The 144179-nt window shown below is 39.0% G+C and overlaps 1 pseudogene; it reads left to right on the forward strand.

Annotated features, from left to right (window-relative positions):
* The first annotated feature begins 7302 nt into the window (after positions 1 to 7302).
* On the forward strand, positions 7303 to 115064 carry LOC101445090 (SCY1-like protein 2 pseudogene; annotated as a pseudogene).
* Positions 115065 to 144179: the final 29115 nt, after the last annotated feature.

Genomic DNA, 144179 nt, shown 5'->3' on the forward strand with positions numbered 1-144179 from the left:
CTCTGTTCTGTTATACTCTGTTTCAGGGGGGTTTGTTCTCTCTCTGCCTAACAAGATTTCATTTCCTTAACTCCCCCTGTGGCCCGAGGGTATTGCAGTTGTGTTGGTTTTTCTCTCTTTGCCCCTTCATATCCACTCTTGCCCTATCTCTTCTCTGCTCTGAGCTATGGGAAGTTGACCCCCATGGATTGCATCCCATAGGTTTTCTTGCCCTCTGAAAAGGAGGAATATTAGCCTTCAAAAAAATAAGAAGTCTTGACAGAGTTATAAGGGAAGACTCCACAGAAGGTTTTGAAGGGTAATTGGTAAGTGTCATCCACAAAAACAACAACAGGGGGCACAAACTAAAAGAAGATACTTAGTTACCATTTCATAATGAAGCAGCTTGATATATTATTATGGAACTTTTGGTGACTTTTTCTTCTTTCATTCTATAATACAATATACGGGACTCACTATCAAGAATAATCAGGAAAAAGATTTTTCCAGTCCATGCAAATCAGCTTTCCATGGATCTGAACTGTTAAGAAAAAACCAATGACTTTGTTGGTCTCTACCAGATAATAAAAATGCACAATATACTACTACCCATAAATCAAAAATAGTTTCAAATCAGTAATTAATATGCCTCATCTGATGTAATCATTAAAATAGCCAAATATTTTTCAGATTAATATTTCTCTCCCCATCCCTCAGTTCAGGTCTTTTGCAGGCTCTCTGAAGTGGGAAAGCATAAAGAATGGTGACTTTTTAAAGTTATATTGCATTGGTTTATCTCACACACACTTGCAAACTACATCTTCTTTCCCCTCCAAGCTTAGAGAAACCAGGAAAAGAGGATGATGACCTAGGGTTGTTTCTTCCTGGGTTTATCAGTTGTTTAACACTCTGTATTTCATAGGGGTAGGTTTCCCTTTACTGTGAATCTCTTATATATTATTCTTTTGGGGGGGAGTATATGCATATCTTGCTACTGTTTGCTGTGAGTCCTTCCTACACTCCCATTTTCTCACACTGAGATCCCCTTTTCCCCCAAGTGATTTTCTTGAGCAGAACTTAGAGAAACCTGTGCAAGATTTCTCTCTCTCTCTCTTTCCCCACCATCCATCCATCCATCCATCCATCCATCCATCTATCTATTTACCTATCTATCTCATCTCTTTCTCTAGTATGCTTCCCTGGTCATCAAAAAATATGCTTTGGACTAATTGTCTGGCATGTTCATTTTAGAAATTTCACTCAGAAATAGATAGGAATGGGTAGTTCCCTCAGGGGTGCACGAGCCAAAATTTACTTAAATTCAAAAGGCCAAGACACGGCAGAACTGAGATTTGCACTCAGACAGCTTGACTTTTAAAACCAAGTTCTTAGCTGCCAATTTTTCTAGCAGTCAAAGAATATGGAGAAAACCTGCATTTCTACAATTTAATGTACTGAAAACAATTTTTTAATTAAAAATTTTTAATTGTCTTTTTTTAAAAAAATACATGGATCACAAAAAATGTTACCTTAAAAAATATGAGGTTCCCATATACCCCGCATCCCTCCCACCCAACTCCTCCCACATCAACAATCTCTTTCATCATTGTGGCATATTCATTGCATTACATGAATACATTTTAGAGCACTGCTACACAGCATGGATTATAGTTTACATTGTAGCTTACACTCTCCTCCAGTACATTCAGTGGGTTATGCCAGGATACATAATGTCCTGCATCTGTCTCTGCAATATCATTTAGGACAATTCCAAGTCCCCAAAATGCCCCAACATCGCATCACTTCTCCCCTCCCCCTGCCCTCAGCAACTCCCGTGGCCACTGTCTCCACATCAATGATACAATTACTTCCATTGCTAGAGTCACAATAATTCTTTAGTAGAATTGCATTTGAGGGATTATTGTTCCATTGGGGAATGTGACAGAGCTCCCCTGGGTGGGAACTCAGCACTCCCTCAGTTGACATTTGTAACTGTAACTACTATAAAAATACCCAGCATATACCCTAACATATTTATGTTCCCTATATACATGCCCTGGAGAACTCCCCCCATTAATAAGACCTCACACCAGAGTTCCTCCCCTGCCATAGTTGAACCTCTCTGTGATCCAAAACTTCTTCAACAATGAATCCTAATATATTGCCAAATTCAATTCATAGAATACATAGTAATTTAGAAATACTAAAATAAAGTAAAAATAAATTGGTGTACAAGATAACTCCAGAACATGGCAGGAAACAAAGAACTTCTCAAGGCCAGGGTAACAGTTCAGCCTCTTGGTTACCAGGGAAGTGGGTCATTGGCCATACCTGTGAGGCTTTTTCCTGCCAGAGGAAGGCAGCAGCAGGTGATGGAACAGGGCTCTTGTACAGCACATCTTTGAGGCAGAGAAATCTCCAGGGTGACACTTTGCAAGCATGTCATCACTACTTAATAGCCAAAAGCCTAAGGTGTTATGCAATTAGTGATCAGCTTTGTCAGTTAATATAACAGTCACTGCTCAAGGTTATTAGGTCAAGTCTGTTCCTGGTATCCACTGTCTCAAGGACCCAGAACCACCTTCACTACAGAAGGGACAAAACTGGTTTTCTTTTAAGTCAGCAGGTAAAGATAGGAAAGATTTTCTTTTAAGCTCTCAAAAACAATGAAATTCTCTGTCTGGAGATTCCCTATTACTACACCCCCACATTATTCAGTCATATTCAAAAAAACAAACTTTTTTTAAAGGATATTTAGATTACATAAATATTACATTAAAAAATATAGGGGATTCTCATATGCCCTGATCCCCACACCACTCACATTTACCCACATTATCAACATCCTTCACTAATTGGTACTTTCATTGCAATTGATGAACACATTTTGGAGCATTGTCACTAGCAAGGGGTTTACATTGTAGTTTACACTTTCTCCCACTCAATTCTGTAGGTTATGACAAGATATAAAATGCCCTGTATCTGTCATTGCAATGTCATTCAGGACAATTTCCAAGTCCCTAAAATGCACTCATAGTATACCTGCTTTCCCTCTCCCTGATCTCAGAACCCCTAGTGGCCACTTCCTACAATTCAATGATATAAGTTCTCCCATTGCTAGAACCACAATAGGTCTATAGTAGCATACCAGTTAGTCCACTCTGGTCCATAGTTCATTCCCAATCCTGAGGATTCTGGTATGATGATGCCCACTCCACCTCTAATTGAGAGGGGTCTTCAATCTCATATGGCTGAAGGGTGGGATTCTCTTCCTTGCAGTTGTAGACTCTCTTGGTCCCTTAGTATGGTGTCCATAATCACCTCCTTATTAGTTGCCCTGGGTGAATCCAATATCCTGGATAGTAGGTATTGCAACTCTGTTGAGGCTCAGGGCCCAGCTGGCACATGAACAGCCCAAAGTTTCAAGTCTCTTGGACATACACCTAACCAATTCCAGCACCAACTATAGGTTCAAATAGAAGGGATAGAAGAGACTGGCTTCAGGAACACAGGAAATATTTTGTCTGCAGAAGCAGACTTCTTTCCTCTGATCTGACTGAACTGAAAGAAGACCCAGTGTTCATAAAGGTAAACATATCCCCTTGCCTCAGGGACCCACACTGAAGTTAGTTTTTCCTTCACCCAAGAAGTTAAAGGAAGCATAAGTGCCTAAGAGGTCTCAGGAGATACAAAGACTCTTTTTTCCTATATTATGCAAGAAAATCTTCTTGTTCCTGGGGTAGGGTTAGGGTTAGGGTTAGGGATAGGACCATGAAGGAAATGCAGACCAGTAGGCAGGAGACCAAACCCCAGGAGTCCTAGTTAGGCACCAGGCATTTCCCCAATGTATCAAGTGATAGTACCAAGGGTGCAATTTCCATGCTAGAAATCTAAGTGGGTTCTAGCAGGGAGAACAGAGTGGTTCCATGGGTATGGAGGTTGGTACATGGGACCACAGAGGATTATCTGATGATCTGGAAGGCTGGTGGGCCCCAGGGTATCCCCTTGGAAGAGTCCAACCACTGTTTCCTGGAGTATGGTTCCTCCAAGCAGTGTGTTGGCTTCTTCTCTTAAGACTGTGAGCTTTTAGAGGGCAGGGTCTTGGCATTACCTTTATGTATTTGTAGCACAGCACATGCTATTTACTCCAAAATGTTTGTTCAGTGAATGAGTGAATAAATAAGTAAACATTTGGGTAATGAATGTTGCTAGAGAAGAAAAAAAATTAAGTGGTAGAAAATGGTCAATTATTTAAGAAAGTTTGAAAAGAAGATGGCAGTATTTTGGACAATAACAGATAACCAAAAACTTCAATTCTTCGTTGCCTTCTCATAAATTGGCTTCCTCCCAATCTCCAGGGAATGATCAGTCCCTCAGAGCTCTTTCAGAGCCCCGTGCTCTGATTTCTGGGAACAATTACTGCATTCCTCACATAGGTCGAGTTCATCTCAGTCACCATCAGAAGTCCAAACCTCCAAGATCATTCATCAAATGGCCCCTTCTTCCCAATCCCTCCCTACACATTCTGATTTGATCTCTTCTTCTACCCAACCCCATGTCCTAAACTCTTCCACTTTGCTCCTAGAGCTCTCAGTCTGTCATCAGCAACTTTAATTATATGTTTAAACCTTTTCTGAGAATATTCCTTTACCTTCTTGCTCTAATAGAAACTTAGTAGTTCCTTTTGAATGGATTTTTCTAACACATTCAACCTCAGGCAAGGGTGTGGGATAACATCCTTTTATTTTTCCATTGCTGTTTCCAATTATCATCTAATTTTCCAACTCAATCACTCTCTTGAGGATAAATTCTGACCAATTTCTAATACATCAGCACCTACAGATAATTGACTTTATCCTTTGTACTATCACCTCCACTAATCCCTCATATCCCTCCCTACTCAACCTAGATGAGATGGTCCTTCACTATAATCCCTATTCTGCAAACGCTCTTTACACTTACAGCCCTCTTTCTTTCTAACTCACTAGTTGAGTCCCACTATCTGCTAAAACAAAGTCTGTGCTCAAGCAATTGAATGCTCCAAGAGAAAAAAACTGTGGAAAAATCATAACCAATGTAAAAATGGAACTCAAAATTGCCAGACATACAAATTAAGGATCTCTAGAAAATATACTTTTCTGTACTCTGAGTATATCAAGCCTTCTTACGTCTTTTCCAATCTTCAGTACAGCCATCATTTCACTCCCTGCCACCAGATGCAATTAAATGAAAACTACCTCTATTTCTATCACCAATCCCAAACACCTACATGCATCTACATATGCACTTTGTATTCTCTCCTGCTCCACAGGAAGGAATATTTTCCATACTATCTAAGACCAATCATTCAATTGTATGAAGCATCCTTCCCATCTCACTTTCCTACCTTCTGAAGGGACCCTCACCTTGTCAAGATATCCCCCCTCCCTTGCTCACAATTATTTCTTTATCTCTATCATTGATTTAATAATGGTCCCCCCAAAATACCCATACCCCAATTGTTGGAACCTGTGAAAGTTACCTTATACAGCAAAAGGGATTCTGATATGTGATTAAGTATCTTGAGATGGGTAGATTATACTGAATTATCTCAATGGCCCCTAAATCTATTCACTGTGTGTTTTAGAGGGAAGCTGCAACAGTTTGAACTTCTTTTGTGAATCCCAGAAATAGTTTAGAAATCCATTCATGTGAATGTGAGACCCTTTGATAACAACAGATTACAGTAAGGAATCTTGATTAGATTACTTTTGATTTAACTACATCAGTGAGGCATGACTCATGGCATGTGAGAGAGAGAACTACGGAAAGATAGAGAAGCCCTGATAGAGGTCCCAGAGTCTGGAATCAGCAGAACACAGAGTCATGGAAAGAGGCCCCCAAGGAGCTGAGCCCATGGAACAGCTAAAGGCTGAAGAGACAAGACATGACATATCCCTGATTGCCCACAGCTGAACTTGAGGAGAAAGCTGAGCAGTGGAGGCTGAGAGAGGAGGCCCGGAAAGACACAAGCTATATGCCTGATCTCCCACAGCTAAGCTCGGAGAGACAGAGAACCTTGAGGAAAAGGCAGGAACCTTGGCAGAGATTAGCTGTCATCTTGCCTCACCACGTGGTAGGACAACAAGTTCTGTCAGCAGACGACTTTGGTGAGAAAGCATCTCTGGTACTGCCTTGATTTGGACATTTCACAGCCTCGGAATTGTAAGATTTTCCCCTAATAAATTCCCCATTATAAAAGCCAATGCATTTCTGGTATTTTGAATAAGAAGCCTTTGGCAAACTGATTTTACAACAGAGATTTTACAACAGAAGATGAGAAGACAATCTGACAATGGAAATAGAAATTGGAATGATGGAGCCACAAACCAAAGAATGCCAGCAGCCACCAGAAGAGGCAAGAACACATTTCCTTGAAGGTTCCAAGAGGAACCATCCTGGCCAGCTACTTTATTTTAGCCCTGTAAGACTTATTTTGGACTTCTGAGATCCAGAACTATAAGAGGATAAATTTATGTTGTTTTAAGTCACTGTTTGTGGGTTGTTGTTACAGCAGCAGAAGGAAGTAGAAACAACCACTTTCATTAAAAGTTTTTCCCCCTCTGCTGGATCATTCCCATCAGATGTCTTAATATTACCAATTTTTGTTCCCCCTTCCCTTACTCTTTCTCTCCAGTCCCTCCCTTTCCTTCCCTTTTTTCTACCTCAACTCCAGCCTTTGCTGGAATAAGCTGGCCAGAACAGCCAGGCACTGAGGCTGAGCAGAAGCAGTCCAGCAGAGGTTGGGAGGGGTGGGCAGAGTGAACCCCAGCACCACCCCTCTCAGGAGGAGAGGAAAAGAGGTAATATAACTTATTAAGCATTGAGTCCATAAACTTAATAAGTTGAAGAGTACTGTTACAAAAGTAACAGCTGATGTCACTAGTGCTGTAATGGGAAACACTATAACCAGAGAATTCCATGTTGGTCGACACATTGCCAGTGGTGGCAATGGGCAAGCTTGGAAGATTTTTAACGTCAAAATAAAAGTCGACAAAGCAGAAAGAAGCTGTTTTGTCTTTGATAAAAAGCTGATTGACAAATAAAAGTTTGAAAATAATCAAATTATCAATTCTCTAAAAAGAGAAGTACAACAGTTAACTCGGCTACAATACCCTCGACTTCTTACTGTCCATTATCCTTTAGAAGAATCTTGGAATTTTGTACAGAACCAGTTTGTGCCAGTTTAGCAAATGTTCTTTGTAACTGGGAAAACCTACCTTCCCTCATATCTGCTGATATTAAGGATTATAAACTTTATGATGTAGAAACCAAATATGGTTTCTTTCAAGTTTCTGAAGGGTTGTCATTTTTACATAGCAGTGTGAAAATGGTTCATGGAAATATTACTCCTGAAAATATAATTTTGAATAAAAGTGGAGCCTGGCAAATAATGGGTTTTGATTTTTGTATATCATCCACCAATCCTTCTGAATTTTCTTGTAAAGAATAGGACCCAAATTTACCATCATTATGTCTTCCAAATTCTGAATATTTGGCTCCTGAACACATACTTTCTGTGAGCTATGGAACAGTCAGTGATATGCACTCTTTAGGAATTGCTATGTATGCTGTATTTAATAAAGGGAAACATCTGTTTGAAGTTAACAAGTAAGATATTTACAAGAGTTTCAGTAGGCAGTTGGGTCAGTTGAATTGTTTAGGGTCTAGTTCACTTACAAATATACTTGAGTAAATCCATGAACATGTAAAACTACTGTTAAGCGTAACTCCAACCCTAAGACCAGATACATACAAAATGATAAAGATTCCCTTCTTTGATGATGTTGGTGCAGTAACATTGTTATATTTTGATACCATGTTCCAAAGATATAATCTTCAGAAATCACAGTTTTTCAAAGTACTGCCAAAGGTTCTACCAAAGCTGCCCAAGTGTGTCACTGTGAAGAGAATTTTGCCTTGTTTGGCATCAGTTTGCAAACCCTGACATAGTACTTTTGTTTTGCCTAATGTTCTACTGATTGCTGAAGAATGTACCAAGGAAGAATATGTCAAATTAATTCTACCTGAACCTGTTCCTGTCTTTTTTTTATATTTTTTTTATTCTTTATTTTTTAAAGATACATAGATCACACAAAATGTTACATTAAAAAATCTAAGTATATGAAGCTCCAAATTAAAAAGTTGACTAATTTTAAAAATAAAATAAAATAAAATCAAAGGTCACATAATCTAGGTAGATCTTTAGCAAATGAGGCTACATTTGCTTATTGGTTGGTTAAATTTGAATTATTAGTGTTAGAGACAATAATAGAGATGCATGTTTTTATTTTTACTTGGGTGTGTCTTCTAAATTTACACAAGTTTATGATTTACTGATCAAATAAGCTAGCATTATGTTTACTAAATACTTATGATGACAAGAATTGTAAAGTTTGGATTAAAACAGTTAAGTCATTATTTTGAAAATAAAATAAAATAAAGATTATAAGAAGAAAAAAAAATCTATGAGGGGAGGTGGACTTGGCCCAGAGGATAGGGTGTCCGTCTACCACGTGGGAGGTCTGTGATTCAAACCCTGGGCCTCCTTGACCCATGTGGAGCTGACCCATGCACAGTGTTGATGCGCACAGGAGTGCCGTGCCACGCAGGGGTGTCCCCCACATAGGGAGACCCACACACAAGGAGTGCACCCCATAAGGAGAGCTGCCCAGCGTAAAAGAAAGTGCAGCCTGCCCAGGAATGGTGCCACCCACACGGAGAGTTGATGCAGCAAGATGATGCAACAAAAAGAAACACAGATTCCTGTGCCGCTGACAACAACAGAAGCGGACAAAAAGAACATGCAGTAAATGGACACAGAGAACAGACAATGGGGGCAAGGAGGGGGAAGGAGAGAGAAATAAATAAAATAAATCTTAAAAAAAAAATCTAAGAGGTTCCCATATACCCCACTCCCCACCCCACCCCCACTCCTCCCACATCACTTCTGTTCCTTCCATGGGCCTTGGTTTGATGTTTCTACACCAATTGATAATACAAAGAGAAATTTGACAAATGGCTTAAATGCCAAATTGGGCTTTCAGACTTCATGATTCAACATGCCATTAATACAAACCAGAACTTCTTCAGTAGACCAAGCACACCTGGAGTGACCAAGATGACCCTGGAGACACCTTCCACTTTGCCAAACTTCAATGCTGTGAGTGCTTCTCCTGCTGGTGCAAAGCAGACCCAACAAAGACCCACAGATAGGTTTGCCCTTAATAATCTCTTTGGCCCTCAGAAACCCAAAGTTAGCATGAACCAGTTATTGCAACAAAACACAAATCAGTGGTTTAATCCATTTGTACCTCCTCAAGGGTCCCCAGGTATGGGCAGTTTAGTAAGGGGAACACCAATGAACATGACTACTATGATCAGTGGCAGTTCAGCTTGCAAAGATTTAAAAGTTCTTTTTTGGGTGAGGTGTCTTGCTCCTATTTTTGGAGGATTACTTCAGTTTTAATCATGGGTAGGCTGACTTACATCTTGATGTAACTAGCTTGGAGAAACTATTTCTATGGGAATTTGAATGGTCTGTGGCAGAAAACACATCTTTCCACACCAGCATAGTAACCGTTTAGACTCCTAAACAGTTGCTTTTTCTTTAAGCATTGAGAACTTTTTTCCTTTTATCAGTTCCTCTTCAGGGTTTAAAGGCCCAACCCTCACCACTCTCAAAGGATCAAAAAGACAACTGAGTATCTTTAAGCAGAATTTTTAGTATATGTGTTGCCAAAGCAAGCACAAAAGCAGAATTTTTAAATCAGATATTTATTTTGGCTTGCAAATTTTGGTGTTATTTAAAAAAAGAGCTGATGGTAATAGTTTTATCTATTAAGTACTACATGGTAAACTGTCTGCCTTCACAAGTCACTATCTGCATTTTAATAGGTGAAAAATCTTAATCCTATATTGATTTGTTTGAATTAGTGTGACTGAGTGAGAAAACGATAATCATAAAGAAAAGGATCAGATCATTTGCTTTTTTCAAACTTATTTACTTCTCAGATAAACCATTGTTTAGTACAAAAGATGAATCAAATACTGCAAAACTTAAATGACCTTGGTTTCATTGGTTCAAACTGAAAGCATTACTAACCAACTTAAATGCAAACTAATCATTGTAAATTATATTTTAGCATGGTCTGCCTCAAACAGCAAAGTATTTTTCTGCATTTACTTGGATATATTTAGAATCACTTTTTCCCTACTGTATCACAGACAGAAGAGGTACATCCTGATTTGTACAAATATATAACAAAGCACCCTGACATAATTTCCCTGATTACTGCCTTCATATTTCATTTTGAATTCAAACTTCTGAAACTGCAGTAGATATGAATTGCATTTTCAAAAGGAGATCTGTAAGAATTAAACTTTATTTAATGTGTAAACGTTTGAGATTCTGAGATTCTACATTTGAAACAAATGTAATATACTTAACTTCTCTAAAAATGAGCATTGTATCCTCTGGCTAAGCTTGCCATGATAAGTCTTTTTCATCAGTTACTGCTACTGAAGCTTCCTTCTTTCTTTTCTAGAAATTTCAGGACCCCTTTGTTATAACATTTTTTGTCCATTGGTGGCCATTTTTGAAAAGGAAAGAATAAAGTGTTCTAATAGAAAACATTAATCTTCAAGCTTCTCTCTGAGGATATTTTTCTTTAATTTGCTGCTTATTCAACCACAGAGCTTTATGCTGCTATGCCATCTGTGTTTTGTAAAATTATATTCCACTACTACGTGATAACTTTAAAACTATCTTTCAAATAACTATGCATGTATTACAGTTGTTGCCATAAAGTTTGTGTTTTTTTAATTATCTGGAAACAGTATTCATTTAAAATCATATGAAGTTTAGTGTGCTGATATAAGTTTATTCATTGAATATGAATATACATTGAATATGTATATACACTCTGTACATTGAATATATAGTACTTGATAATTATAAAATGTAATTTGATGGTGATATTATTGCTAGTCAGCATTCAGCAAGAGGATGCTCTAGATAATAAAAAGTCAACTTTCAAAAAATTTATTGCCAATTTTTAAAACAAACTTCTCAAATACATGGTCCATTCCTGTAGTTCCCCCTATCCTCTGCTATATATTAGGCAGCAAAATAATTGAAATGTTTAATATTCACTTATACGCTTCTATTGGACTTTTCCCTATATTCATGGAAACGGTTTTTATCAAGGCCATTAATTACTTTAATTTTATAAAAATCAATATCATTTCTCTAGCCTTACCCTTCTGACCTCTCAAAATTAGATGATAGAGTTGACAACACCTTCCTTTTTAAAACACTTCCTTCTCCATATCTCAGGGATCCCAAATGTATCTCATCCTCCTCACTCCACCTCCCTGGATACTTTTTAGTTTCCCTTATTCTGCTTCTAAATGTTGGAATGCTGCCCACCTCCATGTGCCTTCTTTCTTCTACTGTCTTTCTCCCTCAACTATCCTCCTTGCCCTGGAATGGAAGTTCTTTGTGGACAGGGATTCTGTCTCTCTTGTTCATGATTGAATCCCAAGCACATGAATCATTTCATGGTATACGGCAAATGCTAAATAATTACTTGATTAATTTTTTCATGGATATTTTGCACTGAAAGTAAGAAAATAACTAACTTTTAGACAAGAATTTCAGGAATGTGGGGGCAAAGAAGCCAAAATTCAAGTACTTACAACAAGTACGAGTATTAAAAACATTTTGATAGGTACTGAAAGTACACAGTGGTGAGTAATATCCATTGGTGTAGTGGAAAGATCATGCTTTTTGGAATTGAAAAGATATGTTTGAATTTTACCTCTTACCTTACAAACTATTTCACCCTGGAAATATTGCTCTGACACACTGTTTTCTTATCTCTTCATTTTTTGTTAAAAATAAATGAGAGATAGGATATGCAAAGTATCTACCATAGTGCCTGGGACTTAATTGATGATCATAATACTAATTGCCCATTTAATTAATAGCATTTGCTATATACCAGAGGGAAATATTTGAAACACATAAAAAACTATAACAAGACAAAATAGAAGTGTCATAAGAATTAGGAAAGTTAGCTAATAGCACATCGAATAGGGAAAATCAAAAAGGATACCATGGAAAGCAGCTGTGGCTCAAGCTCCCATTTATCATATGGGGGACCCATTTCGATCCCTGGGAACACCTGGTTTAAAAAAAAAAAAAAAAAAAGGTGTCCCAGACCTGCACAGAGAGACACAGGCCCCCACATGGCCAAGTGATGCACCAAAAAGACAATGATGTAACCAGATAGGAAAATAAAAGAGGATATAGTGAAGAAAATGGCATTTTAGAGTAACTTCAAGAATATCCAGAACTTTTCTTAAGGAAAAGAAGTGTGAGTCTATGACTTTGCTTTCTTTTAGGATGCTTTTGGGTACTTGATGCTCCTTTCCCTTCCAAATAAATTTGGTAATTAATTTTTCTATTTCTTTAAAGTAGACTATGGACTTTTTATTGTGCTTATGTTGAATCTATAAAATCAATTTGGATATATTTAACTCATGGAGGGAAACTCTAGGAAATAGAAAGCGTGTTGATAATGGGAGCTGATGCTTAATGTATGCAGAATTTCTAATGTTTATTGCAAATGTGTGGAATTGAATAGAGTTGATGGTAATACAGCGTAGTGTGTATAACTAACACTGCTGATTTATAAATGTGATTGTGGCTGAAAGAGGTAGTCTGTGGATGTAATATTTCAATTGAAAGGAAGCTAGAGAATAATGTAGGGACTATATAACTGATTTTGGTGGTGAATTATGGTTAATAAATAGTATAAAAATACTCTTTGTTTACAAAATGTTAAGAATATGGTGATACACAGGAAATTACAACTAATGTAACATGGATTACAGTTAACAGTAATGTAATATTTTTACAGCAATAGCAAAGAAAATGTTACATCAATTCTAAGGGGCAACTTTAGCAGGGTATAAGGTGGTATGTGATATTTCCTTATGGAGTAATGAAAATGTTCTAAAATTGAGGTGATGACAACAAAACTCTGTGATAAAAATGAGAGCCACTGAGTGTACACTTTGAATGGATTGTACAGAGCATGGGACTTTATAACACAATGAATCCTCTGGTGGAAGACGGACTGTGGTTAACTGAACAAATATGAGAACATTCTCTCATGAACTATAGCAAGAATATAATACTAATACCAGGTGTCAATAACTGGGTAGACTAGGGGAAAATATACCAAATGTAATATATTGGCTACTTAGCCATAATTTTTTTTTTTTTTTTTTTTTTTTTTGCACATTGTCTGCTCATCTTTTTTCCTTAGGAGGCACCAGGAACTGAACCTGGGACCTCCCATGTGAGAGGTAGGCACTCAACTGCTTGAACCACATCTGTTCTCTGCTGATTTGTTTTTGCACATTGTCTCCTCATTGTTTTATTTTCCCATTCATTGTCTGCTCATTGTTTTGTGGGTTTTTTTTTTTCGTTCATTGTTTGCTCATTGTTTTTTTTTTTTTTTGCTCAATATCTGTTCATTATCTGCTCATTGTCTGCTCCTTATTTGTTTGTCTTCTTTAAGAGGCACTGGGAACCAAATCTGGGACTTCCCATATGAAAGGCTGGCAATTAACTGCTTCAGCCACATCTGCTCCCAGGAGTAATGTTTTGATGATGTGCTTTCAAGGTTTGTAACAACTGTTTCACAGAAATGCAAGGTGTTGGTGGTGAGGTAATGTATGATGATAGGCATGTTTAAGGTCATAACTTTTACTATACATTTATTGTTTATGGATGTTCATGTATGAATGATATACTTCAATTTTTTAAAAAAATTTTAAAACTTAAAGAAAAGAATAGCCAGAATTTTGATGGGTGTGGAGGGGGAGAATGAAACAGTTTGGGGGCAATAGTGATATTGCTGATATAAGAGATGGTGGTGTGTCCTTGGACAGCAGAGATGTTTGCTGTTGTGGGACTATTCTGAGGCTGCCACAGGCCCCTCAGGGATTACTCCAACAATATTAAAAAATTAAGTTCACATTAAAAATGTGGTGGTGGCACTGAATGGCATGGGAATACTGATGCTGACCTTGGACAAATGGAGAAGGAATTGGAATCCTAGACCCTTCTTGGCACTGTAGGGAATAGCACATCCATGGCCATGGTAGGGTAAATGTTGTTTATTGATTCTAAGCTCTTAGAATAATCAACTTTTAGAATGAAAAATCATAGAAAATTAAACTGTTAAAGAATAGAATGTAAACACTATCAGCCTTGACAATGTAAAAGTATATGTGCAAGCAACAGAAATTAGAAAAGGGAATGGAATGAGGGAAGATAGGAGGGAAAGGATGGAAACTAATTGTACCCAAACAGTTATGACTGACTGGTGAAACTGTTCTCTATGACTGATGAAATAAAAAGCAGCGGCTTAAAAATATATATATGGTGGTAATAAAAATTGCATTCTCACATTATTCACCTGAAAGATAATATCTTTTGCAGAGTAGGGAAAAAATAGAGACTAATCAGCAGAGTAAGCATAGGGAAACGTTGAGGATACTGTGGTTACAGAGAAATCAGAAAACTGAGTTCCAACTTTTATGTGTAAATTGAATCTCCTAAAATACTCCCACCCATCCAGTGCACACATGAAATGAATGCATAAATATCCTCACTTCTCTGTTAAACTTTGATTCATTATTACTATCCACAAATTCACTTACTTTTTCTATCGACTGGGAAACACTATGTCCATTCTTCTCCTTGCTTTTTTCATAATTCTCTATAGATCCTTATCCCATCTCATTGTTCACAAACAGAAATCACAGAATAGAGTATCCTGAGAATTGTAGGGGTGGAGCTTGATTTTTGGGGTATGGGGAATGGGGAGGGAAGGTGAGCAGCCCGAAGTGTTGAAGAATGTCTTAGAAGGCACATATTTTAGAACTCAAGGTTATTTTTCAGCAAGACAGGCTCTGATCTCACCTCCACTTATCTTTCTCTCACTTCTTTTAAACCTTTTGCCTTATGTGTCTTCCCCATAGTTCTTGTAATGATCCATAGCTATCTCTTCACTTCAGCAGTGACTGCAGGACCATCAGTTCCCCAGAATTCAGCCACACAGAAAGGAGAGCACACTGAAGGCACACCTCCTCAACATCCTTGAAAACCTTATAGAGGAATAGCTGGTAAAGTTCAAGTTCCAGCTGAACAACACAGCTCTTGTTGAGATAAAACTGCATGCCTTCAGGCACTCTGCAGCAAGCAATCCCAGTGACGTTTGCTGACCTACTGATCCAGTATGATGGAGAGGAATACTCCAAGACTATGACCCAGGAGGTCCTGAAGGCCGCAAACCAGCACAACCTGTCAGAGAAACATGGTCTGTCAATGGAAAAATGTGACTCTAGACCTAAACCCCGCCTCTCTTTATTGCATATTACCAAAGACTTTCCCTGAAATTTCACACCTTAATTCAACACATGCATGGACAAAAATATAACAGGGATTGTGTTCCATGGTACTTTTTATGCATTGCTTATTCCCTATGCCTAATGCAGTATCTGGCACCTCACAGGTGATTTTTTACAAAGGATAGTAAATGGATGCACTAACTTTGTGAGCCTTCTCTAACTTCTTAGATATAGTTGATCATCTCCTCCATTGCATTTTCTCTATATCTAATTCCCCAATGTCATTAGAAATTTTCCTGAATGGCAATTTTCTCTTTGCATATCTAAGATAACACTATAATCTGGTGGTTAAAAAATACACACAAACATATACACATATATTTTACATATAGTGCACATACAAACATTGGGTGTTGCAAGATCAATGTATGGTCTCTATCTCTCCTCTAAGAGCTAGAGAAATGATAAATTATAGGCCTTCTGACCCTGACCCTAGCCTTGCCAAACATTTTGGGACTGTGAGTGAGTACCTTCAGTTACCTGGAGACATTCACCTCCTTATCCTCTTCTGTTCCTGCTCCCACAGAGCCTTGAGAAGGGCACATCCAGGGGCAGCAATATCTATCATTCTTGATGCTGATAATACTGCACAGGGCAAGGCCCATTCCCCACATCATGCATTTAGCAAGTATTTCTTGAACTCTGATAGAAGCCAGGCACTGGATACTAGGAATTCAGTGAGATTTAAAAGGAGTTAGTCAATGCTTTTTAAAAAGTCTAGAGAGAGAAATGAAATACAAAGTAGTTATTTCCTATGTTGAAGGATCAATGCTATGAGAAAATTAAATAAAGGAGATGCATGAATGCAAAGAAGATGGGTATCTCTAATGTGTGTTTATGTTCATGTGCAGCGTGGAGAAGAAGGCAGGGACTGGCAGAGCCACCATTGTGCCCTGCCCCTGGCAGGGATCCAAGATCACTGGCAGCCAATCTTTGGTAAGAGAGCTTTGCCTGATGCCTTGATATGAACATTTTTCTCAGTCTTGGAATAGTAAGCTTATAACATAAAAAATCCCTATTTTAAGAGCCAACCCATTTCTGGTATATTGCATTAGCAGCTTTTAGCAAATGAAAACACCAAGGCATAAAGTATATTATAGGATCCCACCTTGCGGGCTTAAAACTTAACAATGAAAGATAAATAAAAGTTTAACTGTACTATACTATGATGAAATATAAAGATATAGAGGCAAGTTTAAAATGCATTGGCAACACATTTAAGGAAATGATTAGATCTTTCTGAGATGCAAAGGTGAAGAAAGACTTTACCAAACTGATAGCAGATAATTATTGAAGAGAACAGAAGGAAAAGTTCATTTAAAATGAAGTAGAGAGGAACTGACCATAAGACAGATATTGTGTTAAGTGCTTTGCACATGTTATGCTATTGAGTGAATAGGACTTTATCAGGGAGTAAATGAGTGGGGGCAACCTAAATAAAGAGAACAAAAAATCAAAGGCAAAGATGTATAAGAGTTGGGTGTGTTCACAAAAACAGATAATATTTTGGATCACTGAGTGGTTCAACAATGGCAGCGGAGGAATACTGGTATGGGATGTTATCGACAGGTGATATATGGTTGACAGGGAGTTATACAGGGCATGTGTCCAGGGTGCATGGAAATGTTTGGATATACTCATAATGGAAACAATTAAAAACAACAGCTGGGGGTGTGATGGGTTCCTGGCCAGGGGAGCTCTGTCGTGGTCCCTAGAGGAGCAGCGGCAGTCCCCCAGGTGCAATGGCAAAGACCAAGAAGGAATGAAGTCCAACAGTGAGCCCCTGATACTAATGACTATGCTTGTGAGCCTATACACCTCAAATAAGAACAAGGCCTAGAGCAGCACTGTGCCTAAGAGTTCCCTCCTGACAGCCTCCGTGTTACTCAAATGTGGCCAGTCTTGAAGCCAAACTCAGCATGTAAATGCACTGCTTTCCCCCCAGTGTGGGACATGACACCCGGGGATGAGCCTCCCTGGCACCAAGGGATCACTACCAAGTACCAGCTGATGACGTAACTAGAAAACGACCTTGAATTAAAGGTTCAATGTGGACCAGCAGAATATCCCTGTCTACATATAATAACAGGAGTTTAAAATGCTGTTTGACCTAAAGCAAGGGGGAAATGGAAAGGACAAATGAGTTCATATGGCTGAGTCTCTAAAAAAGAGTCTGGAGGTTGTCAGAAGGATTGCCCTTATGCACACCTGAGCAGAGTCTCAGAGACAGATAAAGTAGATACAACCTCAGGTATTGGTCCTTTTGAGGGCTAAAGAGACCCACAGGTTCTATGGTCATGGCAGGTGGGGTTCATTGCCATGCTAGTTGGCCCTTCTTTGGAGCTGGTGTTTCTGCGTGATGGAGCTGGACTCAGATAGGATCTCTTTTCACAAGCCTTTCATGCTACTTTACTGGAATTGTAGTTGGTGCTGGGGCTTAAGATATATCTAGGGGATTTGAATCTCTAGACTGACAATATGATAGCCAGGCCCTGAGCCTCAACAGACTTCAGCTCCTACACTGATTTATTGGACTTACCCCACTCAGCTAACATGGAGTTGAAGAATGTCAACCACCACACCATGGAGCCTAGAGTGCCTACAACTGAAAGCAGGATGGCATCCTGGAATCTAAACCCCCTCTTGACATAGATGTGGAATGGACACAACCAAGCCAAGGTCCACAGGAATACAGTAAGGATCAGAGTGGACTTAACGATATCCTGTTCATGAACTATTGCGGTTAATAATCGAGAAAATGTGGCATTGGTGTGGAAAAAGTGGCCATGGTGGCTGCTGAGTGCAGGGAATGGGAGGAAAAGATGAGATGTGGAGGCATTCTCAGGACTTGGAGTTGTCCTGGATGGTGCTCCAGGGACAATTGCCGGAGGTTGTATGTCCTCCCATGGCCCACTGGATGGAACGTGGGAGAGTGTGGGCTATGGTGTGGACCACAAGACATGGGGTGCAGCGATGCCCAGAGATGTACTCACCAGACGCAATGGATGTGTCATGATGATGGGGAAGAGTGTTACTGTGGGGGGAGTGGTGGGGTGGGGGCGGTGGGGGTGAATGGGGACCTCATATTTTTTTAATGTAATATCTTTTAAAAAATGAATAAATTGAATAGAATTTGGAAAAAAAAAAAACAGATAATAATCTAGTATATATGGCCCAGAAGCAGGAAATGAGACCAGCAAGAAAAATTGAAGGAAAAATGAATTAAATTTTATTTAGTAAGTTTCAATTTTCATAATGCCATTATTGTTGTCGTTATTATCATTCTCATTTTGGGAATGACGCATAAATCAAACAAGGTGTTTGTAGATATCCAGAAATGAGCAACAGAGTCAGCAGACATAGCCAGATCTCTCTAGGGTTTCATTCTTCTCCAAAACACCTTAGAGGCATTTTGGTGACTGGTATTGAAATGACTCTCTTACACTGTACCAGAAGCCAGTAAGCCTTTGTGATTTTAAGCATCCTCATGACCTGGGCACTCCACTTCTGAGCAAAAATATCTGCCCCAGGGCAGATCACCAAACTTTGGTATCTTTCCTTGTCATTTGTCTTCATCTGGTCCTGCTTCATTCCCTTTTTTCTTCTTGCTTTCCTACAACTTTTTCAGTGGAATATCCATTTTTGGAGGGAAAATAACGTTAATCATTCTCACAAATAGAAAACCATGAGGTCAGAATTGCTGTGTTGCTCAAGCTTAACCTCCTTACTACCTACAATAACTAGATGGACACCTACAACTTTATATCAACAAATTCAATATTAGTGTCTGTTTCCTAGATGTGACCCAATATATTGATACTATATAACATATAATATACATATATATATAATACATAACATATAATACCAATATCTAAGAATGATGAGGAAATAATAGTAACTGGCTCATGGGATGAGGGGTATGGGGTATAAAAATTATACAGATTAATTAGTGGTCAATAAGGGCAGGGATCAGTGTAGCTAAGGCATTGCTGAGAAATAGATTGCCATTTATACAGAGGTAATAAATCATAGCATATTTACTGGTTTGGGAATATGGTAAGAATGACTCTCTTCTACCTCCATATTTTCAAATATTTGGAAAAAGATATTCAAGTAAAATGATAAACATTTTTCAAGAAAGGGACTTCCCTGAGGATGACAATTTTTGCTAGAAATAGTGACTTAAAGCAGTCAGATGTTTCTTACATAATCTTTTTCTTGTTAATATACCACCAACCACCAAACTGCCCAAGTCCAAAATCTGGAAGTCATTGACAACTTCAGCTTCCTCATTCTCAAACATCAAAACCATCACTAGGGAAGCAGACTTGGCCCAGTGGTTAGGGCGTCCGTCTACCACATGGGAGGTCCGCGGTTCAAACCCCGGGCCTCCTTGACCCGTGAGGAGCTGGCCCATGCGCAGTGCCAATGCGCGCAAGGAGTGCCCTGTCACGCAGGGGTGTCCCCCGCGTAGGGGAGCCCCATGCGCAAGGAGTGCGCCCCGTAAGGAGAGCCACCCAGCGCGAAAGAAAGTGCAGCCTGCCCAGGAATGGCGCCGCCCACACTTCCCATGCCACTGAGGACAACAGAAGTGGACAAAGAAACAAGACGCAGCAAAAAGACACAGAGAACAGACAACCAGGGGAGGGGGGGATTAAATAAATAAATAAATCTTTTTAAAAAAAAAAATCACTAAATCCTTTTCATCTTCCTACTAAATGTCTATCTAAAATATCTCTACTTTTTTCTATTTTCACTAACACTGCTCAAGTCCATACCACTCTTAGCTATTCGTGTTACTGCCGTCTCTTAACTTTGCTCCATGCCTCCTCTTTCAACTCCACTCTTCATTCAATACATTTTATACTTACTGGCTTTTTTAAAAAAACTCAAATCAGATCATGCCACTTCCCACCCTTAAAATTCTAAATATCTTCCATTGTCCTCAGGAGAAAGTTTAAATTTCTGAGAATAAATTATTACATTCCTCATGATTGAGACTCTTTACACATTTTCAGTTGAAGTTTTTGACCCTATTCCCATCCTTTTCAAATTATCTCCTTTTCTTCTGAATTTATTTATTTATATATTCTAACATGCTGATAGAGTTGGACCCCAATCAGGGCCTGATTGTTATGGATGTATAAAAGCCTTCTCTTCCCTGAAATTGGGACCACTCTGGTGCTTTTGAGGCTCCAGAGCTTCCTGTGGAATAAGGCTGAGGTGAGACTTGAGCAGAAACATCTTTCTTAGCTACTTATCCTGTCCTCTCCTGCTTCCCTCACATCCTCACAGGAGACCTTTCTGAGAGCTAACCCTGAGCATAAAAGCCAACTCTCGAGTATGATTTGGAACAATTTCCATCATTCTAAATTGACTACTCTCTCAACTTCTGGGTTCCTCTCCATCTCTGCAGTTTTTTTGTGTGCCTGAAGTTCCTTACTCCTCCATCTATAAAGGACAGTAAGAGGAGTAAGACCTACCCAGGGTCACACACTCTAATCAAAGTTCCTTAACTTTAATTTCATTTAATCAAAAGGTATCATCTATAATAGATTTACATGCATAGGAATGATTAACCCTAAAGATGATTTTCTGCTTCAAACTGCCACACTTTACCCTCTGGGCTCCAAAAATACATGTTTTTCCGTATGCAAAATGCATTCTTCCATCATAATATTTAAAAATCCTTAAACCATTTCAGTAACAGTATTAAGTACAAAATCTCATCAAACTCAGTTATACCCATGTAGTCTGTCCTAGGACAAAATTCTCCTCAGGCTGTGGACCTGTGAAACTTATAAAACAAGTTATTTGTTTCTAATATACAAAGAAGGACCAGTCACAGGATAAATATTCCTATTGCCATAGAGAGAAACTAGAAGGAAAACAGGGATCATGAGTCTCAAACAGTTCTGAAAGGCTGCAGGGCATACTTCATTAGATTTCAAAGTCTCAGAGTTATCTAGAGAACCATGGTTTCGTCTTCTCTGTGTCTGATGCTGCTGCAGTCCCATCCTTTCCACGGGCTTGCCCAGTGGTCATGTTCTTGGCTCCACCCTCATCAAACATTGGGGTGGCCACCAAACTCTAGGTCTCACCCTCTTAGAACACTAGAGTGATGGCCAGACTCTCCCCAATCTCCAGGACACAAGCTCAAGCCCCTCAGAAGAGTGGAGTGACAGCACGACTCTCTCCAACCCCTGGAGAAGTGCCCCACCCTCTCTGAAGCCTGGGGTGGCAGTACTCTTCCTGAACAACGGGGCAGAAGGCCTGCCCTCTTCAAACTCTACAGCATACTCACCCTTTCCACACACACAGATGGGGTTCCTTCTCTTGACCCAAGAAGAAGTTCTAGTCCAGAACTCAGGTACCACAGTTCTGCCCTTGAAGTTGTCTTTCCTTAAATTTGTCCCTTTTCTGTCCCTTTAAGTCCAGGCTGGTTCTGTTCATACAGATCTTGCAAAAAACTTGTAAGTACCACATGCAGGAAAAAGGGGTCCAAGCATTCAGAAAGTAAGACCTTCCACAGATCTTTCCTGAATAACTACATTTCCAAACCTGACTTACACTGAAATGACTGTGCTGTTTCTGAGGTCAGGTAAAACCTCACATGGGGCACTTTTCTCTGGGCACTCACTTTCCAGAAGCTCAGAATTTCCCAAACCATCTATTTTTGGTTTCTATGGAGTTCACCACTCAGCATCCCTTTCTGCTCACATTTTACTAAAGCCGGGCCACATTTTCCACATTTACTTTGGGAATCTCCTTATCTAAATATCCAAGCTCATCACTTCTAAATTTGGCTTTCTATCTAAGATCAGGAGTCATTTTGCCAAGTTCTCTGCCACTTTAAAGCAAGAATTACCTTCCTTCCAGCCTTCAATTACACATTCATCATTTCTGTCTAAGGCCTCATTAGCTTCCATATTCCTACCAACAGTCTCTTCAAAGAAATCTAGGTGTTTTCTGTCAAGAACCTCACAATTCTTCCAGAGTATACCCCTTACCTATTTAGAAAACCATTCCAACATTTTTGGTATTTGTATAACAGCACACACCCCATTGTCCTGGTACCAACTTCTGTTTTAGCTTACTAAAAGCTGCTGGAGATAAAGCAGATACAACCCCCAGATATTGGTTCCTTTGAGGGCTAAAGAGACCCATGGGAGTTATGGTCATGGCCGATGGGGTTAACTACCAGGGCAGATGGCCCCTCTTTGGAAATGGTGTTTATGTGCGATGAATCTGGACTCAGATGGGATCTCCCTTCATAAGACTTTCATGCTAATGTGCTGGAGGTGCAGCTAATGTTGGGGTTTAAGATATATTTAGGGGATTTGAATCTCTGGACTGACAATGTGATAGCCAGATCCTGAGCCTCAACAGACTCCAGCACCTACAATCTGATTTATTGGACTTACCACACTCAGCTAAGATGGAGTTGAAGAAGGACAACCACCACACCATGGAGCCTAGAGTGATTACAACTGAAAATGGGAGGATTGCATCCAGCATCCAGGTGGAATCTGAGCCTCCTCTTGACATAGAGGTGCAATGGACACAACCAATCCAATGTCCACATAGAAGAGGTGGCATTGGATTGGGAAAAGTGGACATAATGGACAAAGGGTATGGGGAAAGGCAGGAAGAGATGAGAGGTGGAGGCGTCTTCGGGACATGGAGCTGCCCTGGATGGTGCTTCAGAGGTAATCACCGGACATTGTAAATCCTCACAGGGCCCACTTGATGGAATAGAGGAGAGTATGGGCCATGATGTGAACCAATGTATATGAGGTGCAGAGGTGCCCAAAGATGTACTTACCAAATCCAATGGATGTGTCATGATGATGGGAACGAGTGTTGTTGGGGGGGGGAGAGGGGGGGTGGGGGGGTGGGGTTGAATGGGACCTCACATATATTTTTTTAATGTAATATTATTACAAAGTCAATAAAAAATTAAAAAATTAAAAAAAATAAATAAATAAAAGCTGCTGGAGCATTATAACAAAATCAAGGGATTTTTGACAGTCTAGTCAACAAATAGTGCCGGGAGAACTGGAAATCCATATACAAAAGAAACAAAGAAGACCCCTATCTCACCCCTTATACAAAAATTAACTCAAAATGGATCAAAGACATAAATATAAAAGTTACAACCATAAAACTCCTAGAAGAAAATGTAGGAAAATATCTTCACAATCTGGTGGTAGATGGTGGTCTCTTAAACCTTACGCAAACCATGAGCAATGAAAGAAAAAATGGTTAAATGGGAACTCCCATATAGCACTTTTGTGCTATAAAAGACTATGTCTATGTCAAGAAGGTTAAAAGGCAGCCCATTCAATGGGATAAAATATTTGGAAACCACATATCTGATAAGGGTTTGATATCCATGCAATATAAAGAGATCTTACAACTCAACAATAAAAGAGCAAGCAATTCAATTTAAAAATGGGCAAAAGACTTAGACATTTCTCCCAAGAGGAAATTTAAATGCAAAAAAAAGCACATGAAAAAAGTTCAATATCACTAGTTATTAGGGAAATGCAAATCAAAACTACCTTGACATATCATGTCACGCCGCATATTAAAAAACAACAAACAGAAAACAACAAGTGCTGGAGAGGATGTGGAGAAATAGGAACTCTCCTTCACTGTTGGTGGAAATGTAGAATGGTGCAGCCTCTTTGGAACACAGTCTGGAGTTCCTCAGGGAGCTAAATATAGAACTGCTGTATGATCCAGTAATCCCTCTACTAGGAACAGATGCAGAAGAACTGAAAACAGTGATGCAAGCAGACATCTGCACATGGTGCATAGTGGTATTATTCACAATTGCCAAAGATGGCAACACAAGTGTCCATCAAGCAATGAATGGATAAACAAAATGTGGTATATAAATATGATGAAATATTATGCTGTTCCAAGAAGAAATGAAATTGGGACACATACAATAACACAGATGAACCTTGAAGACATCATGCTGAGTGAAATAAGCCAGACACAAAAGGACAAATATTGTTTAGTCTCACTTATATGACCTAAATACTAAGAACAAACACATGGAGTTAAAACCTAGAGTGTAGATTACTAGGAGAAGGGATGCTTAATGTATGGAGAATTTTTAATTAGCTTAACTGTAAGGGTATAGAAGTGGACAGAGTTGATGGTGGCACACCGCGGAAAGTGTGAGTGACATGGCTGGTCTTTGAGTGGGAATGTGGTTGAGAGGGGAAGTTTAGGGATGTAAGTATCAATTAACTGAGGGTTTGAGAATGATCTAGGGACTGAATGGCATGGTGAGCCCAGAGGTGGATGAGGATTGTGGTTAACAGAGAAAATGCAAAAATATTCTTCTATGAACCAGAAGAAATGAACATCACTATTACAAGCTGGTAAGAATAAGATGATGCATAGGAAAAATACAATTAATTTTAACTTATGGACTATAGTTAACAACAATATTGGAATATTCTTATATCAATGTCAAAGAAAGCACTATATCAATACTAAAGATCAATAATAGGGGGTATGGGATTTTTTTTCCTTAGAATTAAGGAAAATATTCAAACATTTACTGAGGCAATGACTGCACAATCCTGTGGTGAAAGTGAGAGTCACTGAGTGTACACTTTGAATAGATTGTACAAGACATGGGACTATGTAATACAGTGAACCACGTGGTTGAAGATGAACTGTGCTTAACAGTACAAATGTGAAAGCATTCTCTCATGAACTATAACAAATGTACAATACTAATACATAGTAGTATTAATAAGGGTGTACTGAAAAAATGTACCAAATTTAAGCTATGGTCAACAGTCTGATGATGTTCTTTCATAATTTGTAACAAATGATCCACACAATGTAAGGTATTGGTGGAAGAGTGATGCACGGGAATTCTGCACATTCTGCATGATTGTTGTGTAAGCTCACAATTTCTCTAATAAAAATTACATATTTAAAAATATCTCATTCAAGTGAGATGGACTCCAATAGGCTTTTACTATGTTCCTGAAGGTGATTTACTTTTTCCTGCTCATGCCAGAACCTGGGGAGAAGAGAGTTTGATTTGATGCAGTTAAATTACTATTATTCAAGATTGATCATATAATGTTACTATCTCAATCCAAAGATCAAACTATGACTGAATAACAATTGTTTATGAATTCTATGACACCAAAGAATGGCTGATTATCCCAATTGAAGAAGAGCACCCAGTGCAAAAGGTGAAATTTTTAGACATAATTTTAACAGGATGACAATCAAACATAATTACTGTCTTTGTCAGCTCCAAAATTGAAATAAGAGGCACAAAATTGAGTTTTGTTCCTGGAGAAAACATCTTCTCAATTTTATTAGTGGCTATTAACAAATTTACCAGGAAACAAACTCAATTTGAGTGGAGCTTGGAGCCGCAGGAGGTTTCCTGGAGCCATGACAGAATCCAGCTCTTCTGTATGTTATGACCCCCATGCTTACAGAACATTGACAGTGTCTATTATTTGCCTCTGTGTTGCTTGGAGGCTTTGGGAAAAGCTCACTACTGCCATCCAGTGGCACATACTGGGATTTGGGACTAGAAAATTACCTGAAACATGGTTAAGGTTTTGCCTCACTTAAAAGGCAATTATTAGCATCATAAGACTTTCATGCTAATGTGCTGGAGTTGCAGTTAGTGTTGGGGTTTAAGATATATTTAGGGGATTTGAATCTCTGGACTGACAATGTGATAGCCAGGTCCTGAGCCTCAACAGACTCCAGCACCTACAATCTGATCTATTGGACTCACCACACTCAGCTAAGATGGAGTTGAAGAAGGACAACCACCACACCATGAAGCCTAGAGTGATTACAACTGAAAGTGGGAGGACTGCATCCAGCATCCATGTGGAATCTGAGCCTCCTCTTGACATAGAGGTGCAATGGACACAACCAATCCAATGTCCACATAGAAAAGGTGGCATTGGATTGGGAAAAGTGGACATGGTGGCTGATGGGTATGGGGAAAGGCAGGAAGAGATGAGAGGTGGAGGCGTCTTTGGGACATGGAGCTGCCCTGGATGGTGCTTCAGGGGCAATCACCGGACATTGTAAATCCTCACAGGGCCCACTGGATGGAATGGGGGAGAGTATGGGCCATGATGTGGACCATTGACCATGAGGTGCAGAGGTGCCCAAAGATGTACTTATCAAATGCAATGGATGTGTCATGATGATGGGAATGAGTGTCGCTGGGGGGGGGAGAGGAGAGGTGGGGGTGGTGGGGTTGAATGGGACCTCATATATATATATTTTTAATGTAATATTATTACAAAGTCAATTAAAAAAAACAATTATTAAATAAAATGTGGTATACACATACAATGGAATACTACTCAGCTTTAAGAATGAATACACTACAAACACATGTGATAAAATGGATGAATCTTGAGAAACTTATGCTGAGTGAAGCAACCCAGGCATTGAAGGACAAACACTACATGACCTCAGTGATAGGAAATAAGTAAACCAAGCTGCCTCAGAGAACTAGAGACCGGATGATAGGCTTAAAGGAATTTGGGGGTAGAGGAAGGTTGCAAACTGACACCTACCTGGGTGAAATCTATGATAAGCTGGAGGTAGGTATTTGTAAAGGGAAGGGATAAAATGGGGACATAGGGATAACTTAGGGTGGAGCTGCATGGGCTTGAGGGGGGCTAGGGATGGTAGGATGGGTAATATGACCCAAGAAACTGGGGGGAAGGTGGAGGAACATATGAACATAGGAGATTGTCAGGTATGTGGTTGACAGTATAACATTGAGAAAACTTTTTCAAAAATATAATAAGGAAGGCTACCTATTTAAGATGCTTAAAGGGGAGAATCTGACACAGGACAGGTTTCTAGGGAGTGTGTGAGTGCTCATTTTGTCATAGTGGGTTATATCATTGAATGAAGACCCATACAATGAGAGTGAAGGTATACCCACATCCTGGGGAGGACTGATGTTCTCAAATAGAGGGAATTGTATCTCTCAAGAGAAATGGTGGCTCCCAATGCTTAGGGCATTTGAGCATGTCAAGCCCTCAACATTCTTGCAAGTATTTCTGAACATGGCCCTTCAAGCAATGAAGAGTGATTGTCACTGTGGGCTCTGAAGGGAGGGGGAAAGAGGTATTGAATAGGTGGAATCAGGGTAACTTTGGGGCAATGGAAGTGTTCCACAAGATTATGCAAGGATGGATATAGGACATATTAAATTACAATAAAAATGTATAGGGGCCTATAGGCTAAAATGTAAATCATAATGTAAACCTAGAGCAACTTTGTGCCTGGGAATTTCCTTCTGTCAGCCTTCATGTTACTCAAATGTGGCCAGTCTCGAAGCCAAACTCAGCATGTAAATGCAATGCCTTCCCCCCAGCGTGGGACATGACACCCGGGGATGAGCCTCCCTGGCAACGAGGGACCACTATCAACTACCAACTGATGATGCAACTGGAAAATGACCTTATACGGAAGGTTCAATGCGGATCAGCAGAATATCCATGTCTACATAAAATACCATGACTTTAAAATGCTGTTTGACCTAAAGTAAGGGGGAAATGGAAAGGAGAAATGAGTTTATATGGCTACGAGTTTCTAAAAAAGAGTCTGGAGGCTGGCAGAAGGTTTGCCCTCATGCACAACTGAGCAGAGTCAGAGAGACAGATAAAGCAGATACAACCCCCAGATATTGGTTCCTTTGAGGGCTAAAGAGACCCATGGGAGTTATGGTCATGGCCGATGGGGTTAACTACCAGGGCAGATGGCCCCTCTTTGGAAATGGTGTTTATGTGTGATGAATCTGGACTCAGATGGGATCTCCCTTCATAAGACTTTCATGCTAATGTGCTGGAGGTGCAGCTAATGTTGGGGTTTAAAATATATTTAGGGGATTTGAATCTCTGGACTGACAATGTGATAGCCAGGTCCTGAGCCTCAACAGACTCCAGCACCTACAGTCTGATCTATTGGACTTACCACACTCAGCTAAGATGGAGTTGAAGAAGGACAACCACCACACCATGGAGCCTAGAGTGATTACAACTGAAAATGGGAGGATTGCATCCAGCATCCATCTGGAATCTGAGCCTCCTCTTGACATAGAGGTGCAATGGACACAACCAATCCAATGTCCACATAGAAGAGGTGGCATTGGATTGGGAAAAGTGGACATGGTGGACGATGGGTATGGGGAAAGGCAGGAAGAGATGAGAGGTGGAGGCGTCTTCGGGACATGGAGCTGCCCTGGATGGTGCTTCAGAGGTAATCACCGGACATTGTAAATCCTCACAGGGCCTACATGATGGAATAGAGGAGAGTATGGGCCAGGATGTGAACCAATGTATATGAGGTGCAGAGGTGCCCAAAGATGTACTTACCAAATCCAATGGATGTGTCATGATGATGGGAACGAGTGTTGTTGGGGGGGGGGGGGAGAGGGGGGGTGGGAGGGTGGGGTTGAATGGGACCTCACATATATATTTTTAATGTAATATTATTACAAAGTCAATAAAAAATAAAAAAATTAAAAAAAAAAAAAGATAACTAAAAATTTAGAAAACTGTATAGTCTAAAATATAAACCACAATGTAAACCCAAGTGTAACCTTGTTTGAAAGATATTGTCTCAATATCTGTACATCAGTTGCAGTAAATATAGTATGAACATGTAAAAAGATTATTGCTGGGGAAGGGACAAAGTGTCAGATGTTGAATATGTGGGAGTACCGTATATTGTATATATGAATCACTGTGGTCTAAAACTTTCGTGAAGACAAGCTTAATGATTAGAAAAAAAAAGAAAAAGAAAGGACGTAGACACTGAGGAAGAGATGGAAGAAGTTGCACTGCCAATGTGCACACAGGGCAACACTTATTGCAGTGATGGAAGGCAAAACATCAAAAACAAAGCTTTTTCGTTTTTTAATTTTTAATACCCCAATTTATTTTTACTTTAATTTTTCTAAATTAGTATGCATTCTATATCTAACCTTTAAACCCATCACTATATTCCATTTTACTATTAATGGAAACTGACAATATATTGGGCTTCATTTCAGGGAGGTGTTGGACCACAGAGGAGTTTGATGGTAGCAGGGGAGGAATACTGGTGTGGGGTGTTATTGGTGGGGGGCACATGGTTGGGAGGGAGTTCTCCAGGGCATATGTACAGGGTGCATAAAAGTGTTTGGATATTTTCATAGTGGTTACAGTTAGGAACGACGGCTGGGGGAGTGCTGAGTTCCTGGCCAAGGGAGCTCTGTCGCATTCCCTAATGGAACAGCAACAATCCCCAAGTGCAATGACTAAGACCAATAAGGAAGGATGGTTCAACAATGAGCCCTTGATGCTAATGACTATGCTTGTGAACCTATGTGCCTGAAATAAGAACTAGGTCTAGAGCTGCAGGGTACCTAAGAGTTACTTCCTAGGAGTATCCATGTTGCTAAAATGTGGCCAGTCTCGAAGCCAAACTCAGCATGTAAATGCATTGCCTTCCCCCCCCAGTTTGGGACATGATTCCTGGGGATGAGTCTCCCTGGCACCAAGGGATTACTACCAAGTACCAGCTGATGATATGGCTGGAGAACGACCTTGAATAAAAGGGTCAACTCAGAACGGAAGAATATCTCAGTCTACATATAATACCAGGAGTTAAAAATGCTTTTTGGCCTGAATAAAAGGGGGAAATGGAAAGGACAAATGAGTTTATATGGCTATGAGTCTCCAAAAAGAGCCGGGAGGTTATCAGAGGATTCGCCCTTATGCACACCTCAGCAGAGTCCCAGAGACAGATAAAGTAGATACACCCCAGGTATTGGTTCTGAGGGCAACAGAGACCCACAGGTTCTATGGTCATGGCAGATGGAGTTCAGTGCTATGTCAGTTGGCCCTACTTTGGAGTTTGTGTTCCTGAGTGTGATGGAGTTGGACTCAGATGTGATCTTTGTTCACAAGCCTCTCCTGTCACTTTTACTGGACCTGTGGTTGGCACTGGGGTTTAGTGTATATTCAGGGGACCTTAATCTCTGGACTGTCCATGTGATAGCCAGGCCTTGAGCCTCAACAGACTTGCAACTCCTATCCTCTGGTTTATTGGACTTACCCCAGTTAGCTAACAGGGAGGTGAAGAAGGTCAACCAACACATCAGGGAGCCAAGAGTGCCTGTAACTGCAAACAGGAGAATTACATTCATCATCCAAGTGAAATCTAAGCACTCTCTCAATACAGAGGTGGAGTGGGCATAACCATCCAGGGTCCACAGAATGAAGGAATAGAGTATGGATTAGAGTGGACTTACTGATACTCTATTTCAGAACTATTGCGATTAGTAATGGAAGGAAATGTAGCATTGAGATGAAGAAAGTGGCCATGGTAGCTGCTGAGGTTGGGGAGAGGGAAGAAGAGATGTGATGTGGGGGCATTTTCAGGACTTGAAGTTGTCCTGGGTGGTACTGCAGGGACAGTTACTGGACATTGTATGTCCTCCCATGGCCTATTGGGTGGACTGGGGGAGAGTGTAAACTATAATGTGGACCATTGACCATATGGTGCAGCAGTGCTCAGAGATGTATTCACCAAGTGCAATGAATGTCTCATGATGTTGGAGGAGGTTGTTGTTACGGGAGGAGTGAGGTGAGGAGGATGGGGGATATATGGGGACCTCATATTTTTTGAATGGAACATTAAAAAAAAATAAAGACAAAGAAAGTTTTTAAAAAGTCAATTATTAGGCTGTTTTGGGAGGTTAAATGAAACCTTTGCTATTCAATTCAATAATTGAATTATTGACATCTGAGATATTCATCATGGCTTGGATTAGGACAGGTTGTCATTACAACAGGGAAGGAAATGCACAAAAATTTCCATCATTAAATGAAAATGGTATACTCAAAATCATCAAAAATAGGGACCACTGGAGATACCCATTGCACACATGAACAGATGGGTGACATGCCTTTGCACCTGCAGTAGATCCCACTGGGATTCTCAACACCAACAGAATAGACCACTTAATATGATTACTTTTCAGACAAAGTCAAATAAGCAATGTGGTTTACAGATGGAAGCTCAAGTGTAAAGGACTATGCATTTGGCCTTGAAAGCAGCTCCAATGCAGTTAGTTGATGATTGTACATTGAAAATAAAATAGGTAAATCTGCTGATGGACAGAATTAACAGTGCTAGCTTTCATGGTAACACAGGATCCAAAAAATAAAAATGATGAAGAGGTATCGATATTTGTCACTACTTGGGCAGTAGCCAATGGCTAGCAATATAGCCCAGAAAATGAGTCTCAAGTGACTGAAAAATTAAAGGAGTGTTGTGTTATGGAAAACGATATGGACATGGATAGGAAAAATCAAAGTGGAATATGTCAGCCTCCACTCAAAGAAACCTCTTCCTTGATACCACATAACCTTGATATGATGTCATGAAGAAGGCACTTTGTGTGATATTTTTCCTTACAACCCACAGACAAGACTTCCAGGAAGATGGAGGATTAGAGAAGCAGAGGGATCACATCTCTCAGAAAAAAACAGCTAGAAGACAGGCAAAGACTGTCTGGAGGGCTGCTCTGGGGCTCAGGACACCAGGGGAAGGTGAGATACCACCCAGAAGAGAGAGGAGTGAAGGAAAGGAGTCTCAGCTGGCTGAAAAATCCCATGAGTAAAGTTCCAAAAGCAGCAGCTAGCTCCCATCTATGGAGCAAATAGCAGTCTGAGGACTACGGCAGTGGTGGACAGCAATGACTGTGGACTGAGGGGGTTTTAGGGGTGCTCTTCCCCAGGAAAGGGGAGAGGGAAGGACACACCCTACAGCAAATTCAGTTTTTGGCCAACAAACTTGGTCTGCTGCATTAGAGGGGTCACATACTTCCACACTGGATGAGGCCATGACTTTGTTTGCACTGAGAGCCAACAGGGAGCTAAAGATAATTTGCCTTCTCAAACTCCCTCCCTACTGCCCCAGGCTGGTTCCTAAGGAGGCAAAGAGGGAGGGTGCAGCCAGTCAAGGGAGGAGAATAGCTTCTGAGAAAGTTTGTTTGTGAGGCTTGGCCAGCCCTGAAGCCATTGCTTCTTCACTACCTGCTAAAGAGTTGCACTGAATACATTCCCCATTAGCACCTGGGGTCTCAGCAGGGCAGTCTTCCAAAGAGTGCTATCTTCTGGCCAGACCAGAAAAGTGCACAAAAAGGGACAAATGATACCAAATAAAAGAGGCAAGCAGGTTCCTTCACTGTCACACTCTACAAAGCCCTTGGAAACTAGCCTGCATCCATTATTGGGTGCTTAGCTCTGGTTTGAGCAGCTACATAGGGGCAATCCTAAATATTTAGAACAAGTTGAACCAAGAGTCAAAGTACAGTGGTAATACACAGCTACTTAACAGTAAATCCCTAGGAAAGAGAGAGCTACTAAAGAGAGCAAATTCAGTATCAGAATCAGATGCCAAGACAGTAAAAAAATTACAAGCCGTATGTATTAGTCAGCCAAAGGAGTGCTGATGCAAAGTACCAAAAATCTGTTGGGTTTTGTAAATTTATTTACTTTGGGTAGAAGCTTACAATTATTAGGTCATAAAGCATAAGTTACTTCCCTCACCAAAATGTTGCCACAAGTCAGAGTAAAAAGGCTGCTAACATCTGCAAAGGCCCACCCTTCCTCTTCTTCTTATATCTGTGGTCCCAGCTTCTTCCAATATCAAATGTAGGTGGTGATAAGTCTGGTCTCTCTCCAGGGCCTCATTTCTCTCTGAACTCAGCTGCTCCTCTTTCCCCACAAGGCCAGCTATAAACTATCAGGCAAAAGGGCTCATCTCTCTTCCAAGGGCCTGTGTCTAATGGAGCCTTCTCTCTTTCCTCACGTATCTGCTTCTCTGTATATTTATTTCCCAGGGCTCCAGCATTAAAACTCCAACTAACTTCTGTGCCTTGTCATTTTCTCTGTGAGTACTCACCCACCAAGGGGGCAAGGACTTGATGTCCTACTGACATGGCCCAATCAAAGTCCTAGTCATAACTTAATCAAGTAAAAGTGAAACCTCTGAATTCAATACAACCTAAGGGTATCACTAGTCCAGAAGAACAGACCAGTTTACAAACATAATCAGCATTTCTTTTTGGAATTCAACAATAATTTCAAACTGCCACACCATACAAAGAAAAAGAAGATATGACCCAGGCAAAGAAATAAATCAAAGCTCAAGATGAGACATAGTACTGGAAACAGCTAATCAATGGCATTCATTCAAATTTCCTAAATCAAATCATGGAGCTGAAGAACAAAATGGCTGAAGAAATAAAAGCCATTATGAAGACACTCAGAGAAACTGAGCTTGCCACGCAAGGATTTCAGTATAGATTTTGTCTTTATCAAATGAACCTTTAGGTTGTTGCTGTTTACATTCCTTTGTTGAGCCTACAACTTCATAAACTTTTTAGCAGGTGTATGTTGAACACTTCTGTTTCGTGGGAAGGCAATATCAGGAGGCCATGAATACTGACAACTTATTTGTCTTTTCTGACTATATTTTTTGCCTTGTCTTGATTTATAAGCAAAAGCTTGAAAGCCTATGAAAATAAGTGTTTTGTGGTTTATCTATTGCTGTTATTTTTGGCAAAGAAAATCAATTTTGCACAGTTTATTTCAATCTAAATAAAATTTGATTTTTTTAAAAAAAGAAGACACTAAATGAACGCAAAGAAAATTTGAAATATTGGATAGAAAAACAACAGAGCTTATGGGAATGAAAAATACAATAAGTGAGATTAAAATACAACAGAGGGGGAAAGGAACTTGGCCCAGTGGATAGGGTGTCTGTTTACCACATGGGAGGCCCACGGTTCAAACCCTGGGCCTCCTTGACCCATGTGGAGCAGGCCCACATGCAGTGCTGATGCGCGCAAGGAGTGCCGTACCACACAGGGGTGCCCCCTGCATAGGGGAAACCCAGGCTCAAGGATTGCACCCCATAAGGAGAGCCGCCCAGCACAAAAGAAAGTGCAGCCTGCCCAAGAATGGCACCGCACACATGGAGAGCTGACACAACAAGATGACACAACAAAAAGAAACAGAGATTCCCATGCCACTGACAACAGAAGAGGACAAAAAGAAGAACATGCAGCAAATGGACACAGAGAACAGACAACTGGGCTGGGAGGGGGGAAGGGGAGAGAAATTAAAATAAAATAAAATAAAGTAAAATAAAATAAATATAATACAACAGAGGTACACAACAGAAGATGTGAAAATCAGAGAAGAAAGAATCAGCAACATAGAGGAAAGAACAACTTATATTGAAAAGAGAAGAACAGAGAAGGAAAGAACGGAAAAAATTGAGCAGGGGCTCACAGAGCTGAATAACATGAAGGAACCAACATACATGTTATAGGAGTTCCAGAAAGAGATGAGAAGAGAAAATTGACAGAAAGAGTATGTGAGGAAATAATAGTTGACAATGTCCCAACTCTCATGAAAGACACAAATATCCAGGTCCAGGACACACAGCATACCCCAATTAGAATAAATCCAAATAGGCCTACCCAAATATGCAGAATGCCAATTGCCAAAGACAAAGAGAAAATTCTGAAGCAAGGGAAAAGTGAAACATCATGTACAAGAGATATCTAGTAAGAGTTAATGCAGATTCCACTTCAGAAACTATGGAGGTTAGAAAGCAGTGGTAAGATATAATTAAGGTACTGAAAGAGAAAACCTGCCAGCCAAGAAGTCTTTACCTGGCAAAACTGTCCTTCGAATATGAAGGTGAGCTTAAAATATCCACAGATAAACAGAAACTAAGAGAGTTCATAAGTAAGAATACAGCTCTACAGGAAACACTAACAAGATTTCCACAACCAGAAAAGAAAAAGAGAGAGAGAAATTGGAGGAGAGTGTAGAAGTAAAGAATATCAGAAAGGCTAACCAAAAGGGTAAAAAGATGGACAAAAAATAAGATATGATACATGAAAGCCAAAAGATAAAATAGCTGAAATAAGTAATGCCTTTACAGTAATAATATTGCGTATTAATGGATGAAACTCCCCAGTCAAAACATAGGTGGACAGAATGAATAAGAAAACATGAGCCATCCATATGCTATCTGCAGGAGATTCACATTAGATCCAAGAATGTAATCACTGAAAGTGAAAGGTTGGGTAAAAATATTTCAGGTAAATAGTAACCAAAAGAGAGCAGGGATAGCTATACGGGTGTCAGACAAAACAAACTTTAAATGCAAAAAGTGATAAGAAATGTAGAAATGTATCATATATTATTAAAAGGGACAATCCACCAGGAAGGAATTACAGTCATAAATGCCTATGTACCTAATAAGGGTGCCCCAAAATACATGAGGAAAACTCTGGCAAAACTGAAAGGAAAAATAGCCATCTCTACAATAATAGTTGGAGACTTCAAGACACCATTCACATCAATAGATAAAACAACTAGACAGAAGATCAACAAGGAAACAAAGAAATTGTTTCCTTGCTGATAAATGAGCTGGACCTCACACACATATAAAGAAATTTGAACCCCAAATTAGCAGGTTTTACATTCAAGGGCTCATGGATCATTCTCCAGGATAGACCACATGTTGGACAACAATACAGCTCTTAATAAATTCAAGAAGATTGAAATTATACAAAGCACCTTCTCTGATCATAATGGAATTGAGCTAGAAATCAATAATAGGTGGGAAAGGGAAAATTTTACAAATATATGGAGGCTAAACAACACACTCTAGACAATCAGTGGTTCATAGAAGACATCACAAAAGAAATTTGTTGATATCTTGAGAAGAATGAAAATGAGGACACAACCTAACAAAATTTATGGGATAGAGTAAAGGTAGTGCTGAAAGGGAAATTTATAGCCCTGAATGACTATATTAAAAAACAAAGAAAATGCCAAAATCAAAGATCTAACTGAACTACTGGAGAAACTAGAAAAAGAACAGCAAACAATTCCTGAAGCAAGCAGAAGGAAAGAACAAATGTAGAGCAGAAATAAATAAAATTGAGAACAACAACAAAAAATAGAGAAAATCAGTAAAATGAAAAGCTGGTTCCTTTTGAAGATCAATAAATTGGCAAACTCTTAGCAAGACTAACAAAAAGAAAGAGAAGCAAATAAAATCATAAAATGAATGGGGGACAGTTTGACTGGCCCCACAGAAATAAAAAGAATCATAGAAGGATATTATTAGAAAATGCATGCCAACAAATTAGACAACCTAGATGAAATGGACAAATTCCTAGAAATGCACAAATGACATACCTTGAAATATAGGAACTCAACAAACCGATCACATTTAAAGAGATGAATCAGTCACCAAAATTCTTCCAGCAAAAAAAAGTCCAGGACCAGACAGCCTCACAGGTGAATTCTATGAAACATTTTGAGAACAATTATTACCAATCCTGTATAAACTCTTCCAAAAAATTGAAAAAGTGGGAAAATTACTCAACACATTTTTACAATTTTTAACAGCTTTATCCCCACCCTCAGCTGAGATGACTCCTTCATCTGTTTGCTCATTGTTTTTGCTCATTGACTGCTCATTATTTTTGCTCATTGTCTGCTCCTTGTAAGTTTGTTTCTTCTTTAGGAGGCATTGGGACCTAAAGCCAAGAATTCCCATGTGGGAGGTGGGCACCCAAGTACTTGAGGTGCATCTGCTCTCTGCTCATTTTGTTTTTACTTGTTGTCGCTCATTGTTTGCTTGTTTGCTTGCTCATTGTCCACTCATTTTTTCCTTGTTGTCTGCTAGGTGTTTTTCACTCATTGTCTGCTCATTGTTTTTGTTGTTTGTTTGTTTTGTGTTTTTTTTTTACAATATCTCTCACTGTCTGCTTGCATGTGAGCTTTCAACTGTCTGAACCACTTCCACTTCCCCAAACATATTTTATGAAGCCAACATCACCCTAATTCTAAAGCCAGATAAAAATATCCCCCCCCAAAAAAAATTACAGACCAATCTCACTAATGAACATAGTCGCAAAAATTCTCAACAAAATACTTGTAAATTGAATCCAAGAGCATATTAAAAGAATTGTACATCACAATCAAGAGGGTTTTATTCCTGATTTGCAAGGTTGGTTCAACATAAGAAAATCAATGTAATACACCACATTAACAAATTGAAAGAGGAAAAAAACACATGATCATCTCAATGCAGAAAAGGCATTTGACAAAATAAAGCATCTTATCTTGATAAAACCACTTCAAAAATAGATATGGAAGGAAAGTTCCTCAACATATAAAAGGAGATATATGAAAAACCCATTGCCAAAATTGTACTCAATGGGGAGAGGTTGAAACAAGGATGCCCACTGTCATCACTGTTATCCAACATTATATTACAAGTTCTAGCTAGAACAATTAGACAAGAAAAAGAAATAAAAGGCATCCTAATAGAAAAGGAGGAAATAAAACTCTCATTATTCACAGATGGCATGATCCTATATTTAGAAAATCTCTAAATATATACAATGAAACTATTAGAGATAATAAATGAGTGTAGCAAGGTGGCAGGATACAAAATCAACATGCAAAAATCAGCAGCATTTCTATATACTAAAAATGAGCAAGATGAGGGGGAAATCAAGGGAAAAATTCCATTTACAATTGCAATAAAATGACCCAAATATCTAGGAATTAATTAAATCAGGGATGTAAAGTATTGCATTCAAAAAACTACAAAACACTGCTAAAAGAAAACAATGAAGACCTAAACAAATGGAAGCATAGTCTGTGTTAATGGATTGGAAGATTAAACATCATGAAGAGGTCAATTGTACCCAAATTGATTTTTTGTCAAAGCTATCCCAATCAAAATTCCAAAAACCTACTTTACAGAATTAGAAAAGTCAATTACCAAATTTATTTGGAAGGGAAAGGGATTGCAAATAGCCAAAAATATCATTAAAAGTAAAAATGAAGTGAGAGGACGCATGTTTTCTGACCTTGAAGGGTATTATAAAGCTACAGTGGTCAAAACAGCATGGTACATGGAAGTGGACTTGGCCCAGTGGATAGGGCGTCCACCCGTTGTCTGCTCTCTTGCTCTCTGTGTCCATTTGCTGTGTGTTCTTCTGTGACTGCTTCTATCCTTATCAGTGGCATCAGGTGTAAATGCCAAATGGTACAGATGTATATTTACCTTATGACCCAGTTATTATATTTTAGAGATTTAGAAATGAAATCATATGCCCATGCAAAGATGTGTACACAGATGTTCATAACAGTATTATTCATAAGAACTAGAAACTGGAACAACTGAAATATATGTCAATCAATGAATGTACAAATTGTTTTATACTCATACTAAGTTTGAGGAATTTGTAAAGCAGGAATAGTTAACCAGAACAAGTTATGTTTTCCAATTCTCCACCCCAGAATTATACCAGATGAAATTTTACCAGTTAACCAGATATCAAACAACAAATGTCTGTCTCATATAGCTATTTTGGAAAAGGGAGAAAATAGAGGAGAAACCAATTCATTTTAGAAGATTATTTCAGTCATGCCACCAATATTGGACAAATATGCTACAGGAAAGAAAAATTATAGACCAATATAACTGCTATTGATGCAAAAACTCTAAATGATAATATGTTAGAAAATTGGAACCAGACATCCAGGAAGATGGCAGACTAGAAAGACACAGGACTTTCTTCTCCTCCAGAAAAATAGCTAGAGAACAGTTTGAAACACCCTAGGAAAAGATCTTCTAGGGTTTAGGACATGAGACAAGTCTGGACACTGCCCATTGGAGAGAGGGACAAAGGAGGGAAATTACAACAACAGAATTGTGAGTTGAAACCAGTGGCGGCTGCTGCCAGCACCATCACCACACTACAGACACTTTAGAATTCTCAGGCCTCTGGGCCTACAACTACAGACAAAGGGGTACCAGAGATCTACTACCCAGGAAAAGGGAGAGAGAGGGACACAGCCTAAGGCTGACTCAGCTACTGACCCAAAAATTTGGTCTGCTCTATCCCAAGAGCCCTTCCAGTCCAGGTGGGACCACAAACTCATTTGCCCTGGGAGCCAGGGAAGGACTGGAGAAATCCAACCTCACAGCCTCCCCCTCTTCTAGCTGGGACTAATTGTTGATGCCCCAGGAAAGGGGAGAGAGAGGGACACAACCTAAAGCTGACTCAGCTTTTTACTCTTAAATTTGGTCTGCTGAGTCCAGAGCCCTTCCAGGCTGTGAGGGGCTGCACCATTGTTTGCCTTGGATCCCAACCCGCAAAGGGCTAAAGATATGCAACTCTTGTGATCTCCTCCTCTACTAACCAGGACTGATTGTTGAGGACTCAGAGGGGACTGGAAATATTTCCAACCCAGGAAAAGGGAGGGGGGTATCAGAGATGGCTGAAGAGGTGCCTCAGAGAAAGTTTGAATTACAAGGCTCATAGCCTCCAGACAGGAGGCTTTATCACATTGATCCAGTCTGTGTAGAAATAAATACACTTCTACCGAGCACTGAACTGGGAGCTGCCAAAGAGTGCCATCTTCTGGGAGATCAGGGACGTGCAAACAAGAATATTAAAAATAAGTAGGAAGAGGCTTTTTCCTGCCTCTAGAGCCTCCCTCCCCAAGGTCCCAGAAAGTGACTCTACAACAATAATGGGTCCAGTGCCCAGGTTTGAGCAACCAGCAGGAAAATCTTAAAAATACAGATTGAGTCAACTATCCAAGGGCAGTGGTAACACACAGTGTCCTACCACTAAACCCTTACAAAAGAGAAAGAAATTGAGCATCTGAATAAACTACATCCTAATCAGATGCCTAGATATTAGCAAAAAAATATGAGCCATATTAGAATATCAAAGACATGCCCAAGAAAAGGGATATATCAAAGCCCCAGAAGAGATGTAGAATCTGAGTGAACTAAACAGCGATGTGTGCAAAAATTTCCAAAATCAAATTAATGAGTTGAAAGACAATGTGATCAAAAAGATAAATGACATCAAAAAAACATTGAGTGGGTGCAAAGAAGAATTTGATATCCTGAACAGAAAAGTAACAAAGCTCATGGGAATGAAAGACACAATAGGTGAGATCAAAAACACATTAGAGCCATGCAACACCAGACTCGAAATGACAGAAGAAAGAACAAGTGATAACTGAAGACAGAATAGCTAAAATTGAAAACAGAAAAGAACAGAGAGAGAACAAATTTTAAAAAATTGAACAGGGGCTCAAAGAGTTGAATGACAACACAAAAGACAAAAACATACATGTTATGGAAGTTCAAGAAGGAGAAGAGAAGAGAAAGGGGGCAGAAGGAGTATTTGAGGAAATCATAGCTGAAAATTTCCCAACTCTCATGAAAGAAGTGAAATTACATGTCCAAGAAGCAAACCATACCCCAATAAGAATAAACCTGAATAGACCTACTCAAAGATACATACTACTCAGAGTGTCAAATGCCAAAGATAAAGAGAAAATTCTCATAGCAGGAGAAAAGCAAACCATTACATACAAGGGACACCCAAAGACTTAGCACAGACTTCTCTTCAGAAATCGTGGAGGCAAGCAGACAGTAGTATGATACAATTAGGATACTAAAAGGGAAAAACTGCCAGCCAAGAATTCTTTATCCAGAAAAATTGTCCTTCAGATATGAAGGGGAGAATAAAATATTCACAAACAAACAGAAACTAAGAGAGCTTGCAAAAAAGAATCCACCTTTGCAGTAAATATTAAAGGAAGCCTTAGAACTTGAAAGAAAAAAAAAAAACAGGAAAAACAGGTTTTGACTCTAAACTCTCCGGTTCAGAAGAAAAAATAGCAGAAAGGATAACCAAAAGAGTAAAAAGACAGACAAAAATAAGATATGACACATGAAAACCAAAGAATAAAACAGAAGAAGTAAATAGTTCATTTACAGTAATATCATTGAATGTGAATAAATTATACTCCCCAATCAAAAGACACAGGCTGACAGATGGATTAAAAAGAAAATGAGCCATACATATGCTGCTTAGAAAATCTCACCTTAGACCCAGGGACACAAACTGGCTGAGAGTGAAAGGCTGGAAAAAGATACTCCATGTGAATAGTAACCAGAAAAGAGCAGGGGTAGCTATACTAATATCAGCCAAAACAGACTTTAAATGCAAAAAAGTTTTAAGAGCTATAGAAGGCCATTATATATTAATAAAAGGGACAATCCACCAAGAAGATATAACACTCATAAATATCTATTCACCTAACCATGGTGTGCCAAAAATGCATGAGACAAACTGGCAAAACTGAAGGGAGAATAGACATCTCTACAATAATCATTGGAGATGTCAACACCCACTCACATGTTTAGATAGCAGACAGAAGATCAATAAGGAAACAGAGAACTTTAACAATACAATAAATGAGTTAGACCTAACACTCATATACCGAAGGCTGCATCCAAACTCAACAGGTTATTCATTCTTCTCAAGTGCCCATGGATCTTTCTCCAGGATAGACCACATGTTAGGGCACAAATGCAGCTCTCAATAAATATAAAAAGACTGAAATTGTACAAAGCGCCAACTCAGGTCATAATGGTATAAAATTGGAAATCTAAATTAAACAGGAAGAAAGTAAATTGGCAAATGTGTGGAGACTGAACAATACACTCCTAAATAGTCAGTGGGTCAAAGAAGAAATTGCAAGTGAAATCATTAAACATATTGAGAAAAATGAAAATGAGAACACAACATATCAAAACTTATGGGATACAGTAAAAGCAGTCTTAAGGAAATTTACAGCCCAAAATGCCTATATTAAAAAAGAACAAACAGCTAAACTCAAAGATTTAAATCAAACAACTAGAGAAATTAGAAAAAGAACAACCAACGAATCCCAAAACAAGCAGAAGGAAAGAAATAATAAAAATTAGAGCAGAAATAAAAGAAATTGAGAACAAAAAAAAAAAAACAATACAGAAAATCAACAAAACCAAAATTTCGTTCTTTGAGAAGATCAATAAAATTGACCTAACCCTAGCTACACTAATAAATACTATAATAAATGAAAGGGGAATAGTTACAACTACCTTGCAGAAATAAAAAGAATCATAAGAGGATATTATGACAAACTGCATGCCAACAAACTAGACAAGCTAGATAACATGGACAAATTCCTAGAAATGCATAACCAACTAACACTGATGCTACAAAATATACAAAAACTTAACAAACCAATCATATTTAAGGAGATTGAATCCATAATCAAAAATCTCCCAGCAAAGAAAAGTCCAAGACTGGATGCTTCGCAGGTGAATTCTACCAAGCATTTTGAAAAGAAGTAACACCAATCCTGTTTCATCTCTTCCAAAAAATTGAAGAGAAGGGAATATTACCCTCCAATGCATAACATATAGGGGATACTCAGTAAGATTAAGTGCTGATTCCTCACCAGAAATCATGGAGGCAAGAAGACAGTGGTATTATGTGTTTTAGATACTGCAAAAGGAAAACCTCCAACCAAGAATCTTATATCCAGCAAGATTGTCTTTCAAAAATGAGGGTGAGTTTAGAATATTCACAGATAAACAGAAACTGGAGAGTTTGTAACCAAGAGGCTAGATTTGCAGAAATACTAAAGGGAAGACAGGAGAGGCCTGTAAGAAAGACTAGAAATGAAGATTATATCAATAAAAGTAACTGAAAGTGTAAAAAGAGTGGTGAAAATAAAATATGGCAGATAAAACCGAAATATTTAGAAATAAACTTAACCAACAATGTAAAGTATTTGTATTCAGAAAACTACAACTCAATGCTAAAAGAAATCATAAAAGGCCTAAATAAGTGGAAAAACATTCCATGCTCATGGATTGGAAGACTAAATATCATTAAGATGTCAATTCTCAAATTGACATACATATTCAAGGCAATCCTTATAAAACTTCTACCAGCAGTTTTTAAATTAAAAAAAAAAACATGATTATCAAATTTATTCAGAAGTGTGAGGGTATCCTGAATAGTCAGAAACATCTTAAAAAGGAAAAGTGAAGTTGGAGAACTCACATTTCTAACTTTAAACCATATTAACTAGCTACAGTGGTTAAAAAAAAAAAAAAAAAAAAGCATGAATCTGGCATAAAGACAGATACATAGACCAATGGCTAAAGTGATGGTTCAGAAATAGACCGTCACATGTATGGTCAAGTGATTTTTGACTAGCCTGTCAAACCCACCCACCTTGGGTGGAAAAGTCCATTCAACAAACGTTGCTGAGAGAACTGGATATCCATAGCCAAAAGAAGGAAAGAGGACCCCTATCTCACACCTTATACAAAAATTAACTCAAAATGAATCAAAACCTAAATATAAAAGTAAGAATCATAAAGCTTCTCAAAGAAAATGTAGGAAAATATCTTCAAGCCCTGGTGGTAGGTGATGGATTCTCAAAGGAGATAAAAGGAGGATTGAGAAGGACTACTGATGTTTAATGTATGTAGAAGTTTTAATTATCTTTACTGCAAAAATTTGGAAATGTACTGAGTTGATGGCAACACATTATAATGAGTAACAGCTGATTTATAAATGGGGATGTGGGCGGCGGACTTGGTCCAGTGGTTAAGGCATCTGTTTGCCACATGGGAGGTCCACAGTTCAAACCCCGGGCTCCTTGACCCGTGTGGAGCTGGCCCATGTGCAGTGCTGATGCGCGCAAGGAGTGCCGTGCCACACAGGGGTGTCTCCGCATAGGGAAGCCCACGTGCAAGGAGTGCGCCCCATAAGGAGAGCCACCCAGTGTGAAAAGAAGGTGCAGCCTGCCCAGGAATGGTGGCGCATGCACAGAGAGCTGACACAACAAGATGACGGAACAAAAAGAAACACAGATTCCTGTGCCACTGACAACAACAGAAGCGGACAAAGAAGACGCAGCAAATAGGCACAGAGAACAGACAACGGGGGGGGAGGGGAAGGAGAGAGAAATAAATAAATCTTTTTTTTAAAATAAATAAATAAATAAATGGGGATGTGGCTGAAAATGGTAGTCTAGGGATGTAAATGTCTATCAACAGAATGGTAGAGAATAATCTAGGGACTGAATAGCGTAGTAAACCCTGAAGTTGATGAGAATTGCAGTTGATGGAGCAGATGCAAGACTGTCCTTTGTTAGCTAGAGCAAAATACTTCACTATTACAGGGTGATGGGAATGTGGAGAAGCATGGGAAAAATACAACTGGAGTGACCTATGGACTGTGGTTAGCAGTAATAATGCAATATTCTTGCATTTATGCCAAAGATGTACTGTATTGATAATAGAGTATAGAAAATGTGTGGTAAATGTACATTATGGACCTGGTAATAATCAGATGATATTATCTCATAATCTGTAACAAATGTTCCACTACAGTGTGGTGTGTTGATAAAGGAGTGTTGTTTTAGAATTCTTCATATGTGCATGATCATTTTGTAAGTTTACAACTTCTGTCATAAAAATATATTTTAAAAATAATAGGGTGTGTTGGTGGTGAAATACACCAAACGTAAGGTAAGGACTATAATTAGTAGTACAATTCTGACAATATTCCTTCATAATTTGTAACAAATATCTCATGACAATACAAGTTGTTTGTGGAGGGTTGATATATTGGGCCCCTGTATGATGTTATGCATGTTTGCTTTGTAGGTTCACAACTTTTACTATACACTTATTGTTTATGTATGTTCATACATAAATGATATAAAAATAATAACAATAGCATGGGTTGGGGGAAAATACTTTGGTTAGTAGTAATATTCTGAGGATACTCTTTTATCATTAGTTAAAAATGTTTAACAACAATGCAAGGTATTGGTGGTAAGGTAAGTTATGAGAGCCCTGTATGATGTTATATATGTTTTGTAAGTTCACAACTATTACTATACATGTATTGTTTATCCATGTTCATGTATGTGTGATATGCTTCAATAATTTTTTTTAAAAATTCAAAGTTACCTTTTCCAGGCAACAGTACACCATAGCCATGGAAAGACCCTAATAAAAAGGAAAATTCCTGGGACCTGAAAGTGCAAGTGAGATGATGTTGAATTACCTTGGGGATAGACACCAAGAAAAGATCATAGAAGAATGATGTAGCAAAATTTTCAGATATTTGGACTTTGCCTCAATATATCAATTTATTCAATAAACAATAACCTGACTTGCTATGTGGCATAATTATACATTTTCCTGGTAATATAAGTAGTTTCAAGGAGTGACTAAGGCCAAGGTTGCTAAGCATTATAAAACACCTGCTAGGCTTTGATGGATGCATTTTAAACCTGGTGAATTCCTTATCGGGCACTGACTGCCAATCATCCTCCCCCCAACCTGAACACATTCCCCATGAGAAATCTAAGGGGACTGCCAGGCAGCCAAGCTAGTTCAAATCAATCTTTTTTTCTTTGCAAGTCTCTTATCATTTTTTAATGCTTTATAAAGCCTGTGACCAGAACTGATTGTGAACTTCATTTCTGCCAGTGCTCTCGGTTTCATTCCTAAGACACGGACTCTAAAGACTTAGAGCTAAAGCCTGTGCTCTTTCCAATATACTGCATATATGTCTACCTGGGAAGAAAGGGGCGAGTTTAGGGAGGGGAAAACAACACTGGAGTAAAGCTACCAGGCCGAATCCATGTATTCTAACCTCCAGGACCCACAGAGATATCTTTCTCTCTTTCCAAATTTCTTTTCTACAATTTGAAGGAAAGTAAGTGATTATAGAACTTTGCTTGTGCTGGTTATTCACCAAGCATTCACAGACCATGTATTTCTTGCAAGTAACTGGTTGATAACACAGGAAGTAGATGAGGGTTTCCTGGGTTGAATCTGGCTGTGTGGCCAGGAGAAGTCCTGGAAACTCTCTGTGTCTGTTACTTACTTTATCTGTAAAATGGCAATATTGGGGTGCAAATATGGCTCAAGCAGTTGAGCACCTGCTTGCAGGTTTCATTCCCTGTGCCTCCTAAAAACAAAGACCAACAAAAAACAATCAAACAGAAAAACCAGTGAGTCGATGTGGCTCAGTGGTTGTACACCGGCTTCCCACATACCAGGTCCCAGTTTCAATCCTCTGCCCCTGCTATCTCCAAAATAAAAAAATGATGGTATTCATGAAGGATGTTCAAAACACTTAGCATGGGAGGCGGACTTGGCCCAGTGATTAGGGCGTCCGTCTACCACATGGGAGGTCTGCGGTTCAAACCCCGGGCCTCCTTGACCCGTGTGGAGCTGGCCCATGCACAGTGCTGATGCGCGCAAGGAGTGCCCTGCCACGCAGGGGTGTCACCTGCATAGTGGAGTCCCACGCTCAAGGAGTGCGCCGCGTAAGGAGAGCCGCCCAGCATGAAAGAAAAGTGCAGCCTGCCTAAGAATGGCGCGTGTCCCACACGGAGAGCTGACATAACAGGATGACACAACAAAAAGAAACACAGATTCCTGTGCCGCTGACAACAACAGAAGCGGACAAAGAAGACCCAGCAAATAGACACAGAGAACAGACAGCTGGGGCAGGGGGGGAGAAGGGGAGAGAAATAAATCAATAAATAAATCTTAAAAAAAAAACATTCAGCAACTGAAAGGCAGAATCCCTGACAAGTCTGAGTGAGGGATGGCTCACTGAGTGTTGGGAATTTACCCATTTGTTGCTGTTGGATTGGGTAAGAAGTCTGGTGTGGTCAGGGGACCAGGAGAGCAAGGGACACTCTTGAGGCAGCAGGCATTTCCCACCCAGGATGGTGGTATTTCAACATCTTCATAACAGCAGAGCTTAATCTGTGCACACCAGGCTAGAGGTTAATAACAATATTAATAACTGCAGTACTTACTTCATAGGAGTGTTGTAGAAATTACATTTAAGAAAATGAATGTCAAATGTTAAGTGTTCCATAGTTAGAAAGTAATAAAAAAATAATGTGAGCTATTATTATTCTATTACTGGATTTTCCTTCAGATGTACTGTAAAACACACAGCTCAAAAAAAGAGAAAATGCTATATAAGAAATCTGACAGCTACATTTGTCAATGGTTGATGCCAAAATGGTGTCTTTCATAGTCAGGAAAAATCCACTATATCCAGCTATTCTTATTTAAGAAGTTATTAAGGAACCATGACAGTTTAAAGAAAGTTCAATTCCTTAACATTTTTTGTACTATGATGTAGGGTCCATGACCTCTCCCTTTAAAACTGAGCAGACTTTGTGAGTATCTCAACAATAGAGTGCTGACCTCAACCTTTCCAAGAACAGGTCATAAAAATGCAACATAGTTTCACCTTGTTGTTTTGGAACACTTGCTTGTGGAGTCTTCAGTCACCATATAAGAAATCTTACTTCAATGTGGTTCCACCCTAGAGAGCACATGGAGAAACTGCACAAGAGACAGAAAAAATAAGAACTAGAACAAGATCTATATTATACACCTATTTATATATTAATAATATACAACCATACAAAACAAGACTGTATGTGTTACAAGGATAGTTACAAAGTCACATACATTGCCACATATCAATACATTAAAGTGAGTGACTATGAAACAATAAAAGGGAATAAATAACTAGGAAGCCCTTGCTCAGACACATGGTATACTACGAATTGAATGATATGACCAACTCAATTCTGTGCACCTGAAGTTAAATGCAAATGGCAGAGGAGAAAAAACCTAATATAAGCAAGTTCCCTGATACATGCAAAGCCTCACAAAACAAAATATGGCTAATAAGTTATAAAGTAATAATTTATACTTTTGGAGATTATTACAGAATATTAAAACCCTACATGCATATAGTGTACATGCTAATGATTTATTGATATGCCCCACATCTGTAATGCATCTTCCATCTTCCGCATGCCCTCAGTCTGTGGTCGGGTGACTGGAATGTTCCCTGATGATTCTGCCCACCTCTCCCACGTTTGGATGTCTAGAGAGGAGGGTTTTGATTGTACTCTCCTTATTCTTGTACACAGAAATGCTCAACGTTCCCATGTGCCTGTTGAAACCCCTCTTGTCTCTTGTTCCCTTTTTGAGCATGCGGTTCCTCCATGTTCTCTGACTTTCCCCTCCCCAAGCTGTGGGACAGCTGCCTTCCTGCCAAAGTGTAAAGCAGTATTAAGATCATTACTGCATGTGCTCTCAACGCCCAAGATTCCTGCTCCCTTGGGTCAGAAGATTGCATGTAACGTGGAATAATCAAGTTTCAGTAACCCATGTGAGTTATACAACCAAGCCAGACCACATAATAAAATTACACAAAGTGGAAATAAAAAATAAATAAATAAATAAATAAATAAAACCCTTTAAATACTTTCCTCTTTTTTTAGGATCTACCAGGGATTGAACCCAGGACTTCATACATGGGAGGCAGGGGTTCAACCACTGAGCTACATTCACTCCCCTACTCTCTTTTTATATTTTGAATTTTCTTACAGTTTGGAGTTGAAGTATCTAAAAATACTTTTCAAAAATATCTTCTCAAGTGTATAAACTTTCTAGGCAAAGTATTTCCTTTCTTTCTGTAATTCTATAATTCTATAATTCTTTCTATAATTCTATAATTCTACCCCTCATTAATTTTTCTTCTAAAAATATCAGAGTTTTCTCTGTTTCAGATTTATTTACTGATGACTGAAAGAATAAGTTGTGATGGAAATGCAAATATTAAAATGTTTCTTTTTCTGCTATAAAAATATATGTGGATTACCAAATATTGCAGCCTTCACTCTGGGGTTCCTATATCCTTAAACAAGATGTACATCCTTGAGGGCATCCACATTCAGTAGAAACCAGTTTAATCAATACTAAAAGTTTGATTCATATGTGGCCTTCTTCATTGATCCATTTATTTTATAATAGGGAAGATATCTTGTAATTTCTTTATCTGTACCCACAATTTCATTAAACAGGTTAACAGAGAAAAGCATGGAGGCTCATGAAACAACAAAACCAGTCACTACTTGAACTGAAGGAAGGTAATTCTGCATAATTAAGGTATTAAAATATTCACCAACACAGACTACAAGCAGGGCCATAAAATAAGTCTCAACAAATTTCCAAAGATCAAGCACTTATAGAGTATGTTTTCTTACCAAAAGAAAATTAAATTAACAGTCAATAAAATTAAGATATCAAGTAAATCCCAAAGTTGGAAATTAAACATCACAACTTTAAATAACTCCTGAATCAAATAAATATATCACAAAGGAATTTTTAAAATATTTATAAAGGGATAATTTAAAAAGACATTTTTGGGACTCTGAGTTGTCCTAAATGATATTGCAGGGACAGTTACTGTACATTATTTATTCTGCCATAACCCACTGAATGTACTGGGAGAGCGTGTAAACTACAATGTAAACTATAATTCATGCGGTGCAGCAGTGTTGCAAAATGTATAGGGAGGAGTGGGGGGGGGATGTGGGATATATTTTTTAAAGTAACATTTTTTGTGATATATGCATCTTTTAAATAAAGATCATTTTAAAAATAAAATAAAAACATGCTCAAAGTCGCACAGAAGTGAGTGATAAAAAATGTAAAAAGACAACATATCACAAAGTATGGTAGGCAGTTAAGTCAGTGCTCAGGGAAAATATATGTCTTAAAATGTCTATTAAGACTAGGGGATAGTGAATAATGCTGCTATGAACATTGGTGTGCATATATCGGTTTGTGTCCTTATCTTCAGTCTTCTGGGTATATACCCAGCAGTGGAATTGCTGGGTCATATGGCAAATCTATAGCTAACCTTTTGAGAAACTGCCAAACTGTCCTCCAGAATGGCTGGATCCTTCTGCATTCCCACCAGCAGTGGATGAGTATTCCCATTCCTCCACATCCTCTCCAGTACTTTTTGTCTTCTTTTTTTTTAATAGCTACCAGGCTTATGGGAGTAATATGGTATCTCAATATAGTTTTGATTTGCATTTCCCTAATAGCTAGTGATTTTAAGCATTTTTTCATATGCTTTTTAGCCATTTGTATTTCTTCTTTGGAGAAGCGTCTTTTGAAATCTTTAAATAAGCCATACACATAAGGACAAATATTGTTTGGTCTCACTAAAAGAACTAAATATGAGTAAACTCACAGAGGTAAACTCTAGAGGATATGTTACTAGGAAATAGAATGTGGGTTGAGTAAGGGAGCTGATGCTTAATGTATGTAGAATTTTTAGTAAGGTTTATTGTAAAAGTGTGGAAATGAATAGTTGATGGTAACATATTAATTCTTTATAACTGATTATTTATAAATGAGATTGTGGCTGAAAGGGATAATCTGTGGACATAAATGTCAATTGAAAGGAAACTAGACAATAGTCTAGGATATATGTAACAGTGATTTCAGTGGTGGGTGAAGATTATGGTTAATATCATAAATATGAGAAGGTTCTTTTTCAAAGTGTTAAGAATATGGTGATACACAGGAAAATTACAACTAATGTAATTTATAGATGATAAGTAACAGTAATATTGTAATATTTTTGCAGCAGTGACAAAGAAAATACACAATTCTAAGAGACGACTATAGTGGGGTATAAGGTGGATTTGGCCTTTTTCCTTTTGGAGTAATGAAAACTTTCTAAAATTGACTGAGGTGATGACAGCACAACTGATGAAAATGAGAGAAGCTGAATCTACACTTTGAATGGATTTTACAAGATATGGGACTGTATAACACAGGGAATCCAGTGGTGGAAAATGGACTGTGGTTAACAGAACAAATACAAGAACATTCTCTCATGAAGCAAAGCAAATAGAAATACTAATACAGGATGTTAATAATTGGGTGGACAGGAGGGAAAATACATTAAATGTGAGATATGGGCTATAGTGAGTAGTAATATTCTGATGATGCTCTTTCATAGTTTGTAACAGATGTTTCACAACAATGCAAGGTGTTGGTGGTGGGGCGACATATGGGAGCCTTGTATGATGATATGCATGTTTGTTTTGTAAGTTCACCGCTTTTACTATACACTTATGTTTGTTCATGTATGAATGATATACTTCAAAAAAAATTTATTTAAAAATGAAAAAAAAAGACTAGGGGAAAGGTGTATAATTAGTGAACTAAATTTCCATCTTAAGAAAGTAGAGTGACAATAGCAAAATAGAAATTAAGTAGAAAGTAAATAGAATGAGAAAAAAGATTAATAAAGGTAACAGCAATGAAATTGAAAGCATAAGCAGAGCCAAAAGTTAGTTATCTGAAAAAAAATTAAAATTTTAATTCCCTAGCAGGATGAATAGTATGCATAACTTCATGCAAATAAATTTAACACCTAAATGCAAATTAACAAATTCCTTGGGAAATTCAACTTACTAAAACTAAATCAAGAATAAATAGAAAATATGCATACCCTGATATTAAAGAAATGGAATTTGTAATTTTATAAAAGCTCTCCAAAAAGAAAGCCAAAGGCCTAGATGGTTTCACAGATTAATTCTATAAAACATTGAAGCAATAAACAATATCAATCTACTCAAACTCTTTGAGGAGGTACAGGAGGTGCATTGAGGAGGAAATTCAATGGAAATCATTTAATAAGACTATCATAACCTCGGTTCCAAAACCTGAAAAAACACATTACGAAAAGAGAAAACTACAAACTAATGTGTCTCATGAACGTATGTACAAAAGTCCTCCACGAAGGAAGAACCATGACCAGATAGCTTCACTGGCAAATGCTGTCTAAAATTTAAGGAAGAAATAATACTAATTCCACACAATTTCTTTCAGAAAGTAGAAGAAAGACCGCTTCCCAATTCATTTTATGAGGCCCATATTATCTTGATACCAAAACCAGGAAAAAACAGTGCAAGAAAACTACAGACCAATAACCCTCATGAATATAGATGCAAAGATTTTCAACAAAATATCAGCAAATCAAATCCAATAATGTATGACAGCATAATACATTATGACCAAGTTAGGCCATAAATTATAAAGGTAATTTTGAAAAAGAAAAAGATAAGGGAATAAGCCTATAATGTATAATTATTGTATGTAAATTTTTGTTCTAAAGCTATCGTAATGAAGACTGTGATTTTTGTGTCAGCTCATATCAATGCATGTAGTGACTTCTTTCAACAAAGAAATTCTCTTCTTATGTATCAATCTTTTAGAAAAATCGGTTGCATCTTCACTTAGAAACAAGTACAGTCATTATAATAGGGAAAAAAAGAAATGGAAACTCCCAATGAGAAACTGGAGAAATATATCATGGTATGTTCTTATAATGAAATTCATACACTGTATTTTTCTATAGTGAAAATGAACAAACTATATTTGTGTATACCAATACAGACAAATCTCAATAATGTAATGCTGTGAAAAAAAGAAAGCTGCAGAGATATGTATATACTATAGCATGTTAACATATCATGTAGATTTTGAAACATACAAAGTAATGCTATATTTTTATGTACAACCTATGTATGTAGTAAAATTATATACACATGAACAGGAAACATATACATGAGCATCCTGAAAGTGGTTATTTGGCTTAGAGAGAAGCACCTCTAAGGTTATTCAAAGGAGTTGCAACAGTACGCATAATGTTTTCATCTTTTTTTTTTAATTTATTGAAGTATATCACTCACACATAAACATCCATAAACAGTAAGTATATAGTAATAGTTGTGAACTTACAAAACAAACATACAAAGCATCATATAGGACTCTCATAGCTCACCCTACCACCAATAACTTGCATTGTTGTTAAACATTTTAAACTAATGATTAAAGAGCATTGTCAAAATATTACTACTAACCAAATATTTTCCCCCAACCCATGCTATTGTTACTATTATCTTTATATCATTTATATATGAACATACATAAACAACAAGAGTATAGTAAAAGTTGTGGACTTAAAAAGCAAACATGCATAGCATTATACAGGGGTCCCATACATCAACCCTCCACCAACACCTTGCATTGTCGTGAGACATTTGTTACAGATTATGAAAGAACATTGTCAAAATCTTACTACAAATTATAGTTCTTATCTTACGTTTGGTGTATTTTCCCCCCAACCCACCCTATTACTATTTTTTAAATACATTTTTTCTGACAGAAGTTGTAAACTTATTAAACAATCATGTGCATGTGCAGAATTCCTAAACAACATCCATCTATCAACACACCACACTGTGGTGGAACGCTTGTTACAGATAAAACAATATCATCTTGTTGTTACCACATCCATTGTGTACATTTGGCACACATTCTCTAATACTTCCCCATTATCAACACAATACATCTTTGGCATAGATGCAAGAATATTACATTATTACTGCCAACAGTCCATAGGTCACTCCAGCTGTATTTTTCCCATGCTTCTCCACACCCCCACCACCCTACAGTAGTTATGTACATTTGCTCTAGATCACAAAGGATATTCTTACATCTTTACCATCAACCACAATTCTCATCCAAGAGGTCTCATCCACCTCTTGGTATACTGTACTATTTAGTTCCTAGATTATTTGCTGAGACCAGGTCAGCAATAGGTTTGCACGAAGGGAAGGCGATGAAGAACTTAAAAGAACTTATGAAATAAAAGGACAGAAAGAAAGACACAAGAGAGAAAATAAATAAAGATGGGACCAGGAGACTCAACAGCTTCTGGAACTGAGAGTCTCGACCCTAGTTTCCACATCATATTTATTAGAAATTACAAAGCAGTAGTTATCAATGTTTACTTTCAAGCTGTTTGTTATTAAAGCTGTAACACCAGCAATACTAGAGAATAGACCATACAAAGTTCAAATGCCTTCTCATGCAAACAATTTTCATACTGACCAGACAGCATTCCATCTAGTCAAGGCTGGTGTTCCAAAGCCCACACTTTTTATCTGCATTATGGAAACGTTTCAACTTCAAGCCAGGTTCGCACATTCAAATTCAAGCTATTTTCCCACAATTATTCTCTAGCATTCTGTCAGTTGACATTTACACCCCTAGACTACCAATTTCAGTCACATCCCCATTTATAAACTAGCTGTTATTCACTATTTACCATCCATTCTATACATTTCCACACTTTTACCTTACAGCTAATTAAAACTTCTACATACATTAAACATCAGTAGCTCATCTCAGTCCTCCTCTTATCTCCTTTAAGAATCCACCACCTACCACCAGGGCTTGCCAACATAAGACAATCACAGGCCTCTGCAGCTTGGCCAGTAATTTCCTGGAGAGGCTGGTGTAGGACCCCCAGCTTCCTCCCTCCCAGAGGTGGGGCTGGAGCTTAGGCTAGAGCTGCAATCTGATCTGGATAGAAAGAAGCCAGTCCCTCCTAGCACTGTGATTTTCAGTCTGCCCCACTTCCCCTCATGCCAGGCGTAGCGTTATCTGGCTACCGGCCTCCTTTTGATTTGGACAGGCTCAAACTTTAGCTGTTCTCAGAATTATACTTTAACTTACTGAATTTACTCACCAGTAGCTGAAGTTGGTGCCGAACCATCTCTTCCTACCCCGTTCTGGGTAAGTGGAGCTTTCAATTCCAGCCACAGAAGAGCTCCCAAGGTGGCTTGTGCCTCCAGTGGATGATGACCCTCTGAGGTATGGAGTGCTCTACTTATGAATCTTTCTGCAGATGGGCAGACACCTCCTTCCATCCCTTCAAGGATGTGGCAGGATGCTCTTCTGGTCTCCTGGAGCCCCAAACAGGTGCTTCAGCTAGCTCCAGAGAGCTCTGGGTGTTTGCTAACTGCCCTGTAGCAGGAGCTGACTCTAGGAGCTTCTTAGTCTGCCACCATCTTACTGGTTGTATCTGTTTTAGTCCTTTTTAAAAAACCATAAAGAAAATTTAAAAATTGATAAATATCTGAAAGTTATGTGAAGTACATAAGATGTTTGCCATTTTATTATAGTACTATTATAGTAACAAATATATTAACTATTTTATCATTTATCATTTGTATATTCCCTTAGAGCAGAGATTTTTTTTTGTCCATTTTTTTCCTACTATTTTATACCCAGGACCAAAAATAAAGTAATAAGAAATATGTGATGGTTAAGTTCATGTGTCAACTTGACCAGGTTATAGTGTCCACTTGTTTGGTCAAGCAAGTACTGGTCTGATCAATAGTGTGAGGATAGTTTGTGGACTTAAATCATCAGTAAGCTGATTGCATCTATAGCTGATTGCATCTACAATCAACTCAGGAAATTGCTTTCAACAATGAGAGGTCTCATCCAATCAGTTGAAGACCTTAAAAGGAGAAGTTATGATTTCAGCAGTCAGAAGAGAGAATTTCCATCCCTATTTCAGCCAGCCATTTTCTCCCAGGGAATTCATTAAAGTTCCCAGCTTGCAGCCAGCTCTATGGAATATGGACTTGCCCACAGTGTATGAGATAATTCCTATAAAAATCTCTAATATTTACATTATATATTATCCTGTCTGTTTCCCAAGAGAACCCTGACTAATACAGTTTATACTAGATACTAAAAAATATTAATTGAATAAATATAATGTTGAGAAATTATATGAGCCATGGATGCAAAGAGAAGGGAGCAACCAACTCTACCAGGGAAAATCTTCAAGAGTTCGTCTTTGTGAAGATTTCTATAATCATCGCTTAAGTTCTCTTCTCTCTCCTATGCTCTCTTTCTCTCTCCCCACCCCCACCCCTTTCTCCTGAACTTCTTTTGACCATAAAAAACCCTACATTAATTAATTACAGAGGTCTAGGTCAATATTTCATTTCATCACCAGGCTTTAAACTTCCTAGGCATGGCAATCTTATTATCTGATATGGTCCATACTCCTGAAAATCTGGGTACAATGAAGATAAATAAGCACTGAGTGGGACCTCTTTTCAGGCTCAGTTTATGCCAGGTGCAACTCTAATATCTCTGGCAATTCTACCCTACAATTCCTCCATAGGTCCCAGGATAAGATGGCCTAAGGGACAGGAGCAGGCAAGTGCCTGAGATGGGAAAGGAGAGTATACTGGTTGGTAATTCCAGGGCTGAGAAGAAATTAAAGAGGTACTCCCAAGGAAATTTTCTCAAGAATCTAGTCTTGTTGCTGGGAATGTAAACTTGCCCAATCTCAATGGAGAACAATTTGACTACATCTCTCACAATGGAAAAAACATGTGACCAGGCTCCTTGTGCAAAGGAATCTATCCCACAGACACACACGCACATGAAGGCAGGTTCAAGATGATTCACTGCAGCCTTTCTGCGGGTAGCAAAATGTGGTAAAATGTGGTGCCCGTCATTTCCCATGAGCACGCAGTGGGACCCAACACAGTCACATTTGTGGAACTCGGGAGCAAACTAAGGTCGGAAGCAATAGGTAGAGAACACAAATCTCTTCTGGAGTGGAGGAGGCTGAGCACAGCCTCCACTATGCAGTTGAACTCTTGACCATGTGAATATGCTATATCGACCAAAGCTCTTAGTGCTTTGGCGGGGCGGGGGGGGGCGGGGGGGGGGGGGATAAGAGGAGGAGGCTGGAGGGGAAGACGGATTACTAGATAGCCTGCTCTGCTGAGTGAGTATCGCCCTTTCTTGTGGGGCCGAGTGGGAGATGTCCGAAGTTCCATGGGTGTATTTTAAAGGTTCTGGGCTTGAGAAGATAATGGATCGGAAGAGTCCTGAGAAATGAAAAGACATAAGCTTGAAATACTTCTTTTCATAATACTTCAAGTATTTCATTTGGATAATCATAACCCTTCCTTTCTGCTGGGTCTGTGACTGCTGACCCTTTGTCATCTTCCACATCCAGTTTCTGAGATTGGTGAAGGCATGTTTACATAGGAAGAGGTATGAAATGCTCCTAGTGAAGACGTACAGATCCAGAGTGAATCAAGAATATCTGGGTTCTGCTCCCCAGCCCCAGATAAGAATAACAGCAACAGAGCTTGAAAGATAAGCTTATTGTCCCTGCTCAATAAACTTTTCCAGAAATAAGATGAAACCCTGGAATAACTTCCCATTTTCCTTTCCTTTTTCAGCCTTCAAACCATTCTTTTTGAGACCTCCATCCCCCAGACCCCAAATCCACCCACCCCCAATTCCTGGCTACTCCAAAGGAAAGGATTGACTGTTTTTATCTAAGAGTTTTGCTGCTGATCTCTAGGAAAAGAGATTAAAGAGAACAAAATTGAGACAGTTACCAGACATTTTATGTCCTCCCATGGCCCACTGGGTGGGAGAGTGTGGGCTATGGTGTGGACCATTGACCATGAGTTGCAGCAGTGCTCAGAGATGTATTCACGAAGTGAAATTAATGTCTCATGATGATGGAGGAGGTCGTTGTTATGGGCAGAGGAGTGGGGTGAGGGGGGTGGGGGGTATATGGGGACCTCATATTTTTTTAATGTAACATTAAAAAAAAAGACAAAAATAAATAAATAAATCTAACAATGAGAAAGAGATAGACAAAAAAAAAAAAAAATTGACAATTTTGTAGAGGGAGGCATTAAGATATCAGAAGTCTTCCAGTACAGTCCCAAGCCTGAGGCTGCTGATTTTTCTGAAGGAGATCCCATAGAAGATTCATGACAAGGGACTCAACCTCCAGAGCAGAACACAAAAATTCCCCCCTCCCCACTCAGCCCATGTTCTTCTCTATGTCTCTATGTTTAGTTATCCCCAGGACTAAACAAAGGCACTGTTGGGGCACAACAGTGAAAATTACATCTCATCCAAGTTTCTTTCTGTTCTTGGATGGGTCATGTAATTCTTAAGGCCTTCTATCATCAAACATACTCAGGTACCTCTACTCCCCAGTGAAGGTCCTTAAGTATTTCATTATAAATAATGTTTCCTACCACTTGACAATGAAATCAAAAGGCCTTTTTAAAAATCCTATGACCCACCTATAATTCATTAACTGAATTAGTCATTCACCTACTCATCAAATACTTATTGGACATATTTTATGTACCTGCATTGGGATAAGTATTGGGGACCACACAACTTTTAACAAGATATGGTGAGTCCATATAGAAACACTTATGAGAGAAAAGTAAGAAAGAAATGTTTCTAATTCAGGGTGACCAATGCCATTAGAATTGGTATTTCTAGGGAGAAGTACAGTGGTCTATAAGTTAGGGGCACCTAAACGACATTTTGGAGCATCAAAGCAAGTGTATTTGGAGGACATACCAATTAAAAATAGAACTAAAGAGTTAGTAAAAGCAAGAAGAGGAATTGGGAAAGAGATGCAAACAGAGTAAACAGGTAAAAAGTTCCAGAGGTAAGAGTGAACAAGGCAAGCTTAAAAATAGTAAAGGATGGTTGGATATAGATGAGGAGTTCCAAGAGGGAAGCCTGGAGACAAAAACACAGATAATGGCAGGATAATATCAGGAACAGAAGGAAGAACAGGCTTGGATTAGAAGAAGGATGAGATCCATTATTGAATATTGCATTTCAAGTATCTGAGAAACATCCAAGTGTAGCTATTTAGCAGCTATGGGTGTGGATACCCTGAAGAGATCCTGAGTACTTCAGTGAATGGCACCATATTCTCCTAGTCACTTAGGATAGAAACCAGCTGCTGACCTGAACTCCTTCCTCTTTGTCATCCTATTCCAATATCCAAGTAGTGATCAAGTCCTGATCATTCTACCTCTAAATACCCCTTTAGTTTATCCTCGTTCCCCCAATCCCATTGCTCCTGCCCTTAGTGCAAAGCACCATCACTGCATGCCTAGATTATCCCAAAAGCCTATTTCCAGTCATGCATTCCACCCAATATATTCTCAACTTTCTCTTCTTCCTAAAAACTTTTAGTAAATAATATTTCCTTGGGGGGAAAGGGGATCCCACTCAAACTAGATCAAGTATTAAAGGTATATACTTCAAATATAAAGAAGGATTCTGTGATACTTTCAGAAAATACAACTGAACCTCACTACCCCTTCATGGGACCTCAAGGTCTCTCATCTCTGCTTCTCTCCTATCTTTCCATGAAGAAGAGCTGACTCATTCACTCTTCCAGGAAACCTTCCCTAAAATCTAATGTCAGAGTTAGGTCCTCCATGCAGGTTTTCAGGAAAAGGGCCTTGTATTGCTCCTTTCAAAGGACTTTCTGTTTTATATCTCAATGGCTGGGTTAAATGATTTTCTCTCCCACTACTCTATGAACTCCTGTTGTAGCCTCCTCCAACCTATTATGCCTGGCACATAATACATGTTCCACAAGCATTTGCTATATCAAGAAGTAAAAGAGTAAGAAAAGGAGGGCTGGAGATACAGATATGAAATGAACATGGCCCAGGAGACTCACCATAGTGTGGCAGAAACTTGAGGAAGCTGAAGAGTGGCAAAAGGCATAGGCATAGAGAAAGAGCAGTAAGAGAGGACAGAGAAAAGTCAGAACAATTTTGTGTCTCAGAAGCGTATATAACAGAGATTTATAACAGATGCAAATTTTTCTGGGCATCCCTTCTTATCCCTAGGATACACACAGAAATACAGACACATGCATACACACAGAGAATGCACACAGAAGCCCCCTTGGACACAGTCCCTAGGCAGGTTGAATTAGTGTGGGTGGGATCCATGTTCACCACTGAACAATGGAATTTGAGATATTTATGGAAGTTACTCAAAACTCCCACTTTTCTTATTAAAAATGCTTTGTCTTTTTTATGTTATTAAAATAATATTATGTATAAAGTAAAGAAAACATAAAAAGGGGGAATAAGAAACAAGTATTACCCTATGTAGAGACAAATAGGGCCTCAGAGGTTTGTTGATTGTATGGTTAGTTTAACATCAGATACAGCTGTTAGCTCACCACCCACTGGTGGTAACTTAGATTTACCTGTGAGATTCTTCCCTACTCTTGCCCCTGCCACCTAATCATTACCCTGAATCTTATATCCATTTTATCCCTTGCTTTTTTTAATAGAGTTTTAGCACATGCATTTGTTTCTATAATGCATATTTTTTTGGTTTTAGCTGTTTTAACCTTCTGAAAGGGTTTTATGTTATTTATAATCTGGAATTTACATTGTTCATTTAGTATATTACCGCTAAGACTGGCCTATATTATGTGCAGCTTCATTTCATTTGTTTTGACTAATCTGTAACAATATTGCATTATGTGAATATACTACAATGTATCCATTGTCTTGGGCATTTGGTTTGCTTCCCTAGCTTGTTGGTATTATGAGCAGTGATGCTACAATGCTACACTGTAGGGAATGTTAATGTTCAACTTTACAAGATAAAGTCAAATGTTTTTCCAAAGTGGCTGTACCAATTTATACTCCCATTGACAAATGTATAAATGAGCCTGTTGATGTATATTCTCTTCAACACTTGATATTTTGTTTCTTAATCTTGCCAATCAAATAGGTATAAATGAAATCTCATTGTGGTCTTGAGTTGCATCTCACTGATCATTGTAAAGCTAAATGTATTGGCCATATATTTGTGAAATACTGTTCAAATCTCTTGCCATTTTTTCAACTGTGTGTTGCCTCAACCCTCAGTTTATTGCCCAGATGTAGGGTAATTTCTCTAAGATCTTAGATTTAGTAAACAAATGTGAAAATTGGGTAAATACAGAGAGTATAAGGGGGGGTGGGGAATGGAAGAGAAATAAATAAGTAAAAAGTAAATCTCTTAAAAAACGTAGACCCAAAGGTGCTATTTAGGACAAAAGAACATGTGAGAACTTGAACTCTTACAAGGACTTCCTTGATATCAATTGGAAACTGATTTTTTTAGGGCTCATCTTGATGAAGATCCTGCTTTTAGATGTATTTTCTCTTAATTCTCCCTTCTGGCTTAAAAATAAACTATAATCACTCTTTTTTGTTTGAACATCATCTACCCTACCAAGATTTGCGTATAGGGCAGGAAACTCCAGACTATACACATATTCATGTCATTTGCCCCCTTAATTTTTTTTTATTGATTTTTTTTTTTTTTTTTTTTTTGCAGTACCAGGAGACAGGGATTGAACCCAGGACTTCATTACGTGGAAAGCCAGCACTCAACCACTGAGCCACACTGGCTCCCCCGAGTTGGTTTTTTCATTTGTTTTGCTTGTTGCTGTTTTTGTTTTGTTTTGTTTTGTTTTGTTGTTTTAGGAGACACCAGGAACTAAACCAGGATCTCCCATGAAGAAAGCAGGCACCCAACCACTTCAGCCACATCCACTTTACCCCTTCAATTTTAACACTCGTTCCCTAACCACCACCACCCCTCACACACACACACACAGTGCCTGGACTAGAGCAAAGCAACTGAGGCACCTAGGGCATAAAAGTAATGGAATCATTCACTCTCAGGGTCCTACAAGTGCAGATTGCCTTATCTATTAGCATACGTTGGAACAGTGCCTAGAATCCAGGAAACTTGAGGGACCCACAAAAATGTTTTAATTTTGATTTCTTTTAAAACTAGAGGGAAATAAATATCATAATAATAATAATGACTATGTAATAATAAATTCAGCCTGGATTTTATTTGTCTTTATATAAATGTAGTCATAAATACAATTTTTAAAATTTTTTATGACAAAAGGGATACATAAAAGCAGTGTTTCTAGGCCCCATAAAAGTTATAATGAGGCCCGGGGACCCTGTGCAAATATGTTGATCTAATCATTTTATATTGATTTAAAATCTGTCTAAATCATGGAAACATAACTATATAAGAATCCTCTAATTCAAAAAAGTAAAATAAAAATCACTACGCTAACTCCATAAGGTCTTAATTTCCCTGTTCTAATAATTCTCAGTTCCTTCAACTGTTTTTCATATTAGTGATTTTAATTCCTTACACTATCCTATTTACTCTACCTAAAGTATTTCCAAGAGTGTGATTCTTTAAATATGGGTCAGAACAAAGCACTGCAGAGGCCAGTGGATGAGCACAGAATGAAACTGGATTCTCACATGCCTTGTTCTAGAAGTGATTCTCTTGTTTTTGCATTTATTTGGTTTAGTGCTACTCTCCACTTCACCGTGTAATAACTCCTTCAACAAAATCATATTAACACTTTATTATGTTATGAGCACTGTCTTTTCAGCAGCACGGCAGCAATGTTTTCAAGACTGGGAGGAAAGAACTTTTCTGAAAATACTTGAATTTGAAAGAACTAGGAAATGTTAAAGTCCTTACTGTAGAAGCTGGAAATGAAAAATAGGAAGCAGACTTCTGGGAAGATGGTGGACTAGAAAGACATGGGACTCTCTTCTCTCCCAGAAAAACAGTTAGAGGACAGGCTGAAGTGGCCTGGAAAAAGATCTTCTAGGGTTTAGGACACCAGGCAAAGGCTGGACACCACCCAGAAAAGAGAAGAACAAAGGAGGGGAATCAAGATGGCAAAACCGTGAGTTGAAACCAGCCTCTACTACTGCTGTCAGCCTCCCCCACACTAAAGACACTTTAGAATTCTCAGGCTTCTAAGTCAGCCACAGACAAAGAGTACCCCGGGGATCTGCCACCCCAGAACTCAGCCTAAGGCTGACTCACCCTTTTTTTAGAAAAAGATTTATTTTATTTATTTATTTATTTCTCCCTACCCCCTTGTTGTTTTTCACTTGCTGTGTTGTGTCTTCCTTGTTTCTTTTGGAGGCACTAGGAGCTAAACCCAGGACCTCTGGTGTGGGACGGAGGTGCCCGATCACTTGAGCCACCTCCACTCCCTGCTTTGTTGTGTCTCTCATCGTGTTTTACCTCCCCATATCTCTAGTTCCATCACCTTACCATGCCTGCCAATTGCATCAGCTTGCTTTCTTCTTTAGGAGGCACTGGGAACCTCTGCTCCCTGCTTTGCTATGTCTCTCATTATGTTTTATCTTCTTGTGTCTCTTGTTGTCTCAGCTTGGGCTGTGCCTGCCCATCATGCCAGCTCACTGTCTTTGTCAGGAGGCATCAGGATCCTACCCATGTGGTAGGCAGGAGCCCTGTCACCTGAGCCACATCTGCTTCCCCTGACTCAGCTTTTGACCCACAAATTTTGTTTGCTATGTTCCATGAGCCCTTCCAGACCAGGTGGAGTGATGCCATTATTTGCCTTGGGAGCCTGCGATGGACTAAAAGATCTCAGACTAAACAGATCCAACCCTCCTAATCTCCCTTTCTACCATAATGGACTAATGGTTGAGGGCAAAGAGGGGAGTGGAATTATGTCCTACCCAGGAAAGGGAGGGGGCTGCAGAGAAGCCTGGAGAACTGTCTCTGAGAAAGTTTGAATTATAAGGCTCTTAGGCTCTAGGCAAGAACCTCCATCATGTTGATCCATGCTGTGTTGCAGCAAATACACTCTGACCAGGCATTGACCAAGGCTAAGAAAGATCACCATCTGCTGGCAGACCAAGAAAGTGAATGTGAGAAAATTAAAAGGATTTTTCCAGCCTTTATAGCCTCTCTCCCCAAGGCCTAGGAAGCAGGTTTGCAACCCATTACTTGGTCCAGAGCCCAGTTTTAAGTAACTAATAGGGACAATTCTAACAGTCCAGGTTGGACCAAGAATCAGAGAGCAGCAGTAACACAGCCTCCTGCCACTAAATCCCTAAGAGGAAAAAGGTTAGTATCTGTATAAATTACCATTCTAATCAGATGCCTAGACATGAGCAAAAAATTATGAGCCACACTAAGAAAATGGAAGACATGGCCGAAGAAAAGGAATATATCAAAGCCCTCAAAAGAGATACAGGATTTGAGACAACTAATTAATGAGATACACACAAATTTCCAAGAACAAATTAATGAGCTGAAAGACAATATGGTTAAAGATATAAACAACATCAAGAAGACACTGAGTGAGCACAAAGAAGAATTTGAATTTCTGAATAGAAAAGTAACAGAGCTCATGGGGATGACAGACATGATAGGTGAGGTCAAAACATACTAGAGGCATACAACAGCAGACTTGAAATGACAGAAGAAAGAATAAGTGACACTGAAGACAGAAGAGCTGAAATTAGAGAAAAGAAAGGAAAAAAATGAGCAGAGACTCAGGAAGCTGAATGATAACATGAAACACAACAAATGTGTCATGGGAGTTCAGAAGGAGAGGAGAAGAGAAGAGAAAAGGGGCAGAAAGAGTATTTGAGAAAATAATAGCTGAAATTTTCCCAACTCTCAGGAAAGAAATGAACTTACATGGCCAAGAAGTGCACTGTACACCAGTCAGAATAAATCCAAATAGACCTACTCCAAGAAACATACTACTCAGAGTGTCAAATGTAAAAGATAAAGAGAAAATTCTGAGAGCACAAGGGAAAAGCACACCATCACATACAAGGGATGGCCAGTAAGGCATAGTGCATACTTCTCATCAGAAGACATGGAGGTGAGAAGAAAGTGGTATTATACAATTACAATACTGAAGGAGAAAAATTGCCAGCCAAGAATTCTTTATGCAGCAAAACTGTACTTCTTATATGAAGGTGAGTTTAAAATATTCACAAACAAACAGAAATTAAGAGAGTTATTAAAAAAATCCATGTTTGCAGAAAATATTAAAGGAAGTCTTGGGAAGCAGATATGGCTCCACTGATAGAGCATCTGCCTAACATATAGGAGGTCCAGAGTTCGATACCCAGGGCCTGCTGGACTGTGTGGTGAGCCGGCCCACATGCAGTACTGCCACGTGCAAAGGAGTGCCATGCAATGTAGGGGTGCCCCTGCGTAGAGATGTCCCATGTGCAAGGAGTGCACCCCGGAAGGAGAGCCACCCCACACAAAAAGTGCAGTCCACCCAGGAGAGGCACCAGATACATGGAGAGCTGACACGGCAAGATAATGCAACAAGAAGTGACACAGATTCCTCATGCTGCCTGACAAGAATGTAAGTGGACCCAGAAGAATACACAGCAAATGGACACAGAGAGCAGACAACAGAGGTGGGGGGGGGGGGGGGTGGCAGAAGGGGAGAGAAATAAATCTTTAAAAAAATAAAATAAAATAAAGGAAGTCTTACAGCCTGAAAGAAAAATACAGACAAGAGTAATGTTGGAAGAGAGTATAGAAGAAAGAATAGCAGAAAGAACAACCAAAAGAGTAAAAAGACAGACAAAAATATATGACATATGAAAAACAAAGAATAAAATGGTGGAAGTAAATAATGCATTTTCAGTAATATAATTGAATGTGAATGGACTGAATTCCCTGATCAAAAGATATAAGCTGACTTAATGGATAAAAAAAATCATGTGTCATCAATATGCTGCTTACAAGAAACTCACCTTAGACCAGGGATACAAACCAGCTGAAAGTGAAAGGTTGGAATAAAAAAAGCAGGTGTAGCTATAATAATATGGGACAAAACATACTTTAAATGCAAAAAAGTTATAACAGATACAGAGCACCATTACATATTAATAAAAGGGACAATCCACCAAGAAGATATAACACTCATAAATATCTAGGTACCTAAACATGGTGCCCCAAAATACATGAGACAAACTCTGGCAAAACTGAAGAGAGAAACAGACATCTCTACAATAATCATTGGAGACTTCAACATCCACTCACATGATTAGGCAGAACAACTAGTTCAGATCAACAAGGAAACAGAGACTTTGAACAATATGATAAATGAGTTAGACCTAACACACATATACAGAAGGCTGCATCCAAACTCAGCAGGTTATTCATTCTTCTCAGGTGTCCATGGATCTTTCTCCAGAATAGACCACATGTTAGGGCACAATGCAGCTCTCAATAAATATAAAAAGACTGAAATTGTACAAAGCATCATCTCAGGTCATAATAGGATAAAATTGGAAATTTAAAATAAACTGGAAGAAAGTAAACTGGCAAATGTGTGGAGACTGAACAACACTCTCCTAAATAGTCAGTGGGTCAAAGAAGAAATTGCAAGTGAAATCATTAAACATATTGAGAAAAATGAAAATGAGAACACAACTTATCAAAACTTATAGAATACAGCAAAGGCAGTCTTGAGAATGAAATTTATAGCCCTAAATGCCAATATTAAAAAGGAAGAAAGAGCTAAATTCAAAGATTTAACTGAACAAGCAGAGAAACTGGAAAAAAGAATAACAAACCAATACCAGAGCAAGCAGAAGGAAAGAAATAATAAAAATAAGAGCAGAAAAATATGAAATTGAGTACAAAAAATTAGAGAAAATCAACAAAACCAAAAGCTGGTTCTTTGAGATCAATAAAATTGACAAACCCCTAGCTAGACTAACAAAGAACAAAGAGAGAAGATGCAAATAAATATAATCAGAAATTAAAGAGGGGAAGTTACAGCTAACCTCACTGAAATAAAAAGAATCATAAGAGGATATTTGAGAAACTATATCAACAAACTAGACAACCTAGATGAAATGGACAAATTCGTAGAAATGCATAAACAACCTACATTGGCAGTACAAGAAATACAAGAACTTGAAAAACCAATCACACTTACAGAGATAAAATCCATCATCAGAAATCTCCCAGCAAAGAAAAGTCAGGACCCGATGGCTTCACCAAGCATTTTGAAAAAGTTAACACCAGTCTTATTTAAACTCTTGCAAAATTTGAAGAGGAGGGAAAATTACCCAACACATCTTATAAAGCCAACATCACCCTAATGTCAAAGCCAGATAAAGAAACTACAAGAAAAGAAAATTACAGACCAATCACTCTAATGAACAAAGATGAAAAAATTCTCAACAGAATACTTGCAAGTCGAATCCAACAGCATATCAAAAGGCTTATAACATCACGACGAAGTGGGATTTATTCCTGGTATGCAAGGCTGGATCTACGTAAAAAAATCAATCAACATAATACACCACATTAACAAATTGAAGGAATATAACCACATGATCATCTCAATCAACATAGAAAAGGTATTCAACAAAATCTGGCATCCTTCCTCGACAAAAACATTTCAAAAGATACGAATAGAAGGAAAATTCCTCAATATGATATGTAAAACCCACAGCCAACATTGTACTCAATGGGGAAAGGGGGAAAGCTTTCCCTCTAAGATTGGGGACATGACAAGGATGCCCACTGTCACCATTGTTATTCAACATTATCCTAGAAGTTCTAGCTGGAGCAATTAGACAAGGAAAATATTTAGAGGCATACAAACAGGAAAAGACGGTGTAAAACTCTCACTATTTGTGGATGACATGATCCTGTACTTAGAAAATCCTGAAATGTCTACACAAAGCTACCCGAGCTAATAAATCAGTTCGGCAAAGTGACAGGATACAAGATCAACACAAAAAAATCAGTAATGTTTTTGTCCACTAGTATTGAACAATCTGGGGAGGAAAATTTCAGGGTGCAAAATTCTATTTAAAATAGCAATAAAAAGACTCAAATACCTAGGAATCAATTTGACCAAAGAAATGCAGGGCCTATATTCAGAGAATTACAAAACAGTGCTAAAAGAAATCAGTGAAGACCTAAACAAATGAAAAGAAATTCCATGTTCATGGATTGGAAGACTAAATATAGTGAAGATGCAAATCCTACCCAAACTGATGTAAAGATTGAAAGCAATACCATTCAAAATTCCAGCAACCTACTTTACAGAAATAGAAAAGGCAATTGCCAAATTCATTTGGAAGGAAAAGTGTACTGGAAAACCTAAAAGCATTCACCACCTGACCTTGAAACATATTGCAAAGCGACAGTGGGTCAAAACAGCATGGTACTGCTGTAAAGATAAACACAATGATCAGTGGAATGGAATTGAGAATCCAGAAATAAACCCTTACCTCTATGGTTAACTGGTTTTTGACAAAACTACCAAGTTAATGTTAATGGGACAAAACATTCTCTTCAACAAATGGTACTGGGAGAACTGGATATCTATAGCCAAAAGAATGTAAGAGGACTGCTATCTCACTCCCTATATAAGAATCAACTCAAAATGGATAAAATACCAAAATATAAAAGCCACGACCATAAAACAATTAGAAGAAAATGTAAGGAGCATCTTAAAGACCTTGTGGTAGGTGTTGGTTTCTTGGACCTTACACTCAAAACATCCACAACAAACGAAAAAATAGATAAATGGGACCCCATCAAAATTAAACAGTTTTGCAACTCACAGGGCTTTGTCAAAGAGTGAAAAGGCAGGCGACTCAATGGGAGAAAGTATTTGGAAATCACATGTCCAATAAGAATTTAATATCCCTGATATATAAAGAGATGTTACAACTCAACAATAAAAAGGTAAATGACATGATTAAAAAATAGACAAAAAACTTGAATAGGCATTTGTCCAAAGAAGAAATACAAATGGGAAAAATGCACACATGAAAAAATATTCAATATCACTACTGATTAGGGAAATGTGAATCAAAACTACAATAAGAAATCATTTCACATCTATTAGAAGGCCACTATTAAAAAGTCAGAGAACTACAAGTGTTGGAGAGGAAGTGGAGAGATAGGAATACTTATTCACAGTTGGTGGGATGAAGAATGGTACAGCCACGGTGGAGAACTGTCTGGCAGTTCCTAAAGAAGTTGAACATGGATTTGCCATGTGACCCTGCAATACCACTACCAGGTATATTCTCAGAAGAAATGAGAGCAGTGACATGAGTAGACATCTGCACACCAAAGTTCACAGCAGCACGATTCACTATTGCCAAAAATTGGAAACAACCCAGGTGTCCATCAAACAATGAATGGATAAATAATCTGTGGTGTATTCACACAATGGAGTATTATGCAGCTGGAAGAAGAAATGAAGTCATAAACCATATGACAACATGGATGATCCTGCAGGATATTATGTTGAGTGAAGCAAGCCAGTCACAAAAGAACAAATACTGTATGATTGCGTTACTATGAACTAAATATATTGTAAAACATATTGCATGATTCTATTTATATAAAATGTAAATATAGATCAGTTTATAGATGAAATTTGAGTAGTGGTTATGTAGGGCTAGGGGAGGCATGTGAAGTGGTGTGGGGTTTTCTATTTGGAGTAATGATAATTCTAAAACTTTTGTGATGATGAATGCACAACATCTTGATTATACTAGGAGCCATTGATTACACACTTTAGATAGATCGTATGGTATGGAATAGATCTCAATAAAACTGCTTAATAAAAAAAATAAATAATTGTGCAAGAATAGCCAGAAATAGCAGCTATGTACAGTGGGGGATATATAGAGAGATTGAGAGGTGAAAAATTTTCTTGTTTGCCTATTTTTTGTTTTTAATTATTATTACTGAAATAATGAAAATGCTCTAATAATGATTAAAGTGATGAATGCACAGCTATGTGATTATACCAAATACCAATGATTGTACACCTTTTACGAATTGTATGCTTTATTAATATATATCAATAAAATTGATGTTTTTTAAAGAAGAGTAGGAAGCTATCAGTCCTCAAGAGGTAAATTAAACCTTGAAATTAGTGAATGTATCTAAGAAATAAATGAACGATTTAAACAAACATACTATTTCCAATAAAAATAATACAATAGTCCTTGCATAAAACCTGAGAAATACACATGCAAAAAATGAAAACATAAAAAAAGAAAATCCTATTGAGAATACTGCTGTGGGGTACTTAACACACATTTAGATTTTAAAGCAAGTCAATGCATCTAGTCACCTAGGGGCATCTTATGCATCCAGTTAATATTAGAAAATTTCCCTAAAAGTAATTAGTAATATATTTTTCCTATGGATGCCTCAAGGAATATATATTATGACCGCAATCCGTAATTAATAAGTAACATGCTCTTTGAACAATTTTCAGGTTATGATTTGGACAGTGTGTTCCTTTGCTTTGGAAAGAAGCATGACCTTTGAGCTCTGTATTCTTAGTCCACACTTTTTTGACATTTCATAGAACAGACTTCGTTGAACTCATTTGTCACCCACCACACAATTCACTGAGGGATAGTATCACTAATAAATGTGTGAAACTATTGCATTTGGTATAAGGATGCTTTCTATGATGCAAAACATGGACATAAGAAATACAGATTGAATGAATAAATGAACAAATTGTGGTCTGGAAAATAGGCTCCAGAAGAGAAATTCATTCCAAATATAAATGGTTGAACCACACTGTCAATGTCAAGAATTGCAGGAGGTGAATGACATTACAACAACAGATACAGGTCATTATATATCCTGCCATAACGTACAGAGTTGAGTGGGAGAGTGTAAACTACAATGTAAACTATAATCCACACTTAGTGGCAATGCTCCAAAAGGTGTTTATCAATTGCAATGAATGTACCACAATAAAGAAAGATGTTGCCAATTTGAGAAAAAGCAGCAGGTGTAGGTTGTGGAGCATATGGGAATCCCCTATATATTTTATGTAACAATGATGAAATCTAAGTGTCTTTAAAAAAAATTAATAAAAAAAAGAATTGCAGAAAGGGCTGGGGACACGGACACACACAAACACGTCTCACAGGGATAAAGTCCTTATGGCTATTGGAGCACTGGACGGGAAATACATTCTTCTCCTCCTTATGAGTGGTTCTTGATTTCCAGAACCCATGATTCCCTGGACCACATCATGTATTGCCATGTCTCATGTCTCTCTACTCCCCTCTAATCTCTACCATGTGTCAGACCTGAACACTCAGTGCAGGGTGTGTAGGGATCCAGCCATCATCCCAGATCCATAAATCAGTTTTACTTCCTAACCCATGGATGAAGCCTGTGCCTCAAGAAAGATCTTAAAAACTGGGTGGAGCCAGAGTTGGCTCTTCAACCCTTTAAAGGCTGTGCCTGGGGCTCCCAGGAGGAAACTGTTTCTGCACTCTTACCCTGCAGTGGAGCAAAGCCCAGGGCCTGGAGTACATCCCAGGAGTCAGGTAGGTGGTGGGAGGAAAGAGGGAGGCGCAGCTTATGGAAGCTGTAAGAGAGAAAGAAATAGAGCAAGACAAAGGCGGGGAGGAAAAGGCACATGGGCAGTGACAGTAATCAGCAACACACAAAGGTGGAAGGAGACATGCGATTAAGATGATAAACACATAGCGACACTGAGCGAGGTCTATCTGATAGGCAGAGACAGCGATAGCCACGAAGACAAAAGACGACAGTTGGGACAATTAGAGACAACTATGGCATTCACCTGTTAGTAAGGCTTGGTCTCTAAGAGAGGAGAGGCACATAATGTCGCTGTAAGGACCACCAAGCTTTGCGCCCAACTCAGGGTAAGAGCAAGGGAGGACCCCTAAAAACTAGATGATATGGAATGTTCACTGGGCCTTAAACACCAGACTGGAATGGCGAGGGAGAACATTTTAGATAGAGGGCTAGCAAAAATTTGCAGTGTATACTTCAAAGGGAAACATGTCGGTCTTTGAGGCTCAAGCAGGAGCTGAGAGGAGAAAGTATGCAGAGTAGAGTTGGGGCTTAAGAGGCGCCTTGGGACCTCATTTGAGGGGTGCTGTATATCCTGCTAAAAGGTGTGCACATTTCCGGGGTTCTGTCGGTAACTAGTGAAAGATGTTAAACAAGCGTGAGCAACTCCGGATGCGCAGTTTCCGCCCCTGGCGCCCCTCTGCCCAGGGAGCTGCGGGGTAGCTGCCAGGCGTTGCGTGCGCTGAGGCTGGGGCCAGGAAGTCAGCACTCTCTCAGCTGTCCTTTCCAACTGAAACCACTGTGAAAATATCCAAAATTTTCCATGCGCCCTGTATACATGCCCTGGAGAACTCCCTCCCAACCATGTGCCCCCCACCAATAACAGCCCACATAAGTGCTGTTTGGTTTGGATTGTAGTTTTTTGTTGCTGTCTGGTCATCATTTTATCTTAGCAGGTCTAATCAGTTGCTTAGATTCTTTGTCTAGTTTGGAGTTTAATTAGTTGTTTTTGCATGCATGTTAAGTCCTCTCTTTGTCACTTTGTTCTTCTTATTCTATTTCCCTGTTGTTGGCTAAGTTCGCTTGAAGGAAAATATTAGGACCAGAGTAAGCAAAAGGAGTAAGAAAAGAAAATGAATAATCGTAATATTGATAGTAAATATTAACAGAGTTATCATGTGAGATCTAGGAGAATGGATATTAGACTCATGTAAAGTATACAGAGTTATAACAGTATGAAAAGTAGAGTATGTATGATGAGACAGTAAACTGAATATGGGGTGGAATATAGTGTGAATTAAAAGGCCTGTGTGTTCAGGAGAGAGGGAAAGAGAAAAGAAAGAACAGTAATAGAAAGAGTGATATAAGACAGAAAACAGAACAAAGGTAATAGAAATAAAAAGTCAGAAATATAGGGAAGCAAACAAAAAGAGGTGTAATGTAAGAAAAACGATAAATGATGGAGGATAGAAAGATGTAGAGGGAAGGGGATAGCTTTGGTGGCCAAAATCAATTCACAGAGAAAAGAGAAAATGGAGGATGAGGAAATACAGCAAATGTGAAGCACTCCCTGCAGCACCTAATGGAAAAAGAATAAAAAAGAAGAGAAAGAAAGAAAGAAAAAGGGGGGGGGGGAACAAAAGGGAGGGAGAAGCAAGCAAGAAAATGAAAAAGAAGAAAAGAAAAATGAAAGAAAAAAGGGCCTTGGGGGGATAAAGAGGAAGGAAAAACAAGAAGACAAACCACGCATCTGGGGATCACAGGGCCCAGGAACACCACCCCACAACCAACAGTTCTCAGGGAACACCGTGGCAGCCAGCCCTAGGGGGAAGGGTCCGCGTCCCCACAGCCTCCGAACTTACTACTCGAAACCTGCAATTCTACCTTTAAAAGCACTACCTCTGTCACTGTCTCTCCAAGTCAACATCCACACATATCCAGCCTTGCAAGCCCCTAAAACAACCCACTGCAGCAAGACTCCAAAACCACTTCTACTTCCTTCTTGAGACACTGTCAATGTCTGTGAAACTGGGAAATGATACAGACTCTATGGTTTTCTTCTCCGTGAGGTAACCTTGTTCACTCAATCCAAAGTTGCAAACCTCTGTCCTACTGTGACCACACACTGATTGGCTTAAGCAGCAGGAATCGATTGTCTGTTGGAAGCTAGCAGTTCAAAATTATGATGCCTTTAAGGCCATGATCTCTCTCAGAGCCAGTGGCCTTCTGGTGTTGGCAGCCGCAGTCACATTGCAATCTCTCTCTCTCTCCTCTTTGGCTTCTTCTGATTTCTCACTCTCAGCTTTCCCAGCTTTTTTTTCCTACTTAACACTTTTCACCACCTAACAATGTATATTTTACCTTTTTTAAAAAAACACTTATTATCCCCTTCCCCACATTTAGAGAGTTAAAATCAAGAAGGCAAAGGTTTTGTTTTTTGCTTCTTATATTCCAAGTACTTAGAACTGTCTATAACATAGAAGGTGCTCAAATTTGTTCAATGAATCAATGAATTAATATATGAATACAAAAATCCATTGTACCTCATTTCCCAATGGTCTATTAAATAAATTATCCTGTTTGTCTACCACATGTACAACTTTTTATACTCATGCATGTGAAATGTATTTCTCAATTGGAAACTATTTGTGCACCAAGTACACATTTTGACCAAATAACAAATGGGCAAGAAAAACCAGTATTTTTTCTGAAGCCAAATATCACAATAATATAATAAAATTCTGGAGTGAAATATTAAAAATTTTAAAGTTAATATTCAATGCCGTCTTAGAAAGTTAGGAGTCAAATTTTAAATTCACATTAAAGTGAATTCACTGTCAGCTGCTAGATTGTTCCTATGGTCACTATTCTGTAAGTCTGTGGAAATTACACTGATGCTTACTTGCAGAGGGTGCATTTAAGAGTGGCACTAAACTTTTTGTCAAATGCATGTTACAATTCAGGGGGAAGTTTTTTAGGAACCTGCTTTCCAGAGTAACTTAATGAAGATAATTCATAATTGTGTAATTACCAAAAAATCTCATCTTCAATGACTGAATACAATGACTGTATACAACAATCACTTTGACATGTTTTTCTTTAAATCATTTAGTTTAATGGTCCTCAAAGTATAAAGAATTGTTTTACTAAATTATTTATGTTGGCTTAATGAGGATGAAATGGGTTGTGGGTAATTCATTTTTCTCTACTACTTTCTTTCATACTGTTTACAGTATTTATTATGTCTGGATCAGAGATGAGTCATCAGGGGTTTTATGACACATGGTTCTAGAGTTTCTCTTTCTCATGAAATTCTGAGGTAGCAAAGCATATGAAGAGTTCCCAGAAGGTATTTTATCTTTAAAAATCTCTTGAATTAAACAGAATTATGTAACTAAAATTTAAATACAGTTCTTAAAAGTTATTTTGTTTAATAATACGAAAACCAATAAACCAATATAGTATACAAATATTAGAATTGTGCCATAATGTAATATCTATTATTCTGCCATTTTAGTTTGCTAAGGCTGCCAGTGCAAAACACCAGAAATGGGTTGGCTTTTTTAATGGGACATTTAGTTGGGTAAAAGCTTACAGATCTGAGGCTGTGGAAATGTCCAAATCAAGGCATCATCAGAGATACTTTCTCACCAAAGGTCAGCTACTGGTTGGATCCTGGGCTCAGACCATGTGGCAAAGCAAAATGGTGGCTCTCGTCTGGGTCTCTATCTCTCCTCCAGGCTGCTTTCTCTCAGAGCTCAGCTTTGGGTGATCAAGTACATGGCAGGGTTTGCCTCTTCAGCTTTGAGCTGCTCTGTAGGCCTAGCTTTTGGGGGGCCTCTTTCTTTGCCTCTGTGGTTTGCTGATTTAGAGCATACACAACCTGCAGGACTTCTCAGTTTATCTCTCAGCTGTGGCTGATCCTGGAGTCTTCTTTCACATGGCAGCATAAAAGTAGTGGTTGTCTTTCTGTATTTCAGTTCTCTGTTTATATGAGATTCCAGAATATGGTAGAGATCCAACCTGGCTCACACCTCACTGATGTAGTCCAATCAAATGCCCAAATAGATCTAATCAAGTGATCTAATCAAAGGCCCCTTAACTGAATCTAGAGCAATCAGAAGGACTCAACACCCATAGGATTGGATTGGTTCAAAGAACGTATTTTCTGGGATTCACCAAAAATAGCTTCAAACTCTCACATGCCACATTTATTTTTATTAATATTTTTGCCTTAAAATTATATAATGTCCTGCCTGCAGTTACCTAGCTAACATACTCTATATTCTCTTAATATATGGATTGTCATTCTATGGGAAATCTTAATGATTTTTTTAAAAGATATTTAGATTACATAAATGTTACATAACAAATATAGGGGATTCCCATATGCCCCACTCCCCACACTGCCCACATTTACTCACTTTAACAACATTCTTCTTTAGTGTGATACATTCATGGCTATTCATTAGCACATTTTGAAGCATTTGGAGCATTGCCACTAAGCATGGATTATAGTTTAGAGAGTTTATACTCTCTTCCACACAATTCTGTAGGTTATGGCAAGATATATAATGGCCTGTAGCTATTGTTACATTGTCATTCAGGACAATTCCCAAGTCCCAAAAATGCCCCCATATTACAACTGTTTTTCCTCTTCCTGACCTCAGGAACTTGTTTTTGAATATAAAATTGTGGTGGTTTGGAGCCATGTAACCCAGAAAAACATGTGTTCAAACTTAATCCATTCCTGTATATGTGAACACTTGTAAATAGGACCTTTGATTGAGATTCAGTTAAGGAGTGGCCCAAATGAATCAGGATGGGTCTTAATCCTATTCATAAATGTCTTATAGGGAAGATCATAGACAGAGAAAGCCACAGAAAGAAGCCAGAACCTGAAAACCAATGGAACCAGAAGAGAAGGGAGAAGTCAGGAGAGGCCACCATGTGGCAAAAAGCCAAGGACAAAGGATCACCAGCAATCAGCCCCAGAATGCCAAAGTCTTCTGGGAAATTTTTGAATTCTGGAATTCTAGCCTCAAAACCATGAGCCATTAAATTCCCATTGCTTAAGCCAACCTGTTGCATGGTGTTTGTTTTGGTAGCTAAGAAACTAAAACAAAAATTAACAGCTTTCACAATCATCTTAAATATTGGTGCATTTTTTTTGGAAATAATAAATAGGAATTTATATATCAACTGATAAACAATATTTCAATATTTAAATTATGACTAAAGGTCTAGTCATACCGATGTTACATATAAAATGCTTGTCTACATTAGAAAATAAATATTCAAAAACAGACAATTAAGGTTCTGGTTGGCTAAGATGGCAACATAAGATGCTTCAGGGTGCTGAATGACTAGCAAACACTGGCAAAGTCATCTTCCTTAAAATTCTGGAAAACAGTTAAAGGGTTGGAGTAACTGGTTGAGTACCTAGTCAAGAAAACACAGCTTTAAAATTGGTTGGAGAAGCATATGGCACCCTTGCTGGCTCCTCCACCACAGAAAGTGATGTGTGGAACCAGTCTGCATTCTCTTTATAAGTCTCTGGCCCTTTCTTAAGGGAACATAGTAACACCTGTGTGAATGTTGGGGAGCCTGAATGTTGATGCTGATCTATCAAGTGATACTGAACCAGGAAACTCCTCTTTGGCAAAACAAGTTAGAGTGGGCTGGGACAAAGAATCACCTGCTCTAAATAATAGAATAGAGTACCCAGGAGGGGGAGAAAGTCTACTTCATGAAGGGAGGAGGCATTTGAATTCCTGTAAACAATGACATTCCAAAAGCCATGAGCAAGCCCAAGCCCAGGAAAAGACACAGGCTAAGAAAAGGCTGAGAAGACTCTGCACTTCAATTTTCCTCAGGCTGATCTTTTTTTAAGAGAGCTAAACTCTGAAGGAGAACACCAGCCAACACAGAGCCAGATTACAAAGCCTGTAAAAGATGTCTTTTGTGATGGTTTGTCTCTATTTGTAAGCTTGCTGGCACTCAAGGAAAGCTTTGTCATATAACTAAGGAACATACATCTCAGGAATTAAACCCCAAGGTTAAAATATTAAAATATATAGTGTACAACAAAATATAACATGACAAAGAAAGAAAGAGGATGATGGACCATCAAAAGGAAAAAGAAAAAAGCCAAAAATCATCAATGAAGAAACAACCAGACTTTAAACATAGTGGATAAAGACATTCATAAATTATTCTCACTATGCTCAAAGAAATTAAGGAAAACACTTAGAAAGAACTAAAGGATATCAGAAAAACAATGAAAGAGCCTTATGAACATTTCAAGAAAGAAATAGAAATTTTAGAAAGGAATCAAAGAGAAACACTGGAGTTAAAGACCAAATAACTGAAATGAAAAATTACCTAGAAGGTTTCATCAGCAGATGAAAGAATCAGTGAACTTGAAAGCCAGACAATTGCAATGATTAAGGCTGAAGGGCATGAAGAAAAACTCATTTTTAAAAAGAGCAAACAGAATCTAAGAGACCTGTAGGATACCATCAAGCACATTATGGCAGTCCCAGAAGAAGAATGAAGAGAGAAAGAGCAGAAAGATATTCATATAAGTACTGCAGAAAACTTCCCAAATTTAATGAAAGACAAAAACATGCACATACAAGAATCCCAAAGAACCTAAAACAGGATAAACTTGAAAAAAAACATGTCAAGAGAAATAGTAGTTGGGAATCGGACTTGGCCCAGTGGTCAGGGCGTCCGTCTACCACATGGGAGGTCCGCGGTTCAAACCCCGGGTCTCCTTGACCCGTGTGGACCTGGCCTATGCGCAGTGCTGATGCACGCAAGGAGTGCCCTGCCACGCAGGGGTGTCCCCCGCATAGGGGAGCCCCACACGCAAGGAGTGCACCCGTAAGGAGAGCCGCCCAGCGCGAGAGAAAGTGCAGCCTGCCCAGGAATGGCGCCGCCCACACTTCCCATGCCGCTGAAGACAACAGAAGGCGACGACAATAGAAGCCGACAAAGAAACAAGACACAGCAAATAGACACAGAGAACAGACAACCAGGGAAGGGGTGGAATTAAATAAATAAATAAATCTTTAAAAAAAAAAAAAAAAAAGAGAAATAGTAGTCAAACTGTTGAATTCCAAGGACAAGGAGAGGACTCTGAAATCTGCAGCATGTTATGTACAAGGGAGTCCAAATATGATTCAATGCCTAATTCTTATCAGAAGCCCTGGAGGAAAAAAGGTAGTGGGACAAAATATTTCAAGTGCTGAAAGAAAACAATTGCTGATCAAGAATTATTTATCCAGTGAGACCGCCTTTCAAAATTGAGGGACAGATAAAGACATTCCCACATAAACAAATTTGAGAGAGTTAATCACCAATAGAACAGCCCCATTAAAGATGCTAAAGAAAGTTCTTCAGGCTGAAAGAAAATATTACACAGTGGATCAAAGCAGCATAAAGAAATAAAGACTTCCAGTAACCATATAGTAATTTTAAGTGCCAGTGTTATATTGTATTTTTGTATGTAACTCTACTTTATACTCCTTACAGTTTCTAAAATGCAAATGCATGAAAAGGAAGGATAAATCTATGACTTTGGACTTACAATGTATAAAGATATCATTTGTAACAAGTACAACAAAAAGGTGACGGAACAGAGAGGTTAAGGAACAGTGTAGGTGTATTCTATTGAAGTCAAGTTGGTATCAAACCAAACAAGATTGTTATAGATTTAAGATTTAAATTTAAGCCCAGGGAAGCAGTTGTGGCTCAACTGATAGAGCATCCACCTACCATATAGAGGGTCCAGGGTTCAATCCCCAGGGCCTCCTGACCCGTGTGGTGAGCTGGCCCATGCACAGTGCTGCTGTATACAAGGAGTGCCATGCCTCGCAGGGGTCCTCCCCACATAGGGGTGCCCACATGCAACGAGTGCACCCTGCAGGGAGAGCCACCCCATGTGAAAAAAGCACACCCAGGAGTGGTGTCGCACACACAGAGAACTGACACAGCAAGATGAAACACACACACACAAAAAGTGGCACAGTTTCCCAGTGCCACATGACAAGAATGCTAGTGAACATGGAGGAACACACAGTGAATGGACACAGAGAACAGACGACAGGAGGAAAGGGGAGAGAAATAAATTAATTAAATCTTAAAATATTAAATTAAATAAATAAATAAATAAATAAATAAATAAATTTAAGCCTGGTGGTAAATGCAAAGGAAATATATGAAAATACATATGCAGAAATAAATGAGAAGAGACTAAAAATGGCACAATACCAAAAGTCACATAAATATGAAAGTAGGCATTAATGTAAGAATTCAAGACGCAAACAGACCAACAAGTAAATATAGCACACGAAAAATCCTGCATCTTCAATAATATAAATGGATTAAACCCTCTAGTCAAAAGGCGAAATAGGCAGAATGGATAAAAAAGTATGACTCAGCTATATGATATTTATAAGGGACACAACTAAAATTCAAAGCCATAAATAGATTTAAAGTGAAAAAATGGGGGAAAAATATACCGTGCAGATTGTTACAGGCACACATCATTGTATTGCTCTTCATTTAATAGTGCTTTGCAGATACTACATTTCTTACAAATTGAAAGTTTGTGGCAACCCTGCATCAAGCAAGTTTATTGCCCCATTTTTCCAAAAGCAAGTGCTCACTTCATGCCTCTCTGTCACATTTTGGTTATTCTCTCAACATTTCAAGCTTTTCTTTAGAATATATCTTTTTGATGACCTTTGACCAGGGATCTCTGATGTTACTATTTTAATTGTTTGGGGGCACCACAAGCCACACGCATGTAAGATGGTGAACTTCATAAATGTATGTGGTCTAACAGCTCCACTAACCTGCTATTCCCCCATCTCACTCCCTCCCTTCAGGCCTCCCTATTCCCAGAAGCGCAACATATTGAAATTAGGCCAATTAATAACTCTACAATGGCCTCTAAGTATTCAAGTGAAAGAAAGAGTTCCACATCTCTCACTTTAAATCAAAAGCTAGAAATTATTGTGCTTAGTGAGGAAGGCGTATCAAAAGCTTGCGACAGACTGAAAGTTAGGCCTCTTGTGCCAAATGGTTGACTAAGTTGTGAATATGAAGGAAAAGTTCTTAAAGGAAATTAAAAATGCTACTCCAGTGAATATATGAATGATAAGAAAGTAAAATAGCCTTATTGCTGATAGAAGAAAGTTTTAGTGGTCTGATAGAAGATCAAACCAGTCACAACATTCCCTTAAGCCAAAACCTAATACAGGACAAGGTCCTAACTCCCTTTAGTTCTATAAAGGCTGAGGGATGAGCAAGTTGCAGGGGAAAACTTTGAAGCTAGCAGAGATTGGTTCATGAAGAATAATGAAAGAAACAATCTCCATAACATAAAAAAACAAGGTTATGCAGCAAATGCTGATGTAGATGCTGTAGCAAGTTATCCAGAAGATCTAGCTAAATAAGTGACAAGGTAGCTATGCTAAACAACAGATTTTCAATGTAGATGAAACAGCCTTTGATTGGAAGTAGATGCCACTTAGAACTTTCATAGTTACAGAGGAAAAGTTAATGCCTGGCATCAAAGCTTCAAAGGACAGGCCAAATCTCTTCTTAGAGGCTAATGCAGCTGGTGACTTGAAGTTGAAGCCAATGCTCATTTACCATTCCAGAAATCCTAGGATCCTTAATTATTATCCTAAATCTACTCTGCCTGTGCTCTAAAAGTGGAGCAACAAAGCCTAGATGGCAGCGTATCTGTTTACAACATGGCTTACTGAATGTTTTAAGCCCACTGTTAAGACCTCCTGCTCAGAAAAAAAGTGATTTTTTTGCTAACTATTACTGCTCATTGATAATGTATCTGGTCACCCAAGAGCTCTCTGGTGGACATACACAATGAGAGGGATATTTTTTATGCCTGTTGTAGCAGTTTGATAGGCTTATGAATTCCAAAAATAGATACTGGATTATGTTTGTAATCTGGTCTGTACCTGGGCATGATTAAGTTATGATTAGGGCTTTGATTGGGCCCGTCATTAGGGCATTGAGTCCCCATCTCTTGGTGGGTGCAGACTCACAGATAAAAGACATGGCAAAGGACAGAATTGAGGGTTTTTTGATGTTGGAGTTTTGATGTTGAAGTTTGAGGCTGAAGCCTTGGGCTGGAGCCCAGGGAAGTAAGCTCACAGAGGAAAGAGAAGCAAGCCCCAGGAGGAAAGGATCTGAGCACCAGGAGAAGAACACAGAGGAACAGAGACAGCTCCTTAGATGTGGCAGAAACCCCAGGGAGAGAGAAAGAACCATTCACATGATAGTCTACAGCTGACCTTGTGGATAAAAACAGAGGATCTGAGACCAGAGAGGAGAAAGGCCAGGGAAGAGAGGAACCCAGGAAACCTGAACTCTTGCAGATGTCAGCAACCCTCTTGCTCCAAAACATGTAAATAGACTTTGGTGAGGGAAGTAACTTATGCTTTATGGCCTGGTATCTGTAAATTCCTACCCTAAATAAATACCCTTTATAAAAACCAACCCATTTCTGGTATTTTGCATCAGTACCCCTTTGGCTGACTAATACACCTATTTATACAGCATCCATTATGCAGCCAATGGATCAAGGAGTAATTTTGAATTCCAAGTCTTATTATTGAAGAAATACATTTTGCAAAGCTATAGCTTCCATAGATAGTGATTCCTCTGGTGGATCTGGGCAAGCTAAATTGAAATTTTTCTGGAAAGGATTCACTATTCTAGATGCCACTAAGAGCATTCATGATTCATGGGAAGAGGTCAAAATATCAACATTAACAGGAGTTTGGAAGACGTTAATACAAACACTTATATAAAACTTTGACGGGTTCAAGACTTCAGTGGAGGAAGTAATTCAGATGTCATAAAAATAACAAGAGAACAAGAATTAGAAGTGAAGCCTGAAGGTGTGACTGAATTGTTGCAATCTCATGACAAAACATTAATGGATAAGGAGTCGCTTCTTATGGTTGAGCAAAAAAAAGTGGTTTTTTTGAGATGGAATCTACTCCTGGTGAAGACGCTATGAACACTGTCAAAATGACAAAAACAAAAGACTTAGAATATTAAATAAACTTAGTTGATAAAGCAGTAGCATGGGTTGATAGTATTGACTCAAGTTCTGAAAGAAGTTCTACTATGGGTAAAATGCTATCAAACACCATTGCATGCTAAAGAGAAATCTTTCATGAAAGGAAGAGTTAGTCAATGTGGCTATATATATATATATAAAGAACTTGTCACAGCCACCCTAACTTCAGCAACCACCACTCTGATCACTCAGCAATTATCAACATCAAGGCAAGACACTCCTCCAAGAGCAAAAAGAGTAAAACTCACTGAAGCCTCAGATGATGGATAGCATTTTTAAGCAAGAAAGTACTTTTAATTAATGTATGTATATTGTTTTTGGACATAATGCTATTGCATACTTAATAGATTATACTATTTGTAAACTTTTATATGCACTGGGAAACCAAAAAATTCATATGTGATAGTCAATATTCATTTTATTGCAGTAGTCCACAACAAAATCCACAAAATTCTGAGAGATATTGGGGAAAGAACTGGCATCATTATACTAATATCAGATTTTTTTTAATACTTTAATTAAAAAACTGTTATGAGACAAAAAGGTCAATATACTAATAAAGGGGTCAATTCAACAAGACATAAAAATTAGATATGAACCTCACAGTGGGGTGCCAAAATGTATGAGGCAAATACTGACAGATTTGAAGGGAGGAATGCACAGTTTTTCATTAATAGTAGGAAACTTAATACACCACTCTCAATAATGAATAGAATATCTAGTCATAAAATCAATAAAGAAGTATAGCTTGAATGGTACATTAAACCAACTATACCTAACAGGCATATAGAACTTTTCACCCAATGAGAACAGAATACATTCTTCTCAAGTGCACATGGATCATTCCTCAAGATAAACCATTCGTTGGATCACAAAACAAGTCTCAATGAATTAGAAAACATTGAAATCATACAAGTATCTTCTCCAGAATGAATCTAGAAATCAATAATAGAAGAAGAAAGGGAAAATTTAAAAATATGTGAAATTAAACAACATAGTATTAAGCAACCAAAGGGTTAAAGAGGAAATCAAAGCAAAATTAGGAAATATCTTGAAGCAAATGAAAATTAAATTACAACCAAAACTTATGAGATGCTGCAAAGGCAATGCTGGGAGGGAAATTTATAGCTCTAAATGCTCACAATAAAAAAGAAGAAAGACTTCAGATCAGAGACCTAACCTCAAAACTGGAAGAGCTAGAGAAAGAAGAGCAAATTACACCTAAGCAAGCAAAAGGAAGGAAATAACAAAGAGGAGAGCAGAAATAAATGAAATTGAGAACAAAAAATACAATAGAGAGAATAAAGAAAACCAAAAGTTGGTTCTTTGAAAAAATCAACAAAATTGACAAACCTTTAGTTAGATTGACAAAGAAAAAAAGAAGATACAAATATGAAAATAAGAAATGAAAGGCAGACATTACTACTAACCCCACTGAAACAAAAAGGACTATAAGTGGATACTATGAACAACTGTATGCCAATAAATTATTTAACCTAGATGAAATGAACAAATTTTTAGAAACATACAACCTACTGACATTGATTCAGGAAGAAATAGAAGATCTCAACAAACTAAATACTAGGAAAGAGATTGAATCAGTTATCTAAAACATCCTAACAAAGGAAATCTCAGAAACAGATGGCTTCATAGGGGAATTCTACCAAACATTCCAAAAAGAATTAGCTCCCATTCTGCACAAACTCTTCCAAAAAATTGAAGAGGAGGGAACACTCCCTAAGCCATTCTGCAAGACCACATCACCTTCATACCAAAGCCAGATAAAGATATCACAAGAAAAGAAAACTACAGACCCATATCTCTCATGCATATGGTGTGAAAATCATCAACAAAATATTAGCAAACCAGACCCAACAATATAGTAAAAGAATTATGCATCATGATCAATTGGCATTTATCCCTGATATGCAAGGTTGGTTCAACATAAGAAAATCAATTATTATAATACACCACATTAACAGAATGAAGGGGGAAAAACACATGATCATTTCAATTGATGCAGAAGGCATTTGACAAAATTCAACACGCTCTCTTGATAAAAACACTTAGAACATTAGGAATAGAAGGAAACTTCCTCAACATTATAAAAGGCACATGTGAAAAGCTCACAGCTAACTTCCTACTTAATGGTGAAAGACTGAAAGCTTTCCCTCTAAGATCAGGAGCAAGACAAGGACGCCCACTGTCATCACCATTAATAACAATGTGGCAGTTTGAGATTATTTATGAATTCCAAAAAGAGAAATTATGTTTGTAAACTAGTTTGTTCCTCTGGGACAAACTGGACACTTTGATTGTATTAGATTTTATTAGACTAAATTACTTTAAGATCAGGGCTTTGATTTGACCTTGTCAGTAGAGTGTAACTCAGTTTGAGTCACCATCTCTTTTGTGGGCTCAATCAAGGTGACAAATAAAGTAGTAGATACACAGAGAAAGACATGGCAGAGGAGAGAACTTGGTTTTGGTGCTGGAGCCCTGGGAAGAGATGAGCTATTAGCCTGATAGTTTACACCTGACCTTGTAAAGAGACAAGGGCAGCTGAGAAGTCCTGAGAGATGAGCTTTATGCCAGCCTACAGCTGAGCTCAGAAGAATCTGGGACCATGGGGCCTTACAGGGAAAGAGGAAGGCTGAACCCGCATAGATATGGACAGCCATCTTGCTTCAACGCATGGCAACAGAAATTTGGTGAGAAAGTACCTCTTATGGTACCTTGAGTTGGGTTTATTAGGGCCTTTTAACTCTAAGCTTATACCCCCAAATAAATACCCTTTATAAAAGCCAACCAATTTCTGATACTTTGCACCAGCACCCCTTTAGCTAACTAATACAAACATTGTACTGGAAGTTCTTGCCAGAATGACTATGTAGGAAGAATAAAATGAAAGCATCCAAACTGGAAAGGAAGAACTGAAATGTTTGTATATTATATGATCCTATATACAGAAAAATCCACAACAAAGCTCTTAGAGCTAATAAATGAATTCAGAAAAGTGGCAAGGTACAAGATATACACACAAAAATCAGTAGTGATGAACAACTGGAAGAAGAAATCAAGAAAAAATTCCATTCGCAAGAGCAAGTAAAAGAATCAAGTATCTAGGAATATATTTAACCAAGGATATAAAAGACTTGTACATAGAAAACTAAAAAGCATTGTCAAAAGAAAGTATAGAAGACTTGAATAAATGGAAGGCTACTCTGTATTCATGTATGAAAACTAAAGATCATTAAGATATCAATATTATGTGTGATGGTTAGACTGTGTCAATGCAGCCAGGTAATGCTGCCCAGTTCTTTGGTCAAGCAAACACTGGGCTAATTTTTTATTTAAGATTTATTTATTATTTATTTTTTATTTCTCTCCCCTTCCTCACCCTTCCCTCCAGTTGTCTGCTCTCTTTGTCCATTCGTTGTGAGTTCTTCTGTGCACACTTGTATTCTTGTCAGCAGCACCCGGAATCTCTGTCTCATTTTTTGTTTGTTTGTTTGTTTGTTTTGCATCATCTTGCTGCATTAGCTCCCCATGTGTGCTGCACCATTCCTGCACAGGCTGCACTTGTTTCATGCTAGGTGGCTCTCCTTGTGGGGCGCACTCCTTGCACATGGGGCTCACCTATCCAGAGGACACCACTGTGTGGCATGGCACTCCTTGTGTGCATCAGCACTGTGCATGGACCAGCTCATCACACGGGTCAGGAGGCCCTGGGTTTGAACCCTGGACCTCCCATGTGGTAGGCAGACGCTCCATCCATTGAGCCAAATCTGCTTCCCTGGGCTAATTTTAATATAAGGGCATTTTATGGACTTTAATCATCAGTGAATTGATTACATAGATGGCTGATTACATGTACAGTAGACTGAGGAGTTTACCTTCAGCAAGAAGTGAAGTCTCATCCAATCAGTTGAAGGCCTTAAAAGGAAAGTGATTTCCACATTCAGAAAATTCCTATCTCTACTTCAGATAGCCAGCATCTCCTGGGGAACTCATCAAGGACTTTCATCAGAGGCCCTGACTTGCTGCCTGCCCTATGGAATTTGGACTTGTGCATCACCATGATCATGTAAGACAATTTTATAAAGTCTCATACTATTTATAGATATTATCTGTTCTGTTTCCCTAGAGAACCCTAACTAATACAGCTTGATACTGGGAGTAGTTCTTGAGAAAAAAGAATCTTAAAAATGAGATTTCGTAATTGGTTCTGGAATTTTAGCAATTGGTTCCCTACTTTAATTAGATTCAAGGGCACTAATGACTCGGTTTCCAATAATCAAGAGGTCACCGACAACACATGGCATGGGTTACAATAGAGACACACAAAATATCACCCCTAGATATGACTACTTCCATGCTCATAAGAGGCAAGGAACTGGGTGAGAGTGTTTTTAACACCTTAAGAGTTTTGTGGAGTTAAAAAAGGTACAATAGGGAAACGGACTTGGCCCAGTGGTTAGGGCATCCATCTACCATATGGGAGGTCTGTGGTTCAAACCCCAGGCTTCCTTGACCTCTGTGCAGCTGGCCCATGCACAGAGCTGCCACACGCAAGGAGTGCCATGCCACACAGGAGTGTCCCCCGTGTAGGGGAGCCCCACGCACAAGGAGTGTGCCCTGTAAGGAGAGCCGCCCAGCGCAAAAGAAAGTGCAGCCTGCTTAGGAATGGCACCACTCACATGGAGAGCTAACACAAGATGACACAACAAAAAGAGACACAGATTCCCATGCCACTGACAACAACAGAAGAAGCGAACAAAGAAACAAGATGCAGCAAAGAGGCACAGAGAACAGACAACCAGGGTTGGGGGCAGGGGAGAAGGTGGGAAATGAATAAATAAATAAATCTTTAAAAAAAAAAAAGGTACAATAATGTTGGCTTGAGGTTCCTAAATATGCTGGAAATAGTTACAAAATAAAGGGATGAGTTGAAGGCTTCAAACTTACAATGTAAGTGCCACATGAATGATGTCAAAGTTTGTATGTGTGCTCTGAAAGAAAATCTTGTTTCATGCAGCTGCAGACTTGAGGTCTCTGGAAACCAGACTCAGAGTCTCATTGTACAAGTAGCAGAATTACATTGGAAACTAAAATCTCAACCTAGGAGGATGTCTGCTATTAAAGTGAGGGCATTGATTGGAAAAAAATGGAATTGTGAGAAATGGGATGGGTTGATGATGATAGCAGTGGGGACATTGAAACTCTAAATTCTGCTGAGACTTAGTGAGACAAACCTGTAATGATCTGCCCTGAGGAGATCACCCAATGGCAAGCTTGTATCACCCAGCCTCCAGTCTGGCCTGCCCTGAGGAGGGTACCACCCAACCTCAAGCCTGCACTACCAAATCATCAGCCTGTCCCAAGAAGTCTGGACATCCTCCCCACCCTAAGGAGAGTGGCACTCAACCTCAAGCCTGTACTACCCAATCTCCAACCTGTCTCAAGCAGTCTCAAGCTCCTCCCTTCCCTGAGGAATCCATTAATCAACCTCAACCCTTCCCTGAGAAGTCTGCCACCCAACCCCCACCGGAAGAGATTAATCCTGTTTCACCAGTTGAACCTGCAAGGAAATTCCATGGGGTAATTGGCTTGCAAGACACTTCTTATGCTTCTCCTTATCCAACCCTACCAATCCTCTCTCTTTCAGAACTATAACTAAAGTCACATCTACCCCCAAAGGTGAAATACAAAGTGTGACCCATGAGGAAATATGCTATACTGTAAAAGAACTAGATGAGTTTTCTAATTTATATAGACATAAATCAGGGGAATATGTGTGGGAATGGATATTAAAGGTATGGAATAATGGGGAAAGGAACATAAAGTTGGATCAGACTGAATTTATTGATATGGGCCCACTAAGCAGAGATTCAATGTTGTTGCTCAAAGCATTAGAATGGGCTCTAACAGTTTGGGTGACTGGCTGAAACATGAACCAAAAGTTGGTCTATACTGCTGAAGCCAAGATGTACAATTTACCCTGGTGTACTGTAGATGAGGATATGCAAAGGCTTAGAGAGACTGAAATGCTAAAATGCATTCACCATTTAAGACCTGCCCACCCACCCAAGGAATGTCCAAAAGAAGCACTTTCACCAGGACTATAAGGAATAAATTTGTGGGACTAACTCAGTCTTCCCTGAAGAGCTCTGTGGTTGCTCTTCACTGTAGGTCAAATATTACCACAGGAACTAGAATCCTTAAACACTATGGGGATGATCAGATACTAGGCTGGCAGAAGCCAAGTAGCAGCACCAAAGACAATGTGGACATGACTACTACAATGAAAGGCAAACTGAAAGTAACAATGAAAAGAGTCTGAGTATCAAGGACTCGTTGTTGGACCTTCATTCTTTTTTGGTCTTTGCTGTTGCACTTGGGGGATTATTGCTGTTCCTTTAGGGACTGTGATAGAGCTCCCCTGGCTAGGAACTCAGCACTCCCTCAGTTGTTTTTAATTGTAACCACTATGAAATTATCCAAACATTTTTATGTACCCTGGATATATGCCCTGTAGAACTCCCTGCCAACCATGTGTCTCCTGTCAATAACATCCTACACCAGTATTCCTCCCCTGCCATTGATGAACCTCTCTGTGATCCAAAACTTCTTCAAAAGTGAAGCCCAATATATTGTCAGGTTCCATTAATAGTAAAATGGAATATAGTGATGAGTTTAAAGGCTAGATATAGAATACATATTAATTTAGAAAAATTAAGGTAAAAATAAATTGGGGCATCAAAAAATTTAAAAATGCAAAAGCTTTGTTTTTGATGTTTTGCCTTCCATCACTGCAATAAGTGTTGCCCTGTATACAAAATGGCAAGGCAACTACTTCTGTCTTTTCCTCAGTGTCTACATCCTATCTTTTTCTTTTTTCTTTTCCTAATTATTAAGCTTATCTTCATAAAAGTTTTAGATCACAGTGATTCAATATACAATATACAGTACTCCTACATATCCAACATAAAACCTTTTTCCTTCCACAGCAATTATCTTTTTACATATTCATACTATATTTACTGAAACTGATGTATAGATATTGAGACAATAGCTTTCAAACAAGGATACTAATGACTATGCTTGTGAGCCTGTGCACCTGAAATAAGAACAAGGCCTAGAGCTGCAGGGTACCTAAGAGTTACCTCCTGAGAGTCTCCATGTTGCTCAAATGTGGCCAGTCTCAAAGCCAAACTCAGCATGTAAACATGTTGCTTTCCCCCCAGCATGGGACAAGACTCCTGGGTATGAGCCTCCCTGGTGCCGAGGGATTACTACCAAGTACCAGCTGATGATGTAACTAGAAAATGATCTTGAATAAAAGGGTCAACTCAGACCAGCAGAATATCTCAGTCTACATATAATACCAGGAGTTAAAAATGCTTTTTGACCTGAATAAAAGGGGGAAATGGAAAGGACAAATGATTTTATATGGCTGTGAGTCTCCAAAAAGAGCTGGGAGGTTATCAGAGGGGTTGCCCTTATGCACACCTCAGCAGAGTCCCAGAGACATAAAGTAGATACAACCCCAGGTATTGGTTTTTCTGAGGGCTACAAGGACCCACAGGTTCTATTTCATGGCAGATGGAGTTCAATGCCATGTCAGTTGGCCCCACTTTAGAGTTTGTGTTTCTGTGTGATGGAGCTGGAGTTAGATGTAATCTTTGTCCAGAAGTCTCTCCTGTTACTTTTACTGGAACTGTAGTTGGTGCTGGGGTTTAATGTATACCCAAGGGTCCTGATTCTCTGGACTGACCATGTGATAGCCAGGCCATGGGCCTCAACAGACTTGCAACTCCTACACTCTAGTTTATTGGACTTACCCCACTCAGCTAACATGGAGTTGAAGAAGGTCAACCACCACACCAGGGAGCCAAGAGTGCCTACAACTGAAAGCAGAATTGCATCCAACATCCATGTGGAATCTAAGCCCACTCTTGTTATAGATGTGGAGTCGACACAATCATTCTAAGGTCCAAAGGATGGAGGAATAGAGTATGGATTAGAGTGGACTTACTGATATTCTATTCATGAACTATTGTAATTAGTAATTGAAGAAAATGTGACCTTGATGTGGAGAAAGTGGCCATGGTGGCTGCTGGGGATAGGGAGTGGGAGGAAGAGATGTGATGTGGGGGCATTTCGGGACTTGGAGTTGTCCTGAGTGGTGCTGCAGGGACAGTTACTGGACATTGTTAAGATGTCAATTCTGGGAAGCGGACTTGGCCCAGTGGATAGGGCATCCGTCTACCACATGGGAGGTCCATGGTTCAAACCCTGGGCCTCCTTGACCCGTGTGGAGCTGGCCCATGTGCAGTGCTGATGTGCACAAGGAGTGCCCTGCCAGACAGGGGTGTCCCCCGTGTAGGGGAGCCCCATGCGCAAAGGAGTGCACCCCATAAGGAGAGCCACCCAGTGCAGAAGAAAGTGCAGCCTGCCTAAGAATGGTGCCTCCCACACGGAGAGCTGACACAACAGGATGACACAACAAAAAGAAACACAGATTCCCATGCCGCTGACAACAACAGAAGCGGACAAAGAAGATGCAGCAAATAGACACAGAGAACAGACAACTAAGGGGGGGGGGGGACAGGAAGGGAAGAGAAATAAATAAAATAAATTTTTAATAAATAAATAAATAAATAAATAAATTCCTACTTGATCTGTGTAAGCAGAAGAGTTCTAGGACAAGTGAACAAAACCCCTAACTTGAATTACAGAAATAGGATCATGGCCCCTTAATCAATTCCCAGACTTGAGACAGTTTACAGACCCAGAGTCCCTAGAATGAGAGGAAATCCAGGTCCTGTGGGGAAGCATCCTGTTAGACTTCCAAAAATTTAAACTTTATTTTCCTCCCAGCTTTTCCCAAAGAGACCTATGGCCTTTACCAGGGTAACTGTGCATTGGGGAACAGGAAATGATCAGATATTTTTTGGATTATTAGACATTAGATTAATCCTGGGAGACCACAAAATGTCACTGTGGTCCATGAGTCAGAGTAGGGACTTATGGAGGTCAGGTGATTGATGGAGATTTAGCTCAGGTTTGTCTCACAGTGACACGGTGAAGATCATTATGTGATTATTTCCCCAGTTCCAGAATGGATAATTGGAATAGGCAATCCCAACAACTTGCAGAATCTCCATAAAGTTCCTTAACTTGAAGAGTGGGGGCAATTATGGTAGGAAAGGCCAGTAAGAGTCACTAGAATTGGCCCCTATCTAGCAAAATATTAATCAAAAATAATACCAGATTCCTGGAGGGTTTGCCAAAATCAGTGCCACCATCAAGGATTTGAAGGATTCAGGGATGGTAATTCCCACCATATTCCCATTCACCTCTCCTATTTGGCCAGTGCAGAAAACAGATGAATCTTGGAGGATAACAGTTGGTTATCATAAACATAACCAGATAATGACTCCAATTACATCTGCTGTTCCAGATGTGGTATTATTGCTTGAGCAAATCAACACATCCCCTGGTACCTGGTATGCAACTATTAATCTGGCAAATGCTTTTTTCTCAATTGCTGTTAGTAAGGACCACCAAAACAGTTTGTTTTCAGCTTGCAAGACCAACAATATACCTTCACTATCCTACCTCAGGAGTATATCAAATCTCCTATGTCATAATATTGTCTACAGGGGCCTTGATCATCTCTCCTTCTCATAAGACTTCACACTGGTCCATTATATTGATGATATCATGCTGATTAGACCTAATGAACAAGAAATAACAATGACTATAGACTTATTGGTAAGACATTTGAGTGAGAGAGGATGGGAGATAAATTCAACAAAAATACAAGGGCCTTCCACATTGGTGAAATTCCTAAGTGTCCCATGGTGTGGGGCATTTGAGATATCCCTTCTAAAGTGAAGGATAAGGAAAGCAGATTTGGTTCAACTGATAGAGCATCCACCTACCACATGGGAGGTCCAGGGTTCAAACCCAGGGCCTCCTGACCCATGTGGTGTGCTGACTTACATGCAGCGATGATGGAGTGCATCCCATAAGGAGAGCTGCCCCATGCGAAAAAAGCACAGGCTGCCCAGCAGTGGCACTGCACACACGGAGAGCTGACACAGCAAGATGATGGAACAAAAAGAGACACAGATTCCTGGTGGCACTGAAAAAATTGCAAGCAGACACAGAAGAACACACACAGCGAATGGACACAGAAAAAGTGAAGGATAAGCTGTTGCATCTGGCCCCTCTTACAGTAAAAAAAGAGTGGGCAAAAACATGAAAATATCTGTGTCTCACATGAATGCTCACCAGAGGGTGACTTCAGCAAAGGAAGATTGAGGCCTTTGATGTAGTTATGAATTATATAGTTATGATTTATAATTATTATAGTTTTGACATGGGCAGCCATCTTGCTCCAACACATGGCAAAAGACTGGTGAGGGAAGTAATTTATGTTTTATGGCCTGATAACTGTAAGCTTCTACCCCAAATAAATATCCTTTATAGAAACCAACCCATTTCTGGTATTTTGGATCAGCACCCCTTTTGTCTGATTAATACAAAGATTTTAGTAATCAAGTGATAAGATGACCCACTCTGTGGCTAACAGTCTCTTTTCCCAGCCATTCTTTTCATTGCCCAATGGGGTCATGAACAAAGTGGCTATGGTGGTAGGGATGGAGGCTATGCATGGGCTCAGTAACGTGGATTTCCCCTCACGAAGGCCAACCTGGCTACAGCCACTGCTGAGTGCCCAATTGCCCAGCATATGAGACACATTCAGCCCCCATTATGGCACCATTTCCTGAGGTAATCAGCCAGCTACCTGGTGGCAGGTTGATCACATTGGACCACTTCCATCATGGAGGGGACAGCAATTTGTTCTAACTGGAATAGACACATAGTCTGGATATGTGTTTGCCTTTCCTGAACATAATGCTTCTTCTGAAACTACCATCTGTGGACTTACTGAATGTCTTATCCACTGCCATGGTATTCCATACGGCATTGCTTCTGATCAAGGAACACATTTCACAGCAAATTATATGTGGAAGTGGGTACATGCTCATAGAATTCACTGGTCTTATGATGTTCCCCATCATCCTGAAGCAGCCAGATTGAAAGCATGGTGGAATAGCCTTTTTAAGACTCAATTACAGCACCAACTAGTTGGCAATACTTTTTAGAGCTGGAACAATGTTCTCCAGGAGGCCGTGCATGCTCTAAATCAGCATCCAATCTATGGTGCTGATTCTCTCATAGCCAGGATTACAGATACAGGAACTAAGGATTGGAAATGGGAGTGGCACCACTCACTACTACTCCTAGTGATCCACTAGGAGAATTTTTGCTTCCTGTCACTGCAACCATAACCTCTGCTGGTCTATAGGTCTTTGTTCAAAAAGGAGGAGTGCTTCCACCAGGGACCACAACAATTCCATTGAACTGGAAGTAAAGACTGCCACCTGGCTACTTTGGGCCCCTCATTCCTCTGAATCAAGAAGCAAAGAAGGGAATTACTGTGCTGGCTAGTAGAGTACAGTAACTCCCCTGACTATCAAGAGGAAACAGGACTGCACCTACACATTGGAGGTAAAGAAGAGTTTGCCTAAAATACAGGAGCTTTCTAGGGCATTTCTTAGTATTAACATGCTGTGACCATTTGAGATTATTTTCTAACTCCCAAAAAGAGAAAGATTATGTTTGTAAACTTATCTATTCCTCTGGGTGTGATACCCTTTGATTGTATTAAATCCAAAGGATTTAAGATTACTTGATAAAATCCATTTAGGGCTTTTGATTCAGCCACATCAATAGGGTGTGACTCAGGTTGAGTACCTGCCCCATTAGTGGACTGATATAAATGGACACTCACTCAAGAAGACACATGGAAGAGGAGAGAACTTTGTCATTTTGATCCTGTCTGCCATGTGACAGAAAGGAGAAGTCTCAAACATCTAATGCCCTGGGGAAAGAGATGAACCATTTGCCTTGGGAAGAGAGTCAACACTGATATGAGAAGCCTTGAGAGACAGCCTACAATTGAGATCAGGAAGAAGCTGGGCCCACAGAGCCTCAAGAGGAAATGGAAGCCCAGGAAAGAGAGGAAAGGCAGAGATCAGTGACCATCTTGCTTCAACACATGGCAACTGACTTTGGTGAGAAAACAACCTTGAGCTGGACTCTTTAGGGCACTGGTTCTTAACCTTTTTTGTTCCATGGGCCCCTTTGCCAATCAGGTGAAAACCATGGCCCTCTTCCCAGAATGTAGTCACAGATAGTTTTATGATACTCAACTAGCGTCAGGTCTAACAACTACTGTAAGTTTGAAGTATGGATGAAGATAAGTGGTTTTTCAAGATATGCAACAACTGTAATGTGATATAAAATGAATACTACTGTAATTCACTGCATACATTCGTAAGTGAAAGAAATGCTAGATTTCAGTTAGAGGTCAAAGAAAATAAAGATAATAAGTTGATTTTTTTCAATTCAAGTCCATGGACCTCCTGAAATCTACCCCACATTAAGAACCTCTGCTTTAGGATCTTATCACGTTAAGCTTTTACCCCGAATAAATATCCTTTATAAAAGCCAACGGACTTCTGGTACTTTGCATCAGTGCTACTTGGGCAGACTAATACACATGCCCTGTGGTTAAAGTCAATGGAAGACCACAGCACCCCAAGTACGCAGGACTAATAATGGTACAGAGCCTGGGAATTTCCTTCTGTCAGCCTTCATGTTACTCAAATGTGGCCAGTCTCGAAGCCAAACTCAGCATGTAAATGCAATGCCTTCCCCCCAGCGCGGGACATGACACCTGGGGATGAGCCTCCCTGGCAACGAGGGACCACTATCAACTACCAACTGATGATGCAACTGGAAAATGACCTTATACGGAAGGTTCAATGCGGATCAGCAGAATATCCATGTCTACATAAAATACCATGACTTTAAAATGCTGTTTGACCTAAAGTAAGGGGGAAATGGAAAGGAGAAATGAGTTTATATGGCTACGAGTTTCTAAAAAAGAGTCTGGAGGCTGGCAGAAGGTTTGCCCTCATGCACAACTGAGCAGAGTCAGAGAGACAGATAAAGCAGATACAACCCCCAGATATTGGTTCCTTTGAGGGCTAAAGAGACCCATGGGAGTTATGGTCATGGCCGATGGGGTTAACTACCAGGGCAGATGGCCCCTCTTTGGAAATGGTGTTTATGTGTGATGAATCTGGACTCAGATGGGATCTCCCTTCATAAGACTTTCATGCTAATGTGCTGGAGGTGCAGTTAATGTTGGGGTTTAAGATATATTTAGGGGATTTGAATCTCTGGACTGACAATGTGATAGCCAGATCCTGAGCCTCAACAGACTCCAGCACCTACAATCTGATTTATTGGACTTACCACACTCAGCTAAGATGGAGTTGAAGAAGGACAATCACCACACCATGGAGCCTAGAGTGATTACAACTGAAAATGGGAGGATTGCATCCAGCATCCATGTGGAATTTGAGCCTCCTCTTGACATAGAGGTGCAATGGACACAACCAATCCAATGTCCACATAGAAGAGGTGGCATTGGATTGGGAAAAGTGGACATAATGGACAAAGGGTATGGGGAAAGGCAGGAAGAGATGAGAGGTGGAGGCGTCTTCGGGACATGGAGCTGCCCTGGATGGTGCTTCAGAGGTAATCACCGGACATTGTAAATCCTCACAGGGCCCACTTGATGGAATAGAGGAGAGTATGGGCCATGATGTGAACCAATGTATATGAGGTGCAGAGGTGCCCAAAGATGTACTTACCAAATCCAATGGATGTGTCATGATGATGGGAACGAGTGTTGTTGGGGGGGGGGGAGAGGGGGGGTGGGGGGGTGGGGTTGAATGGGACCTCACATATATATTTTTAATGTAATATTATTACAAAGTCAATAAAAAATTTAAAAATTTAAAAAAAAAAAACAGAAACAATAAAAAAAAAAAAAATAATGGTACAGAACTTTCAGGAATGAAGGTTTGCATCACCCCACCAGGCATAGAACAACAACCAGCTGAGATGCTTGCTGAGGGTAAAGGAAACATGGAATGGGTAGTGGAAGAAGGTAGTGATAAATCTGAATTTCAACCATGTGACCAGTTACGGAAATGAGTTCTGTAATGATCATGAATATTTCTTCCTTGTTTTGAGTACATTTGTATATGTACATAAAATGAATGTCTTTGGTTTCTTCCCTATTCTTCCCCTTATCATATGTCATATGACATAATTCATGCTGTAGTATTTAAGGATGCCAAGTTTAAGAGTGAATATTACCCAAGGACTTGCACCCTATTCTGGAGAGATTTAGTGTGTTTCCAGTTGTACACAGGACAGTTGAGTATTGTTAAATGAAAAAAAAAAAAAAAAAATATATATATATATATATATATATATATAGTCTGTTATTGTCTTTATTTAGAGACTAAGTATGATTTAAGGTGGTGTGTATGGTTGCCAAGTTGACAAGCGGTGGACTGTGATGGTTAGGCTAATGTGTCAACTCAGCCAGGTAATGGTGTTACTGGTGGGGGGTTTCCAAGTTCTTGGATATGTCACATAAAGGAATTTAAGGACATGCAATATTTTAAGCAAACAAGTAAAGAGTTTACTAGGAATCAAAAGGAATTGGGAGTACATAATGAAGCCCTGGGTGTGGGCATGCTCAAAGGCGAGATGCACACTGGGGCTGGGACTGTGGCCCTATTTGAGGCTGGTCTTCCCCACGTAAATGAAGACTAGTGACTTACAACATTCTCATTGGTTCTGAGTGTCTGAGTGCCTGAGTGAAGGTCAGAGGAGGGGGTTCAAATGGGTTCTCATTATCTATTGTCTCCAGGTATCCAGCCTTAGGTGGTTGATTCCTCCCTTGTTGGACTTTCCACTGTCAGATGCAGGCAAAGATGAGTGCCTGTGGGCAGGAGTTTTACACAGAACTGATTGGTTTTTTCCTCATTGCCCTAGTTCTTTCCTACAGCACCCTTTTTCTCTCAAGTCCCTGTGCTACCCTGCCTCAACTTCCCCCTCAGAGAGTTTTCACCCTTATTCTTAAGGGAGGGCTGAAGGGTGATGGCCAGTTTTCTGTAGGTGCTACTTGCTGGTTCAGGGAAGTAGTTCCTGCCTAATGGGGTACAAAACTCTCTGGCTATTCTATTGAGGCTGAGAGGAGGTGCACTTGGGACAGTGATTGGAACTGGCTGGCAAATGTTAGAGTGGGCAAAGGTTTCATCTTCTGTAGTTACTTTCTGCTGATAAAAAGTGAGGAAAATTTCCATACATCTTGGAGGATGCCCTAGACATAAACTCACAAAGACAATATAGGCAATAATAAGGCAAGCATATGGCAAGCAAAATAAAGACAGTACTTAAGAGAGCCATTCTTTTATCATATTGCCATGTTCATTAATTACTTAGAAAATGAAGTAAGTTTTCCTAGTTTTTTTAACATGTTCAATATTCCTCTGCATATGATCTAGAATATAGGAGATAGTATCATATTCATCAGGTATATAGGTACAACACTTGATACTAATAAATGCCCAAGTTTCTCTTTGGGCTGTAGTTAATATTTAAACCGCAGGTTTGCAATACCATACATGCTGTCTCTCCATGGGAGCAAGCCATAATGCCAGTTGTGTCTGTTTAGGTTTTACTCACATTACTCTGGTAATTATTGCTCAACTTGATACATCCTTCACCCAACCAGCATGCTGCAGCCTCATTGGTTCTGGAGAGAACAAGAAAGGTAGGCTCCAATGCTTCACCAACCTTGTGCATAGCCCTCTTTGGCACTGTGAAATAGAGCCAGTCTTGAGGCAATGACCATTGTAAATCTAGTGATATCAAGCCATCACTAGGTGGCAGGAGTCTGAAACATTAACGTATTTCCATCTACTTCAGGAGCATGACCAGGAGATATGGTAGGTACTTTTTTTTTTTTCTTTTTTTTTTTTATTGACTTTGTAATAATATTACATCAAAAATATATATGTGAGGTCCCATTCAACCCCGCTCCCCCACCCCCCCCTCTCCCCCCCCAACAACACTCATTCCCATCATCATGACACATCCATTGGATTTGGTAAGTACATCTTTGGGCACCTCTGCACCTCATAGTCAATGGTCCACATCATGGCCCATACTCTCCTCCATTCCATCCAGTGGGCCCTGTGAGGATTTACAATGTCTGGTGATTGCCTCTGAAGCACCATCCAGGGCAGCTCCATGTCCCAAAGACACCTCCACCTCTCATCTCTTCCTGCCTTTCCCCATACCCATCGTCCACCATGTCCACTTTTCTCAATCCAATACCACCTCTTCTATGTGGACATTGGATTGGTTGTGTCCATTGCACCTCTATGTCAAGAGGAGGCTCAAATTCCACATGGATGCTGGATGCAATCCTCCCATTTTCAGTTGTAATCACTCTAGGCTCCATGGTGTGGTGATTGTCCTTCTTCAACTCCATCTTAGCTGAGTGTGGTAAGTCCAATAAATCAGATTGTAGGTGCTGGAGTCTGTTGAGGTACTTTTATTGTTTTAGGAGTTCTAGTGACCAATCTAGCCAAAAATTCAAATGGAGAGGCACCAGGTGGGGGTATTGGGGGCCTGGTTTGAATGCACCAGAGAGTGTGACAACACTGAAGTCTATCTCTTTTTGAGTTTTATACATGTTCTAAACACTTCCAATGCAATGTACAACATATCAAATGAACTTAACTATTTTCAGTAATTCAATTTTTTACTTTTACAACTTTACAATGATTAAGTTAATTAACAGGTATTTTATTTTATCAATATAGGAAAAAAAATTTTTAATATTTTATGATAACCTAAGATACTCAATGGAATCAAGATTATCTTCCCCCTACCAGGACCTCAATATTCAGATTGAGGTGGCTTCTGACAGGTTTCTCTATTATAAAGGTACATTTTGTTATCAATTTCAATTCATATTTCTACTTAATAATGGCTTCCTGGAATTCAACATTTATTGAAATTCTTCAGTTTAGAAAATAGACTAGATAATTCTCCTCTAAATAAGCTTATTAAATTACACTCAACAACCAATGAAATTTACTTTATCCACTTAAGTATTGTCTTATATTCCTCATTCTGTTCTGTGAAAACTAGTCATTTCACTTTAGGACAGATTTACATTTTCTTCTTTAACTTAATTTCATTAAACACAAACTTACATTTTTATGATCTTAAAGATTAAATAACTATAGTATTAATTTATTTTATTAATATCCTATAAACCTAGGGAGATTACAAGCAAGCCAAATAAAATTGAAACAATTATAGTTTATGCAGAAATGTTCTTTTTTCCCTTCCTCCACAGAAAGCTAAATACTTCTTTTGTTAATAATATTCTAAAATTATAAATAACCTTAAAAGCATACTGACTGCCAGGTTTTAGAATATATTATTATTAATTTTTAAATCATAATTTAGAAAAATATTTCCATAACTTTCCAGGACTTTTTCTTTACTTACTGAAATTTGGCACTGAATTATAAATTATTTTCATTCCAATGTTGTTAAAAGGTTTAAATTGGGCTATGCAAATCAAGGTACATTCTGTAATATTCCCCTTGTCCTTATTAATCTTAATTTCCCAGCCTAGTATACAGTTTTAACCTAAACTTATATTTCCCAATCTTATTATACCTAATCCTTCCCCAATAGTTCTCCCAAAGAGAAGGCCCCTGGTGTAGGCAGAGTAGATCAAATTGCTTAGGAATAGCATTTTCTTCCAATGGTTTCTATGTTTAGATTTTTATATGACCTTTCCATCTTATTTGGCTTCTCTGATTTTGGCTCCAGGAATATTCATTTACATAGATAAGCACTTACAGCGATCTTCTCCAAGTTTGTGAGGTTCTTCTGGGCTCCTTTGAGTCATACCTGGATAATCATGAAAGACGGAAGAGTTATTAATGCCAGTAGAAGGATTAGAAACTGGGCTGTCTCAAATCTGCCTTCCCCCAAACTAAGTGGAGCAGAAGTTTCTACAGATTCAAACAGGGGAGAATAGTATGATTATCATCACAATAGCAAGTTGTACACAGGGTGAAGCTAGTCTTAAAATAACCATAAGCAAAGGTAAGTTTAGTTTAGAAATGCCATCACAATAGCAAGTCTAGACCAAATCCAGCCAGTTTCAGCAACTTCAGATATTATCCTTGTAGCAGTTTGATATTATTGATGAATTCCAAAAAGAAATCTTGGATTATGTTTGTAAACTGATCTTTTCCTCTGAGCATATTAGATTATATTGTATTCAAAGATTTACTTGATTAAGTAATTATGTAAACCTCTTGTGCCAGTAGGGCACCCCTTGTGTCAGATAAAAGGCATGGCAAAGGACAGAGTTAAGGGTTTTTTGATGTTGGAGTTTGATGCTGAAGCCTTAAGCTGGAGCTGCAGGAAGTAAGCTCACAGAGGAAAGAGAAGCAAGCCCCAGGAAGGAAGGAACCCAGGAAGCCTGAACCCTTGCAGACATCAGCAGACATCTTGCTCCAACATGTGAAAATAGACTTTGGTGATGAAAGTAACTTATGCTTTATGGCCTGGTATTTGTAAATTCCTGTCCCAAATAAATACCCTTTATAAAAACCAGCAATTTCTGGTATTTTGCATCAGCACCCCTTCGGCTGACTAATACAATCCTTTTGCTGTTTTATAACATAAAGTTATATATAATTTTTTGTCAACTCTTAGTTACAGTTTCTTGTAAATTTTCACTTCAAATCAATTTGGGCACTTTTGTTTATCAACTAAGTTACCAAAACTATTTTATTAGTAACACTTTTCCAGCAGATGAACTAATCCCATTTGTGATTTTTTTTTTTTTTTTTTACAAAACAAATCCAATTGGAATATAGTATTGAAATTCATCTTTAGGTTACTTTTCAGCATTATTCAATTCACACTGTAATCAGGTGATGTTGCAATGGAAAATCAATTTCTTTTAAGTTTAGACCAATTATCCAATATACAACCCAAAGGAGATATAGTTGGCACATTCTGAGTTTCCCAACTTAAAATACAAAATTAACAGATGAACCCCAAATCTGATTTAGTAGCCCCTAGACATGAGCAGATTGACAAAATTGAAGTAAGCACAGATTAGAACAGAAAGAAGAATTCTACACACTTAGCATAGAGAAAGACCTGACTTTAGAATCACCTTTGCACAAAGCACCCAGTGTTCCCCCAATGACAGAAACCTCACCCAAAACTTCCAGCCTCGGTACTCCATGGAAATCCCCAGGCAGCTGCTAGGCGTGAGCTGAGGGTTCCAAGGAAGACTTGCACTGACAAGCCATGAATTGGGGCTGCTCTGGGGGATGCATCCCAATTACCTACCTCTCACAAGGGTTAAGTACTGCAGGTTTTTTCCCTGAAAGAATTCAAGTATTGCAAGTGAACTGGCAGAGAATTAGGAGGCGATTCTCCAGGTACTTTATAATCATGGACAACAGTCCTTTAACAGCTTCCTACTTGAGAGGATCCTGCTTCCTATGGAGCTAGGGCTGATGAGTATTATGAGCAATGGAGACTGAGGGAAACTGTAGGGCCCAACTGGGAATTCCTGTATCTCATACTAAGGGATTTATTTGGTTGGCCATTCCTTGGGAGATTGTGCTTGGGTGAATCTTTGAGTCTGATGCTAACATTACAGACTCAAATGACTTCAAATCCAGATTAAAGCGCTCATTTCCAAGGTGCCATACACTTGGGGGGTCAAGATGGGGTCTATTAATCAGATGCTGGCTCCCAAGGAATGGGGAAGTTCTTGTCCCAGTTATGGTAATGGAACCAGGCATTCTGGAATAACTAGGAATTGATGGTTTATGAGGAGGTTTCCTATTCTACAGGGGAGAGATTTGGTAAATAGCCTAGATCTTGATTCCCCATCCACTCCTCTTACTAGGCACAACTGACATGAAAGAGGTCCAGAGTAGCAGGTCAGGACCAAGTAAGTGGCTCCTGGGGCGGTTAAGAAATTGAAAATCTTACCTGCCTTGTCGAGGGTTACCCAAGGCTCCTCCAGGTTGATGGTTTATGGTGTCATCAGGGAGTCACACCTGGCCTTGGGCCCCTTAAATCCTCCTTGGCTGTGATAAGCAGCACACATGGGAGAGCCCAGCTCCTTCCATGGGAAGTAGTGCAGCTCTGGGTCCAGTGCCCATCCATTCCACACCTAGAGCAAGGCCCTGGTGGGTCCCAGCAGTGAGGCAGTTTGAGGGTGTCATGTTTCCAGTGGCCTGCCTCTCCACACTTGAAACAGGTTCCTGCTGCCATGGAGCCTGGCTTCTGGTGGCCCTGAAGTGACAGGGTAAATTTAATGGCAGTGGCTAAAAGGTGAGCTTGTTCCTGGGCCCTTTGCTTGCCCTTCCTTACCAGTTTCTCCTTGGTGGCATAGTCTCAATTGTTGAAAACTGAGAAGGCTGTTTCTAAAAGGGAGTTAATGGAAGTTTGGGGGCCCATGGAAAGCTTTTGCAGCTTCCTGTGGGTATCCAAGACAGACTAACTAATGAAGTAAGTTCTTAGGAGGATCCTTCCTCCCCTAGAGTCAGGATCTACCAGCCCTCTTACACAGGAAGTCCAACTGAAGTATGGGGTTGTAATTGAGGGTCCCATTTAGTGGCACTCTTGGCCATCCTCTAATTTGTATTGCAGTCATGCAGAGTAGCAGAAAAAAAAATCAGCCTTTTCCTTTTTAGAGCTTCAGAAGGTAGGTTGATCCAGTTCCTGAAGAGACACCCCAGTGGGAGTCTATGGGAATACTGGAGGAACTGTCCATTATCCTAGTGTGAATACATTCATCAGTCTTAGTGGAGTCCCATTCCTAAACCTGAGCGAATGGACTGCTCACTGTCTTGGCATCCCAGGGGGATCAGTAGCCCTTGCTGTTGGGCATCCCCAGGGCACATAGGGTCATGGGAGATGTCTGGGTCTGGTTTGCAGACAAAAGCTCAAAGCCAGATTTCCTCCCTAGGAAAGGGGTGGCTAGAGACTTTTGGCTCCCTTTTAAGAGGTCTTAGGAAATGGCCATGAGAGAGACTTTAAGACTGACCAAATGACTAGGGACTGAAGGTCAGGAGCTCATTTTTATGGCTGCTGCCAAGGACCAAGTTCTGCTGTTAAACCAGATATCAAGGAGCCAAAGAGTGTTCTGTGGCTTGCAGACAAATCAGCCTTGGGAGCCCTGGAGGTAACAGATTAACAGAATATCAGAGCCTCTAAGGGACTGAGGAAGGGACAAGCCACCAGGCATGGCCAATTGTGGGAGTCTTGGGGACCTCTCTGACAAATACATTTTCCATTTCTGAGGCATTCACAGACCCAACAAGGAAAGGGGCAGCAGTCATCAGAAGATTGAATGTGCCCTGATTAAAAGGGGTCAACTATTGGCCTGAGGAGATGCCACAACAGGTGGTAGTCATATCCTGTGCAAAGACATAAAGAAAGAACGGGGAAAGCACAGAGAAGTTGGAGGAGGGAGCAACAGAAGGATAGGAAGATGGAGTATGAGGCGATGGATAGTTATAGGACCTCTCCTTTGGGCTCCTACATAACTCAGGCCATGTGCCCAAGTTCTCTTTGAATCTGCATGGCATGGGGCTAGCCCCTGCCTCCTCCAAAGAGGGAGATGGAAAAACCTGGTCAGGCTGAAATTATTCCCTGTGGAGAAGGGTCCCAAGACTCAAGTGGTAGAACTGACAGGCTTAGAGAAGGGAGGGCACCAGAGAAATGACATAAACCACCAAAAATTGTCTTGGAGAAAGTTACTGAATATGTAAGGAGAGATTTGAAGGCCTGGTGGACTTCCAGCAGACTCTTAAATGACTCAGGGAATGTCCTCAGTCAGGCCTACAGGTTGGTTTCATCCACCAGCCAGAAACTCCTTGAATCTACATGGTGTAGGCACTAACCCCTGCCACCTCCAAAAAGGGAGCTGGAAAGCTCTGGGTAGACTGAGATTATGTCCTGTGGGAACTGATTGAGAAACTCATTTTAAATGGTAGGAGGAAATGAAGGGAGGAAAGGGTGAACAGACAAAAGGGGGAGACTGGAAATGGCAGGAGGAAATGGTAGACAGACAAAAGATGGCACAGACAGGCTCTGATTAAAAGCCTAGACTCACCAGTCTTCATCCGGTGGTAGACAGTGTTACTTGCCTCCTTCACTCCTGGCTGGCTCACCAAAGTTGTTGCTGGTGGTGGGTTTCCAGGTTCTTGCCTACGTCATGAGAAAGAATCAGACATGCCATATTTTAAGAAAGCAAGTAAAGGGTTTATTGAGAAATAAAAGAAAATGAGAGTACAGACTCGACTTGAGTATATGCTTGCTCAAGGGCAAGATACATGGTGGGGCTGGGGCTGGGGCCTTATTTAAGACTGGCCTCCCCCAACCCCTTCCTTCCTCTATGTAAATCTAGACTTGTGAGTTATAACATTCTCACTGGTTCTGAGTATGCAGAAAGATTGGAAACACAGCATTTTCATTGGTTCTGAGTCTCTGCTGGCCTGAGTGAGGGTCAGGGAAGGGGGTACAAATGGGCTCCTCATTATCTATTGTCTTCAGGTATTTGGCCTTACGTGGTTGACTCCTTCCTTGTTGGCTGAACTTTCTGCTGTCAGGCACAGGCAAAGATGGGTGACCACAAGCAAGAGTTTTACATAGAACTGATATTTTTCCTCATTGCCCTAGTGCTTTCCTACAGCACCATTTTCCCCTCATGTCCCTGTTCCAGCCTGCCTCAGCAGTGCCTAGTTGTTTGGTTGAGGAAGCATTAGGCTAATTGTAATACAAGGGCATTTCATGGACTTTAATCATCAGTGACTTGATTGCATAAATAGCTGATTACATCTATAATCAACTGAAGAGATTGCCTTCAGTAATGAGTGACATCTCATCCAATCAGTTGAAGGCCTTAAAGAAGAAGTGATTTCAGCATTCAGAGAGAGAATACCCATCTCTATTTCAGACAGACAGCATCTCCTGGAGTACTCATGAAGGACTTTCATCAAAGACCCTGGCTTGCAGCCTGCCCTACAAAATTTGAACTTGTGCAGTCCCACAGTCATGGGAGTCAATTTTATAAAATCTCGTACTATTTATAGATAGCTCCTGTCAGTTCTGTTTCCGTAAAGAACCCTGACTAATACACTACCCAAATCAATTTACAGATTCAATGCAACCCAACAAACAATCTTCTTTGCTGGAATACAAAAACTAATTATCAAATTTTTATGGAAGGGTAAGGGACCTTGAATAGCTAAAGCCATCTTGAAAAAAAAGAATGAAGTCAGAGGACTCAGACTTCTTGATCTTAAAATGTATTTAAAGGCCACAGGAATCAAAACAGCATGGTACTGGCACAGTGACAGACATATAGACCAATGGAATAGAATTAAGACCTCAGAAATCAACCCTCACATTTATGAATTTTGACAAGGGGAGAAAGACCACTCATTTGAGAAAGAATAATCTTTCCAACAAATGATGCTGGGAAAAATGACCTCCATTAAAGAAAACAAGAAGGACTCCTACCTCACAGAATGGGAGGAGGAGATCAGATGTGGAGGCATTTTCGGGACTTGGGGTTGTCCTGGGTAGTGCTGCAGGGACAATTACTGGATTTTGTAGATCCTCCCATGGCCCACTGGATGGAACATGGGAGAGTATGGGCTATGACGTGGACTATTGACCATGAGGTGCAGCAATGCCCAGAGATGTACTCACCAAATGCAATGGGTGTGTCATGATGATGGGGGAGAGTGTTGCTGTGGGGGAGTGGTGGGGTGGGGGCGGTGGGGGTGAATGGGGACCTCATATTTTTTTAATGTAATATTTTTTTTAAATGAATGAAAAAAAAAAAAGAACTACCATATGACCTGGCAATCCCATTTCTAGCTATATTCCAAAAGAATTGAAAAAACAGGCTCGAACAGATATTTGCATACCAATATTCATAGTAGCATTATTCACAATTGCCAAATGATGGAAGCAACCCAAGAGTCCATCAACTGATGAGTGGATAAATAAAATGTGGTATATACATAACATATTACTCTACCATAAAATGAATGAAGTCCTAATACATGTGACAATATGGATGAAACCTGAAGACAATGTGATGAATGAAATAAACCAGACACAAAAAGGCAAATATTTTATGATCTCACTGTTTTGAAACAATTAGAATAAGCAAACTTATAGAGTCAGAATCTAGAATATAGGCTACCAGCAGATAGGGTGAGACTGGGAATGGGAAGCTAGGCTTGCAGTGTACTGGGTTCCTAATTCATAATGATGGATGTTTTTGTAATGGATGGTAGTGATGGTAGCACAACACTGTCAATGCAATTAATTACACTGAAATATGCACAGCCGATGCACACCCTGAGGTATACATAGAACAGAAATATGTGCTTATGTATACCAAATCACATACAAATAGAGATGCCAATGAAATACAGAACATCTAGTTAAATTTGAATTTCAGATGAACAATGAATAAATTTTTAGTATAAATATTCCCAAATATTGCATGGAATATATTTACTTCAAATTTTTTCATCGTTTATCTTAATTATAGATTTAACTGGGCATCTTGTATTTTAATTTGCTAAATCCAATCATTTTGTGGTTGGGTACTCAGCTTTTGTTTATCTGGGAATGTCTTACTCTTTCCCTCATTTTTGAAAGCAGTTTTGCCAAATATAGAATTCTTGGTTGGAACTTTTTGGCTTTCATCAGTTTAATACATCATCCTGTATCAATGGTTTCCAGTGAGAAATAGGCACTTAATCTTATTAAGGTACCCTTGTATGTGACACATTGCTTCTCTCCTGTGGCTCTCAGAATTCTCTTTTTATATTTGGCATTCAGGAGTCCAACTGTAATATGTTGTATCATAGGTCTATTTGAGTTTATCCTGTTTGGAGTTTGTTGAGTACTTGGAGGTGTGTTTTCATGTCTTTCATTAAATTGGGGACATTTTTAGTCATTATTTGTTGGAATATTCTCTTTATCCCTTTCTTCTCCTTCTGAGACTACCACGATGCATACATTGGTACACTTGATGGTGTCCTACAGGTTCCTCAGGTTCTGATCACTTTTCTTCATTCTTTAGTCTTTCTGCTCCACACACTGAATGATCTCAGTCATCTTATCTTCAAGTTTCCTGGTTCTATCTTGTACGAACTCCAGTCTGCTAAAGAACTCCATTGGCAAATTTTTAATTGCTGTTACTACGGTCTTCAGCTCTGTTTGGTTCATTTTTATAATTTCCATCTCTCTGTTGATATTCTCTTTGTGATCATCTACCAATTTCCTGGTTTCCTTTATTTCTTTGTCCATGTTTTCCTTTAGTTCTTTGAACATATTCAAGACCAGTTTTGTAAAAGTCTTTTTCTCATATGTCCCATGTCTGGTCCATATGTTCCAGGTCTGGTCTTCCTTATTAATGGTTTCTAATACTTTAATTTTCTTCTTTTTCCTGGGCCATTGCTTCCTGTTTATTTGTATGTTTGTAGACTTTTGTTGAAACCTGGATATTTTGATATTTTAAGTATTATCACTGGAATTTAGATTCTGGGGCATCTGTTCCTTAAACTTGGATACAGCTAATGTTATGACAGAGCTCTCCTTGAATGTCAGGAGAGAACTAAGAAGAATAATGTGGAGGATGATGTAGAAAGAAGGAAGAGAAGGAGGTGAAGGAAAAAAGAAAATATCCTTGCTGATTGAACTGTGGGTGTGCCTTCCTTCAGACTTTGTCCAAACAATGAGTTGAGAGAAAAGCTCCAGCCAAAGCAAAAGGGCCTCTCTGATCCTTTCTGTACATGTTTCTTGTCTTGGGCATGCATGATTGACCCTAGGAATTTCCCCATTTACACAAATATAAAGGTTCCATCTTCCCTAGGAAACAGCTTCCTCACAGTACCAGACCCTACCTACTACCTCCTACAGACAGCAATCCCTTGCCCCAAGCTACACAACTACTCTTCCAGAGCATTCTGTAGAAGAGTTCAGTAAGCTTCCTTCTACATGCAGGGTAAGTTCTGAGATGGCAAATCCCTCAGGCCACTGCCACACAACCAGACACCTTGGACCAGATATATAAGCTCCAAGTATGTGCATAAGGGTTACTCTACTCCCTCTGGAACTGGGACCAGGGAACTGTGCACTAGAAATGCAGGCTGGCCCATGCAGAACCAGTGAGGAGTGAGAAAGGGGCTAGCCAGGGTACCACAAAATTCTACCATTTTTAAGTAGCTTTTTTCTTGATTCAGTTCCACCCTGTTACTGAAGTCCTTCAACTGTTTGGTTTTTTTTTTTTTTTAGAGCTTTACTTCCAGTTCTTGCTGGTTGTTCAAAGCTTCTGGAGGAAGCCCTGTAGTGTCTCACACTGCCATATTGATCACAGCAGAACCAAAATTGTTCTTTTCTAGTCAATTCTTTCTGATTCCAGAAATAATTACTTTTTTTAAGATTTATTTTTATTTATTTATTTCTCCTCACCCCCCATTGATTGTACTTGCTATGTCTGTTAGTCTTCCTTGAGGCACCAGGAATTGAACCTGAGATCTCCAATGTGGGGGGGAGGCACCTAATTACTTCAGCCACCTCCATTCCCTGCTTTGTTGTGTCTCTCATTATGTTTTTTTTTCTTCTTGTGTGTCTAGTTGCATCAGCTTGCATGCCTACCCATCATGTCTGCTCGCTGTCTTGCTCATCTTCTTTAGGAGGCACTGGAAACATCTGCTCCCTGCATTTTTGTGTCTCTCATTATGTTTTTCTCTTGGGTCTCTTGTTGCATCATCTTGTCATATCGGCTTGCCCATTGCACCAGCTCACTGTCTTCTTTAAGAGATACCAGGAACTAAAACCAGGGACTTCCCATGTGGTAGGCAGGAACTCAGTTGCTTGAGCCACATCCATTTCCCAATTACTTTTTATTACTACATTTATTTGTTAAGTATTTACATCAATTTTATACTACATCTTATGAATCTTTCCTTCCAAACAAAATAAATAAGTTATATATCACATTGTATGGTGAAAAGTGCTAAAGTGAAAAATATATCATGAAAGGGAAGGAGAAAAGGAAATATGAAGCATGATATGTCAGCTTTACCTAATATGATTAGAAAAGGCTTACTAAGAATGTTACATTTGAGTAAAATCCTAAAGGAGTTGAAATAAGGAGTCATTCAGTTGTCTGAAAAAAAGGCAATCTTGATTAAGTTAACAGCAAGTCTAACATGCCTTAGGGGTAGTATATCAGGTGTATTTGAGAAGTTAGCAGAGAAAGCCTGACTTAGGGAAGAGCCTGCTTTCATTTTTGCTGTCTGAACTCATGTTCCACAGGGCACAGTGAAAAGGTTTCAGATTTGGAGAGGGTTATAAGACATAGCCACAAGGAGACTGCTCTAACTGTATAGCAACATGCACAGGTATATGCTTCTTAAAACAAGCAATCAGAGGTAAAAGGACGTACTGAGATTAATGCTTATAGGCTCAAGGCAGATGATGATGGCAAGCCTTACTTTAAGCATGTGGAACCCAGGTTTACACTTGACCATGCTAGAAGAGATTGGGACTCACTACATTCTAGACTCCAGGAGAACCATTGCTTAGAGTTATATTTTTAATTACAGAATATTTGACATTCCAACAATTTACATTTACTAAAAGCTAACAATAATTTTTGGCTTGTTTCAGTTTAAGGTGGCTACTTCTCAATGTTATTCAAAGACATGCCTTCAGCTTATTCCTAAGATGTCTCTCAATCATACTAAGAATAAATCACTTCTTCTAATTGTTCCTGTATGTATTTCCACTCATGGAATACAGATTCAATTGTCTTTCCTCTTTTATCATGGCTTTTCTTTCACTAGTTTGACCTTCATCTGGTCTCCTCCTTTTCTTGGGATTCTTACCTGATAAATATAAATAATTCATTTCAGATGAATTATTCAGCCACTAATATTTTCTGTTCTATCTGGCATTTAATTCCTTAGCAGGTATTGCTCAATGTCTTCAAGAGAGTATAAAATGGCACGTGAGCACTTGGCAAATTCACTACAAGAACTTGTAGATGGAGAATTGAAGAAATTTAAGTGTAAACTCACTTACGTTGACCTGAAAAAAATTTTTAAGAATATTCCCAGAGGGAAAATTAAGGAAGCTGATAGTGAAGATCTTGCTGAAATTCTGGTCCAACATTATAGGTCACAATATGCCCTGAAGGTTACCATGAAAATCCTGAAAAAAAATTATCAAAGGAGCTTGGCTGAGATGCTCCAGAAACAAATCCTCCAGGGTAAGTCAGAGCCCCAGATATTTAACTGCTCTTGCTCTTAACCCATTAAATTGTCCCAAGTCTCAATGGTATTTTCATCTACTCACCAAAGCACTGCAGCTACTTTTTATATCCCACCACATTAAGCAATCATAGTCTCCAAAAAGCCCTCATAAAATGCTTCTTACATTAGCTTAGACTTTTCAGTTATTATCCATTTTAGATGGCAAATTTTCCCTAGGCCATGCCTGTTTGTGATAATAATTTGATTATTTCTGGATAAATTAATCGTTTTGCAAACTGTTAAAAAATTAATCAACAATTGAAAAGATAAGAAACATCCATAAGAAAAACAGTGAAAAATTTTATCATACAGAGACATGTAGAGATAAAAGTAAAGGGGACCCATATTTTTTTCCTCTATCCTGTGGACCCTGGAATGGTGATGTCCACTCCACTTCTAAATCAAGAGGGGGCTTAGATCCCACATGGCTGATAGATGTGATTCTCCTGCTTGCAGTTGTAGGCACTCTCATTTCCCTGGTGTGCTGGTTGATAATCTTCACCTACCTCTTAGCTAACCTAATATATGGATTAGAGTGGATTTACTGGTATTCTACTATAGAACTATTGTGACTCCAGCAATGGAAGAAATTGTATCATTGATGTGGAGACAGTGGCCCAATAGTTGCTGAGGGCAGGGAGAGGGGAGAAGAGACGTGATATGGGGGCATTAGGAGGAGTGGGGTGAGGGGGGTGGGGGTATATGGGGACCTCATATTTTTTTGAATGTAATATTAAAAAAATAAAGACAAAAAAAAAAAGAATCCTTAAAAAAAAAAAAAAAGACTTGGAGTTGTCCTAAATGATATTGCAAGGACAGATGCTGGACATTATATATCCTGCCATTACCCACTGAATGGATTGGGGGAGAGTATAAACTGCAATGTAAACTATAATCCATGCAGTATAGCAGTGTTCCAAAATGTATTCCCCAAATGTAATAAATGTGCCACACTGATGAAAGAGAGGTTGTTAATGTGGGAGGAGAGTGGGGGTGGGAGGTGGAGTATATGGGACCCTCATATTTTTTAATGTAACATTTTTTGTGATCTATGTATCTTTTTTAAAAAGACAATAAAAAATTATTTTTTAAAATGCTGGGAAAAAAAGTAAAGGGGATACAGAGGATTCCAAAGAAGATGAATAAAGTGCTCTTATACTTATGGCAGATTATGAACAGGATAAGATTGTTTGGAAGACTCAAGGCAAGGCAGTGTTCACAGTCCATGGGAATATTGAATTTGGATCAGAGACACTCCTTATCATCTAGACTTCTTGTTGTCACTAACATAAATAGGGATAAAGAACAGATATACCGAGATTTTCTTTGATGGTTCAAAGGCATATAGTAGCGAAAAAGCTGTGTTAGAAAGTGAAATTGCTAGGAGGGAGCTTATCAAGTATACACAGAGATCTGGAGCTCCCACATAACTCTTGCTAATGAATATCTGAAAGCCAAGGAAGGAACAGTCTTACTCCATGGACCTTTCATACCTGAGATAGGAATATTAATTCTATGTTTAAAAGATAATTCATGGGGCAAGAGGGTGAACTCATGGGAAACGGACTTTGGCCCAGTGGTTAGGGCGTCCGTCTACCACATGGGAGGCCCGCGGTTCAAGCCCTGGGCCTCCCTGACCCGTGTGGAGCTGGCCCATGTGCAGTGCTGATGCGCGCAAGGAGTGCCGTGCTACACAGGGGTGTCCCCCGCGTAGGGGAGCCCCACGCGCAAGGAGTGCACCCATAAGGAGAGCCGCCCAGCGCGAAGGAGGGAGCAGCCTGCCGAGGAATGGCGCCGCCCACACTTCCCGTGCTGCTGACGACAACAAGCGGACAAAGAAAAAAAAAAAAAGACGCAGCAAAAAGACACAGAAAACAGACAACCGGGGGAGGGGAGGGGAATTAAATAAATAAATAAATAAATCTTTAAAAAAAAAAAAAAAAGAGGGTGAACTCAGTGATTGAGTGCACACTGTGCATGCATACAAGGTCCTGGATTCAAAACCTGGTACCTCCAAAAAAAAGCATTCATGGAACTTTTGGGGGATTTCCCCCACCACTCTCACAAGAATTTTTTACTATTGACTTATCAAAGAAAGAGAAAGAGAGAGTAACCTTTGCTAGCATAGGAAAAATCCACTAAATTCAGAAATTTCCAACTATCTATCTATGTTCTGCAAAATATTTGAGAGCTGGATGCTCCTCTGATATAAATAATAAAGTATAACTTTTGAAATAGGGATTTAAAAAGGAATCCAGTAGTGGTGAGAGCACATCATGGTTTTTGTGACTAGCAGACTATTATATGGGTATGACAGTAGTTGAAAGAGAAAGTCTAAGGGCATGTATATTACTAGAAGGAAAGCTAAAAAATGTACCATAGAACTGTATAATTTAGTAAAATCTCCTGTAAAATACGAATATGGGTGATATTGCACATAAAAGACTGTTTCTACAAAATTTAAATACAAATAGAGTAGAGAGAAGGAAACAAAATAGCTATGTGCAGCATAGGAAGCACAGAGAGATTGAAAGGTGATGAGTTTTGTTTGTTTAGTTTATTATTATTATTACTGGAATAATGAAAATGCTCTAAAAGTTATTTAAGTGATGAATCCACAACTACGTGATTATATCAAAATCCATTTGGATGGATTTATGCTTTATCGATATGTATCAATAAAATTGATTTCTTAAAAAGGAAAAGGGTAACTATTGAGGGAATAATAAAGTATGATGGAGATTTTTTTTTAAAAAAAAGGAATAGGCTTTTAGTTACCAAAATGAATTGATGTAATTCAGGTGGACTCCAGAAATGATGGTGCTCTCAAAAGTTAAACTACAAGGCCACTAGTCAGCCCATGTACTTATGTAAATTGACAAAGAAGCCAAAATTTATAACTGGCTAATGTAAAGATTTCAGTGGGTGGGGGGCGCAGAAATAGATGGCCTAGGAAATAGATACTTTCAGAACTCATTATCATAGAGCCCACAATAAGAGAAGACTGTAAAGCCTGGGGGAGAAATTTTGGTAGCCATAGGAGTGTATCTCTTTAATCTTACATCACATGATACCAAAGGAGGATTATAACAAAGAGTAAACCTGACTAGCAGAATAAATTGAGCTTAAAAGAAACACGTTGGGTGGTCCAAACCAGAGTAGATAACCCCCTAATTAGAGTATAAATTCAAAAATAAGATGCCCTGGATATAAATTTGTAAATTTGGACCCTAGAAATACCTAACATGGTTTTTTTTGTGAAACAGTAAATAAGATAATGAAGTAAGTAATCAATTAAAATTTTACACGAAATACAAAATTCATTGAATTACTATTGGCAGGAATTTTTAAGTGCACAAAATATTATCATCATCATAATTATAAAAACCATCCTTATTTTTATAGACAAGGAAACCAAAGGCTAGAAGTTTCTTGTTGTTTTTCCAAAGTTATACCTAAAAAGTGTCAAGTCTCAGATTGAAACTGACTCGAGAACTCATTCTTGTAACAATTAGTGTATACTTCTTAACTAATAGTGTTTTTAAAAGATGGTCACAGTCTAATGAATGCCCAAACCCATCATGGAATAGACCTTTCTTTTATGACTGTGTTGTTTTGTTGGTTATGCTAACTTCAAAAACTTGTTTGTAGCATCATGTCACATGTAAACTGATTCTATCTGCTCGAGGAGAAAGGATTTGCTTTGGGAGACAGAAAATTTAAGGTTCAGCCTCAGACATAGCCTACATAAGCTGTGAGAAACTCATTTGACCTCTCTAGTGCCTTTGAGTCAATAGAAATAGAAAATTTTGCAGCCCAATATTTGAACACCTGACTATCTCCAGGGCTTAGGTAAATAAGACAAAAAGCAACTGGACAGTGAAGGGAAATGTGAGGGACATAGCCAGGCTGAGACCATATTGGTCCTTATTCTGACCAATATAGGGGGAATTTTTTTTCTCAGCTAGAGGAGTATTACCTAAAGAGAAATAAAGAATCGGAAGTTTTGTACATTTAATTTTTCAGCAAAAAGTAAATATTAAAAGAATAAGGAAGAAGATGATGATGAAACAGATGATGATGATGATGAAGATGAAACTGATGAAGAATCAAGTGATGATGATGATGAAGAGGAGGAGGAGGAGGAGGATGACAGTGATGATGATGATGATGATAAAGATGATGATGGCAATGAATAGGAAGAAAAAAGCTTTTCCACAGAAATAAATCCTAGAAATACTTGTCCTCATTAATTTTTATGAGAAAGTAGAGACAAATATGTAAACCTTAGATATTTGATTCATTTCTTCATTTATATGTTCTATATTCTCTATATAGTTCTATGACTGATAAAATCATTTCTGAACTGAGTAATTATGAATTGCTAGAGAAAAACTTTGGGGAAAAAATTGGCTCCTGGTGCTGCTTTAAGATTTTAAGTCATATGAGAATTATTAGCTTAGTAGATAAAAATAAAATTTTGGAGAATCTATAAAAGATTTGTCTTGTAATTATTAAGAATAAATAATATTACATATATAAGACAAGGCTATTAAGTCACTTTGTACCTGTTTTGTATTTTATAAATACCCTAACATATTTAGAAAGTCTCCTTGTCATTTTTTTTCTTGTCTTAATTAATTTTTTTTTTATTTTTAAAGAAGTTTTTGATTACATAAATGTTACATAAAAAATATAAGGGGTTCCCATATGCCCCACTTCCTCCCCCACACCCACATCAACAACATCCCTCATTAGTGTGGAATATTTGTTATAATTGGTGAACATATATTGAAACATTGCTACTATGAATTATAGTTTACACTATAGTTTATAATCTTTCCTGCACAATTTTGTAGATTATGACAAAATAGACAATGGCCTATATCCATCACTGCAGTGTCATGCAGGACAAGTCCAATGTCCCAAAAACACCCCCATATTACACCTATTCTTCCCTTTCCCATCCCTCAGAACCTCTGGTGGCCATTGCCTTTATATCAATGATAAGAGTTCTTCCATTGCTAGAATAAGTCCACAGTAGAATAATAATGTCTGCTTTAGTCCATTGTTCATTCTCCAGTCTCAAGAATTTGGGAATGGTGATGCCCACTCTGATTCTAATTGAGAGGGATCTTAGATACCATGGGGCAGATGAATGGAACTATTTTGCTTGCAGTTGCACACACTCTCTGTTCCTAGGGATGGGCATTGTCCTTCATCATCTCCCTGTTAGTAGTCCTGGATGAGTTCAATAAACTAGAGAGTAGGTGTTGCAAACCTGCTGAAATTCAGGGCTCAGCTGGCACATGGATGGATCAAAAGTTTAAGTCTCTGGGACATATATTTATCAAATATAGTGCTAACTGTAGGTTCAAGGAAAAAAGGCATAAGAGCCAGGTGAAGAAAACCTATAAATGAGTCTGTCTCTGTTACACTGGGGAGCATAAATTCCAAAGCAAAGCCCACTGACAGGGTGCCAAAATTCCTGAGCTCTCTGTCCTGCGTATAGCTTCTGGATGTCCCTAGAACCCTCAGGAGGCCTGCAATTTGAGGCATTGTTTGCTATGACAGTCAATGAGATCCCGCTGAGATGTGCATAAGTGTAACCTTCGAAATAACCTCCTGACTCACTTTGAAGTCTTGTAGCAATAAAAACTCATTTGTATTTATCATTTTCCCCTTTTGGTCAAAGTCTTTTTCCAGCATTGCTAGTTGGCAGTTGGTAATAATCCCTTGGTGCCAGGGAGGCTCATTCCTGGGAGTCATGTCCCATTCCAGGGGGAAAGTGGTGCATTTATATGCTGAGTTTGGCTTAGAGAGAGGCCACATTTGAGCAACTAGGAGGCTTTGAAGAGGTAACTCTTAGGCAGCATATAATACTAGGCTAAGTTTCAATTTCACAAGAAAAGGTACATAAGTATGATTATCAATTTCAAGGGCATTCCTTGCAAGTTTTTAATAAAATCTCCAGCCACACATCTACTCCCAAAATATCTAGACTTCAATTAATGCTATCTCTTACATAAGTTTTATTCTTATTTCTATGCCTATATGTGGCTGTCATGGAAAACTATAATGCAATCCAATGTCTTTATTTTATATAAATAGTTGGTATACCTTGATTGGGGTAAAAGTAACAGAACTTTGCCTGGATTTTCTTTATTTACCCTTGATTGTACAATAAATGATTAAAACAACTACTTTCTTATTAAACAATATGAGTCTAGATTCTTTGAAAAACTTAGTCAAATAAGAAAAGTATGAATTTTTAGGTTATGATTGTCCTGTTTTCTACTGCATCCTGCTTTTATTCCCTTATTCATTTCCTATGTCCAAACTAAGCCAATATTTTCCAGAATTTGCTGTCTTCTGTAGTACCCCTTTGTTAAATGCATTAATTTTCATCACCCTTATGTTCCTCACTATCTGGACTTTCATTATCTGAACATCATCATCCAAATTTAGGAATCATATAGATTTTGGTAAGTGTTCTTGTGATAGAGCCGGTATTCCTCACTAAGCTCTTGCTACTCATTATCTGAAACTCAGAAATTAATTATAAATTTAATGTGATTGTCTTACTATCTTAAATTGCTATTCAAACCCTTGTAGAAACCAAATAGATATGGCTACTAAAAAAAACAAATATTTTAAAGAAGTATCAGGTTCAGCTTGCATCTAACTCCACAATTTGCTATTTAAGAGCAAATATCACTTTATTAATGATGTTTATGTGCTAAATAGTATGATTTTGAAACCTGGAGATCATGAGACTTTTGTTTTTGTATCCTGGAATAAAACATAATTGTGTTTCCTACTCTTCCTCTAAAAGTATATTCACTTTCTTGGTTTCAGTCCTTACACAAAAATTGATGAATTCCCAAATCAGTGGTGATATTCAAAATGCTGTAATAACTGGTTTGTCAAAACACCAGCCATGAAAAAAAAATTGTTTATAGTATTATTAAACCCATCCTAAACTTGAGCTTAGATGTGGATATCTAACTGCTATGGAAGAATCTAATTGTATATTCCACAAGCACATCAAAATCAAAATATTTTAGATATATCACATTTCTTACTCCCCCAAACGTCCTTTGAGCCTTAGTTAATGGCACCATCATCAGTTCCCTAAATTAAAACAGAAATCTGAGAATCATCTTGAATTTCCCCATCTTCTGTCCCTATATTAGGTCAGGTGCATCAGGAAAATAGAGACCATTCTAAGTAATTAAAACAGAGGAATTTCAATGCAGAAAATTATTAGAGAGTGGTGGAACTGCTGAGAAGGTGAAGAGAAGAGAGTGAAGCAATTCAGAGATTAGAACCTGGCAAAGAAAGAAGATACTGCCAACACTAGACTGGAGAGCAAAGGAGGAAGTGATATTGTTATTAGACTTGAGGGCCTAGAGAAACCCATGGTCACCTTGTCTAGGGGGAGATGAACCATGGATAACATACAGCCACTGATAGAGTCACTTTCTAAAACAAAGAAAAGGGGAGCTAAATATTTTGGCTTCATTCTTTCTCCAGTGCATCCCACTGGCCAAACCTAGTTAACAGTGGAGCTGAGGTAACATATTCCACAGAGCCTGGGCTCCCATGATACAGAGCTGCAGTTCAAGGACTGGCTTATCCTTCAACTAATTGGTTCCCAAGTTCCATCAGATTTAATTTGAATATTCATGCAATTCATTCCCACCTCTGCATTAGTGCATCTGATAATTCAGTTTGGTCTTTTGTAATAGTATACTAATTGACTTATCTGCATCCAACTACATTTTCTCTCATCCATACTCCAGTCTTCTGCCCTTCTATAAGAACAATCTTTTCTAAAATTAAAATTTGTCACTGTCCTAATTAAAGTAATTCACTAATTAGTTGTATATGTTTATATTAAAAGGAGATAACGCTTATTCTTTTAATGTAAACTTTTAAAGATCTTATATGTATGGCTCATTCATCCTTGCTTTTCTTCATTTACAGTGCTTCCAACACTGTGATTACAGCAGGAGCATATGCTAAGAGCTATTGAACAAAAACCAAAACTCAATATATATGATAGTTAACTCCCTAAGATCCTTAGTACTGCATGATTTCCCCTATTTTGTCATTTTGAAATTGTTAAAACAGAGGAAATACCTGTCAAAGCAAGTATGCGTTGCATCAATTAAGATATAACTAATAATCTCCCATTCAGAGCAATACTTACACATATGTTAAAGCAACCTTTTATAGATCAGTACCCCCAACAGAGGAAGATTTTCATGAACATTTTTTTTATACAAATAAATTTAGCTTTTATTCTAACAGCACTTGATTAGACACTAAATCATGGTGCATGACTATAAATGTACAGTTTGGTTTTTCCACTTAAGACAATAAGAAAAAGAAATTTGATGAGAAGTTAAGTTACTTAAGTCCTATGGGAGGTCATATTTTAAATGCAAAAGAATTGCTTTACCCTAAATATGTACATGATTTGCTCACTTTTATTCTCTTAAAAAAAAATAAAGAAAGAGTAATGTACCAAAATGTAGAAGGAAAGAGTGATTGTGAGAACTCTGCAATTGTTAGCTTTTTCAGAGCTAGGGTTGTATTTTTAAATCAGTTTAACTCCACACCTAACGACATGCTATAGATAGAGCATCCATCTACCATATGGAGGGTCCAGGGTTCGATCCCCAGGGCCTCCTGACCCATGTAGTAAGCTGGCCCATGCACAGTGCTGCCACTCACAAAAAGCGCCGTGCCACGTAGGGGTGCCCCACACGCAAGGTGTGTGCCCTGCGTGCAAGGTGTGTGCCCTGCAAGGAGAGCCACCTCAAGTGAAAAAAGCGCAGCCCACCCAGGAGTGACACCCCACACAAGGAGAGCTGACTCAGCAAGATGAAGCAACAAAAAAGAGACATAGTTTCCCAGTGCAACCAGATAATGCAAGCAGATGCAGAAGAAAACACAGTGAATGGACACAAAGAGCAGACAATGGGGGGAAGGGGAGAGAAATAAATAAAATACATCTTTAAAAGAAAAAAAAAAAGACCAATAGGATGAAAAGAGACAATGGGGCCCCATTTATTAAAAAAAAATAAAAATAAAAGCTGAATGGTTCCTCTTGTTGAGGAAATATCTGTTTACAAGTGCCAGAAATACTAACTGTTTTATACCTGCATTGACAGACTTCCTTTTGCCTAGAAGGGAAATAAAAATGAACCAAATGATATTTCCATAAAATGTTAAGAAAGTTGTTGAAAAAGGCCATGGCTCAGTTCTTAGGTGTGTATACTGTCCAACATCCTAGGGATTTTAATATAAAAAGCAAAATATGTTTTTCCAATTGCTGTCTACTTCAAGGAATTACTATTCCCTTTCCTCACAGTTAAAATCAATGTTAATGAAATTGTTATTTGAGAAAAAAATATTGCCCAGTAAAAATGAATATAGTTGGCTAAACAACTCATAGTGTGATATGTAATGCAACAGAGACCCTTGTAAATTGTCATATGTCTATAAAATGTCAAAAGTGGTAAAACAATTTTAAGTAATTCACTAGATGCCATGGTCAATATGGTTAATTGGCACTCAACATTTATCACCTAGTTCATCATGTGCAACTTTTTGTATTGTAGAGGCTAGAGACCTAGAAACTACATTTTTCAGAGTTTATTACCATCAGAATTTGGAAGAAAGTAAATTAATTTGTAAGATAGATGCTTTTATGCAAGATTTGGAAAGTGAAAGTGATTATATTCAATAAAGCTATAAAAAAGAACTAGAAATTTTTAAATTCTGCTTTAAAAATTACATGGTCTTGTGTAAGAAAAGGGATTGTAGTAATTTATCCTTAGAAAGACTCCAAGAATTAGATACTTTATAAAGTACAAGCACCATTTCAATATCTTATCACATTCACACAGATACCTGAAATTTTCTGCCCCAAAATCCTAGCATGATACATTTACCCTGCTATTTGTCCTGCTAAGAATAAACTTTTATAACCAGGAAAATTATTCTAACTCAAAAGGAATCAGGGTCATGTCATAGCAGGATTTACAATACGAATGTACTTTCTAGAGTCATCTAGTCTTTGGATGATTCTAAAATCTTAACTACCTCTTTCACAAAAACCCCCAGCCATGAACTGTAATCTCTTTTCTACCCTTTTCTTATGTCCACCAATTTTGCAATGACAAAACTCAATCCTAGAGTTTCCTTGCATACGTTAAGTCCAACCCATACCTGACTTCATCGTCTCTTTATTTGTTAGCTATTAGAGGAATAAATGTATTTCAATGATAAGTTCCAAGGGCCACTTTATTTTTTTAACCTTTTTTTTCATTTTCACATTTTTATTTTATCTTTTTTTAATGATACATGGATCACACAAAATGTTACATTAAAAAATATAAAATGTCCCCATATACCCCAATCCCTACATCCCCCACTCCTCCCACATCGACAACTTCTTTCATTAGTGTGGTTAATTCTTTGCATTTGATGAGTACATATTGGAGCATTGCTACACAGCATAGATTATAGTTTATGTTGTAGTTTAAACTACTCTCCCAGTCCATTCAGTGAGCTATGGCAGGCTATATAATGTCCTGCATCTGTCCCTGCAATATCATTAAGGACCACTCCAAGTCCCGAAAATGTCCCAATATCACTCCTCTTTTTCCTTCTCCTTGCCTTCAGCAACTCCCATGGCCACTGTCTCCACATCAATGACATAATTTCTTGCATTGCTACAGTTGCAATATTTCTATAGTAGAATATCAGTAAGTCCACTCTAATCCATATTTTATTCCTCCATCCTGAAGACCTTGGGATGGTGATGTCCACTCTACCTCTAAATCGAGAGTAATACTTAGATCCCACAAGGCTGATGGATGGAATTCCCCTGCTTGCAGCTGTAGATTCTCTCGGTTCCCCGGTGTGGTGGTTGACCATCCTCACCTCCCTGTTAGCTGACCTGGGTAAGTCTAAAGAACCTGAAACTAGGTGTTGCAACTCTGCTGAGGCTCAGGGCCCAGCTGGCACATAGACAGTCCAAGGATTCAAGTCTTCTGAGCATACAACAACCCCAGCATGACAGGCCACTTTAAATGATAGCCTTTCCACTCTTTAGATGTTACAGAATTGAGCAAGTCAAGGAAAAAAGGAGGACACACAAAGACAACTTAGGTGTAAGTACAACTTGGGTCAGCCTGAACTCAATAGAGAGTAGTCAGTGTGAGGCCTGGGTGAGATCTCTGGACTGTGTTCAGAGACTGGTAGGACTCCTGACTCAGTAGCTAACTTGTTACATGAAACAAGCAGATCACAGCCTATTTCTTTACTGTAAAATGGAGGAATGAACTAGATAATCCATAAAGTAAATTCAGATGAAAGTCTGAATCTCCTAAAGATTATGTAATAACTCACTTTCCTACCTCCCTGGAGCCCGGGCCCATTTTTAGCTGTCACTGTCAATGGAACTGGGCTAAACTAGCCATTGCCCCGTTGTATTCCATCATGCCCTCTATCTGTGTCTATCCTTGTCAGATAACACGCATATAAATCAGATTCTGTACTAATGTCCTCCACCAGACATAAAACACCTAAAGGCATAAAATTTTGTTTTAACAGTCTTTGAATTCCCAACATATAATACTTAGCATGTGCCAGGTGCTTATAAGTAGCTTTTTATACTTGTTGAATTAATTAATTGAACAAATGAATGAGAATTATTGCTGCATCCTCTGGACTCCCAAATACACTATAAAATAACTGTGTCACATTTGTGTCATAATTGCGTCTGTTACTTTTCATAAATTCCTCAAGGAAAGAAGACATGCCAATTTATCTTTCACTCCCCATTGTCTTCCACCGCATTAGAAAATATAGTCATAAAAGTTGGTTCAAAGAATGCAAAAGTAAAGTTCCCTCCTTGAAAGTATTCTTTTGTCCTTCTTTTTAGATTGTGTCCCCATTGTTTCTTGATATGCCTCTATGCTTTTCTTCTTTGGTTTCCATGATGGAGTCTGCTTTCTTCATCAACCCCTTAAAATGTTCAAAGGTTATGTACCATGCAGAGGTCATTCTACTAATGGTCATATGAAAGAAATGCATAGGGTCTGCAAGGGAATGCAGACCAAGGCCCACTGTATCCTGGGATAACAACCAGGGTGCCAATTACCTGTAAGGATTAAAGTGTGTTTTGATAAAGGAAAAAATACTATGGAGGCTGGTGCATGGGAATCACAGGGGCCTAAACGGTGAATTCTCAAGCTAGTAGGCACTAAGGCATCCCTTTGGCAGAGCCCATCCAGTGCTTCCTGGGGCCTAGAAGGTTAGTGTCTCACATTGGAGTCAGAGAAGAATCTATATGTCACCAGTATAAAGGTACTGTAATTCACTATTTAACAGCTAATAAGGCCATTCTGTATAAGTCCCTTGCCTACCACTCTCTCACAACACATTTTTCCTGCATAATAGCATCTTTTTTTATGGTTTCAAAGATAACTATATGCTAGTGATTCCCTGGTCTAAATTAAGCTGACATGTTTCTTGAGCTCAGGATTGTGTAACCAGATAAATAGTAGGCTTCTCCACTAGAATGTTATTTGGTAATTAAGGACATAGATTCAAAAACCAAATTGCCAGAGTAACCTTGGACAAGTTATACCTCTGATTCATCATGATTCATCATCTGTAAAATACTGATATAACAATTCTTACCTCCTAAGGTTGTTATAAATATTAAAATAAATGATACTTGCAAAATACTTAGAACGAGTGCCTAGAAAATACAAATTACCATGATAACCATTATTTTAATCTCAAACTCAACAAATCAAAAGTGAACCAGTCATCTTTCATCCCCAAACCTGCCTTACACCCTGTAGTCCCCCATCTCAGTGAATGAATCCATTCTTTACCCTAGGCCATACATTTGCAGTCACCTTCAAGACCCGCTATCATTCCATTTCTAACAATAATTTTAAAGTCCTGTGATTTAACATGCTTATTAAAGGTTTTGATTCTCTATCTTCTCACCCACCCTTCCTAACACAGTCCTATCTCTGACCCTCATCACTTCCTAATGTTTTGGATCAAAACATGAGCCTTTGTGCTGATTCCTGTCCAAAGGAGTGGGCTAAATCATTCAACAAACAGAGAGAGCAAATTAGGTTCTTTGGGATCTCCATGAACAGCAATTCCCTAAGGAGCTCATTGCCTTTGAGGCTGTGAGCTTTTAAAGGGAAATCTTTGAATTACCTCTTTGCATTTGTAATACCTACTGCATATTAGAAAATGTTTGCTCAGTGAGTGAGTGAATAAATAAATAAACTTTTTAGATAATGAATTTTGGTAGGAAAAAAGGTTTTAAAGTGGTAACAAGTGGTAGAGAATAGGAAAGAAGAGAGATTCAAAAAGCGAAGATCAGCAATGGCTATAACAGATAACCAAAAATCTTCCTTTTTTCTTCAAATATTCCTTTTGCATCTTTTTCTCTCTCCTATCCCTCATTAGGTTTCCTAATACACTTAGGTTGTTATGCTTGATGGTGTCCCAAGTTCTATTGTTTCTGCTCATTTTTCTTCATTACTTTTTCTTTCCGCTTCTTGGACTGGATAATCTCAATTGACCTACGTTTGTTTTTCTTTCTTCTACCCACTCAAGCCTACTAATAGCCCCTTTAGTAAATTTTTCACCTCAATTCTTTTAAGTTTCACCTTAAGAATTTTTTTGATCCCTTTTAATAATTTCTATCAGTATCATTAATAGTCTCTATTTGTTCATATATTGTTCTCCTAGAGTAGCAATTTAATATTATTGATGAATTCCAAAAAGAAATACTGGATTATGCTTATAATCTGATCTGTACCTGGGCATGAGGGAGTTATGATTAGGGCATTGAGTCCGCACCCACTAAGGGGTTAAAAGCAAGGCAAAGAAAAGAGTTGAGGGTTTCTGATGTTGGAGTTTTTTGTTTTGTTTTGTTTTTTTCATTTATTCATTTTTTTTAAAATATTACATTTAAAAAAATGAGGTCCCCATTCACCCCCACTGCCCCCACCCCACCACTCCCCCCACAGTAACACTGTCCCCCATCATCATGACACATCCATTGCATCTGGTGAGTACATCTCTGGGCATCGCTGCACTCCATGGCCAGTGGTCCACACCATAGCCCACACTCTCCCACGTTCCATCCAGTGGGCCATGGGAGGACATACAATGTCTGGCAATTATCCCTACAGCACCACCCAGGACAACTCCAAGTCCCGAAAATGCCTCCACATCACATCTCTTCCTCCCATTCCCCGCACCCAGCAGCCACCATGGCCACTTTTTCCTCACCAGTGCCACATTTTCTCGATTATTAACCACAATAGTTCATGAATAAAATATCATTAAGTCCGCTCTAATCCTTACTGTATTCCTCCTTCCTGTGGACCTTGGCTTGGTTGTGTCCATTCCACATCTATGTCAAGAGGGGGCTTAGATCTGACATGGATGCAATCCTCCTGCTTTCAGTTGTAGGCACTCGAGGCTCCATGGTGTGGTGGTTGACATTCTTCAACTCCATGTTAGCTGAGTGGGGTAAGTCCAATAAATCAGAGTGTAGGAGCTGAAGTCTGTTGAGGCTCAGGGCCTGGTTATCATTGTCAGTCCAGAGATTCAAATCCCCTAGATATATATTAAACCCCAGCACCAAATACAATTCCAGTAAAGTAGCATGAAAGGCTAGTGAAAAGAGATCCTATCTGAGTCCAGCGCCATCACGCAGAAACACCAGCTCCAAAGAAGGGCCAACCGACATGGCAGTGAACTCCATCTGCCATGACCATAGAACCCTTCGGTCTCTTTAGCCCTCAGAAGAACCAATACCTGGGGTTGTATCTACTTTATCTGTCTCTGAGACTCTGCTCAGGTGTACATAAGGGTAATCCTTCTGACAACCTCCAGACTGTTTTTTAGAGACTCATAGCCTTATAAACTCATTTGTCCTTTCCATTTCCCCCTTACTTGAGGTCAAACGGCATTTTTAACTCCTGTAATTATATGCAGGCGGGGATATTCTGCTGGTCCACATTGAATCTTTAATTCAAGGTCGTTTTCTAGTTACATCATCAGCTGGTACTTGGTAGTGATCCCTCGGTACCAGGGAGGCTCATCCCCGGGTGTCATGTCCCACACTGGGGGGAAGGCACTGCATTTTACATGCTGAGTTTGGCTTTGAGACTGGCCACATTTGAGTAACACGGAGGCTGTCAGGAGGGAACTCTTAGGCACAGTGCTGCTCTAGGCCTTGTTCTTATTACAGGTGTATAGGCTCACAAGCATAGTCATTAGTATCAGGGGCTCACTGTTGGACCCTCATTCCTTCCTGGTCCTGCCGTTGCACCTGGGGGACTGCCACTGCTCCCCCAGGAACCACAACAGAGCCCCTCCCTGGCCAGGAACCCAGTACCCCCCCCCCAGCTATTGTTTTTAATTGTTTCCACTATGAGTATATCCAAACATTTCCATCCACCCTGGACAAATGCCCTGTATAACTCCCTGTCAACCATATGTCCCCTGTCAATAACATCCCATACCAGTATTCCTCCGCTGCCATTGTTGAACCACTCAGTAATCCAAAACTTCCTGAAAAGTGAAGCCCAATATAATGTCAGGTTCCCTTACTAGTAAAATGGAATATAGCGATGAGTTTAAAGGTTAGATATAGAGTACATATTGATTTGGAAAAATTCTACATCCTATCTTTTTCTTTTCTTTTTCCCTAATTATTGAGCTTCTCTTCACAAGAGCCTTAGATCACAGTAATTCATATATACAATGTACAGTACTCCCACATATCCATTATAAAACCTTTTCCCTTCCACAGCAATAATCTTTTAACTTATTTATATCATATTTACTGAAACGGATGTACAGATATTGAGACAATAGCTTTCAAACAACGTAATATTTGTGTTTACATCGTGATTTATACTTTAGGCTATGCAGTTTTCTAAATTTTTTAGTTATCTATGTTTTATATTATGGTTTACATTATTAGTCTGTCATCCCCTTTATGTTTTTGGTGTAATATTACACGTTTTATATCCATCCTTGTGTACTCTTGTGAAACACTTCTTTTGCCCTCACATTTACTTTGGCTCCAGCTATTCAATATCTATTTCCCCCTCCTCTTGGGGTCCACAGTGACAGTCAATCTTCATTTCTTGAGGAGCCATGTTCAGAGATACTTGCAACAGTGTTGAGGGCTTGACTTGTTCAACTGCGCTAATACCCTGGGAGCCACCCTTTCTCTTGAGAGATACAGTTCCCTCTATTTGATGGCATTAGTCCTCCCCAGGATGTGGGTCTACCTTCACTCTCATTATATGGGTCTCTACCCAATGGTATAACCCACTCTGGCAAAATGGGCATTCAGATATTCCCTAGGAGTCTGTCCTGCATCAGATTATCCCCTCTGAGTATCTTAAACAGGTAACTTTCCTAATTATATTTTGAAAAGGTTTTCTCAGCATTATAGTCTCAACCAACACCTGACAATCTCCTGTGTTCGTGTGTTGCCCCACCCTCCCCCCAATTCTTGGGCAATATTACCCATCCACCCATCCCTAGCCCCCCTGAAACCTGCAAAGCCCCACCCAAAGGTAACCCTATGCCCCCATTTTATCCCATCCTTGTACACATACTTACCTCCAGATTATCATAGATTTCACCCATGTAGATATCAGCTTACATCCTTCCTCTACCCCCCAAATTCCTGTAAGACTATCTTCCAGTTTCTAGCTCTCTGAGGCAGCTTGCTTATTTCATATCATTGAGGTCATGTAGTATATGTCCTTCAATACCTCAGTTGCTTCACTCAACATAAGGTTCTCAAGATTCATCCATGTTATCACATGCGTTTGTAATGTATTTGTTCTTAAAGCCCAGTAGTATTCCATTGTATGTATATACCACATTTTATTGATCCACTCATCTGTTGATGGGCATTTGCATCAATTCCAACTTTTGGCGATAGTGAACAATGCTGCTATGAACATTGGTGTGCATATATCAGTTTGTGTCCCTGCCTTCAGTTCTGCTGGGTATATACCCAGCAGTGGAATTGCTGGGACAAATGGCAAATTTATGGTTAGTTTTTTGAGAAACCGCCAAACTGTCCTCCAGAATGGTTGGATCCTTCTGCATTCCCACCAGCAGTGGATGAGTGTTCCCATTTCTTCACATCCTCTCCAGCATATGTATTCTTCTGTTTTTTTCATAGCTGCCAATCTTATGTGAGTAAGATGGTATCTCATTGTAGTTTTGATTTTCATTTCTCTGATAGCTAAAGATTTGGAGCATTTTTTCATGTGCTTTAAACCATTTGCATTTCTTCTTTGGAGAAATGTCTATTTAAATCTTTTTCCATTTTTTAAATGGGTTGCTTATCTTTTTATTTTCAAGATATAGGAGTTCTTTATATATGCAAGTTATAAGTCTCTTATCGGATATATGGTTGCCAAATATTTTCTCCCATTGTGTAGGTTCCCTTTTTACTTTCTTGACAAACTCCTCTGAGGTGCAGAAGGCTTTAATTTTGAAGAAGTCCCATTTATCTATTTGTTCTTTTGCTGCTCATGCTTTTGGTGTGAAGTTCATGAAGCCATTTCCTATTACAAGGTCTTGTAGATGTTTCCCTACACTGCTTTCCAAGATCTTTCTGGTCTTGGCTCTTATATTTAGGTCTTTGATCCATCTTGAGTTGATCTTTGTATAAGATGTGAGATGGTAATCCTCTTTCATTCTTCTACATATGGATATCCAGTTCTCCATGCACCATTTGTTGAATAGGCCATTCTCTCCCAGTTGAGAGGGTTTGGTGGCTTTATCGAATATTATATGGCTATATATATATATGAGGTTCTATATAAGAACTTTCAATTCAATTCCATTGGTCTGTGTGTCTCTCCTTATGCCAAGACCATGCTGTTTTCACTACTGTAGCTTTGTAGTATGTTTTGAAGTCAGGTAGTGTGATTCCCCCAATTTCGTTTTTCTTTTTCAATATGTCTTTGGTTATTCGGGGCCTCTTTCCTTTCCAAATAATTTCATAGTTAGTTTTTCTAGTTCCTTAAAGAAGGCTGTGTTGATTTTTATTGGGATTGCATTGAATGTGTAGATCACTTTGGGTAGGATAGACATCTTAATAATATTTAGTCTTCCTATCCATGAACAGGGAATATTCTTCCATTTATTTAGGTCTTCTTTGATTTCCTTGAACAGTCTTGTATACTTCTCAGTGTATAAGTTTTTTACATCTTAAGTTAAATTTATTCCTAAGTATTTGATTTTTAATTTACTATTGTGAATTGTATTTGTTTCTTGATTTCCTCCTGATCTTGCTCATTATTGGTGTACAGAAATGCTACTGATTTTTGCACATTGATCTTATAACCTGCGACATTACTAAACTCATTTATGAGGTCTAGAAGCTTTGTTGTAGACCTCTCAGGGTTTTCTATGTATAGGATCATGTCATCTGCAAATAATGAAATTTTGACTTCTTCCTTTCCAATTTGAATGCCTTTTATATCTGGTTTTTGCCTCAGTGCTCGAACAAGTACTTCTAAGACAATGTTAAATAGAAGGGGAGACAGTGGGCATCCTTGTCTTGTTCCTGACTTTAGAGGGAAGGATTTTAGAATTTCTCCATTGTAAATGATGTTGGCTGTAGGTTTTTCATATATACTCTTTATCATGTTCAAAAAATTTCCTTGTATTCCGATCTTTTGGACTGTTTTTATCAAGAAAGGGTGCTGTATTTTGTCAAATGCTTTTTCTGCATCTATAGATATAATCATGTGATTTTTTTCCTTCAATCTGTTTATATGGTGTATTACATTGATTGAATCTCTTATGCTGAACCATCCTTGCATACCTGGAATGAATCCCACTTGGTCATGGTGTATAATTCGTTTAATGTGCTGTTGAATATGATTAGCAGGTATTTTGTTAAGTATTTCTGCATCTAGGTTCATTAGAGAAATTGGTCTGTAATTTTCCTTTCTTGTGGTGTCTTTGTTTGGCTTTGGTACTAGGGTAATGTTGGCATCATAGAAGGAGTTAGGCAATGTTCCATCTGTTTCGATTTTTTGGCAGAGTTTCATCAGCATTGGTGTTAGTTCTTTCCGGAATGTTTTGTAGAATTCACCTGTGAAGCCATCTGGCCCTGTGCTCTTCTTAGTTGGGAGGTTTTTAATGACTGATTCTATCTCTTTACTTGTGATTGTTTTTTGAGATCATCAATTTCTTCTTTCATCAATTTAGGCTGCTTATGTGTTTCTAGGAATTAGTCCATTTCCTCTGAATTGTCATTTTTGTTGAAATATACTTTTTCAAAGTTTCCTCTTATGATAGTCTTTATTTCTGTGGGGTCAGTGGTGATATCTCCTTTCTTTTCTTATTTCTTATTTGGTGTATTTCCATCTTCTCTCTTTTTTTCTTTGTTAGTCTTGCTAAAGGTTTGTCAGTTTTATTGATCTTCTAAAAAATCCAGCTCTTGGTCTTGTTTATCTTTTCAAGTGCTTTCTTATTTTCTATTTCATTTAGTTTTGCTCTTATCTTTGTTATTTCCTTCCTTCTTCTTCCTGTGGGATTATTTTGTTGTTTTTTTACTAATTCCTCCAAATGTGCAGTTAGTTCTTCAATTTTTACTCTTTCTTCTTTTCTGATGTATGAATTTATGGCTATAAATTTCCCTCTCAGTACTGCTTTTGCTGCATCTCATAAATTTTGGTATGTTGTATTATCATTATCATTTATTTCAAGGTAGTCATTGATTTCTTTTGAGATTTCCTCTTTGACCCACTGTTTTTCTATGAGTGTGCTATTTAATTTCCATATCATGGTGTGAAATTTGAGCCTCTGGCCCTTGCAGATTTCCAGCTTCACTCCACTGTGGTCAGAGATATTATTTTGTATGATTTCGATCTTTCTGAATTCATTCAGCCTTTCTTTGTTGCCTAGCATATGGTCTATCTTGGAGCATGATCCATGTGCACTTGAGAAAAATATATATCCTGCTGTGTTTGGGTGTAATGATCTGTATATGTCTATTAGATCCAGCTCCTCTAATATAGTGTTCAAATATTTCATTTCTTTAGTGTTTCTCTTTTGAGAAGTTCTGTCCAGAGTTGATAGTGGTGTATTAAAATCCCCCACTATAATTGTAGATGCATCTATTCTTTCACTTAGTTTTTCCAGCATTTGCCTCATGTATTTAGAGGCTCCCTTGTTAGGAGGATAAATATTTATGATTGTTCATTCTTCTTGACAGATTGTCCCTTTCACTAATATGTAGTATCCTTCTTTGTCTCTCACAATTGTTTCACATTTAAAGTTTATTTTGTCTGATATTAATATAGCTACTCCTGCCTTTTTTGGTTATTGTTTGCTTGTAAGATTGTTTTCCAACCATTCACTTTCAGCCTCCATGAATCTCTGGGTCTAAGATGTGTCTCTTGTAGACAGCATATAGATGGGTCATATTTCCTTATCCAATGTCTCAGTCTGAATCTTTTGATAGATGAGTTTAATTTGTTGACATTCACTGTTATTACTTTCAATTAATTATTTATGTTAGCCATATTTTGCTTGGACTTGTGTTTGTCATATTTTGTTTGTTTGGGTTTTTTTTTTCTTCTCCTTTTGTCTTTTTTGTTGCTCTTACACTCTCCTCCAACTCTGCCTGTCCTGTTTTTTCCTTTCTTCCTGCAGAACTCCCTTTAGAATTTCTTGAAGGGGAGGTTTCTTGTTGGCATACTCTTTCAGTTTCTGTTTATCTGTGAATATTCTGAACTCCCCATCATTTTCGAATGCTAGTTTAGCTGGATAGAGTATTCTTGGTTGGAAATTTTTTTCTTTTAGTACCTTGACTATATCATACCACTTTCTTCTTGCCTCCATGGTTTCAGATGAGAAATCAGCACTTAATCTTATGAAGCTTCCCTTGTATGTGATGGTTTTCTTTACTCTTGCTGCTTTTAGAATTTTCTCTTTGTCTTGAGCATTGGATAATTTGACAAGTATATGTCTTGGGGTGGGTCTGTTGGGGTTTATGATATTTGGGGTACGTTGTGCTTCTTGGACATGTACATCTGTCTCTTTCAGTAGATTTGGGAAGTTTTCAGCCATTATTTCCTGCAACACTCCTTCTGATCCCTTTCCCTTCTCTTCTCCTTCTGGGATGCCTATAATATGTATGTTTGTGTGTTTTGCATTGTCATTCAGGTCCCTAAGTCCTAGCTGGATTTTTTCTATCTTTTTATCGATCATTTCTACTATCTGTTTGATTTCCAATGTACTGTCTTCCACATCGCTATTTCTCTGCTCTGCCTCTTCTAATCTGCAGCTATTTGCTGCAAGTGTGTTTTTGATTTCTTGAACTGTGGTGTTCATTCCCATCATATCTGTTATCTTTTTGCGTATGTCTGCAATTTCCCCTCCAAGTGTTGTCTTCATATTGTTAACCTCTTCCTTTACTTCATTAAATTTGTCTGTGATATGTGTTCTGAGATCTTTAATTACTTGTGCGAAGTTCTGCTCCCCTTCTTGGTTGTTAGTTTGTTCATTGGATTCAGCCATGTTTTCCTGAGTACTGGTTTGGTTTGTAGATTTTTGTTGCTGTCTGGTCATCATTTTATCTTGACGGGTTTAATCAGTTCCTTACCTTCTTTGTCTAGTCTTGGGGATTAATTAGCTGTTGTTTTTGAGTAAGTATTATATCTTCTCTTTGTCACTTTGTTCTTCTTATTCTAATTTCTTATTGCTGGCTGAGTTCACTTTGAAGGAAAGTATTAGGGCCGGGGAGAGGCAATTGTGTAAGAAAAGAAAATGTGTAAAGTAGTATTGGTAATAAATGTTAACAGAGCAACAATATGAGATCTGGGAGGATGGGTATTAGATTCATGTCAGTTGTGTAGAGTTATAGCAGTAAGTAGAGTACCTATAATGAGGTAGTCGACTGAATATGGGAGGAATATGGCATGAATTAATAAGCTAATGTTTTCATGAGAGAGGGAAAGAGAAAAGAAAGGCAATTGTTTCAAGAGTGGATAAAAGACAGAAAAAAAAAAACAAAGGTATTAGAAATTAAGAGTTAGACGATTTGGGGGCCAAAGAAAGGGAGGTGGAATATAGGAGAGACAGTAGATGATGGAGGATATCAATATGTGGGAGAAAGGGGATAGTGTAGGTAGCCAAAGTCAATTCACACAGAAATGAGGCAACGGAGGATGAGGAAACCCAGCAAATGAGGGGTGTTCCCTGCAGCACCTATTGTATAATTAAGATAAAATAAAATAACAAGAAAATGAGGGAAGAGAGGAAAAAAAAAGAGAAGAAGAAAGAAAGAAAGAAAAAGGGGGGGATGGGTAAAGAAAAGGGAGGGGAACAAGTAAGGAAAAGAAAAAAAGATATAGAACACCAACAACAGCAACAGCAAAAAACCCCCCTAAATAACTGGAAAAAAAATAAAATAAAAGATCTTGGTGGATACAATGGGAGAAAAGAATAGGAGATAATGCAATGTTAGCAATCAGGACAATAAAAAATAAAAAATTAAAGTTAAAAACAAAACAAAAAAAACTAAAAAGAAAAAACACAAACATTAAGGGCTAAGACATTTAAGGACCTCAGCTGGACCTCAGGGCATGGTAGATTCAGGTGATGGAAAGTCTGTGATATTGCAGATTCAAGGGGTGTGAGTCTCTGGGGTGTGGGCCACCAGGGTTTAGGGGACACAGACCTGGCAACCTCAAATCTGGTTACCAGGGAGCCTGGGAGCACCACAGTGCAACACAGCCTTCAGGGATCCCCGCAGCTGGGTGCCAGCCCTATGGGAGAGGTCACATCCACAAACTCTGACCTATGTGTCAGAACCCCTCAATTCACTCTCTCACTAGGGTCTCTTCTGTGGCTGTATCACCAATTCGACTTCAGGACACCTCCCGCCCTGCAAGCCCCCAAAACAGCCACCTGGGGGCGCCTCTACACTGCAGCTAATTTAATGACACTGCAGCTAATTTAATGATGCTGCAGATCAGCAGCCAGGCCCAGGGGACGGGGCTCCAGCCAGAAGCCCCGATATCAGTGTCCGAAACTGAAATTCCCACGCCTCACAAAAGATTCCCCTAATCGGCTTCCAGACGTCTCCCACCCTGCAGGCCCCTGAAACAGCCTCCTGGTGACGTCTCTTTATGTGAGCAATTTAAGGCCGCTGCAGATTGGCAGCCGGCCTTGGAGGTGGGGCTCTAGCCGGAAGCGCTATTATTCGTGTCAGAAATCAAAAATTCCCCGCCTCGAACAAAACTCCCATCTGTCTCCCCAAATCTGTGTGCGAAGGCCTCCTGCCCTGTTAGCCCCCCAATAGCCTGCTCAGGGCTTATGAATTACCCAGTACTGCAGAGGCTCCAGGAATCGCCGCTGTGGTGCCGGTGCTGCAGCTCCGCCCACGCCAGGAGGGAGCGTCCTGCGTGCAGCCCCCACTTCCATGTAAGAGAGCCTCAATATTATCTTATACACGAATTTTTTCTGTTACCTTCCCACCAAATCGATGTCCAGACACCTCCTGCTCTGCAAAATCCCAGTACAGCCTAGTCCCAAAGAATTTCCAACGCTGCCCAGCCACTTCTTTGCAGGAGAGACTATTAAGTGCACTCACTCAACCACCATCTTGCCCCACCTCCGATGTTGGAGTTTTGATGTTGGAGTTTGATGATGAAGACTTAAGCTGGGCGTCCAGGAAGTCAGCACGCAGGGGAAAGAGAAGCCAGCCCCAGGAAGAAAGGAACCTAGAACCCAGAGAAAAGCAAGCCCAGGAACGTAGGAACCCAGGAAGCCTGAACCCTCGCAGATGTCAGCAGCCCTCCTGCTCCAAATAGACTTTGGTGAGGGAAGTAACTTATACTTTATGCCTGGTATCTGTAAGCTCCTACCCCAAATAAATACCCTTTATAAAAACCAACCAGTTTCTGGTATTTTACATCAGCACCCCTTTGGCTGACTAATACACCTGATTTCCTTCAGCTCTTTCTTCATGGCTCCTTGAGCTCTTTGAGCATATTTCAGATGGCTGTTTCAGAGTCTTTGTGTGTTAAGTCCAATGTATGTGTTTCCACAGAGACAGTTTATGATAAATTTTTCTGTAAACAGGCCATACTTTCTTGTTTCTTTGCATGCCTTTGCATGTGTTGTTGAAAACTGAACGTTATGGATATTAGAATGTGATATAACTCTGGAAATCAAATTCTTCCCCTTCTCAAACTTCTTTTTTTTTTTTATACTCACTATGGGCTGTATCAGTTTGTTTGTTTGTTACTTTTTAAAATTACTTCTATCAAGTCTGTATTCTCTGTCATGTGTGGTCTCTGTAGTCTCTTTTCCTTTAGACTAGTGCTTTGACAGAAATTTCTTTGATTGTCAAAGGAGGGGAAAGAGAGAGAGAGACAGAGTGGGAAAGGGGATAGATGAATAAAAATAAAGAAGGAGAACAACAAAATATCTTCTCGTCTTTCCAAATTGGCTCTGCCTGGGGTACTCTTTCAATGCCTAGCCAGGCCATTTGCAACTCTGGCTGAGCCTATATTTCCTGCTTGAACAGAGCCTCCAGCTCAGTAGATGGTGGAATCTTGATTCTTCTGAGGTTTCTTTTAAGCAAGCATCCTGCTCTGGGCATGCACGTGGCTTTCTAACTTCCCTGGTATGCATGGGCATTTTTGAATGCAATAATTTCCCAAAGAAACTCCCAGATTTTCCTCCCAGCTGTAACCTTTGTTACACTATTGTTTCCCTGGGCTGTAACCTTTTGGCCCAGGTTGTTTGTTTTTCATTTGCTTTACAATATATTCTAGAATGCCTGGTACTTGTCTGCCATCAGTGAATTCCAACTTTGGCAAAACAAAATCAAGCTCCTTGCAGTAATCCTTCAGGTAGACTCTGAGAAGTCTGTTAAATAGAAAATTTCAATTCTTTAAGGATAAGGTCTGCTCTACTCCCTCAGAGCCAGTGACGTGGGTCCCACACTGGGTACTTGAGCTGCCACCTGCAAGATTATTGTTGCTCCCAGAAGGCATTTGGGGAAAAGGGCAAACTAAAACACCATAAAGTTTTCCTACCATTTCTAAGTTGCCTTTTGCTTGATTCAGCATTTGCTTTGTTGTTATAAACCTTGCACTGTTTTCCAGAATTCTAACAGTTAATTACGACAGTTTTTGCTTAGTTTATTGATGTTTCTGTGGAGAAACAGGCCATTGAAACTACCAACTCCAAATGTTTTGCTAATATCACTTCGCATAATTTTTTTCCACATACCCCTCATTCCATGATCCAGGTACTCCTATTTCCTAATCATTCCCATAACATGCAATCATTACATATTCTTGCACCACATCTTGGAAACAGACACTTAGGTTGAACTTATTAATTTAAAGATGTTGATGTCAAACTAGGGATTATAGGTGAGAAATACAATCTTAATATCCTTCTCACCTACAAGATAGATGTTCCACTGAAAAAGATGTAGGAAAAACAAATAAGAGGAACCAAGGGAATGAAGCAGAACTGAAAAATAAAAATGAAAAGGTTTGTAATTTACCTTGGGACCAAAATTTTTGCCCTAGAATGGAGCAGTATACCCAGAATATGAAGATGCTTTAAACCTCAAAGGCTTAGTGGCTTCTGTACCCTATGGATATAAGATACTCCTTCCATGCCAGGCACCAAGGGCTCCCAAGTTGTTCAGGAGAAGCAAAAGACACCAGACACATTTGGCTACGATTCCTGGCTCAACTGTGCATTTTTGTGTGACCATGGACATTGCTCAACTTAATGAACCATTTTTCTCCAAAATGGGAATGGCAATAATAACAACAACAATGAGGAAAATAAGAAAATTGAAGTTTACTAAATAAAACGGGAAGAAAAGGGGTAAGACAGAAAGAGTAGCTACTAAAATTTAATAGAAAACTGAGAGATTAGCTAGTCTGCTGCCCAACAAACTGATTAAATTGTGAAGAGACAGCAATATACCAGCTCCATTTATTCTAACCCTGAGGAATTTTCTCTCTCTCCCTCTCTCTCTCTCTCTCCCTCCCTCCCTTTTTCTCTCTTTGACTTTTTTTCCCCATCATCAGAAAAAGTTGTGGGTTTACAAAATTTAAACATGATGATTACAGAGAGGAGCATCGGAAATCACTCTAGAGCTAGAACAAATTTAAATGGTACAAGGTAAATGAAAAGATTATGACTGGTGAGTGGGTGTAGTTCAGTGGTTGAGCACCTGTCTCGTGTATACAAGGTCTTGGGTTCAAATTCCAGTATCTTCTTTTTAAAAAAAGATTATGAGTCTGGATAATTCGAATGCCTGTGTTTCTAGGCTGAACTCAGAGCACAAGTCCCAAGGCTTTTATATTAGTATCAATAAAATGGCCCGGGGTGGTGAAGCAACTTTATTGAGATTGCTAGACCCTACTGTACAATGTATTCTCATACCTGAATCTGCTAATAAAAAGTTAAAAGGAAATATAATTAAATTTGGGTAGAGTGATACAACTACAGAAGGCTTACAGGTGGAAGTATGAAAGTAAGAATTTGTATTTGAAAGTTAGGTGTAGTTATTGCCTCACTCTTACCAGAATGGATGTAATATCTGAATGGGGGACTAGTCCATTAGTCAAATCCTTGAGAAATTTATATTGTTTAAACCTGCTCGCTGTTCCATTTTTGTTTGGCATGGTAGGTGGTATCCTTAAGAACAGCCTAAGCCTGAACAAATGGTTAATTTAAAACTATGTAAGATAACAGGTTAGGAGGAGCATCAAGAAATTTGAAATTGCTACATGGACATGTTAGAAGCAGGTGTACTAGTTTCCAAAAAGTCTTCTTGAATGGTTCATTATAGCCTGTAAGAATGCTGATAGATCCTAGAGCCTGTAGATTATAGACTCCTAGTAAAGTAGCATCCTATAAACAAAACATCAGTCATGCTCCACATAATATTAACAAATCAATCTGTGCAACAAGCTAAAGGAGATTGGTATTATGTGATCAATTCTGCTAATGATTCATTTTCTAAGTCTAGTATGAAGAAAGCCAAAACCAATTTCCATTCATGTGAGATGGACCCCAATAGACATTTACTATGTTCCCAAAAGTTATTTACATTTTCCTGCTTATTGCCATAATCTGAAGAGCAGAGACTTTTATTTGATTCAATTAAATTACAATAATTCACAATTGATAATATAATGTTAATATCTTAATCTGAAGATCAAGCTAAGACTGAATAACAATCCTAATGAAAAAGATGACCACCAGAAAATGGCTGATTAACACAATTGAAGAATAGGTCCCAGAGTAAATGGTGAAATTTTTATGCATAACTTGGACAGGGATAAATAAAGACAACTGTCAGAAAACAAAAAATAAGTTATTGTTTTTGTTAGCTCCAAAATCAAAACAAAACATACAAAATTGTTTGAGTTTTGTTTCTGGAGAAATCATCTGGGAATTTTATTAGCTCCTATAAACAAATTCACCAGGAACAAGCTCAATTTGATCATAGCTTGGAGCCAGAGCAGGTTTCTCGGAACTATGACACAATCGAGCCCTTTTCAATATGACCCCCATGCTTAAATAACATGCACAATGTCTACTAGTTGCCTCTGCCTCCTGGAGGCTTTGGCTGAAGCCCACTACTGCCACCCAGTGGCAGACTCTGGGATTTTGTACTAGAAAATGAGAGCATGCTTAGGAAAGGTTTGTTTCACTTAGAATGCAATTATTGACCTGTTATTGGAATTTAATTGAAAACTCTGCTACTATAAAAAGACATAGAAATATTCAGAGCTGACAGGTCCATCGAGTCTTGGGTTAGGACAAGTTATCATTACAATAGGGACGGAAGTGCACAAAAAAATTACCTTCATTAAAGGGAAATGGTATATTCAAAAACACCAACAGTGGAGGCCACTGTGGATACCCATTGCACACATGAACAAGTGAGTGACATGCCTTTGAATCCTTCAGTAGATCCCACTGATGAATTTCTAGCCCAACAGAATAGGCCATCATTACCATTAGTTTTCAGACAAATTCAAACAAGCAGCATGGTTTATAGACGGAAGCTCAAAAGTTGAGGGCCAGACATTCGACCTGGAAAGTAACTGCAATGCAAATGGTTGATGGTTGTACACTGAAAATAAAAGAGGCAAATCTGCTCAAGGTCAGAAATAACAGCACTAGACCTCATGGCATCAGAGGAATTAAATAATAACAATGATGATGTGGTAATGATTTTTACCACTACTTGAGTAGTAGCCAAAGGCTAGCAATATAGCCAATAAAATGGGTCTCAGTGACTGAAAGATAAAAGAAGTGTTGTATTATGGAAAACAGTATGGACATGGAGAGGAAAAAATCAAACTGGGGCATGTAAACATCCATTAAAAGAATCCTCTTCCTTGGTACCATGTACGCTTGATATGATGTGATAAAAACATCAGGTCTTTTATGCTATATTTTTCCCAACAATCCATAACACCAATGTAAACATAGGGGAAATCCATATTGAAGGACAGTGTTGGAAGTACTTGACTAGTACTCTTCAAAATTGTCAAGGCCATGAAAAGGACTGAGAAACTGTCACATATCAGAGGAGAATAAGGAGACATGACAACTAAATGCATATAGGATCCAGGATTGGAAACTGGACCAGAAAAGGAATGTTAGTGGAAAAAATAATGAAATTCAAATCGATTCTGGAGTTTAGTTCATAGTAATGTACCAATTTTAATCTCTTAGTTTCACAAATGTACCATAGTTATGAAAGTTGTTAACATTAAGGGAAATTCAGTTAAATTATACCTTTCATTATAGTAACCTTAGAGTAGTTTTGAATTGGGTAGTTTAATTTCTCTGATTTTATCCTCCTTTTTCAAAATCGTTTCAGCTATTCGAGGTCCTTTGCCTTTCTATATAAATTTCAAACTCTGCCTCCTCTTAACATAGAGGTGCAATGGACACAACCAATCCAATGTCCACATAGAAGAGGTGGCATTGGATTGGGAAAAGTGGACATGGTGGACGATGGGTATGGGGAAAGGCAGGAAGAGATGAGAGGTGGAGGCGTCTTTGGGACATGGAGCTGCCCTGGATGGTGCTTCAGAAGTAATCACCGGACATTGTAAATCCTCACAGGGCCCACTGGATGGAATGGAGGAGAGTATGGGCCATGATGTGAACCATTGTCTATGAGGTGCAGAGGTGCCCAAAGATGTACTTACCAAATCCAATGGATGTGTCATGATGATGGGAACGAGTGTTGTTGGGGGGGGGGAGAAGGGGGGTGGGGGGTGGGGTTGAATGGGACCTCACATATATATTTTTAATGTAATATTATTACAAAGTCAATAAAAAATAAAATAAAAAAAAATAAATAAATAAATAAATTTCAAACTCTGTATCCTGGTTTGCTATTTGTGGACCCCAGAAAATTACATACTTATGCTAACCCATTCCTGTTCCTGTAAACACAGTGTAGATGGGGTCTTTTGCATTAGATCCTGTTTAGTGACCTTGATTAGACCACTTGATCAGATAGATTTTGATTGGACTATGTCAGTGAAGTAGGACTCAGGTTGGGTCTCTGCCCTCTTGTTGGGTCTTATATAAACTGAGAATACACAGAGACACAGAGAAAGACAGACACCATTTTAATCCTGCCATGTGAGAGAAAGTAGAAAGCAGAGAGAGACCGGAAGGCCCACCATCTTGCCTCACCATGTGGCAGGACTCCAGGATCTGCTAGCAGCCAATCTTTGGGGGGAAATCATCTCTTGTGATGCCTTGATTTGGACATTTCAAACTCATTTTGAAGAGAAACCAGAAATTGATGGTTTGGAAAATTCTAAGCTTCTGGAAAACAAGTCTTGGAACTGTAAGTGTTAACTCCAAATAAATTCCCTTTACAAAAGCCAACCCATTTCTAGTATATTGCATTGGCAGCCCTGTGGCAAACTAAGACAAATTGATTCCAGGAGAGTGGGGTTCATGCTGTCTGCAAGTACCAAAAATGTTGGAAAGGTTTTGTAAGTGGGTAAGGGGTAGATTCTGGAGGAAGTGTGAAATGCATTATAGAAAAAGGCCTAGATTACTTTGAAGAGAGTGTTGGCAGGAATACAGACCCTAAAGTTACTTCCAGTGAGGCTTAGATAGAAATGATGACTGTGATTGGAAGGAAGGAGATATTTGTTTAAAGTGGCAGAGAACTTGGCAATATTGACTCCTGATTTTAGAGGGGAGGCAGAATTTGAAAATAATGAGCTTGGATATTTAGCTGAGGAGATTTCCAAAGTAAACATAGAAAATGCAGACTGGCTTCTCCTTGCAGCTAATAGCAAAAATGTGAGAGGAGAGGGATTAGCTGAGAGCTGAACTCCTATGCACACAGAAACCAGAAAAAAATTAGCACTAATCTAACAGTTTATTATCTTTTTTAAAAAAGATACATAGATCACACAAAATGTTACATTAGAAAATATAAGAGGATTCCATGTACCCCCACATCCCACACCCCACACACCTCCCACATGAACAACTTCTTTCATTGGTGTGGTTAATTCTTTGCATTTGATGAGTATATTTTGGAGCAGTGCTATACAGCCTGGATTATAGTTTATGTTGTAGTTTATACTCTCTCCCAGACCATTCAGTGGGTTATGGCAGGATATATAATGTCCTGCATCTGTCCCTGCAATATCATTCAGGATAACTCCAAGTCCCAAAAATGCCCCAATATCACACCTCTTTTTCCCTCTCCTTGCCTTCAGCAACTCCCGTGGCCACTGTCTCCACATCAATGATATAATTTTTTCCATTGCTAGAGTCACAATAATTCTATAGTAGAATACCAGTAAGTCCACTCTAATCCATATTTTATTCCTCCATTCTGAGACCCTGGGATAGCACTGTCCACTCCACCTCTAAATCGAGAGGAGGACTTAGATCCCACATGGCTGATGGATGGAATTCTCCAGCTTGCAGCTGTAGACTTTCTCAGTTCCCTGGTGTGGTGGTTGACCATCCTCACCTCCTTGTTAGCTGACCTGGGTAAGTCCAACAAACTGGAGAGTAGGTGTTGCAACTCTGCTGAGGCTCAGGGCCCAGCACATAGATAGCCCAGAGATTCAAGTCTCTTGAGCATACACCAACCCCACCACCAACTACAGGTTCAGTAAAAGTGAGAGAAAAGGCATGCATAGAGAGGTCACATCTGAGTCCAACTCCATCACTCTCAGGAGCACAAATTCCAAAGTAGGGTCCACTGACAAGGTATTGAACTCCAGAGCCATCTGTCATGACCGTAGGGCCTGGGTGTCTCTCTGAAGCCCTCAGGGGCACCCCTATTTGGGGTTGTATCTACTTTGGCTGTCTCTAAGAGCCTGCTGAGATGTGCATAAGTGTAACCCCTCTGATGACCTCCAAATTCATTTTGAAGAGAAACCAGAAATTGCTTATTTGGGAAATTCTAAGCTTCTGGAAAACAAGTCCCTAGAGGATAGTGCCCCATGTGAGGACTTAACCAAACTTGGAAATAAGCAACCATTTCCTTGCAAGTCAGGCTTGGAAATGAAGTTATCCAAAAAGATTTTTGGAAAGCCTTACTGTCTGATGGTAAACTGCATGCAAAACTGACAAGCTATTTGCAAGAGCTGTATGAACAAAACCACGGTCAGCTAGGACTAAAAGGGACAGGGAGGGGAGACATTGAAGGAAAAATGGCTTCAAGAGGAAAACCATGGAAGCTGAGGTCTGGACTTGGGACATCTCCTCAGGCTAGGAGAGTGACCCCATCCGTATGTGCAGAAAGGGTTTGTCCCAGCATTTGAAGAGGGTGGGTCTACCAGCCCATTGTTCAGGGAGAGTTTGGCCACCCCAGGCTACAGAAAGAGTGGAACACATTCCCTAGTGGCTGAAGAGAGTTAGGTCACCATCCCACTGAACTGAGGGGGTGGGCCTGTGTGCTAGAGATCAGCGAGAATATTGCCACCACCCCACTGTGCAAAGGGGGTTGAGACTGTGCCCCAGATTTTCAAAAGAGTGTGGTGGTCACCCCAATGCTCTTGGGGGGTAAGACCTGGAGCTTGGCCACCACCCAGATGCTTAATGATGGTTGAACTGAGAGGATGGCTGTCAGGTAAGCCCTTGGAAGAGGTAGGCCTCTGTGAGGCCCTGAAGAGAAGAAACCATCTTTTCATAAATGACTCTCAGACTTTCAAATCTAATGGAGTAGTCTCTGCAGGTTTTCAGAATTCTTTGGGACCTGTGACACCTGTTTTTCATTCCAATTTCTCCCTATGGGAATGCAAACATTTATCCTGTGACTGTCCCCCCTTTTTATATTGGAAGCAGATAACTTTTTGTAAGTTTCACAGGTCTACATCCAGAGGGAAATTTTGACTCAAGACAAACTACATGCCTATAATTGATGTTTATGAGATTTTGCACTTAGCTGCTACTGAAATGATTTAAGCCCTCTTGAAATATTGTGGTGGAAAGAATGTATTTTGCATATGGAAAGAATATATCTTTTTGGGATTCAGAGGATGGAGTGTGGCAGATTGAAGTTCTTTTGTGAATTCCATAAAAGAATATATTTTTGAACTAATCCATTCCTGTGGGTGAGACCCTTTGATGCATTAGATTCAGTTAAGGGACCTTTATTAGATCACTTGATTAACTTGCTTTTGGTTGTAATACATCAGTGAGGCATGACTCTGGTTGGGTCCACACTCTCTGCTGAGTCTTACATTAACTGAAAACCCACAGAGAGACAGAGAGGAAAAGATGCCACCATTTTGACTTTGCCATGTGAGAGAAAGGATTGCAGGAAGACAGAGAAGCTCTGAGAAGCTGAGAGAGGTCCTGGAGTCTGGAATCAGCAGAGCACAGAGACAGGGAAAGAGACCACCAAGGGGGTGGGCTCATAGAGCAGCTCAAGGTTGAAGGGATGAGGTACATGACTGATCACCCAAAGCTGACCTAGGGGAGAAAGTGGAGCAGCCAAGTCTGAGAGAGGAAGCCTGGAAAGAGAAAAACCCTATGTCTGATCATCCACAGGTGAACTCCATGAAGACAGTGAGTCTGGAGGGGAAGGCACGGACCTTGGCAGAGATTGGCTGCCATCTTTCCTTGTCATGTGGTAGAACTACAGGATCTCCAGCAGACAACCTTGAGGTGTAAGCATCACTGGTGATAATTTG

Source organism: Dasypus novemcinctus, chromosome 10 (genome assembly GCF_030445035.2).
Source record: "Dasypus novemcinctus isolate mDasNov1 chromosome 10, mDasNov1.1.hap2, whole genome shotgun sequence".
NCBI lineage: Eukaryota > Metazoa > Chordata > Mammalia > Cingulata > Dasypodidae > Dasypus > Dasypus novemcinctus.